Consider the following 144,179-nt stretch of genomic DNA (forward strand, 5'->3'; position numbering starts at 1 on the left):
CAGGCCGGTCCTAGGCTATCAGCTAGCCCTGCAGATGTAGTTTATGGCCCCAGCTGTAAAGAATCACCCCTCTTCAAAGGAGTTATAGTAGATCAAGGCCCACACTCGATGAGATCCGTCACAGCACACGCGTTCCTACTATCTGAAAACCATCCTGTATTGTGATTGGGGAGGGGACCAAGCCTGAAGCGGAAGATTCCAGGGATGACTCTTTGTACATCAAAGTTTTTACAATTATGTGTCACATTAAAAATATATAGCACTCCAACAAAGTAGTAAGATTATAAAACTTTAATAACTTATAAATATATACAACAAAACAAAAACAGTAAAAACATTTAAACATTTTTAGGGAAAAACAACGAAGTAGCGGTCGGCTGTGCGAAAAGTCCCAACGCAGCACAACGTCCAGATTTCTGGACGGCACCCAGGTGATGTTGCCTGGGTGCCGCACTGATTTCGGCATCCGGCGTGGGGCGTCGCGGGGGGTGGGTCATCAGTAGCAAACTGTTGTGCGAATAGTTCCAAGGCAGCAGAACGATGGCACCAAGGTGATGTCCAGTAAGTTGCCGCACTGGTTTTGGTATCCTACAATGCTGCTCCGAATAACGGCGTGGGGCGCCCCGGGGGGGGGGGCGGCGTGAACGGGCCTCTCCAGGTGGAGTCTCGTCTGTTGTAGTGGGGCGCCCCTTTACAGTTTCAGTTGCCATTCCGTCCGCTTTTGGTCCACTGTGTCAAAAGCCGCAATTCAGCTGAGTTGCGCCCACTCTTGCGGTGCAGCGATAGGCGGCTGTCACAGGACTCTCAAAATGGCAGCAGGCTCTTTCCTTTTTGGGCCTGGTCCACTGAAATGGCCCTGGGACACCTTGGAAATCGGACGCTTGTCTGCTAGGTCTTGGACCCCATTCTCGAAAGCGTCCCCTCCGCCTTGAGGATTCAACAAAAGTTTTGGGGGCCCCCGACTCCTGCAGGCTTCTGGTGGGGAGCGGCTGCCATGATTGCTCGCGGAATGACCACGACGGAGCCACGAGATGGTGGTGCTTTCATGGTGACGCCAGCTTCAGTCTGAAACATCCAGAAACAAGGTGGGGCTTTCATCGTTTGGGAAAAAAAAAAGTTTTCATCCAATGAAAAGTGTTATTTTTAGGTCATATGATCAAGCCTTCCATCATTAGGAAACCAAAAGTAAAATGAACCAATGAAAAGTTTTATAAACAAGTCACATGACCTGTTATGCGGCATAGGGTATAAAATGCGGAGAAAATACGTTGGCACGTGAGGCGGCTCAGTAGCGGACCGATGTGCGAATAGGCCGAAGGCAACACAACGCGCCAAGATCCGGATGGCACCGAGGTGGTGTCCAGCAAGTTGCAGCACTGGTGTGGCCATCCTACAATGCTGAAAGTCGGCGTGGGGCGCCCCGTTGGCCTGTGAGTTCGCGTCAGTAGCGGACCGATGTGCGAATAGGCCGAAGGCAGCACAACGCGCCAAGATCCGGATGGCACCGAGGTGGTGTCTACTAAGTTGCCGCACTGGTGTGGCCATCCTACAATGTTGAAAGTCGGCGTGGGGCGCCCCGTTGGCCTGTGAGATGGCGTCAGTAGCGGACCGATGTGCGAATGGGGCCAAAGGCAGCGCAACAATATTTTCTGAATAAAAGACACCACAAGGCGCTGAGATGCCAAGATCCGGATGGCACCGAGGTGGTGTCTAGCAAGTTGTGGCACTGGTGTGGCCATCCTACAATGGTAAAAGTCGGCGTGGGGCGCCCTGTTGGCCTGTGAGATGGTGTCAGTAGCGGACCGATGTGCGAATGGGGCCAAAGGCAGCGCAACAATATTTTCTGACTAGAAGACACCACAAGGCGCTGAGATGCCAAGATCCGGATGGCACCGAGGTGATGTCTAGCAAGTTGCTGTAATGGTGTGGCCATCCTACAATGGTAAAAGTCGGCGTGGGGCGCCCTGTTGGCCTGTGAGATGGCGTCAGTAGCGGACCGATGTGCGAATGGGGCCAAAGGCAGCGCAACAATATTTTCTGAATAGAAGACACCACAAGGCGCTGAGATTCGGTTACCACCGAGGTGATGTCTAGCAAGTTGCCGCACTGGTGTGGCCATCCTACAATGCTGAAAGTCGGCGTGGGGCGCCCCATTGGCCTGTGAGATGGCGTCAGTAGCGTACCGATGTGCGAATGGGGCCAAAGGCAGCGCAACAATATTTTCTGAATAGAAGACACCACAAGGCGCTGAGATGCCAAGATCCGGATGGCACCGAGGTGGTGTCTAGTAAGTTGCACTAGTGTGGCCATCCTACAATGCTGAAAGTCGGCGTGGGGCGCCCCGTTGGCCAGTGAGATGGCGTCAGTAGCAGACCGATGTGCGAATGGGGCCAAAGGCAGCGCAACAATATTTTTGGAATAGAAGACACCACAAGGCGCTGAGATTCGGTTAGCACCGAGGTGGTGTCTAGCAAGCTATGCAGCTGAGTTTCGTGCGCACTTGCGGCGAATAAGTCGAAGGCAGCACAACAATGTTTTCTGAATAGAAGACACCACAAGGCGCTGAGATTCGGTTACCACCGAGGTGGTGTCTAGCAAGTTGCTGCACTGGTGTGGCCATCCTACAATACTGCTCCGAATAACGGCGTGGGGTGCCCAAAGGGGGGGGGGAGGCGGCGTGAACGGGCCTTCCTAGGTGGAGGCTCGTCTGCTGTAGTGGGGCGCCCCTTTACCGTTTCAGTTGCCATTCAGCTGAGTTTCGGCCGCTCTTGATGCTACAGCGAAAGGCGGCTGCAACAGGACTCTCAAAATGGCGGCCTGTTCTTTGGATTTGGGCCTGGTCCACTAAAATGGCCCTGGGACACATTAGAACTCGGACGCTCGATTTTTTTTTCCTTTCCTCTACATGCAAAAAAAGGTAAATGCCCGGTACGTTATACGCTTCATCTGCCACAATGTACTCTCCAGAGGAACCGAAAAAAAATATAGTTATGGTAACTATACCATGCATCGTCATATGGAGAGGTGGCACCAATTAATTATAGTGCTGCATAAAAGAGAGATTTGGAGGAGAACCCCCGACCTGCCAGTACATTCATCAAAGAAGTGGCACTGACAGCATCAGAGGCAAGGGAAACGGTCCCAAATATTTAGAAGAACTTTGGAAAGATTAAAATGACATGTTTAGATTGTGGTAAATTAATTACATGTGGACAGATGAGTGTTACTCTATAAATACAGCATATGAACATCATCATAGTCGATGGTTGGTAGAGACATTTTGACTATATCCTGGACCTGCCCGTCCTCGCCCAAAATGGCGCCGGAATAAATGGGACTCGTAACTCCTTGTTGTGTACTGGTTGCAGAACCTTGAAATCACGAGATACGTATGCAGTTTTGAAGCACATGGCGGGCGGGGACGAGAATTGATTGAGTATTTCGACATCCCTATTGATATTAAGTTCTGATGTGTTATTGATTACTGTACTATTGAAAGTTCGAATTAACGTCACCCATGGTACTTGCCCGCAAATGTATATCTAGATAATTTTATTGTAACTGGCCCTGTCGTATTTTAATTATAAAATGTACGTCCACCGATTCCGAAACTGTTAGACACCTTAGTTCTTGCAACCTAATGGCCCGCCCGTTACGTTCCTCTACAGTGTAAATGTCTACTCATCATATACGATTACAGTTTGCTCTGTGGCCGGCCCACGTGGTTATAGGCTCGTATTTGTATAATGAAATTTTCACAATAAAGGTTTTTAAAAGCAAACATGGTAGTAGTATATACATTGGTAAAGTTTTTAATAATAGTCACTCTTTTAGAATCATTAAAAGGCAAGTGAAATAAAGCAGACCAATTACATGAAGGGTAAAAGGTATAATACGCAGGAACGCAGTAAAGATAAATGGTCAAGGGCTGTTGTGTTTTCTACTCCTGCAACATAAAGTGATCGATAAGAATCTCATATTCAGGCGTATCGGCGACTAAGACAGCAGGTCGACCCTCTTTTGCTCAACGGCTCCGTCATGGGACGAAGAAACGCCCTTTTTCTCGAAAAAAGAATATATTTTACTTGCAGGACAGTTGTAGATTTTCCGGGAAAGTACATTAGCCTGGAACATTATAACATATATTTAAGAAAAAATATTGTTCGGAAGTAATAAAAAGCGTAATTTTTAGGTCATATGACCAAGCCTTTCATCATTAGAATAAGAAAAGTAAAATGAACCAATGAAAAGTTTTATTAACAAGTCACATGACCTGTTATGCTTACGTTACGCGCTGCGCGTCGTGCCCCGGATGACTTCCGGATGCGCTAACGCGGCGCGTCATATGACGCATTACGCGACAACGCAGGTCCAGAATATAGTCAAAGTGTCTCCACCAACCAGCGGTCGGAACACAACCCCTTTCAGCAGGCTAAATAGTTCTGTTAAATGACAACAGAAGGGACAGGCAACAAGAACCATCAGTCAAAGAGGGGAGGGCTAGTTCTTCTCTACCGGGTTACATTGGGGCGCTACCGGAACTGATCGAATTGGTAGTCTACAGTGTTTCTGGATGTTTCAGACTGAAGCTGGGGTTAGCATGAGAGCACCACCATTTCGTAGCTCCGTCGTGGCCATTCCGCGAGCAATCATGGCAGCCGCTCTTTATCGTTATTTTGGGCGGGGTGGGTGGCGGAGCCGAGCTGTATTGCAGCCATCATGGTGTGGAGTTCAGTTCATCTCACTAGTTTCGTATTTGTCATGAGGGGTTGTTCCTAATGTTTCTATTTTAGCGAGGTCAAAAAGAGATCCCATTAGTGGCCTACTGATTTTGCTCGATTCCTTTTGTTTTTTTACACGATTTTTCGTTATCTGCAAAGACTAAACAGAGTATTGCGACTCTGTGTTTGTTTGTAAATAGAGAATGAACCAAAGAGAACCAATTCTAAAACAGTAAATGCTTGGATAACAATCAATCAAATGGAGAGAGAAGCAGCCACGACGTATTACAACGGGGGCAAAGGCCTGCGTTAACTACCTTTCACTATCTGCAAAGAGAGAGTACTCCTAATAGAAATGAGGGGGGGGGCAGCATTCAAAGCAGATCAGTGTGCATAAACACGAAAATGTTTTTACTTACCACATACTTGATATTCGACAGCTTATGATATTTGCTATTAAAAAACCATTGAAATTCACTGAAAAAACCATAGGTTATAGACCATATATAGTTAGGAATTAGCATTTACAAAACCTTGAAAATTCACTGAAAAAACCATAGGTTATAGACCATATATAGTTAGGAATTAGCATTTACAAAACCTTGAAAATTCACTGAAAAAACCATAGGTTATAGACCATATATCGTTAGGAATTAGCATTTAAAAAACCTTATTTTACCCACACAAAACCATTGAAATTCCATATATAGTTAGTTGCACTAACTATATATCGCGCACCCGCAATCCACTGATGATGATGTCACATATTACATCATTCATGACATGGTCAGTGACATCACTGATGACATCACTGATGACATCTCAAATGACATCACTGATGACATCACTGATGACATCTCATTTGACATCAATGACCACATCACTGATGATATCATTCATGTGACAATACAATGCATCTCCTCACATTTTAATATAACCTCTGTTTCACCCAGTGTTAAATACAGAGTATAATTTTTGAAACCATTGACACACCAATACTAGTTACTACATACGCACTCACTGATTCCTACGTCTACACACACCTTCACTCATTCACCCATACAATCATTCATACATACAATCACTCATCTTTACAACACTATCATATGCACTCATACACCTATACAGACACTCAGTTTTTTCAGTTTTTAACGTCTTTATTGCGAATTGTTATTCATAAAAGACACACATACAATACAAACAGTACGAATAAATTAACAGAATCATAAAGTATCAGAGCAATACTAACAGTCAAATAAAAAGTGACAGTAATTAGTTAGATAAAAATTCCCAATTAAACATACGTTTATAGACGTCAAAAAGGAAAATACCTAAAGATTGAAGATAAAAAAAAAAAAACTTCCAGATATACATTTGTATATGAAAGAAAACTGGACATCAGTTCTGATCAGACCATAGTATAATGCAAATGCATGTTATTCAAAGTTATTCAAGACGATAAGTTTCGAACTGACTTGATCCTGATTAGCCAAGCCCATCCAAGAAATTTAGCCATTCCAATGGATAGCCATTCAGCAGTATTTGTTCTCAGAATATACAAAGCTTCGCTACTCACTCGGGTATTAAGTCTGGAGCATACAGGTTTCAACCATTTACATCGTGGTTCACTATAAGCAGTACATACAAATAAAAAGTGACCTAATGTTTCTCTGCAGTCAGTACAACAGGGGCAAAGGGATGATTCTGTCTTCTGCCAACCATTAGTAAAAACCCTCAGTGGAAGTGTTCCTACACGAAACTGATGGTATAATTTTCTATCTAATGTTTTAGGAATAACATCCCAATAGATCTCTATATGAGGGACTATTTTGTGAAGCAGAAACTGACCTGTCAAGTTCTGTTTCTCCGTAAGAACAACATGTTCTACTTTTACCGTTGACCAGAAAAGTAGTTTGAAGTCTTTTTTTGTAGGGAAAGTATTAGAACCCGGCTCAGACCAGAGCAAAGGAAGACCCATTTTGATCAAAGTGATCTTAATTTGCTTGAACCACGGTATGTCACCTGCCCCCTGCTGCATTCTCACATCCTGTAATTCTCGGGCAAACATGGCAAGTTCTGGAGTAGACCATATGCGCCTCCACAGTGCCACCATCCTGTAGAGGGCTTGATGTTTAATAGAATGCAAGCCCATATCCATTAATAATGGTAGGACTGGTGTAGAAGGGGGCAGGCTGACAAGGTTTCGAAGGAATTTGCTCTGTATCCTATCTAGGACAGACAGATCCACACAGCCCCAAATATCGGCCCCATATAAAATGGCTGTACTAATTTTAGCACTATAGATTTTAAGAGCCGGTAAAACTCTTTTAGTAAAAGAACATCGCTGCTCCTTTACTAAACAACCGGACAAGCGAGCAAATTTCAAACTGAGCGCAGCCACTTGTTCTTTCCATCTTAATCTATAGTCTATTGAAACACCAAGGTATGTCATTGCTTCAACCTGCTCCAAGCTAGACCCATTCATGGTAACATGACCCCTCTTCGGTTTATTTTTTGTCAGGACCCTGAACTTAGTTTTATTGATGTTAATTTCCAGATCATTCTCATTACAGAAGTCCACAAATTTATTTATAGCCACTTGCAGGCCCTTCTGTGTTTTAGCCAGTATAAGTGTATCGTCTGCAAATATTAAAAGAGGAAATTTAGTCCCACCCAATGAAGGAGCATCAGTCGGAATGTCTGTGAGGAATTTCACCACTTGGTTAATAAAGAGTATAAACAGGGTAGGAGCCAGGACACAGCCCTGCCTCACTCCACGAGTCACGGGGAAGGTGTCTGTGACCTGACCCTGCCGCCCCCATCTAACTCTGGCAAAATTTCCCTCATGCATCCTGATGGTGAGATCAAGGAGTGCAGCAGGCACACCCATCCTTCTCAGGGCTGTCCACATCTTGGCTCTAGGGACCAAATCAAATGCTGATTTGAGGTCCACAAATGCAGCATATATCGTGCCACCTCTCAGGAATACAGTTTTCCAGAAGATCATGACAAATCTTAGTATCTGATCAACTGTGCTTGTATATTCCCTAAAACCCGCCTGCATAGGAGACAGAATGTCAACTTCGGACATCCATGAGTGAATTTTTCCTAACAACATTCGAGCTACAACCTTTTGAAGGGCATCAATAAGACTGATGGGTCTATAATTCCCTGCATCAGTTATATCCCCTTTTTTAACACGGGCAGAATCTCTGCCCCTTTCCACGAAATGGGAATTTCAGTCCCTCTGGCTATTGCATTTGCCAAGAGTGTTATATACGGGACCCAATGCAATTGATCATACTTAAAAAGGTCCGCAGGAATGCAGTCCATACCTGGGGCTTTACCATTCTGCACTTGATTTAGGGCGGTGATCGCTTCTAATTTAGTAAAGACAATGTGATCATGAGATAGCGCAGCAAACTGTACGCTGGCATCTTCCCTATTGTTATGGGAGATCCGTTCCGCGACACTAAACTGTGCCTCAAAATGCTTGACCCATTGCTCAACTGGAACATAATTAACTGGAACATGCATATCACCCGTCCCACCCCATTTTACAACCTCCCAGAATTTTTGATGGTTGGATGAGGTGCTTGCCTGATATAAATCCAACCAACGCTGGTCATCCCATTTGGTTTTTGCTTCTTTAAGTACTTTCTTGTAGTTTGCCCTAGCCAACCTTATATCCCTGGCTATTTTAGATTTAATAGCAGATAACAAAGAGCTATGGGCAGCACGACAAGATTTGTCGTACCACTTTGACTTAGTTTGCACTTTTATCCTTCCTTTAACTGGTTCGATAAAAAAAGATTTAATTTTATTAAAAAGAGACTCGTGAATCATCCCAATTTGATCAGGTGAGATTCCTTCATCAAATAAGGGTACTATCAGGTTTGTAGCAGTTGTAACCTCATCGGCAACTTTGTTTAAAATAGAGGGGTTGTCTAACCCCTTCGGGGCTGATGACGAGCTGGGCTCGTCATGGCGTAGCCTCCTCGCACGCTCATGACGAGCCCAGCTCGTCATGAGCCCCACCCTCGGGGGAAGCGCCAGCGCTCCCTCCGAGTCTGCCTGATTTTTTTTGTTTTTGCGGGGATGGCAGGGGAAGACCTTCCCCTGCCTCCCCCCGCCCTCCCCGCCCACGTCATCAATGACGTCAGCGCGCGAGGCGCGCTGACGTCACCGGAGGCTTCCTTTGTTTACAGACGCGCAGGGAAGCCATTTGCTTCCTGCGCGTCGTTGCACAAACAGGTTAGTTTTGCGGCTGGGGCGGGGGGGATTGTGATGCAACTTGCATCGAGGGAAAGGAAAGGCTTTTCCTTTCCCTCGGTGGCATTTTAGAGGTTTCCTGCTGCACGATCGTGCGATCGTGCAGCAGGAATGTTAGGGATTTTTTTTTTTTTGGGGTTTTGTGATCAGTTTCTTAGTTCGGGGAGCGGCCCCTTGGGGAAGGGTCGCTCCCCTTGTTGGGGGAACATTATCTATGAAGTCTTTTCTTGGCTGCAATGTTTTGGAAAGGCCGTTTTTTGTACAAAAATGCTGATGGGGGTCATTTATAAAGTAAAATGATAGTGCTCATTGTAATGAAGGATGCAAGTGCCTCTGTCCTTCATTACTTATACTGATGTGTGTTTCTGAAGTGGCTAAAAAACACACCTGTGCTGCCTAGGCAAAGCTCACTAGTGTTTTTGGCCTGATGAATGTTTTTTTTTGTGTGCTGCTTTTCAAACACATGCTTTGTCTCCAGTGACCATGTGTGTGTTACTATGCCATGTGCGAAGGGGTCCCTTGAGTGAGCTGTCCATCATAGTGGGAAGCTCACAAATGTTTTTGGGCTGTTGATTGTTACCTGAATTTGTGCTGCAACTCTAGCGCCATCTTTGTCTCCATTGACCATGTGTGCGTTACTATGCAACTGCACAAATGTGCGCAGGGGTCCCTTGAGTGAGCTGTCCATCATAGTGGGAAGCTCACAAATGTTTTTGTGTTGATGATTGTTTTCCTGAGTTTGTGCCGCAACTCGAGCGCCATCTCCAGTGTCCATGTGTGCGTTACTATGCAATTGCACAGATGTGCGCAGGGGTCCCTTGTGTGAGCTGTCCATCATAGTGCTTGGTGTATGCACGAAACATGTCGACGATAGGAGTTGATAGGTACATCTGGACACATTACGTTTAGGGCAGCCTATCTTTCCACCCCGTTTATTACCACCTAGAGGCAAGAATAAAGTTTATTGTAAACCTACTGGGCAGGTATTTCACACATCACATAGTCCACTCCTCAAATACACATGCACCACACATAGTCTAATAAAGTGCTCCTACGTAACTTTCGCAAGTCGCAGCACGCCCCAGCCCGTAGAGGACTGGGATGGCCCCAATGATGAAGCATGTCACCGTGGGGCAACCCTGGTGAGTGAGGGGACACCTAAAAGAGGAGCATTTCTCCCCTTTTTTGTACACAATACCATATTTTCACAATCGACCCCAATCGACCCCAGTGTGTGTTGGTTGTTATCTGAATAAACTAGCAAGGCTCTTAGGTATCTGGAAACAGAGACCATTTGTTCATCATAGTGGGAAGTTCACAAATGTTTTTGGGCTGATGATTGCTTTCCTGAGTTTGTGCTGCAACTCGAGCCCCATCTTTGTCTCCAGTGTCCATGTGTGCGTTACTATGCAATTGCACAGATGTGCGCAGGGGTCCCTTGTGTGAGCTGTGAATCATAGTGGGAAGGTCACAAATGTTTTTGGGCTGATGAATGTTTTCCTGAATTTGTGCTGCAACTCGAGCGCTTGCTTTGTCTCCAGTGTCCGTGTGTGTTACTATGCCATCGCACCAATGTGTGCACAGGTCCCTTGAGTGAGCTGTCCATCATAGTGGGTAAATTTAGGAAAGATGGTGCACTCCGCTAGTTGGTGGGCGTTGCCAATAGGGGATCTTCTGTGTGAGTTCACATGCCTCTTATGTGTATAAATGGTCAGAGACTGTTGAGAGCAGCAGATGGGGAGAAAGAAGCTCCTGGTCATAGGAACTGTTTTAGGATTGCGCTTGTGAAAATCAAGGATGCAAGTGCCTCTGTCCAGCATCGCAGTTAACCACAGTAATTCTGTTGTCCCCCTCCCCATGAGAATCCCTGATGATGTCAGCGCGCACAGCACGCGCCAACATCTTCAGGGATTCCCAGGCGGTCGGGAAGCCATTTGCTTCCTGCGCCTGGAGGTGTTAGGTTGGTTTTAAGATATTTGGGGGGGTTTGCAAAGAGGCTTCAGGGGAGAGGTAAGTGATTTTCCTCTCTTCTGATGTCTCTTTGCAGGGCATTTCTGGCTCACGGTCGCGCACAGCATTGCGATTGTGCGGTGGAAATGCCCTCACTAGCACCAGGGATTTTATTTTAGATTGTAGGAAGTGACCCATTGTGCAAGGGTCGCTTTCAGGTGGGTCGGATTTTAAATTTAGATTTTCTGCCCCCCCCCCCCCCCCCGGTGGGCAAATCAACCCGTACTTTTGTCCGTTTTGCCCTTTTTGATGGCCCATCTGTGTGGATGTGATTTTGGGGGTACATTTGTGTATTGTTTATTCATTTGTTATGTTGTTTGTGAAATGTAGTATTAAATTATTTTTTTTCTTCTTTGTTTTTGATCCAGGCTTTTGCTGTTTGTATTGGTGTAGGTTGTGGTTCGGTTAATGCTGGTTTTGCAGCTTGTGTAGTTGCATGTGCTTGGTAAGTAAATGTTTTTTGTACTATTTTTCCTAGATAAAGTTATTGCTGTTTGCGTGGCTTTGTGTTTCTTGATTGTTAACTTTTTTTTTTGTATTGCTGCTTGATGTGTACTTTGTCTAATCTATACTTGTTTTTTTTTCTTTCCAGTGGGATTTCCTTTCTTTTTGCTGTGTTTCAGCAGAGTAGGTGCTGGTGAGTCTTCTTATATTTGGTTAGATTTGAATTGTTTTTGAGTGTATTGATTTTTGTGTGAAGACTCTACCTTGTTTACTTCTTCCTTTGCACAGTGTAGGTTGTTGTTCACTTGTGTGTGTAGTCTTCTTGATTTGTAAGGATAATGGCTGCTCGCAGGATTACTGCTAAGCAGGTTGTTAGTTTGCTTTTTGAGTCTTCCTCTGACCATGGTCCAGACACTGACTCCGATTCGGAGCTTGAGTTAGGTGCAGAAGATTCAGGCAGTGAGTTTTCTCTTCGCATGGTATCATCGGATGATGATTCTTCTTCTAGTGCTGATGAAGTGCCTGTGGTAGAGAGGGACATTGATGTGCCGGTAGAGAGGGAAGAGCCATGTGAGCGGCAGCCTAGGTCCTCAAGGTTTCCCTTTTTTTCTCGTCAGGAACAGGCAAGTGTGGGAAAGGCTGCGCCCAAAAGGTTTCACATTGCTGTGGTGCGCCAAAGGTTATCTGGTGCTGCTAGTCTTCCTGTTGTTGAGCAGCATGAGGCATCTGGTGCTGCTAGTCTTTCTGTTGTTGTTGAGCAGCAAGTGGCATCTGGGGATGCGAGTTCTTCTGTTGATGTTGAGATGCAAGAGGCAGCTGGGGATGTGAGTTCTTCTGTTGGTGAAGAGATGCAAAATGTATCTGGGGATGCTAGTATTCCTGTTGGTGTAGTGAGGCAAGAGGCATCTGGGGATGCTAGTGTTCCCGTTGATGTAGTGCAGCAAGAGGCATCTGGCCTGCAGGCTAGGGTGGCTTCTTCTCCTCATGTTAGTGATGACGTCTGGGTTGCCCCTGGCATAGTGCAGCCGGAATTGCCAGACTTCACTGGTGTTCCAGGGTGTAGAGTGGATACTGACAATTTTTTGCCAATTCAATATTTTCAATTGTTTTTTGATGATGAGTTTTTGCAGGAGATTGTGGAGCAAACTAATTTGTATGCAGAGCAGTATTTGAGGGACCACAGTGCCAGCCTTAAGCCCCATTCCAGAGCTACCCATTGGTCTCCCACATATGTTGAAGAGATGAAGAAGTTTTTGGGATTAACTTTTTTGATGGGCTTGCTAAGGAAGCCATCAATGTCTTCTTATTGGTCCACTAGTCCCTTGATGGCAACATCTATATTTCCAGCACTTATGACTCGTGATCGATATATGCTTCTTCTTCGCATGATGCATTTTGTTGATAATGATTTAGCGTTGCCACGCGATCACCCTGATTGTGACCGTCTTTTTAAGATTCGGCCTGTCCTTGATCACTTTGTTGATCGTTTTCCTGAGATGTTTGCACCTGGAAGAGAAATAGCTGTGGACGAGTCTTTGGTGTTGTTCAAGGGCCGCTTGGTTTTTAGGCAATACATTCCTAGTAAGAGGGCACGCTATGGCATCAAACTGTATATGCTGTGTGACAGTGAGACTGGATATGTTTATAATTTCAGGGTGTACACCGGTAAGGATTCCAGCATTAACACTTCTGCTTGTCCGTCCACTTTTGGAGTGACTGAGAAAATTGTGTGGGAACTAGGTAGACGATTATTTAACAAAGGCCACCATTTATATGTAGATAACTTCTACACTAGTGTGCGTTTGTTCAAGGAGTTGGCCAAAGTGGGCACTGTTGCATGTGGCACGATGCGCAGTAACCGGAAAGGTTTTCCAATAGAACTTGTTTGCAAAAGGCTTGTGCGGGGACAGTCTACTGCATTGCGATGTGGGAAGCTTCTAGCTGTGAAGTTTTCAGACAGGAGAGATGTTTACATGCTGACTACTATCCATGACGAAAGCACTGAAGCTCTGCCAGTTCGGGGTGAGACTGCTGAAGTGCGTAAACCTGTGTGCATTTTAGACTATAATAGGCACATGGGTGGTGTTGACAGAGTAGATCAGAGGTTGGAACCTTATGCTGCTCTTCGAAAGGCTTACGTTTGGTACAAGAAGTTGGCTATCCATCTTTTCCACTTGGCATCCTTTAATGCTTTTGTTGTTTTCCAGAAATCTTGTCCTGAGTCAAAGATGCCTTTTGTTAAGTTTCAGGAGACTATAATAGGCAGCCTTGTACTAGTGGAACAGGCAAGTGTGCCAAGATTTGGAGTGGTGGAGGAAGTGGCTAGACTGAAAGATCGCCACTTTCCAGAATACATTCCTCCCACAACTGCAAAAGACAAACCCACTAAAAGATGTAGAGTCTGTTGGCGAAGAGAAGTGCGGAGGGAGTCTCGTATGCACTGTCCTGACTGTCCTTCAAATCCTGGATTGTGTGTGCCAGCTTGTTTTAAATCGTACCACACACAAAAGAAGTTTTGGGAGTTTCATTGAGCTTGTAAGTGTACTGTCTGGTTTGTTTTCTGTAATATTTTTTTGTTTGCTTTTAGGTTTGCATTAGTGCAAAGCATTTAGGTTTTGAATTTGTGTTAGCAGATTTGTAGGTTTCTACATTTGATTTGTGGTATTTCTTTAAAAAATTCTAATTTCGATGGTGGTGTGTGCAGGATTGTGCTTGGATTGTTGGTGTGCGTGGACAGGCGCTTGGCTGGTGGTGTGCGTGGTCTGGTGCTTTGCTGGAATAGTGCATGGATTGGAGTTGTGCTGGGGGGGTTAGTGGATTTTTGCTTGGCTGGCGGAGTGTATGGTTAGGTGCTTGGCTGGCGGTGTGAGTGGAGTGGTGCTTGGCTGGCGGTGTGTGTGGAGTGGTGCTTGGCTGGCGGCGTGTGTGGAGTGGTGCTTGGATGGTGTTGTGTTTGTGGAGTGGCGCTTGGCTGGTGGTGTGCGTGGAGTGATGCTTGGCTGGTGGTGTGTGTGGAGTGGTAGTTGGCTGTCGGTGTGCGCTGAGTGGTGTTTGGCTGGCAGTGTGCATGGTCTGGTGCTTGGATGGTGGTGTGGGTGGACTGGCGCTCGGCAGGCGGTGTGTGAGTAGTTACTTTCTGTTGGTCACTACACACACTGCTAGTTGAGTGACACTCCACACAGTCCATCATTTTGTGTAGTTGCAGTGTCAGAAATGTGGGCGTTTGAAAGTGATGGGCCCTTGAATGGCGCTGTTTGCTGGTGTGAGTGTTGAAATGTGATGGGTCCGCGGCTGGCGGTGTGAATGTTTTGTATGTGTCACGCGTACGAAAGGTGTATGAATGGCCTGTAAAGAGGTTGGTGCCTTGACGTGGCTTTACAGCTCACGAGCTGCGAGTCAGTGGTTCAGTTTATCATACTTTCAATTATACGCAGTGTATTTCATTTATGATGAAATTACTTGCGTATCCAATTGTATGTACTGAATCATCACTCACCCTCGTGCCAAATCCAACCAGTATGTGTGTGTGCTTGCGGATTAGATGGGTGTGCAGTAATAATTGTTTTTTTTCTAATTTCTGCAGTAGGGTGTACCTTGCCCCTTATTGTGATTGTTGTTATGTGTTGCTTTTCCATTCGGATGGTGTCAATGGTCTGGTTTGTATCAGGTATGAAAGGTGCGTGAATGGCCTGTAAAACGGTTGGTGCCTTGTCGTGGCTTTACAGCTCACGAGTTGCGAGTCACTGGTTCAGTTTTTATGCATTTATTTATTGACAGAGCATTTCATTTTTTTGAAATATCTTGTTAATAAAATTTTATGTACTGAACCATCACTCGCCCTCGTGCCAAATCCAACCTGTATGTGTGTGTCTTTGAGGAATAGATAGCCGTGCTTGAATGTTTGACTTTTGAGTAACTCTGTTAAGGTGTGGTATCCTTTTACTTGGGAGAACAAGGGGAGCGCAGGGTGGTAGGACTTTTTTGCCGGCACGGCGATCCCACGCCAAAATGTTTGGAAAAGTGCTATTTTTACCTATTTTTAAGGTTTGCAAGGAGTTCTGGGTAGGAAAACATTGGTGGACCCACACATGCCATACCTCCCTGGACTCTCCCGGGTGTCTAGTTTTCAGAACTGTTTGGGTTTGCTACTTTCCAAAGAATACCACCCACCCCGGGCCAAAAACTCAGGTGCCTCCCCCCCAAAAAATCAAAGTTATATTGCTTCAGGGTATTTTATATTCACCACTGTTAGATTTGGACCTTTTCCTGTTGCAGCCACTATGGCTACCCACGCAAGTGAGGTACCATTTTTATCGGGAGACCTTGGGGAACGCTGGGTGGGAGGTAATTTGTGTGTGCCCAGTGATGCCACGCTTTCCCACACTAAAACGTGTGAAAAAACTGATTTTTTACCATGCAAAAATTGAGGTTTGCAAGGGATTCTGGGTAAAGGAACGTTGGCGGATCCACGCAAGCCATACCTCCTTGGAAGCGCCCGGGTGTCTAATTTTCAGAAATGTGTGGGTTTGGTAGGTTTCCATAGATGGCTGTCTCGCACGGGGCCAGAAACCCAGGTAACCCCTAAGTCCACCAGCTTTTGCAAGAGGGGTTACCTGGGTTTTTGGCCCCGTGCGAGACAGCCATCTAGGGAAACCTACCAATCCCACACATTTCTGAAAAGTAGACAACCGGGGGCTTCCAAGGAGGTATGGCTTGCGTGGATCCGCCAACGTTCCTTTACCCAGAATCCCTTGCAAACCTCATTTTTTGCATGGTAAAAAATCAGTTTTTTCACACGTTTTAGTGTGGGAAAGCGTGGCATCACTGGGCACACACAAATTACCTCCCACCCAGCGTTCCCCAAGGTCTCCCGATAAAAATGGTACCTCACTTGCGTGGGTAGGCATAGCGGCTGCTTTAGGAAAAGGCCCAATTCATACTGTGGAGACAAAAACTTTACCTTTAGCCAAATAATCTTATTTTTTGAGGGGGTCACCTGAGCTTTTGGCCCGGGGCTTGGCAGGCATCTTTGGAAACTACCAAACCCAAACAGTTCTGAGAACTAGACACCCGGGGGAGTCCAGGGTGGTATGGCATGCGTGGGTCCCCCAATGTTTTCCTACCCAGAAACCCCTGCAAACCTGAAATTTTGGTCAAAAAACCCACTTTTCCATACTTTTTTGGGTGGGATCTCGCTGCCGGAACAAATGTCCTACCACCCAGTGTTTCCCTTATTCTCCCGAGTAAAATGATACCTCACTTGTGTGGGTGGGCCAAAGGCATGTGACTTAGGCTGGGGTGCTTAATTTGTAAAACGTAAATATGAGTAAAAACTACTTTTTTCAAAATTCATTTTTGGCGTATTCTGCTTTGGGGCACCCACACAAGTGAGGTATCCTTTTACTCGGGAGAACAAGGGGAACGCAGGGTGGTATGACTTTTTTGCCGACCCGGCGATCCCACGCCAAAAAGTTTGGAAAAGTGCAATTTTTACCTAATTTTAAGGTTTGCAGAGAGTTCTGGGTAGGAAAACATTGGGGGACCCATGCATGCCATACCTCCCTGGAGTCCCCCGGGTGTCTAGTTTTCAGAACTGTTTGGGTTTGCTACTTTGCAAAGAATACCACCGAGCCCAGGGCCACAAACTCAGATGCCCCCCCCCAAAATCAAGGTAGTTTTGCAATAAGGTAATGTAAATTCACCACCGTACAATTTGAACCGTTTCCTGTTGCAGCCACTATGTTTACCCACGCAAGTGAGGTACCGTTTTTTTCGGGAGACCTGGGGGCACGCTGGGTGGGTGGAAATTTGTTGATCCACGCACATTCCAGAACTTTCCACCACAGAAATGTGAGGAAAATGTGTTTTTTTGGTCAAATTTTTATGTTTGCAAGGGATTCTGGGTAACAAAACATGGGGGTAGGCAGGCGAGTCACCCCATCCTGAATTCCCCTGGGTGTCTAGTTTTCAAAAATGTATAGGTTTGCTAGGTTTCCCTAGGTGCTGGCAGAGCTACGGCGCAAAAACAAAAGGTAGTCTTTTTGTCCGAATCGTGCTAAATTTCACTGGGAAATTGAGGTGCGACCATGCTGCGTTTTGCGCTGTTTCATGTCGCAGCCACTATGCCTACCCACGCAAGTGAGGTACCGTTTTTTTCGGGAGACCTGGGGGCACGCTGGGTGCGTGGAAATTTGTTGATCCACGCAGATTCCAGAACTTTCCACCACAGAAATGTGAGGAAAATGTGTTTTTTTGGTCAAATTTTTATGTTTGCAAGGGATTCTGGGTAACAAAACCTGGGGGTAGGCAGGCGAGTCACCCCATCCTGAATTCCCCTGGGTGTCTAGTTTTCAAAAATGTATAGGTTTGCTAGGTTTCCCTAGGTGCTGGCAGAGCTACGGCGCAAAAACAAAAGGTAGTCTTTTTGTCTGAATCGTGCTAAATTTCACTGGGAAATTGAGGTGCGACCATGCTGCGTTTTGCGCTGTTTCATGTCGCAGCCACTATGCCTACCCACGCAAGTGAGGTACCGTTTTTTTCGGGAGACCTGGGGGCACGCTGGGTGGGTGGAAATTTGTTGATCCACGCAGATTCCAGAACTTTCCACCACAGAAATGTGAGGAAAATGTGTTTCTTTGGTCAAATTTTTATGTTTGCAAGGGATTCTGGGTAACAAAACCTGGGGGTAGGCAGGCGAGTCACCCCATCCTGAATTCCCCTGGGTGTCTAGTTTTCAAAAATGTATAGGTTTGCTAGGTTTCCCTAGGTGCTGGCAGAGCTACGGCGCAAAAACAAAAGGTAGTCTTTTTGTCCGAATCGTGCTAAATTTCACTGGGAAATTGAGGTGCGACCATGCTGCGTTTTGCGCTGTTTCATGTCGCAGCCACTATGCCTACCCACGCAAGTGAGGTACCGTTTTTTTCGGGAGACCTGGGGGCACGCTGGGTGGGTGGAAATTTGTTGATCCACGCAGATTCCAGAACTTTCCACCACAGAAATGTGAGGAAAATGTGTTTCTTTGGTCAAATTTTTATGTTTGCAAGGGATTCTGGGTAACAAAACCTGGGGGTAGGCAGGCGAGTCACCCCATCCTGAATTCCCCTGGGTGTCTAGTTTTCAAAAATGTATAGGTTTGCTAGGTTTCCCTAGGTGCTGGCAGAGCTACGGCGCACAAACAAAAGGTAGTCTTTTTGTCCGAATCGTGCTAAATTTCACTGGGAAATTGAGGTGCGACCATGCTGCGTTTTGCGCTGTTTCATGTCGCAGCCACTATGCCTACCCACGCAAGTGAGGTACTGTTTTTTTCGGGAGACCTGGGGGCACGCTGGGTGGGTGGAAATTTGTTGATCCACGCAGATTCCAGAACTTTCCACCACAGAAATGTGAGGAAAATGTGTTTTTTTGGTCAAATTTTTATGTTTGCAAGGGATTCTGGGTAACAAAACCTGGGGGTAGGCAGGCGAGTCACCCCATCCTGAATTCCCCTGGGTGTCTAGTTTTCAAAAATGTATAGGTTTGCTAGGTTTCCCTAGGTGCTGGCAGAGCTACGGCGCAAAAACAAAAGGTAGTCTTTTTGTCCGAATCGTGCTAAATTTCACTGGGAAATTGAGGTGCGACCATGCTGCGTTTTGCGCTGTTTCATGTCGCAGCCACTATGCCTACCCACGCAAGTGAGGTACCGTTTTTTTCGGGAGACCTGGGGGCACGCTGGGTGGGTGGAAATTTGTTGATCCACGCAGATTCCAGAACTTTCCACCACAGAAATGTGAGGAAAATGTGTTTTTTTGGTCAAATTTTTATGTTAGCAAGGGATTCTGGGTAACAAAACCTGGGGGTAGGCAGGCGAGTCACCCCATCCTGAATTCCCCTGGGTGTCTAGTTTTCAAAAATGTATAGGTTTGCTAGGTTTCCCTTGGTGCTGGCAGAGCTACGGCGCAAAAACAAAAGGTAGTCTTTTTGTCCGAATCGTGCTAAATTTCACTGGGAAATTGAGGTGCGACCATGCTGCGTTTTGCGCTGTTTCATGTCGCAGCCACTATGCCTACCCACGCAAGTGAGGTACCGTTTTTTTCGGGAGACCTGGGGGCATGCTGGGTGGGTGGAAATTTGTTGATCCACGCAGATTCCAGAACTTTCCACCACAGAAATGTGAGGAAAATGTGTTTTTTTGGTCACATTTTTATGTTTGCAAGGGATTCTGGGTAACAAAACCTGGGGGTAAGCAGGCGAGTCACCCCATCCTGAATTTCCCTGGGTGTCTAGTTTTCAAAAATGTATAGGTTTGCTAGGTTTCCCTAGGTGCTGGCAGAGCTACGGCGCAAAAACAAAAGGTAGTCTTTTTGTCCGAATCGTGCTAAATTTCACTGGGAAATTGAGGTGCGACCATGCTGCGTTTTGCGCTGTTTCATGTCGCAGCCACTATGCCTACCCACGCAAGTGAGGTACCGTTTTTTTCGGGAGACCTGGGGGCACGCTGGGTGGGTGGAAATTTGTTGATCCACGCAGATTCCAGAACTTTCCACCACAGAAATGTGAGGAAAATGTGTTTTTTTGGTCAAATTTTTATGTTTGCAAGGGATTCTGGGTAACAAAACCTGGGGGTAGGCAGGCGAGTCACCCCATCCTGAATTCCCCTGGGTGTCTAGTTTTCAAAAATGTATAGGTTTGCTAGGTTTCCCTAGGTGCTGGCAGAGCTACGGCGCACAAACAAAAGGTAGTCTTTTTGTCCGAATCGTGCTAAATTTCACTGGGAAATTGAGGTGCGACCATGCTGCGTTTTGCGCTGTTTCATGTCGCAGCCACTATGCCTACCCACGCAAGTGAGGTACCGTTTTTTTCAGGAGACCTGGGGGCACGCTGGGTGTGTGGAAATTTGTTGATCCACGCAGATTCCAGAACTTTCCACCACAGAAATGTGAGGAAAATGTGTTTTTTTGGTCAAATTTTTATGTTTGCAAGGGATTCTGGGTAACAAAACCTGGGGGTAGGCAGGCGAGTCACCCCATCCTGAATTCCCCTGGGTGTCTAGTTTTCAAAAATGTATAGGTTTGCTAGGTTTCCCTAGGTGCTGGCAGAGCTACGGCGCACAAACAAAAGGTAGTCTTTTTGTCCGAATCGTGCTAAATTTCACTGGGAAATTGAGGTGCGACCATGCTGCGTTTTGCGCTGTTTCATGTCGCAGCCACTATGCCTACCCACGCAAGTGAGGTACCGTTTTTTTCGGGAGACCTGGGGGCACGCTGGGTGGGTGGAAATTTGTTGATCCACGCAGATTCCAGAACTTTCCACCACAGAAATGTGAGGAAAATGTGTTTTTTTGGTCAAATTTTTATGTTTGCAAGGGATTCTGGGTAACAAAACCTGGGGGTGGGCAGGCGAGTCACCCCATCCTGAATTTCCCTGGGTGTCTAGTTTTCAAAAATGTATAGGTTTGCTAGGTTTCCCTAGGTGCTGGCAGAGTTACGGCGCAAAAACAAAAGGTAGTCTTTTTGTCCGAATCGTGCTAAATTTCACTGGGAAATTGAGGTGCGACCATGCTGCGTTTTGCGCTGTTTCATGTCGCAGCCACTATGCCTACCCACGCAAGTGAGGTACCGTTTTTTTCGGGAGACCTGGGGGCACGCTGGGTGGGTGGAAATTTGTTGATCCACACAGATTCCAGAACTTTCCACCACAGAAATGTGAGGAAAATGTGTTTTTTTGGTCAAATTTTTATGTTTGTAAGGGATTCTGGGTAACAAAACCTGGGGGTAGGCAGGCGAGTCACCCCATCCTGAATTCCCCTGGGTGTCTACTTTTCAAAAATGTATAGGTTTGCTAGGTTTCCCTAGGTGCTGGCAGAGCTACGGCGCACAAACAAAAGGTAGTCTTTTTGTCCGAATCGTGCTAAATTTCACTGGGAAATTGAGGTGCGACCATGCTGCGTTTTGCGCTGTTTCATGTCGCAGCCACTATGCCTACCCACGCAAGTGATCTACCGTTTTTTTCGGGAGACCTGGGGGCACGCTGGGTGGGTGGAAATTTGTTGATCCACGCAGATTCCAGAACTTTCCACCACAGAAATGTGAGGAAAATGTGTTTTTTTGGTCAAATTTTTATGTTTGCAAGGGATTCTGGGTAACAAAACCTGGGGGTAGGCAGGCGAGTCACCCCATCCTGAATTACCCTGGGTGTCTAGTTTTCAAAAATGTATAGGTTTGCTAGGTTTCCCTAGGTGCTGGCAGAGCTACGGCGCAAAAACAAAAGGTAGTCTTTTTGTCCGAATCGTGCTAAATTTCACTGGGAAATTGAGGTGCGACCATGCTGCGTTTTGCGCTGTTTCATGTCGCAGCCACTATGCCTACCCACGCAAGTGAGGTACCATTTTTTTCGGGAGACCTGGGGGCATGCTGGGTGGGTGGAAATTTGTTGATCCACGCAGATTCCAGAACTTTCCACCACAGAAATGTGAGGAAAATGTGTTTATTTTGTGAAAAACTTAGCTTTGCAAGGGATTCTGGGTAACAAAACCTGGTGGTAGGCAGTCGAGTCACCCCATCCTGAATTCCCCTGGGTGTCTACTTTTCAAAAATGTATAGGTTTTCAAGGTTTCCCTAGGTGCCGGCAGAGCTAGGGTGCAAAAACTACAGGTAGGCACTTTGCCAAAAAAGGGTCAATTTATAACTGCTAAATTTAGGTGTGACCACGTTGCATTTTCCGCCGTTTCCTGTCGCAGGCACAAGGCCGACCCACACAAGTGAGGTACCGTTTTTATCGGGACACTTGGGGTAATTCAGATTTGTAAATCAACTGTTATTACCAATTGAGCTTTCATGCATTTCTCCCTTTGAATGAAAGACATTGAGTAAAAAAAAAATCTTTATGAAAAATGACCAATAATTCTCATGCTAGTATGAGTATTCCCAACTTTGAAAATGTGCAATTATATACTGTTTCTGAAGTCTATAATTTGTACCCAATTCAGAAATACATAGGTGTCTTTCATACAGATTATTCCATGTATACATTTTCCAAGACAAAGTGCACTATACCCAGTAAATGAAAAAATACCATTGCAAGTTGCTGCTCAGTTTTTGGATCTGGGTTCGTCGGGATCTTGGTGAAACTACAAGTCCTATATATCCCCACAACCAGGAAGGTCTAACGGATGTAACGGTATATTGCTTTCCAAGAGCTGTCAAAATTAGAAAAAGTTATAGGTGAAAACGTTGAGACAAAAGGCTGTTTTTTTCAACAAAATTTCAAATATTCCAATATCTAACTGTTAGTTTCTATAACGAAACCTTCATGGATTTAGACAAATGACCCCTTTCTGGATTCAGAATTTTGTCTACTTTTCGAAAATGTAAAGCTTTCCAGGATCCATTATTGCTTTTAAACTCATTTCTACCATTAACTGGAAGGAGGTTGAAAGCTCTAAAAATAGCAAAAATAGGCTATGTCCCAGAAAAATGCCAAAACCGAGTGAAAAATTTCGGTTCTCTGACAAAAGTCTGTCATTCCCTGAAAGCTGAGAAAATGGAGATTTCAGCCCCACAAACCTTTTTGTGATACCATTTTCAGGGAAACACCCAGAGGCTTTCATTTGCAGCCCGTTTTTCCCATTTTTCTGAAAAAAACAAAAAAATCACTATATTTTGCTAAATTTCTGGGCCCCCTCCAAGGGAATCCACAAACCCAGGGCGCCTTTAGAATCCACATGATGTTGGAAGAAAAGGACGCAAATTTGGCGTGGATACCTTATGTGGTCAAAAAGTTACAAGGGCCTAAGCGCGCACTACTCCAAAACGCCAAAAAAAGCCTCAGCACAGGAGGGGAAAAGACCTAGCAGCGAAGGGGCTAGTAACCTGGCCCATCTTACCCTTCTGCAGTCATTCGTAAGACCAGCATCTGCTGTGAGGATGCTGGTTGCAGGATCCAAAAACAAACCCTCCTGCAATAATAATTTTATGGCCAGGGGGTTGTGATCACTTTCAGATCTAGTGACCACCACCATATCCTCCAATAATTTCCAGTATTCTAATCTTAGCAAGAAATAGTCAATGCGACTCGAATGCAGGGAATTGTCAAATGTAACCATTCCCATTGTGTCTGATTTGGTCCTACCATTTGCTGCACGCAAATTCCAATCAAGGCAAAGACCTAACCACTGCATGGCAGCCTCAGTGACTTTTTTAACTGGAGGAATAGATAAATGAGGAATATTCCATAACTGGTCGATCTCCCCATAACCCCCATCAACAAGGCTAGGAAAAGGTTCGAAAGAACAATTAAAATCTCCTGCCACCATAACACATTCATCTCTACTAATACTATTCAATGTAGATTCTAATTCAGCTACCACTCTCGCGGGCTTCCCTCCTGGTAGCCCTCTTGCATAAATATTAATCAGGAAAAAAACCTGTTTGTTTTTGCCACATAATTTCAGGGCCAGAATATCAATGCTTGAGGTGGGGAGGTCTGTTATCGCGAAAGCTAGAGATTGTTTTATCCAGATAACCAGGCCACCCGAGGGACGTCCCTTCAATCCTTTGCAGGCTAGTTTATAATAGTTAAGATAGCCAACTCGATAAATGGGCTCTGTTGACCAACTTTCCTGCAAAACAATTATATCGTATAGGTCTATAAAGGAACCCCAATCAGCCTCTGACATTTTCCCCCTCAATCCCGCTATATTCCATGATAAAACTGTCAAAATATGCGGTGGTTTCTCTCCCATAAATACCGTTGAACTCATAGTTTCTACTGTATTCAAAGGTCTGGGTGTACAAATAGGGTGTATATCCCTTTCTGTCTCCCTCTGTACTACATCAATAGACCCTGAAGCAATCTCCTTTCCAGGGGTTTTCAAATTATTTAGGGGCTGGGTTACTACATCTTCAGGTACCCCAATATCTAAAGATTCGACATCTTGTCAATCTACACCTTCCAACCCTGACAATGGTGCAAACCGATTTGCAAGGCGAGGATAAAACATTGGGTAGATCGGAGTTTCGGGTTGAGATCTGCCTCTAAACCTATCCCTTCTTGTGTGGTGGAATGGAGATTGGGGTCTAGTTGCGTATAAAGCAGGATAAAAATAATACAGTGATAATGTTTGCACATCTCCAACTCTTCCAAATCTTGCTTCCCTACTAATAAATTCAGTTACCCATGGCTCTCTAAAGCTAATAACCACACAATCACCCTCAAGGTCTTTTTTCTCAAAGCCTACCCAGTCCACCCTCCTTACATTAAGGATTTCGGGTTTTAGATCAGGGGGAAGCGGACGGTTTTTGTTAAGCCAAAATATGACCTTATTGTAAAGATCCTTGTGTGTTTCTCTCGTGCCACTACTAAGGGGAGCCACACCAGTTAGAATAATAGTATAAGGCACTGATTCTGGGGGGAGATTCACACAATGCTTCCTTGGGATAGATTTGGGATGGTAACTTAAAGCCTTATTCTGTGTAGAAGTTGGGTTTTTCTGAATCTGCGGATTTTTAGCAGGCTTTAGCCCAGTTGAATTCTCCATGATGGTTACTTTTTTGGGAACAGGTACTGTTATATTTTGTGCAGGTTTGGGAATGGATAACCCCGCTTTAGCGGTATTTTTGCTATTATTACCATGATTATTATTGACCCCTATATTATTAACCGTAGTAGTAGGCATTTTAGTGGGAAGGGCAGGGGGGTTCAATCCTTTTGGCACTAAGCTAGCAAGGATTTTATTCGATGACGCTATATTATCTTTAACCAACTTATCTAAGGCATCCATTTTATCGTTTAACAATCTAGTCCTTTCGAAAAGTGGTAAAAGAAGTGATTTGAGTAGTAGCTCAGTCCTGGCCAGGAAAATTTCTTCTGAAATACTAATTGTGGGATTACTTTCCTCAGGATGGACAATCATATTAGTATTAGGTGGCTGCGAGGGGGATAAAGTAAAATTTCCCGCACCCTCGGTTTGTACCTCTGTATCAGGTGAATCTACCCTTTTACGCTTCACACGGTTATGGAAAGATGTATGTAGTGAACTAGAAGGGGAATCCATGTGTTCAGTACTGACGTTAAAATTAGGCGAATCTGAAAGGCCAGATTTCTCACTAACCAGGTCTAAATCAATAGTCCCACCATTCGATAGGTTGCCCTGTGCAGTATTAAATACACTTTCTTGGTTTGTCCCCGTTACCTCCACAGAATGATTCTCGGGAGCAGTTAACAATAATGACTCCACATTAGTATCGTTACTGTTTGTAGTCAACAATGTAAGTGGGACAGGAGAGACAACCGCGCTAATTTTAACAAGAGAGGAACGCTTGCCAGTAATAATATCAAGCGAAAGGCGTTTTTCAACTAAGGCTATCTCCTTTTCCAAAATGGCAGTTGAACGTGTAAAAAATTGATCAATAGTCCAAGTAAAAGTGCCATTTGAGGTGGAAACCTGAACATGTCTTTCTTTACCCGACCTTAGGGGCATGTTTTAAAGAGATTACAAGAATCTAAAATGTCACGGGTCTCAATAAACAATTAATAAATATACATGATATATACTTCAAAATATAAAATACCAAATATTAAGAGCAAGTAAAAACCACAATTAGGAAGGAATAAATGTTAGAAAGGTGGCCCTGCCCGGCCTCCTGCGGCCCCGGACGGCCACAGACGGTCCCGCCCTTGTCCCGGGCTTCTCCCGCGCGCTCTCCCGCGCTGCGGGAGTGTAGTTAGTTAATATAGGATTTGCACACAAGAGGTGGAAGGGGTGGGAGGGGTCGGGGAGAGCGGCCCAGGTGATGCTGCTCCGGGCAGGCGCTCACTCCTGGGAGATGAAGTCCCTCAGGGAGCAGGCGCGCTCGCTCGCAGCCCCGTTACAAACTTCCCTCAGCTGTCCCTTTGAAACTCCAGGCGGCAACACGAACACTCCAACGATGCGGGACCCGCGGAGACACTCACAGTCTGCCACTCATCCATGGAGTTACTCACACACCTAGTCAGTCCTGTAAAGAATCAATGACACTTCCATTTTCTTGTCTATACAGTTAAACATAGAGCACCTTACATTTTCAAACATATACTAACACATACTTACCTTCTTATACAATCATTGATACAAGTACACATTGATCTGCACAGAGTCACACACCTCCCAGCCAGCCACACACACACTCAGTCTCCCATACAAATACTTGGGCAATCAATCAATAACCCATATAGTTACTCATATAGCTACTGATCAACACATGCAGCAGTTTACAGAACAACAGACATAATGATGCACAAATTAAGACAGTTTAGTCACTAACCCATGCACTCAGTGAGACACATTTAATCACTCAGTCATACAGTCAGTCATGCACCTACTAAATCCTTCGTCCAGACACTTACACATCCACTCATTCTTCAATATGTAAGACATATTTAAACTTTACAGAAACAAAAAATCACTGGATGTTATCAGTCATGTCATCAGTGATGTCATTTGAGATGTCATCAGTGATGTCATCAGTGATGTCACTGACCATGTCATGAATGATGTAATATGTGACATCATCAGCAGTGGATTGCGGGTGCGCGATATATAGTTAGTGCAACTAACTATATATGGAATTTCAATGGTTTTGTGTGGGTAAAATAAGGTTTTTTAAATGCTAATTCCTAACGATATATGGTCTATAACCTATGGTTTTTTCAGTGAATTTTCAAGGTTTTGTAAATGCTAATTCCTAACTATATATGGTCTATAACCTATGGTTTTTTCAGTGAATTTTCAAGGTTTTGTAAATGCTAATTCCTAACTATATATGGTCTATAACCTATGGTTTTTTCAGTGAATATATATATATATATATATATATATATATATATATATATATATATTACCTACTGGCGGTCGCCAGTAGGTATATATAGTTAGGATTTTTTCTCTATGGGTTTTTTGAAAATTCTATGTCTAATAACTTTGGCGTTTGTGGACGGAATTGGCTGAAATTTTCAGGAAAATGGCACATTTTGTTTCTGAGCAGCCCCTGAAAATTGGGGGGGGGGGTTCGTCCAGGGGGGGTCGAGAAAAAAGGGGGGTCCCAAAACGTGTTTTTAACATTGAGTTTTCCATAGGGCGGTTGGCCTCACTTTTAGCCTGAACGGCTGAATGTATTTGCACGAAACTTGGCAAAATTGTAGAGACTGGTAGCCCGATGTGCCTTTTGTAGGTCTCAATATATGTGCTCCAGTGGATTTTGAGAAATTAACGTTTAAAAAAAGATATATATCTGTAACAGCGGACCGGGCAGCGCTCCAGTTCGCGTACTTTTCGCGCAACGGAGCTTTGTGAAGCGAAGCTGATTGGTTCTCCGGCGTCTGTAAACATTCCAAACAGTCTGTAGCGGCCGCCATCTTGTCTCTCGGTAGGATCGAGAGACAAGCGGAGGCCAAACCGAAGGGGCAAATGACCATAAGGGGGCATAGTAGATCCTCCCTGACCGTTTAGGTTTGATGTGGAGGTTTTAAAAGGGCCCCGCGGGGCAAAAAAAAATAAATAATAATAATCGAACAGCTGAATGGATTTGCACGAAACTTGGCAAAATTGTAGGGACTGGTAGCCCGATGTGCCTTTGCTAGATCTCAATATATGTGCTCCAGTGGATTTTGAGAAATTAACGTTCAAAAAAAGATATATATCTGTAACAGCGCACCGCTTCGCGTACTTTTCGCGTTACGGAGCTTTGCGAAGCGAAGCTGATTGGCTCTCCGGTGTCTGTAAACATTCCAAACAGTCCGTAGCGGCCGCCATCTTGTCTCTCGGTAGGATCGAGAGACCAGAGGAGGCCAAAGCGAAGGGGCAAATGACCATAAGGGGGCATAGTAGATCCTCGCTGACCCCCTAGGTTTGATGTGGAGGTTTTAAAAGGGCCCGCGGGGCAAAAAAAATAAATAATAATAATAATCGAACGGCTGAATGGATTTGCACGAAGCTTGGTAAAATATTAGGGACTGGTAGCCCGATGTGCCTTTGCTAGGTCTCAATATATGTGCTTCAGTGCATTTTGAGAAATTAACGTTCAAAAACAAGATATATATCTGTAACAGCGCTCCGCTTCGCGGAGATAAAATTATATCTGTATTACCTAGCTGTTGCTAACACCAGTTAGCGACGGCTAGTAGGAGATAGCGACCATCTTGAGCCCCACTTTGCATGTGAGTGATATTTATCACTAATGACATGCAAAGTGGGCATGCCAAGATGTTAGCGACTGGAAACAGTCGCTAACATCGCTATCTCCTATTATCAACTTTTGGAAATATTCGAGATAAGCGCGAATATCTCCAAAAGCTAGCACCTGCCCTGAGCAGTTCTTAGCCATGTTATCCAATGGGAGGTGGATAACATGGCTAAGAGCATTAGCTCGGTAATGCATGAATATCGCTGAGTTTTCAGCGATATTAATGCATTGTGGTCGTTTTTTATCGTATTTGCGATAAACCTTGATAATAGCAAGGTTTATCTGCGAAAATTTCTGACGGTAAAAAAATCGTTGCTAAGCATCGTTAGGGATAAATATCGCTTAACTTTGGTAATATGCCCCAACGTCTGTTAACGTTCGATTCGAAGGAAATCAGGAAGTGTTGAAAAACATTGTCTGCGCCATCTTGTCTTTTTTCAAATGCCACACTTTTGTCGTGCACGGCAGCCATTTTAGATGCCTTGACCAGACCCACTCTGTGCACGCTGTCGATCCTTAGCATGGCTCCCCACCCTCGCAAGCATCTCCCCCAGGCAGTGGTCACCCCCGCTCTCTGTCTTATGCATGGGTAATAAATCTCCCCCCATCTGCGCTGCTCTTCCCTGAGAATCACACCCTGTGCCTGCCCGACACCTCCCTTTCGCCCTATTCACTACCGCACCCTCTGACACTCCTTTTCCTCTGTGTCCGATTGTCCAGGCTGGTCCTAGGGTATCAGCTAGCCCTGCAGATGTAGTTTATGGCCACAGCTGTAAAGAATCACCCCTCTTCAAAGGAGTTATAGTAGATCAAGGCCCACACTCGATGAGATCCGTCACAGCAGAAGCGTTGCTATTATCTGAAAACCATCCTGTATTGTGATTGGGGAGGGGACCGAGTCTGAAGCGGAAGATTCCAGGGATGACTCTTTGTACATCAAAGTTTTTACAATTATGTGTCACATTAAAAATATATAGCACTCCGACAAAGTAGTAAGATTATAAAACTTTAATAATTTATAAATATATACAAGAAAACAAAAATAGTAATAACATATAAACATTTTTAGGGAAAAACAACGAAGTAGCGGTCGGCTGTGCGAATAGTCCCAACGCAGCACAACGTCCAGATTTCCGGCGTGGGGCGTCGCGGGGGGTGGGTCATCAGTAGCAAACTGTTGTGCGAATAGTTCCAAGGCAGCAGAACGATGGCACCAAGGTGATGTCCAGTAAGTTGCCGCACTGGTTTTGGTATCCTACAATGCTGCTCCGAATAACGGCGTGGGGCGCCCCGGGGGAGGCGGCGTGAACGGGCCTCTCCAGGTGGAGTGTCATCTGTTGTAGTGGGGCGCCCCTTTACCGTTTCAGTTGCCATTCCGTCCGTTTTTGGTCCACTGTGTCAAAAGCCGCAATTCAGCTGAGTTGCGCCCACTCTTGCGGTGCAGCGATAGGCGGCTGTCACAGGACTCTCAAAATGGCGGCAGGCTGTTTCCTTTTTGGGCCTGGTCCACTGAAATGGCCCTGGGACACCTTGGAAATCGGACGCTTGTCTGCTAGGTCTTGGACCCCATTCTCGAAAGCGTCCCCTCCGCCTTGAGAATTCATCAAAAGTTTTGGGGGCCCCGACTCCTGCAGGCTTCTGGTGGGGAGCGGCTGCCATGATTGCTCGCGGAATGACCACGACGGAGCTACGAGATGGTGGTGCTCTCATGCTGACGCCAGCTTCAGTCTGAAACATCCAGAAACAAGGTGGGGCTTTCATCGTTTGGGAAAAAAAAAAGTTTTCATCCAATGAAAAGTGTTGTTTTTAGGTCATATGATCAAGCCTTCCATCATTAGGAAACCAAAAGTAAAATGAACCAATGAAAAGTTTTATAAACAAGTCACATGACCTGTTATGCGGCATAGGGTATAAAATGCGGAGAAAATACGTTGGCACGTGAGGCGGCGTCAGTAGCGGACCGATGTGCGAATAGGCCGAAGGCAATACAACGCGCCAAGATCCGGATGGCACCGAGGTGGTGTCCAGCAAGTTGCAGCACTGGTGTGGCCATCCTACAATGCTGAAAGTCGGCGTGGGGCGCCCCGTTGGCCTGTGAGTTTGCGTCAGTAGCGGACCGATGTGCGAATAGGCCGAAGGCAGCCCAACGCGCCAAGATCCGGATGGCACTGAGGTGGTGTCTAGTAAGTTGCCGCACTGGTGTGGCCATCCTACAATGCTGAAAGTCGGCGTGGGGCGCCCCGTTGGCCTGTGAGATGGCGTCAGTAGCGGACCGATGTGTGAATGGGGCCGAAGGCAGCGCAACAATATTTTCGGAATAGAAGACACCACTAGGCGCTGAGATGCCAAGATCCGGATGGCACCGAGGTGGTGTGTAGCAAGTTGCCGCACTGGTGTGGCCATCCTACAATGCTGAAAGTCGGTGTGGGGCGCCCCGTTGGCCTGTGAGTTTGCGTCAGTAGCGGACCGATGTGCGAATAGGCCGAAGGCAGCACAACGCGCCAAGATCCGGATGGCACCGAGGTGGTGTCTAGTAAGTTGTCGCACTTCTGTGGCCATCCTACAATGTTGAAAGTCGGCGTGGGGCGCCCCGTTGGCCTGTGAGATGGCGTCAGTAGCGGACCGATGTGCGAATGGGGCCAAAGGCAGCGCACCAATATTTTCTGATTTGAAGACACCACAAGGCGCTGAGATGCCAAGATCCGGATGGCACCGAGGTGGTGTCTAGCAAGTTGTGGCACTGGTGTGGCCATCGTACAATGGTAAAAGTCGGCGTGGGGCGCCCTGTTGGCCTGTGAGATGGTGTCAGTAGCGGACTGATGTGCGAATGGGGCCAAAGGCAGCGCAACAATATTTTCTACAATATTTTCGGAGTAGAAGACACCACAAGGCGCTGAGATGCCAAGATCCGGATGGCACCGAGGTGATGTCTAAGTTGCGGACCGATGTGCGAATGGGGCCAAAGGCAGCGTAACAATATTTTCTGTATGGAAGATACCACTAGGCGTTGAGATGCCAAGATTCGGATGGCACCGAGGTGATGTCTAGCAAGTTGCTGTACTGGTGTGGTCATCCTACAATGCTGAAACTCGGCGTGGGGCGCCCCATTAGCCTGTGAGATGGCGTCAGTAGCGGACCGATGTGCGAATAGGCCGAAGGCAGCACAACGCGCCAAGATCCGGATGTCACCGTGGTGGTTTCATAGTTGAGAGGCACTTCATCTGCAGTGGGGCGCCGAGATCCGGATGGCACCGAGGTGATGTCTAGCAAGTTGCTGTACTGGTGTGGTCATCCTACAATGCTGAAAGTCGACGTGGGGCGCCCCATTAGCCTGTGAGATGGCGTCAGTAGCGGACTGATGTGCGAATGGGGCCAAAGGCAGCGCAACAATATTTTCTGAAGAGAAGACACCAAAAGGCGCCGAGATTCCAAGATCCGGATGGCACCGAGGTGGTGTCTAGCAAGCTATGCAGTTGAGTTGTGTGCGCACTTGCGGCGAATAGGTCGAAGGCAGCATAACAATGTTTTCTGAATAGAAGACACCACAAGGCGTTGAGATTCGGTTACCACCGAGGTGATGTCTAGCAAGTTGCCGCACTGGTGTGGCCATCCTACAATACTGCTCCGAATAACGGCGTGGGGTGCCCGAAGGGGGGGGGGAGGCGGCGTGAATGGGCCTTCCTAGGTGGAGGCTCGTCTGCTGTAGTGGGGCGCCCCTTTACCGTTTCAGTTGCCATTCAGCTGAGTTTCGGCTGCTCTTGATGCTACAGCGACAGGCGGCTGCAAGAGGACTCTCAAAATGGCGGCCTGTTCTTTGGATTTGGGCCTGGTCCACTAAAATGGCCCTGGGACACCTTAGAACTCGGACGCTCGATTTTTTTTTCCTTTCCTGTACATGCAAAAAAAGGTAAATGCCCGGTACGTTACACGCTTCATCTGCCACGATGAACTCTCCAGAGGAACCGAAAAAAAATATAGTTGTGGTAACTATACCATGCATCGTCATATGGAGAGGTGGCACCAATTAATTATAGTGCTGCATAAAAGAGAGATTTGGAGGAGAACCCCTGACCTGCTAGTACATTCATCAAAGAAGTGGCACTGAGAGCTTCAGAGGCAAGGGAAACGGTCCCAAATATTTAGAAGAACTTTGGAAAGATTAAAATGACATGTTTAGATTGTGGCAAATTAATTTCATGTGGACAGATGAGTGTTACTCTAATAAATACAGCATATGAACATCATCATAGTCGATGGTTGGTAGAGACATTTTGACTATATCCTGGACCTGCCCGTCCTCGCCCAAAATGGCGCCGGAATAAATGGGACTCGTAACTCCTTGTTGTGTACTGGTTGCAGAACCTTGAAATCACGAGATACGTATGCAGTTTTGAAGCACATGGCGGGCGGGGACGAGAATTGTTTGAATATTTCGACATCCCTATTGATATTAAGTTCTGATGTGTTATTGATTACTGCACTGTTGAAAGTTCGAATTAACGTCACCCATGGTACTTGCCCGCAAATGTATATCTAGATAATTTTATTGTAACTGGCCCTGTCGTATTTTAATTATAAAATGTACGTCCACCGATTCCGTAACTGTTAGACACCTTAGTTCTTGCAACCTAATGGCCCGCATGTTACGTTCCTCTACAGTGTAAATGTCTATTCATCATATACGATTACAGTTTGCTCCGTGGCAGGCCCACGTGGTTATAGGCTCGTATTTGTATAATGAAATTTTCACAATAAAGGTTTTTAAAAGAAAACATGGTAGTAGTATATACATTGGTAAAGTTTTTAATAATAGTCACTGTTTTAGAATCATTAAAAGGCAAGTGAAATAAAGCAGACCAATTACATGAAGGGTAAAAGGTATAATACGAAGGAACGCAGTAAAGATAAATGGTCAAGGGCTGTTGTGTTTTCTATTCCTGCAACATAAAGTGATCGATAAGAATCTCATATTCAGGCGTATCGGCGACTAAGACAGCAGGTCGACCCTCTTTTGCTCAACGGCTCCGTCATGGGACGAAGAAACGCTCTTTTTCTCGAAAAAAGAATATATTTTACTTACAGGACAGTTGTAAAATTTCCGGGAAAGTACATTAGCCTGGAACATTATAACATATGTTTAAGAAAAAATAATGTTCGGAAGTAATGAAAAGCGTAATTTTTAGGTCATATGACCAAGCCTTTCATCATTACAATAAGAAAAGTAAAATGAACCAATGAAAAGTTTTATTAACAAGTCACATGACTTGTTATGCTTACGTTACGCGCTGCGCGCCCCGGATGACTTCCGGATGCGCTAACGCGGCGCGTCATATGACGCATTACGCGACAACGCAGGTCCAGAATATAGTCAAAATGTCTCCACCAACTAGCGGTCGGAACACAACCCCTTTCAGCAGGCTAAATAGTTCTGTTAAATGACAACAGAAGGGACAGGCAACAAGAACCATCAGTCAAAGAGGGGAGGGCTAGTTCTTCTCTACCGGGTTACATTGGGGCGCTACCGGAACTGATCGAATTGGTAGTCTACAGTGTTTCTGGATGTTTCAGACTGAAGCTGGGGTTAGCATGAGAGCAGCACCATTTCGTAGCTCCGTCGTGGCCATTCCGCAACCAATCATGGCAGCCGCTCTTTATCGTTATTTTGGGCGGGGTGGGTGGCGGAGCCGAGCTGTTTTGCAGCCATCATTGTGTGGAGTTCAGTTCATCTCACTAGTTTTGTATTTGTCATGAGGGGTTGTTCCTAATGTTTCTATTTTAGCGAGGTCAAAAAGAGATCCCATTAGTGGCCTACTGATTTTGCTCGATTCCTTTTCTTTTTTTTTACACGATTTTTCGTTATCTGCAAAGACTAAACAGAGTATTGCGACTCTGTGTTTGTTTGTAAATAGAGAATGAACCAAAGAGAACTAATTCTAAAACAGTAAATACTTGGATAACAATCAATCAAATGGAGAGAGAAGCAGGCACGACGGATTACAACGGGGGCAAAGGCCTGCGTTAACTACCTTTCACTATCTGCAAAGAGAGAGTACTCCTAATAGAAATGAGGGGGGGGCACCATTCAAAGCAGATCAGTGTGCATAAACACGAAAATGTTTTCACTTACCACGTACTTGACATTCGACAGCTTATGATATTTGCTATTAAAAAACCATTGAAATTCACTGAAAAAACCATAGGTTATAGACCATATATAGTTAGGAATTAGCATTTACAAAACCTTGAAAATTCACTGAAAAAACCATAGGTTATAGACCATATATAGTTAGGAATTAGCATTTAAAAAACCTTATTTTACTCACACAAAACCATTGAAATTCCATATATAGTTAGTTGCACTAACTATATATCGCGCACCCGCAATCCACTGCTGATCATGTCACATATTACATCATTCATGACACGGTCAGTGACATCACTGATGACATCACTGATGACATCTCAAATGACATCACTGATGACATCACTGATGACATCTCAAATGACATCACTGATGACATCTCAAATGACATCACTGATGACATCTCATTTGACATTACTGATCACATCACTGATGACATCATTCATGTGATAATACGATGAACCTCTTCAGACTCTAATATAACCTTAGATACACTCAGTGTAAACAGACACTCATAGACTGTCACTCATCCATGGAGTTACTCAGACACTTAGTCAGTCATGCAAAGAATCAATCACACCTCCATTTCCTCAACTATACAGTTATACACACCTTACTTATTCAAACATATACTAAAACATATTTACTCACTTATACAATCCTGGATACAAGTTCACAATGATCCATACTGCCACTCACACATTCACTGGCTCTTATGCACAGTTATTTATATATGTCAACTCTCACATGTACTGTGTTTTACATATGTACTTACTTTGACATGTAGCACTGAGATATCCATTCACTCACCAATACACTCATGCACACAGTCAACCGCCCATACAGCTGTTTCCACATGCACTTTTTAACCCATACATCTAGTCAATCAACTGCTCACACATCTATGCAGAGAGTCATACACCTCCCAGCCACCCACACACACACTCCCATACAAATGCTTGGGCAACCAATCAATAACCCATACAGTTAATCATATAGCTAATGATCAACACATGCAGCAGTTTACAGAACAACAGACATAATGATGCACAAATTAAGACAGTTTAGTCACTAACCCATGCACTCAGTGAGACACATTTAATCAGTCACTCATACAGTCAGCCATGCCCCTACTAAATCCTTCATCAAGACACTTATACATCCACTCATTCTTCAATATGTAAGACATATTTTAACTTTACAGAATTATACAGTCACTGGATGTAGTCATCAGTGATGTCATTTGAGATGTCATCAGTGATGTCATCAGTGATGTCATTTGAGATGTCATCAGTGATGTCATCAGTGATGTCACTGACCATGTCATGAATGATGTAATATGTGACATGATCAGCAGTGGATTGCGGGTGCGCGATATATAGTTAGTGCAACTAACTATATATGGAATTTCAATGGTTTTGTGTGAGTAAAATAAGGTTTTTTAAATGCTAATTCCTAACTATATATGGCCTATAACCTATGGTTTTTTCAGTGAATATATATATATATATATATATATATATATATATATATATATATATATATATATATATATATATATATATATATATTACCTACTGGCGGTCGCCAGTAGGTAGTTATAGTTAGGACCTAGTTTCCATAGGAAATCCGCAACATTCTATTGGGAATAACTTTGGCCCTGGTGGACGAATGTTTGCGAATTTCTCAAAGAAGATGGGTAGGTCCGCTGCGCTCATTCTGTGAAAGTTTTGGGGGGATTGGGGAAGTGGGGGCTGAGATAAAAGGGGGGTCCCAAAACGTGTTTTTCCCATGTTATTTTCCATAGGACGTTTAGACACGGCTACAGCTCGAACGGCTGAATGGATTTATAAGAAATTTGGTAGAAAGGTAGAGTGTGGGTCGCAGATCACGCTTTTGTTTAAATGGTGTAAATCCGTTCAGTAGTTGCTGAGAAAATTAAAGTTGAAATCAATTATATATCTATAAGCGAGCACGGGTGCGCGCACCTATGCGAGTGTGCGCGAGCCGCATTGTGATTTGCTGTTTAACGTCTGTCAACATTCGATTCGGAGGAAATCAGGAAGTGTTGTCCGCCATTTTGTTAGTGCGAGTGAATATATAATATAGAACAAAGGGTTAGTACATGGAAAGGGGAGAAGGTAGAGATTGTCTGGCTGGGTAGGTTTTCTAAGGGGGTACAGTATGGACCCTGAACGCGAAAAGACAATTTATTTTTGGGAGAAAACATTTGCGGGGTGCATGCATTCGGTCGCGCACCCCTATTTACAAGACTGTGAAAAACTATAGTGGTGAGAATGGAAAGGGAGCAGGGTGGAGAGTGTTTGATTTCGTAGGTTTCTTGAGGGGTTTATTAAGGATGACGAAAGTCTAAAAGTAGCTTTTTTTCGCAAATAATTTACGAGGTGCGCGCACTCGGTCGCGCACGAAGATCAAAAAACAAACAAAGATGGAGATAAATTACAAGTTTGAGTGTTTAGATCTAAGGTGGCTCTTAAAAGAGCCCTTGTGTTAATTGAGTTTTTGCTGAACTTATAAGTAAGTTCCGATGCAGAGTCTCATGTTACAGAGGAAAATTCTATTCCCCTCATCCATGAAATGAACACCATCTCTCCGATAGATGCCTTCCATGTTGAAACGTAGGTTGTTGTTGTATATAGAACCCATGTTATATTCTCTGAGGAAAGCAGAAACAGATTTATTTACATGTTTCCTTGCTTTCTCAATCTGTGGACAACGTTCATTGGACCAATTCCATTTTTGTCTTTGGCATATATTTGAATACACCAAGACAGTTCGAGGAAAAAGTGACATCAATTGACGAAAGGTGTCTTTTAGAAGCATTTCTAGACCTACACCTGTTAATGTGCCTAGATCATTCCCACCACAGTGCACAATTAACAGGTTAGGTTCAGGGAGATGCGTAAAAGTTTTCACCAATGGTATCAATTGGTGACATCTTAATCCTCTTTGGCCAATCCACGTAATCTGCACATTTGGTAAGTCAAGGTTAGAAATTCGTCTGTTTGCAGCATATTTTTCACTCCAGTGAATATAACTGTGTCCTACAAGCCAAACCTTCATTTTCAAGGTAGATGCAGTAGTACTCCGATGGGTTCTGGAAGTGGAATGGCAAGTAGATGGTGAAAGTCACGATAAAAAAGTGTGTGAGGTTTGGTGTTAATGAAAAACTGAACATGATTGGTTAATTGATATACTTCAAGATTGAAGAGTACGTTGTATGTTATAGTTTTATTATAAACACATCTTCTATTGGTCGTGAAAAAAAAAGAAATGTAAAACAAGAGTGGATAGGCAGGTGTGTTTGGAGGGAAATTATCCTTTTTGCTTGGATTTAGAACGTTGAGACATGAACTTTTGACCTGTGCCTTCAGCCAGGTGCAGATTGAGCTGTTACCATGGTAACAGCCAGAGAAGGCAGAGGGTGAAGGGTGACCGTTATGTGACTTTGAAAATATTGAAATGATAACCAACTGAAATGTTAATTTGAATATGAAATCGTGCGGGAACAAATATGATTGGTTGAAGAGACATATATGAGTGTGTATTGACAGAAAATCTACGCCATTATTCTTTGGTTGCAGTGATAGAAGTATTATTGAGAGCTGCGTCAAACGGCTATCGTTTTACAACTATCATTGTTCTACATCTGATAAAGCATTGGTAAAGGTGAGTGTATAACTGTTTGTTTTATGATGTACCGTTAAATGTGGTTTGATCACTATATTTGATTATTTGAGTTACTGTGTCTAAGGAAGCAAATTTTTGGCTTTTATACAGTTTGATATGTTTTCAACTAATGGTCAATTTTATTACATCAATTTTTTGGAACATTGTTTGTTTGTAATTATTAGTTTAAAATTACGATTAATTAATTTGATTAAGGATAGTGGAGTTCAGTCATGTTTTTAAGTTATGAGCTACTGTTAGGTCTATGAATTACATGTTACTTAGAGACGGATCTGCAACGAAATTTGGGGGGGGGGAAGGACGAAAAAAATGATTTTTTGTAGGGGGACATGAACGTGTAATCAGTAGGTAGAGTAAAGCTGGAGGGGCTCTTACAATGGGTAAAACAAGTGCAAGGCCTAATTAATATTGAAATGGTTCTTTATAGAGATGTGAAACGTTCAGGTGCGGCTCTTTGTGTATCTGGGATGTGTGATATCTTGGGCTTCCACAGCAGACGTGAGAGGGGAGGGGCTGAAGTTCTGTTAAGTTAATGGGGGTTGTGCGCCGTTTCTTCACTTTCTTTCAAGTCTGAATTATAGTTTTGAATGTATTTGTGGTAAACTGAATAAATAGAATATAAAATGTAATGAAATAGAGAGAAATTAATAAATATTTGGGAGCGTTTGCACATAATTTGTAAAATTGGTTACAGATAAAAAAAAAGGAATTGGTAGAGTTGTCAGGTCTGCCGTGGTTGCTCCTCAGGATCGGGTCGATGCTATAAAGGGGCCCACCTCTATATCGTCCCAAGTCCGCCTGACAATTGTCACAGACTGTTAAGGAGATCAAGCGGGGGAAAATAGAAGTGTCCGGAGGGGAACAGCTGGGCAACTGGGACCTCGACCTGTAATTACAGAAGCAAGGGGTAAATGTAATGACAACCCTAACAGTGAAGATTTGTTAAGGAATATAACACATGGTACCTCACCTGTATACCCTACAGGCATGCGTGAATGAATGGAGAATCTACAGGGCTGCTTCTAAATCCCCTGGCATGTGCTACTAGAAGACATAAGGCAGAGAACATTAGACAACCCCCATGTTCCCTCCCATCATGTGACCGGAATCTTGAAAAAGCAGCTTTGATATCAGGACACCTACCCAGCTTTGGGATAAAGAATACCCAAAAACAAATGCCCAAACTATAAACGAAAGGTGATCACATCCATTCACGGTCCGTACGTAACAAAAGGCTCCTCCTCCTAGGAATTGTATGATACTACTGTTCACTGGGCAGTTCAGGACGAGTCAACCCCAGTTATGATGCATACAATCCCTATTCGTTAGGTGTTGAAAGAAATAAAAGGAACACATATGTGCCCAGCTTAAAGTATAAACAAAGCGTCTCTACAGATCCTTCTCTGTAAGCGCTGAGGAATGAAATAGTGCGATGACTGGTCTCGCGGCACCCAAGCCCAGGTGTCCTGCAAAACCCAGATCAAAAGCTCACTGGCGGTCATACATAGGAGAAGTACACCAAACCTTGGTTCCACCAGCGAGATTCTAGCCCCACACTTGTTTTGTTGGAAAACCTGATTCTCAGTAGTCCGGTGTCCAAACGGGCGCTTCCTAAGCCCCACCAGAGTAATCCCAGGAATCAAATGCACAGACGTCAGAGGACCTCTCCGTAGTAGGCGCTTCCTAAGCCCCACCAGGGTATTCCAAGCAAACAAGTAAAGCACGCTGTTACACAGCGCTAGTAGCGAGCGCTACTAGCCCCCACCTCGGGAATTCGAATACCGGACAGAGCGAACAAACGCTTTCCGCCGCTGCAATCCAAAGAACCTTCCCAAGGAGACAGGAAACAACAACCAGAGACTCTCCTCGCCAAACAGGAATAATCGGCAGCGCGCCTCCATTGAGACGCAGTATTAACCACTCCAGTCGCACAGCGTCATAGGAACGCGCCGCCGCAAAGGATCATGGGATATGTAGTTTCCCCAACCTGTTCAGTTCCAAAGAGCAGGCAGTGATTTACCAGCGGTCGGGGGAATCGTGACAGTACACCCCCCCACACGACATTCACTGACTGCCACCAGGCTTCCCAGGATGAGACATGTGGAATCTCCGTACCAGCCGAGGAGCATGAACAGCACCAACCGGCTCCCAAGAGTCCTCCTCCGGCCCGTAACCCTTCCAAGACACCAGGTACTGGAGTTTCCCCCTCACCCTACGAGCGTCCAGAATTCGCCGCACCTCGTACTCCACCTCCCGCTCAACCCTCACAGGCGCAGGTGCCACAGGGCCTGGACCCCGAGCAGGTTTGAGCAGCGAGACATGGAATACCGCGTGTATTCGGAAGTGTGAGGGGAGTTTCAATTTTACCGCCACCGGGTTGACATGGCGCAACACCTGGTACGGACCGATGAACCTTGGGTTGAACACGCTGTACTTCCTGAAACGAATGTTCCGAGTGGACAGCCACACCCAATCCCCCTGTTTGTACTCAGGACAATGCCTTCGGTGTCTATCAGCCTGGGATTTGTATCTCAGTTTTGCTTTTTCAAGATTCCGCCTAGCATGCAATACCGTCTTCCTCAACTGCACTAATCTGGACTGCAACTGTGGAATAGGAGCATCAGTGACTGGTACACTCAAGGGGGCAAATCTGGGGTGGAACCCATATGTACAGAAAAACGGGGTATGCAAAGTAGAGGAATGAACTGCGTCATTATATGCCACCTCAGCAGACCACAACCATTCCACCCACGCCTCATTAGTGGTGTCAACAAAACACCGCAGGTATTGCTTGAGGGTCTGATTCAACCTTTCGGTCTGCCCATCCGTTTGTGGATGGAAGCTGGTGGACAAAGAAGAGGCAATACCTAATCGGTCACACCAGACCCTCCAGAATTTTGCGGTGAATTGTGCTCCCCTATCGGAAACGATAACCTTGGGAAGGCCATGCAACCGAATCACATGTACTAGCAGGGTATGGGCTAATTGGCTAGCTGAGGGAACCCCTTTATAGGCGATGAAGTGGCCCATTTTTGTCAAGTAGTCCACAACGACTATGATAGCCGTCATCCCTTGGTCTTTAGGGAGACCCACCACGAAATCTACAGAGAAGCTCTCCCAAGGGCTCACAGGAGTGGGCATGGTTTGTAACAGCCCTTGTGCTGGTCAATGATCGCTTTTAGATTGCGAACAGACGTCACATCGTTGAACCCAAGCATACACATCCGGTCTGATTGTTGGCCACCAATAGGATCGTAGCAGTTTTTCCAAGGTTTTCTTTCCTCCAGTGTGCCGGCACATGGCAGAGTGTGGCACCATTGAAAGACTTGTTGCCTTAAGGCGAGCGTGGGGAGAAGTAGCTGGGACCCCTTTCTCGGCAATCCTTGCCGTATTCTCCATTCCGGGTGTAGACGGATCCATGCTTTCCAAGCAAAGGTCTGGATACCTCTCTTGACCTTGCGGAGAAACTCATCCGTGTGGATCACCCCTACCACTTGTCGAGGTTCTATGATGCTGGTCTCTGGGGACGCCGTCAGTTCTGGATGACTTTCTTGCCGCGTAAGAGCATCGGCTTTCCGGTTGTCACAACCCGGACGGAAGGTAACCATGAAACGAAATTCTGAAAAGAAAAGCATCCATCTTAGTTGTCTGGGGGTAAGGTGTCTGGCTGCTCGCATAAACTGTAAATTACGGTGGTCGGTGTATACAGTGATTTGGTGTGAAGCGCCCATTAGCCAATGCCTCCATTCCATGAAGGCGTCTTTAATTGCGAGCAGTTCCTTCTCCGCGATGGTATAATTGCGTTCTGCTGGATTTAACTTACGCGACATGAAGGCGATGGGGTGGAGATGGCCGGTACTCTCATTCCTTTGCGAGAGAACTGCTCCCACCGCTAGTTCGGACGCGTCAGCCTCAACCACGAAGGGGAGGTCCGGTTCGGCATGGACCAGTATCGGTGCCGACGTGAACGCGGTTTTCAACCGATCAAAAGCGTTCTGTTCTTCCTTCCCCCATACAAAGGGGGTGTTCTTCCGAGTCAGTTTCGTGAGCGGTGTTACCAAATCGGAAAAGTGCGAAATGAACCTCCGATAGAAGTTCGCGAATCCAAGGAGTTTTTGGATGTCTTTCACAGAGGTAGGTCTTGGCCACTCCACAATGGCCCGTACTTTCCTTTCGGCCATTATCTGCCCCGATGGAGTGAGCATGACTCCCAGGAATTCCACCGTGGTGACGTGAAACTCACATTTTGTTAGTTTGCAGTACAGTTGATTTTGTTGTAAGGCCTCCAGCACCTGACTCACATGTTTGATATGTTCGGGTTCATCATTCGAGTATATTAAAATATCATCTATGTAGACTACTACAAAGATGTCCAAGTAGTCTCTCAGTACCTCGTTAAGGAAAAACTGGAAGGAGGCAGGGGCGTTGCATAGCCCAAAGGGCATAACCAGGTACTCAAAAAGCCCGTACCTTGTTTTAAACGCGGTTTTCCATTCATCGCCTGCACATATGCGTACCAAATGATAGGCTCCCCTCAGGTCCAATTTCGTATAGATCCTGGCCGATCTTACTTGCTCTAACAATACCGGTATCAATGGGAGAGGGTATTGATTCTTTGTGGTTATGGCGTTTAACGCCCTGTAGTCAATACAACAGCGTAATTCCCCATTGGCCTTTGGAATAAAGAAAAGCGGGGAGGCTGCTGGAGATCTTGATGGTCGGATGAATCCCAAGGCAAGGAGATTATCCAAATATTCCCGAAGATGTTTGGTTTCAGGTTGTGACAACGCATAGATTCGACCACAAGGAACCACTGACCCTGGTGTTAGGTCAATGCGGCAGTCATATTCTCTATGCGGAGGAAGGACTTCCGCTTTCACCTTACTGAATACCTCCTCATACTCCTGGTAACATCGAGGAAGTTCTACCTCTTTTTCAGCGGCTGTAGAGATCATATGAGTAACTGCAAGTATCCTGGAAGGTCGAGGAGACTCCTGGAGGCAGTGGTCTAGGCAATAAGAGGAGGAGAATACCATAGTCTGTTCATTCCATTGTATGGTGGGTTCATGCTTCTTCAGCCAAGGGAGTCCCAATATTATTCCATAGGTAGGGGCTTGGATGAGGTTGAACGAAAGCTGCTCCACATGATAACCCCCATACCACATCTCGTACTCCGGGGTGTGTTGGGTGATAGGACCAGATTCCAACACATGACCGTCTACTGCAAATACGTCTTCAGAGACAGATTTATCCACCGGAGTTACTCCCAACTTCCTTGCTTCAGGCAAGTCCATAAAGCAACCTGTGGCTCCCGAATCTACCATGGCACGGACCTGCTTAGGGTGTTGATCGATCCATAATTCTATGTCCACGAAGAACAGATGGTTTCCCTCGAAATCCTCCTCTGTTATTGAAGGGATAAAATGTACACTCGAGTCCCTCCCTTCCTTTGGACTCAAGCGTTTGAGTTTTCCGACCCTTTGTCCACTGTGGATACTACTCCTTGTCCTGCACGATAGCGTCCTCCCTTTGGTTTCACAGGACATTCGCGCAGAAAGTGTCCTTTTTTACCACAGTACAGACACAGCCCGAATTTGCGACGATGTTCTCTTTCACTCGCGGTGAGGGATGCTCTCACCACTCCAATGTCCATGGGTTCAGGTTTCGCCTCGGCTTTCTCCCCACCGGTTGGTTTCTCCCCGAACAACAAAGGCCTGTCCTTTCTTCCCGTCTCTCCTTTTCTCTCTCTCAGCCGGTGGTCCAGACGTAAGGCCAAATCTATTAGGGCCGCACATGTGGTAGGCTGGGGCTCAACTTGTGCAATGACGTCTTTTAGGTTATCTGTGAGCCCTTGGTAGAACAGAACCAACTGTTTGGATTCAGGCCAATCGGTTTCAGCAATTAACCTCCTGAAATGGTTTAGATATGTCACTATATCGGAATTACCTTGCTTAAGGACAAGCAACTCCTTATCTGCGGAAAAGGTTTCCGCTCTCCTGTCGAAGGTTTTTTCAAATTCTGCACGAAACAAGTCCCAATCGTACAGGATCCCATCGTTATTCCGAACGATAGGGACCGCCCACTGAGCTGCCTCACCACCCAAATAGGAAATCAAAAAGGAAACCTGTGATTGGTTAGTAAGAAAACATTTGGGCTTAAAGGTGAAATGCAACATCACCTGGGTCATGAACACCTGCACCTTCTTTCTATCTCCCATAAACCTTTCCGGGGGAGCTAAGGGTACAGGGGAGGGCATTTCAACCACCACTGGTGCAGGCTGAGGGACAGGGTTTCCTGCATCAAACGGATTCCGCTGCATGGCATCCATCCGTGCCTGTAACGCTGCAGTATCCTGGCGGGAGGCGGCTAGTTCCGCCTGTACTAAGCCTAATGCGGTCAGTACCTCATCCAAGGAGGCCATCCTTTATGTCAACCCAACCGGGAGGAGCAAATACTCTTGGGCCGATTATTCTGTCAGGTCTGCCGTGGTTGCTCCTCAGGATCGGGTCGATGCTATAAAGGGGCCCACCTCTAGATCGTCCCAAGTCCGCCTGACAATTGTCACAGACTGTTAAGGAGATCAAGCGGGGGAAAATAGAAGTGTCCGGAGGGGAACAGCTGGGCAACTGGGACCTCGACCTGTAATTACAGAAGCAAGGGGTAAATGTAATGACAACCCTAACAGTGAAGATTTGTTAAGGAATATAACACATGGTACCTCACCTGTATACCCTACAGGCATGCGTGAATGAATGGAGAATCTACAGGGCTGCTTCTAAATCCCCTGGCATGTGCTACTAGAAGACATAAGGCAGAGAACATTAGACAACCCCCATGTTCCCTCCCATCATGTGACCGGAATCTTGAAAAAGCAGCTTTGATATCAGGACACCTACCCAGCTTTGGGATAAAGAATACCCAAAAACAAATGCCCAAACTATAAACGAAAGGTGATCACATCCATTCACGGTCCGTACGTAACAAAAGGCTCCTCCTCCTAGGAATTGTATGATACTACTGTTCACTGGGCAGTTCAGGACGAGTCAACCCCAGTTATGATGCATACAATCCCTATTCGTTAGGTGTTGAAAGAAATAAAAGGAACACATATGTGCCCAGCTTAAAGTATAAACAAAGCGTCTCTACAGATCCTTCTCTGTAAGCGCTGAGGAATGAAATAGTGCGATGACTGGTCTCGCGGCACCCAAGCCCAGGTGTCCTGCAAAACCCAGATCAAAAGCTCACTGGCGGTCATACATAGGAGAAGTACACCAAACCTTGGTTCCACCAGCGAGATTCTAGCCCCACACTTGTTTTGTTGGAAAACCTGATTCTCAGTAGTCCGGTGTCCAAACGGGCGCTTCCTAAGCCCCACCAGAGTAATCCCAGGAATCAAATGCACAGACGTCAGAGGACCTCTCCGTAGTAGGCGCTTCCTAAGCCCCACCAGGGTATTCCAAGCAAACAAGTAAAGCACGCTGTTACACAGCGCTAGTAGCGAGCGCTACTAGCCCCCACCTCGGGAATTCGAATACCGGACAGAGCGAACAAACGCTTTCCGCCGCTGCAATCCAAAGAACCTTCCCAAGGAGACAGGAAACAACAACCAGAGACTCTCCTCGCCAAACAGGAATAATCGGCAGCGCGCCTCCATTGAGACGCAGTATTAACCACTCCAGTCGCACAGCGTCATAGGAACGCGCCGCCGCAAAGGATCATGGGATATGTAGTTTCCCCAACCTGTTCAGTTCCAAAGAGCAGGCAGTGATTTACCAGCGGTCGGGGGAATCGTGACAGAGTACAGATAATGCAGGTAGAGAGAAAAATAGTTTATTAAATGTGATATTGTCGAAAAAAAGTGGTAATGCTTTAGGTATTTTAAAGTTTAAGTTTGAGGAAAAAATTACAATGTGGTTTGCAGCCGAGGGATACAGTGGTGGGGGTGGGGTGAGAAGGAGAGGTGTCCCAGTACAATCAAATGAAAAATTGTGACCATGAGGTTGTAGACCGGTTCGTGGAGTATATGCCTTTTATAAATTGATGTAAATGTAAATGTACAGGACTTTATATAGCGCAAATCACCGAGCGGTTTCTAAGAGCTTGCTTAGGGAACCCGTCCTGGTATTCCCCTGTGAGATAACCCCGGCAGGGTATCCGCAAGGTGAAAGCCAGGCATCCCGCCGCGAGGGGCCGTTGTGGAGATTAAGCAAGCTATTGCCCAGAGTTGCAGAGTGTGAACCCGTGAATCGAGTAGGCACCGGAGCGAGAATTGTCGAGTCCATGGACATTTTAGGACTCAAGACCCGGCCGAGCCGGGAATTGAACCCTGGTCCCGGGCTGACCTCTGCTTCCAGGTCTGCCTCCTCTAACCAGCGAGCCACACTTCTCCACTGTAGAAGAGCAAATATATATAGAGGTTTTTGTGTATCACAGTGTGACTCCATTTTTATCTCACTCCTGCTTTCCATATTAGTTGCTTTGTGTTATCTTAGTGTGTGTATGTGTGTGTGTGTGCGTTCAGTCTGAGCTGAGGAAGTTTGTTCTGTAGGCAGACACAGTTGTTATAGTGGAGATGAAAGGGTGATAAGTACTGAAATAGCATATAGCGTGTGCTCCGTGGAAGCGGGGAAGCAGTGATTAACACTCTGAGTGAACCACAACTGCGGCTGAGTTTTGTTACAGTAATAAATAATTTTTTAACCAGAGGTACGGTTGATGCTATGGTTCACAACTCGTAAAGAAATGGTTAACCGACCGTCGCAGGCCAGGGGGTTGAAGTATGAAAAATTCAGGTTGACATAAGAAAACATTAATTGAGTGCAGTTGAGATTACGTGAAACACATGAATATAGTTTTAGTATACATTATTTCAGTTGTGAATATGGGTTAAAAGAGGGAACGTATATATTTCAAATTTTTATTCAATGAAGCAGTGTTTTGAGACGAAGTTTTTTATTTAATACAAGTAAACATAATATAAAGAAAATAGTGGGTATAGTTACTAGTTCATAGAACACAAATGAAGGAAAAGTAGTATGAAGCAAAATGAATAACGTTTAAAAAACATATTGTACAGTCTCACAATGAAATACATTTAATTAAATTGGATGCAAGAAGGTGTGTTTTGATTTTAAGTTCAGTAATCATATATGAAAATAGTAATGGTTAAACATCACTTTATTAACAGTTAGTTTTCAGCATACGAAGCAGTAACAAGCTTGTTGTATGGTATTGTGAAAGGAAATGAAAAACGCGCCAAAAGGGTGAATTTGGCTTGAGGTGCATGTATGTTATCTGCAGGGACGTTCGAAAATTAGTACTCAGAACAACTATTGTATTGATATAATTTTTTGAAAGGTTTCATCAGGGTAATCATAAACTTTTTAGTTATGAATCAAAAATCTTTCAATAGGCATAAATTAAAAGCAGCACATGTGTGTGAGGCGGAAATAAGGAGTAGAAAGGGAGAATGGTGATAAACCATATAAAATCATATAAAAAGTCATTGTAACTATACACATTTATCAGGGCACATTTAACCATATTTTACGCAGCCTTGGTTCGAGAATATTTTAAATCAGATAAGATAACATAAGGTAGTGATTTGTTGAAATTAGAGCATCATGAAATGTTTTGAACAAAATGGAGGAGGTGTGGAAAAAGAATTTACTCCACATAATTTAAAAAATTCACACCAGCAGGAAATTACAATGTCCAATGTCAGTAAAGCCAATAGGTCAGTTTATATAAAATATAATAATAAAAAAATAATAAGAAAAATTAGGAAGGGAAAAAACAGTCAAGATGTCAATGGTTTGCAGAACAGCTATGCTTCCATTGAATAGGTAAAGTAAGTGGCAACTGCTTCTAAAAGAAAGTCATTGTTATCATCCGAAAGCAAGTCAGCCATCCAATTGAAAAGAGGAAATGAACATACATGGTCATTAATTAGCGGATCCTCTAGTAGCATCAGAGGAGAACTCGGTGAATTTTCAATGTAGCTGTGTGCCAAGAAATCTTGCGCCGCTGCGAATATATTCCAATGACCCAGAATTCCATGTATCGCTGCAAAGGCCATAATCCCTCCGTCGGAACAAAGTTGTTCATGATCAAGTAACGGATTCATGAGATGATTGTAATTCACTTCAGGAGGTACTGAGTTGCAGAGACATAAGTCCAGGGCCCACATGAAATCACAGCTCAGGCAATGAAATACAGGCTGCACACAGGTGAAATAGGTAAATCGAAACGATAATCCATATGATGCACTCATAATCGCGAGTGGCAGAATGCCATACTGGTCAAGCATCCTGTGGCGAAATAGTTCTAAGTGTTCCATCTCGTTCCCGAAGGCGGGACGGACCTCCATTTTGTAATAACGAAAATAGGAATAGAAAGGTTGCAGCTGCTGGTAATAGAGGAGGATGTCCAGAAACATAGATCAGAGAGTATGGCGTGAGAGTAGCAGAATGCTTTTAAATGATTTGGTGCAAAAAAAGAACCAAACCATTGGTTAGTAGTTGTAAAAAAAATAGTGCAGCTGGGAAGTGGAGGAGCGGCCAGATGCAAACATCAAGGTTCCCATGCGTGGGTGTGTGAAGTTCATTTTTACAGAGAGGCATATGCAGAGTGACTATTACAGACTAAAGCTTGTCGTTTAAAAAGGCATATTAATTAACATTGCTTGAAAATAAATAATTACTACTGAGTGTTATGGTAAAATTCGGCATTATAGGAGATACCGGTGTACCTTTGAAAACACATGCAACATTACAGTGCTTCCTGTTAAATAAGTCATGCAATTGGTAGTGCCTGGATGTGACCGATTATGTGCGGCATTGATATTTTTGACACTGTGGGCCTCATTTATGAAAATTTTGCACCATAGATGTGTTACTTTTTCCCATGTTAAAAGTGACACACCGGCGGCGCAAGGGCTTCATAAATAAGGTTCTGTGTACTTATGACTAGTGGAGAAGTGACGCAATGAAATGATGTTAGGTGAGTGTAGTGTAGTTACGGAACGGAAAACCTTTAAAGAGAGCTACATTTAGTATGGAATAGTTTTTATTTTTTTCACAAACTAAGGTATGAGAATATTGTTACAGTGTTAGCGGAAATGTAAGTTGAAGTTTGATAAAGATTAGTGAAATAAGTAAATTATGGTGTGTTTAATATGTGCAGCTAATAATCTGTGAGAAAAGGTAATAGTCCACAGTCTTGTAAATAGGGGTGCGCGATCCAATGCACGCACCACGTAACTTTTTACGGAGAAACAAAAAAATGTCATTCACGTTCAGGGTCTATACTGGACTTCCAGAGAAAACGTACTCGGTTACATAATCTGTACCTTTTGTCCTTTTCATGTTTTAACCCTTTGATCAGTATAATATATTCACTCGCAGTTACAAAATGGCGGCCAACACTTTTTGATTTCCACTGATTCTAATGTTAACAGATGTTTAACAGCAAATGAGAATTCTATAAACTGTATATTTTTGTAATTTTAAACAATAGGCAAAAAAGTGAACTTAAAGATCTGAAACGATTTTCAAGTGTCGTCTGCATTTGCACCATTAAATTTTACTTATAAAGCATGTCAATCACAGTCTTGTAAATAGGGATGCGCGATCGAGTGCGCGCACCCCGTAACTTTTTTCTGGAAAAAAAAATGTTGTTCTGGCGTTCAGGGTCTATAGTGCACTCCCTAAGAAAACGTACTCGCTTAGATAATGTGTACCTTTTTCTCTTTCCATGTTCTCACCGTTTGTTCGGTAGAATATATGCAGTCGTAATACCAAAATGGCGGCAACACTTCCTTATTTCCTCCGAATGGAATGTTGACAGAGGTTGAGCAGCTAATTATAATAAATGCTATAGATAACGGCTGCAATGTATGTATATTGTTAAAAAGTCAGCGATATTCATGGAATCCCGAGGTAATGCTCTTAGCCATGTTATGTAGGTCCCATTGGATAACATGACTAAAAACTGCTCAGGGCAGATGTTAGCTTTTGGAGATATTCACGGTTAGCGCGAATATTTTCAAAATTGGTAATAGGCGATAGTGATGTTAGTGACTGTTTCCAGTTGCTATGATCTTGCCACGCCCACTTTAGGATATCATCAGTGATAATTATTACTGACATGCAAAGTGGCGCAGTAGATGGTTGCTATCTGCTACTAGCTGTCGCTAACTGGTGTTAGCGACAGCTACGTAATAGGGAGATAATTTTATCTTCGCTTTGTTGGCTCTTGAAGGCAAAGAAGTGAAGATAAACTCCCTTGATAATATGCCCAATTTGGGGGAATTCAGAAAAGGTTGAGCGCCATTATGTTAAAAAACTCCCTGCACATAATGTATATGTATTTACGTAATAAATATAGAAAGTAAGGTTGTGTAGTAGTGCATATCAAAAATATTGCATGTAGTATCCTGGTAATGTATGGTAGTTTATTTTGTATATAATGATTGATTAAAAAAAAAATTAAGGGGGAAAAATTTGATAAATAAATGTGGTTCACAAAGACATCTTGGGCGTCATTTATGGAGGCCTTGTGCCGCCGGTGCGTCACTTTTAACATGGGAAAAAGTGACGCACTGGTGGCGCAAGGATTTCCATAAATAAGGCCCCTTAAACTTAGGCTTTACGATATATATTGCATAGAAAATTAGGGAATGTATATGGTAGGCATGATATTTGGTAAAATGGGTGTATGTTGTGTAATACATATGTGTGTATTATGTTAACTAAAATTCAGTTGTGTTTTTTTTTTAAAGAGTGTTTGGTGCTGAAAAGCAACAACCTGAGGTTGAACGTGAGAGTATAGAAACAGAAAATCCTTTTTTACAGGTGAGTTGATAAATTTAAAATGATAACTTATTTTTGAGAAGATTATCATAATATGCATTTTTTTTTAAATTAACACTGCTTCTCTTATACATCAGGGTTTTAATTTGTACTTTAAACATGTCTGAACATGCTTGTAGTACATATGTATCATTAAATATGGTTTTATTGTTAATTGTTACAATCTTTTTATGGGCCGGGTTCATTTGTTATTTTGTATACAGTTTGGAATCATCTATTCTTTGACTGTAAGAGTTTGCTGTTTACCTTGGTTAATTTTTGCTAAGTCATCATTATCTCTCAACTTTATGCTGTATCATTTGTGTACAGTAATTTTTGAGAAATTATAGAGGTATATTATGACATGGCTGTTGGCGTGATGGACATTTCGGATGCATTTTTGTGACAGTACTATCTATTTGCATTCTATTATATGCATTTGCACAGGTGTATTATGAGGAGGTCAGTTGGACGCCATCAAGGGAGTAATGGTAGGGCATGGAGGGAGGGAGGGGGAGGTGTAGGGTAGAGAGATCTAAAATATGGTATATAGATAAATGTAGGAAAGTATATATTTTAATTAATAAAATAATTTTTTCAGTGTACACAGCATTGCATTTTGGAATGTAGTGCACACTGTAAAATTCATTTAAATATTTAAATTATGTATTTACTACAAATTATCGGTATCCTGGTTTTTAGGTCCCTCCAGCAAAGATCTTTCCCTCCTTGTCTCCCTGTCGCACTATAATTGTCTCCACGAGTTGCGGCTCATTGTGGTTTCATATGACTATGATGAAATGTTTTACATTAGGTGAAATTGACATGATGAGTATGCTGTTAAAGGTAAAAGCAACTGCCTCTGTGGGAAGTAGCAATCGGTTTAGTGAATGTTTAATTGGTATATTGTGAGTTATTCTTTCAGTTTGCATACAGTTTGAATCACAGTTTATAGTGGTGAAGTTAGAAAATAGATCTCTACAATAAAATTAGAAAGTGTATAAATAGTTCTACAGCATGAAATGCAGAAAGCAAATTTCACAGTGAAATGTGTTTTTAAAGCACAATTTTAATTAAAAAAATTATGTTAATGTCAAGAGGAAGGTCTTATAATAATCAATGTAGTTAATGTCTTTAAAAGTATGAAAGTGTATGTAGTTAAAAGATTACTCAAGGTAATCATTGGTTAACTAATAATAAAAAAAATATTTAGTTTTTATATTTTTTTAAAAGGAGACAGAAGATAGAAAATTAATAAAAACATGGAAGATTACAGTGAAAATGAGAATATCAATTTTGAAATGGCAAAAGAAGTCCTAGAAGAATTAATTGAAGGAGTATTTGAGGATGAAATTTCAACAGAAAATGAGGACTTTTTGGACTGCACTTTTGATAGTGCATACTTAGAGATGGTGAAAGAAGAGAATTTGGAAGAGGAAAATAGTAATGAAATATCAGATGAAATTATGCTAAATGTGATTCTGGAATATGAATTATTAAATGAATAAAATTATTTTTGATTAAATAAAAAAAAATTAAAAATATTATTGTTGTATCGTTAATCAGTATTCTCTTTTTTAAGAATGAAAGTAAAAGTTGTGATAAGATGGATAAAAGATTAAAGTTATAAAAATAAAAAGCATTAGAAACATCGACAATGCTTGAAAGTTAGAATAGTACTTATATGTCTAAAAAATTACAGTCATACAATACATGTGTAAGGATAACATAGATATGGAGTGTCACAAATTTAGAAACAATATTCATTATAGGATTTCCTACTCTGACCAGAGACTGTTTCTTTGTCTTTATGCAAGTTATAAAATCAAGCATTGGTTATAATTTGTATGGTATATGGTAGTAAGGGTCTATAATATTTCTTAACTTTTTTCTAAACAGGTTACCATTAATCAGAAACATCAATCAGTATGCCGACGAGAAATGAAAAAAGAAAGCTGTATAAAAAGACATACCATTTGAAGAGAAAAGAGGGACAAGATTTACGTAATCAACAAAGGACGGAGAAAAACAAGAGTGCTCCTGGTAAGAGCAGTAAGGAATTTAAAAAAAAATTATGTCAGAGGAAAAGTCAATTGGATAATATTGCAAAGGAAAAACTGTTTTCAGGATCTACAAGGAGAAATGGACGAAAAAAGAAATCTGTGTTGGAAAAGAGTGGTGAGGAAAATATGTACAGTAAAAGACGTACAAATCTGTTTGCGGAAATAAGGAAACGTATGTTTCATAAGAGAGTTGTTATGAATTTATTACAAAAGGAAAAAGTTTCTAAAAGGAAATCTGCTTTTTATAAGAAAAAAAAATATATAGAGGAAGTTGTGGATGATGCGTTCGAGACGAAAAACAAAATTGTTTGTTTTAGTGCTTAAAAGAATAAATACACTAAATAAGGCAATCAGAGTTTTAAAAGCTAAGAGTAAATGGAAGAGACACATAAATAGAACTAATTTTTGTAAAATCTTTTCTGGTAAATGGATGCATACTTCAAATTCTGAGCCATTTTTTAATGAAGAGAGTTACTTTCAAAGTAACGATTTGTTGCATGCAGTTGACACCAGTGGTCGAGCGTATGAAGTGAAGGATGGCTGTCCTATTGAGAAAGAGAAAATTGAGGTCAGAAATACAGAAGGGGAAATAGGTGGAGAAGTTTTACAGGGACGTGTTCATGCTCCTGTTTATAGTTGGAATTGTAATAGTATTTGCAGTGTGCGACAGGATTCAATTGATTTCTTTCGCAATTTCTTACGTAAGTACACTAAAGAAAGTTTAAAAAAAAAATTGTACTGTTGCAAGAATTAGATCGTTGCAGAGTGAGAGAAAAAATAGGTTTGTCAGGACATTCTTTGGCTTGTCTTTCAAAAAAAATATGCCAGAGTGTTTTTCATCACTTTAGGATGTTAGCAGTGCATCATACCAAAATGAGAAAATTAGTCAGAAATATGTATTATGCAAAAAGTCCAGCACTTAAACTTAACGAGTTAAATACTGCTCTTTTGCATGTATGTGTATTAGATGTGAAGAGTATTTGTGCAGAAATTGAGGTAAGTTATTTTGGTCAAGATGAAGAGAATGTAGAAACTGATATAGTTATAGAAGGAAATGTGTTCGAAAATGTTGGACATTTTAATACTGATGAATTTGAACAGGAAATAACAACATTTAAGGTTATTGCAGGTGAAAAACCAAATTTAACTTGTGTGTGTTGTCGACGCATTCATTACAAAAGTCAAACTAGGTTAGTTGATTTATATTTAAAAAGTGAAGATGAAGATAATACTCAGTGGAGAGAGTTTGCAACTTATTTGCTGGTAGTAAACTATTTTGATTTGGGTTTTGAACAACGTATTTGTAAATATTGTTATAATAAATTGAATGAAAATAAAATGCCTGCTAGATCTGTTCATAATAATCTTGAGTTGATAAATATTCCATCAGAACTGAAGGATTTAAATACTTATGAGACTATTTTGATTCAATGTGTACATCCTTTTCAGGCTATTGTTCGTATGGAGCCTAAGACTGGGAAATTAAATCCTACAGATTTACAAAGAGGATTAAAGGGTAGAGTTGTATATTCGCCACTTGATTTAAAAAAAATATAGAGACAATTGGTATTGAAAATGTAGAAGAGGAACCTCTTGTTATTCTAGTTAATGGTGTACCTACAAAGAGTAAGAAAATCTGGCAAGAATTAGTGGATGTTAGGAAAGTGAAGAAGGCAACGTTGTATTTAGTTAAAAATAATAAATACTATAAAAATGTGTATGTAGAACAAGAAGATGTAAGTGATGAAGAGAATAATAATTTGTCTATTGGACAAATTGAAAGAGTCGACATGTCCAGAAGTGAAGAAATTTATGAACATTACAGTGTTCATCCACTGCATTCCAAAGAAGCAATGGGGAATGCAATTGAGTTATTTCAGATGAAAAAAGCATAAGGAAGTCCTATTAGTGTGTGGGAAAAAAGTTTGGAAGGTCGTTGTTTCCCACACTTATTCCCAACAGGTGAAGGTGTGCGATATGATGATCGACCTATGCAGATTCCTGCATCTGAGTACCGGACAACAAGGTTATATGCAGAAGATCCCAGATTTCGTCAATGTATTCCATATTTGTTTCATCTTCTCTTTGAGAGTGACTTATCTGGTCTTTCTTATGCAGTAAACCATGTCTTAAAAAGTGGAGTGCATCTGCATAATGTTTCAGCAAAGGATTTCATGGAAAAAGTGCAACAGAAAGATAGTGTTTTGGATTCTCATCTAATTAATTTAATGGCATGTCAGCGTGGTACCAATGAATATTGGTACCGTCGTCATGGAGATTTAAAATGCATGCTACGAAACTTGGGAGCACCAACATGGTTTGTAACTCTAAGCTGTGCAGAGTACGCCTGGGAAGATTTACTTGAATATCTTCGAGAGGTGAATGTAAATATGAAAATATAAACTACAAGACACCAGGAGAATTGTGTTCGTTGGATCCGGTTAATGTTTGCCGATATTTTAATCATCGATTTGAAGCAATGATGTCATTTCTTACAAACAAGAAGAAGAATCCACCGCTTGGTGAGGTTTTGGATTTCTTCTGGAGAAAAGAGTATCAAGCTAGAGGTGCTCCACATATTCATATGTTACTATGGATCAAGGATGCTCCCAAATTTGGAAAAGACTCCGATGAAACTGTACTGTCTTTTATTGAGGAATATGCCACTTGTGACATACCTAACAGTACAAGTGATAAAGACTTAAGAGCAAAAGTGTTACGGTTTCAACGACATCGTTGTGGAAAATATTGTCTGCGAAAATTCAAAACAAAGGATAAGTTCTATACAAAATGTCGTTTTGGATTTGCACGACCAGTGCTTTCAAAAGGAAGAGTGAATAATTTGATGTCATCTTTGCGACATAACATCACTAGAAGACCACCCAAAAATACTTATAATTTAAGAAGAGGAGAAGAGTCCAAATATATAAATGACTACAACCCTGTCATTTTGTCCATGTGGAATGCTAACATGGATATACAATATGTTGCGGACAATTCTATTGCTGTGGCTCGATATGTAACGTCTTACATCACAAAATCTGAAAAGACGGACCTGAAGGAGATGTGGGAAGATATTTCTCATGAAAAGAGCCTAAGCAAGAAATTGTATACATACAGTTTGAAGATGTTATCACATCGAGAAATTGGAGCATATGAATGCTGTGATCGATTATCATCAGCAAGTCTTTATGCGAAATCTCGAAGTATCCTGTGGGTGAGTTTAGGTCTAGCAGGAACACGAAACCATGTTTTGAAAACTGTGCAAGAAATTGAATATTTAGCACAGAAAGAACCAAACAGTACAGACATTTTGAAAACAAATATGTTGGATACATACTATCCAAACAGAAGTAGTCTGCTAGAAAATATTTGTCTGTATGAAATTCTTGAAAAATACACTTTTAAAAGGAATGTTAGAGAGAATGTAGAAAAAGGTATGTACGCTGTAATTGGACAGGAAGGATGTCTGGTGAAACAAACAAAAGGACATTTGATTAATCACCAAAAACTGAGTTGCGAAAATCCAGACAAAAGAGAATTTTACTATTTAGCTCTTTTGCAACTCTTTAAACCATGGCGTACCGAAGAGGAACTACTTGGAGAGTTTATAAGTTATGATGATTCTTTTAACGCATCTAAAAGTAGTATAGAATGTCCTGCTTTTAGTAATTATCTGAAAATGTTGAACAACAAAATAGAGCAAGAAGCAACAATTGCAGCGGAGATTGCTAGAGAAAGTTCACAAGATACACAAAGTTCAGCATCGTTGAGTGAGGATCCACTGGGAGAACCAATTATCCGATATGAAGCAGCCACTGCCATGGATGAGGTGGAAAGAGTAATGGAGCAAGCTCAAGAGGAAATAATAAACTTAGAAGAATTGGAGAAGGAATTTTTTCTTGAGCAAAGACAAATATATGTGGAATTGACAGAGCACATTGAGCATGGTTTTCTTCATGAGAACAAAGAATGCTCATGTATGTCATTTCAACCTATTCGACTATATGTAAGTGGAGAAGCTGGTACAGGGAACAGTTTTCTTATAAAAGGAATTACTGCATATCTACAGCAACAAACTCAGTCACCATTGTCTTGTGTTGTGACAGCTCCAACTGGATTGGTAGCACATAATATTAAAGGTATTACTTTACATCGTTTATTGATACTGCCAGTTGAACATGAAAACAAATTACAATATCACAAGCTATCTGGAGATGCTTGTTATGAAGTTTCAAGAGTTCTAAAAGAAATGAAACTTCTTATTATTGATGAGGTAAGCATGGTATCCAATTGAATGCTTGCTTTTGTACATTTAAGAATGCAGCAGATACTTAAAACTGACTATGATGTTTTATTTGGAGGGAAACGTGTCATAGTTTTTGGAGATCTACTGCAACTAACTCCTGTAAAAGGACAATCTGTATTTGAAACTGTGACACATGAAGACACCAGAAAGTGCCTTGGCAGTATTGGGAATGTAAATATATGGTCACATTTCAAATATACTGAACTGATTCAAAATATGCGTCAGGCAAAGGATACTAAATATGGAGAGATTCTTCAAGATATAAGGATTGGAAGACTAACTGAAGATGCTAAAGAAGCTCTACAAACTCGATTAATATGTAAGTTGTTTCCCAATGAAGATAATGTACCTGAGAAAATATATAGTAAAGAGGTAAAAGATAAGTCAGTTATATGCTTGATGCCAACTCTAAAAGAATGCTCAGTTTTCAATGAGAAAATGTTGAAGTTGGAAAATCAAGAAATTAAGAAACTGGAAGCAAAAGATAAAATAGAGTATGAAGGAAGTACTATTGTTTTGTCTGATAAATTAAAGTTAAAATTGGATAGTCTACAGACATCTATATCTAAAACTGCTGGTTTAGAGAAGAATCTGTATGTATGTTTAAATTGTCGGATTATTTTACGGAGAAATTTACTTGTAGAAAGAGGTCTGGTGAATGGAGCAATGGGTAATGTTGTTAGTTTTGTAAATTACCCAAATAGAGATGAGATTGAATTTTTACGAATAAAATGTGATGAAATTGAGGAAGTTCAACTAATCAGTCGCTGCTCAAGTCGTTTTTTACTTGTAAAAGACTTGTATGTCCGTCGGAAACAATTTCCAATTTGTTTGGCATATGCAGTAACTATTCACAAATCGCAAGGTTTAAGTGTAGATTGTGCTTTGGTAAATATTGGAAATAGTGTATTCAAAGAGGGTATGGGATATGTTGCTTTATCACGAGTTAGAACTTTATCTGGGCTTTATCTAATTGATTTTGATGAGACAAAGATCAGTGCAGATTTAAAATGTGTACAGGAGTATAACAGGTTAAGAAGAGAATACACTCCACATTTACCTCAATATCCTTTAATTAAAAAGAGTATAGTTGGTCAGAAAAGGAGAAATGAGAAACAATGTAGTGAAGTATTAGAGAAACGAAGAAAAAAAGATGAGACTGTGATTGATAAGAGTCAGAAAAACATTAGTTCTACAGAGATTGTTGGATTTAAATTTGAAAATAGGTCTGGTGTCAACTGCTATGCAAATGTAGTGGTTAATGTGGGTTTTTTTTCTAAAAAAGTTACAGGAACAGATTAGAGAAAATCAGGAGCAAACATTTTGTTGTTCTTTAAATTCTGTGTTTGAGAAATGTACTAGTGGTAATAGTCAAGTAGCAAGTGTTTCAGAAGTAAGGAATGTTTTAGACATGTGCAGAAGTAAATCAATTTTCTCAGAATATTCAGCAAGATTGTCAGGAATTTATTATGTATATGCTTACAGTTTTGGAAGAAGATGGTGTAGGTATTGATAGTCTATTTGGCCTTTCTTATAAATGGGAACATATTTGTGATAATTGCTCATTTACAAGTAGTACTGACATACACACAGAAAGATTTATATATTTAACATTACCAGATTCTAAAACAGTGTCCTTTAATAAACTAGTTAAAAATGCATATCAGAACATGGTCTGTTCTCAATTTAATTCAGAAATGTTATCTACCTTATTTATCCATAGATATGGACAGTATGTTATTTTAATGCTTCAACGATGCAGAGCTGATGGAAGTAAATTGTCAACTTTAATTAAAAATTATGTGGCTTCTCAAATATCTAGTTAGTTTATGATTGTGGAATATGTGGTGTGCTTACTGAAGAAATTGCGAATTAGAGAAAAACATTTAAGACATGTTTTTTTCTAGGTATTTATAGTATGTATTGAGATCTTTTATGGGTTTTTTAAATACAATCATTTTGATTGTGTTTTTTTTCCCCGCTGTTACATGATGATTACTATTGAAATCACTGTTTATAGTGAAAATCAATTTATCTGAAGACAGCAAAAATAAACCAGTAAATATGTTGTTTAAGATAATTTGTTATATTGGATTTAGAAGTATGTATTATAACAGATTTCTTTATTGTCTTCCACAGATATTATATTTTTAAGGTAAGAACAACTAATCATATCTGAAAGTTTCGTGTACCTATCTCTTACTCTAATTTTCTTCATCCTCTTCCTTTGATAATGGTGTTTAGATATGGTTATTTTCTTTAACTCATGCTTTTACTTTTACATCTTTTTTGTTAGTATTCTATTCAGTCTTTCTTAGTCTTCAGTTGTTACGTTGCTTTACAGAGTCACTTTCATTGATCTTTTATTGGCTTTGTTTCCTGAATCTTAATTTCTTTGTCTTACTGTACCTTACAATTTGTTCCCTTACTCTGCTTTCTTTATTTATGAACAATTTCCAATCTAAAATCTATAGTTTAGTTTTCTCACCCTACTATATTCTTGTTTATATGTGTCTCTTATACTCAATGTCTGTTTGTATTTTATTCATCTTCTGTTACTCTACCTTTTTGACTCTTTTTCTCTTAGTGTTGGTTCTTTATTTTATCTATCTCTTTAAAATATTTAAATACTCTTAGTCTGTTTATTTCAGAGACTATTTCTTTTGTGTATTATCACTGATCATACTCTCATTTTGGCTGTCACTTTCCTTTCCTTTAGACTGTCATTGTTTAGTGCTTTTATTTCTTTCAAAATATTCTGTCTTGGTCTCTTTCTGTCCCTCAGTCTTCTTTTCTTTCACTTTCTGTTTCAATCACTTCTACTTTGTTTTGTTTAATGAAATAACACTATAACCATATTTTTACTTTTCTTTCACGGGTACCATGTTTTTAAAATTGTTCAATATTTTCTTTATTACTATTTCTTAGGTAAGTATAAATAATAAAAATACTTTTTACACCCTGTGTTATTTCTTTGAGTATCCTGGTCATATTAATGTTGTGTTTTATATAAACATTTACATGGAGGATTGGCTGCACGGTCAGAAGGAGCGTCAAAAAAATTCATTTAAGAAATCAACAACATTTCAGTCAGTCAGTTCACTAATGCGGATGTGTGAAAATATTGCAGGTAAATGATATGTGTTGCAGAACTTTTCAGCAAATTATCAAGGGAGTTTTATTCTGCATTTTTGATTTTAAAAGGCAAGATAGTGGAGATAAAATTGGCTTATAAGTATGTAGCTGATGTTAACAGCAGTTAGTGAGAACTAATGGTAGATAATGAGTATATTGGGATTTGCTTTGTTTGTCTGTGAAATTTAATATAATTGACATACAAAGTTAATATTGCAAGATGTAAGTGACTGCAAACAGTTGCTAACATTACTATCTGTTTTTACCCACTTTGGAACATATTTGTGCTATATTTGAAAATGATCAAAATGAAATAGTTGCCCCTGAGCAAAAAAAGTGGTCCACATTCAAGAGGCATGGTCCATATTTAATGGGTGTGGTCCACATTCAAGGGGCGTGCCCTTTCATGAAACATGATTTGCACATACAAAGCATGAAAGTGGGAGGACACTGTTCTTCTATAGGACACAGGGCCAAGGTGCTAATGGGAACATGCTGAGCAACTAAAAAAAATAGCAAGGCCCTTTTCTGTGTCAAAATTATTTCAGCCGTTCAGCACAGGAACAGTGGAAAAGCAGAATAGCCGCTGCTATTACTAACCTACTTAATCCTTCCCAGGCCTTAAGCTTAGGAGCACTTGAAGAGAGGTAAGGCCCTGCTATTAGGTAATTAATCAAGCCTACAGGCTTTGGGAAAATGTCCAAGCAGGGGGGCCCAAAACACAGCCAGGTAGGCAAGGGAAGTTTGAGGTGAAGCTGGTGCATGGGAAATGACATCCCAGTGTGTTCTGGCAGATGAAGTGTTTACTATTTACTGTAGTATTATCCTTGTACCTGTGTATGGTACTCTTTTGTTACTTGCACACTTCACTTTTTGTTGGTATCACACTGTATGCTACCTTTTACTTTTGTTTAGTTTAGATACTTGCTGCATGGGCTGCATGGGCCCCAGGGGGGCTGAGGTGAAAATGGCTCAAAGGCCTGAGAAACACTTAGTCCCCAGGGAGGTCGATTCTTGGAAACAATCACCCCTCCCCAGCCCACCCTTAGCTTCATTGCTTGGTAGGGCAGGGGTGTTCAGCCGCACAGAGAGGCTTTTTATTTTCGCTGTCTGTCTCCGTGTAGTCTGTGGGTCGGCTTTTTTTTCTCCCCTTTCCAAGTGCACTCTGTGTGGACTGGGGCAGGGGACAAAAAAACGGCCCACCGAGGGCAATGAGGCACTGGCCTTTCGGGCCATGCCCGAATGTCCGCCTTGGTAATCCGTCCCTGACTTTCAGCACTGTTTTAAAAAAGAAAGGAGTCTTTTTAAAGGAGGTGTTGGATGTTATTCTGTAGGCACATTAAAGCACCTAAACTACAAATATGCGTGTAGTATAGTGTGGTGCTGGACTGGAGGTATGTTGTATGTCTTACTGCATGCAGATATGTAGTTTAGCAAATACCTTCACACAAATAACAAGCAAAGACTATTGCCTTTGAGATTAGGTGCTACTTTCTTTATGTACATAAGCAGTAACCATGGTATTGTTGAATATGTTAATACAAAGACTGCTGTTTAAAATTTATGAGATAATGAAAGAACGTTAATGAGATTTAATAATTAACTTTTACAAACTTTTTTAAAGAAACTGTTTCATAATAAGCCTTGATGGTAGTTTTACTTTTTTTTAAAAAACAATGTCTTCTGTTTATTGAGGCAGAAAGCTCCTTTGAGAATTCCAATGCGTGGGACGGGTGCTCCTGCTGCAGTATAATTCAAGGCCGTTTCAGCATGGACTGTCAGCGTTATCACAGGGGAGGAGCGCGCAGCTTTCTGAGATGGATACAGTTACACATAATCGGGAAGTGACGTATGTGGAATTTACAGACGGTTTGGCATCCTAGTGTGCGCCGTGCTTTTGGCACCTCATTAAGGCGGACTGGGGAGCCGCGGTGTACAGTTTGGGAATCACTAGTTTTAGAATTAAACTTTGATAATTCTATCACTCCTAAGCGTTAAAAATCGCTGCTGGTCTACGAAAAAATATTGGAAGTAAGCCAACATAGTGATAATTTTTGCTACTTGTATACGGTAAGTAGATTGCTAAAGGCAAAAAACGGGACATAAAATGAAAAAAGAAGAAGGACTATGATTTCACTTCTAGTGATGAGAGTGCATGTTAGCAGAGAATTACAAAAGAGGTAGTCTTAACGTAATTTGAATACATATGTGATAGTACCCCTGTAACAGTCTGCGGCACTTAATATTGCCGCGTGAAAACAAGCGTTGTTTTTATGCACTAATGTGTGCTTTGTAAATACGAGAGGGGGTTGATTTAGTTTTATTTTCCACACCGCCACGTTAACGCTGCCAAACGCTTCATCACAGCTGCCCGTGGCAGTCGTACGATAAACAAGTTTATTTAAACTGTTTTCCTAACAGGAGCCGTGTACGAGATAGTATTTTCGCCTTTAAACAGGTTTTGCTTGTAGTTTAATATACCCCTACTATGCATGTCATTAACTGTCTGTGCGGCACAAATGCAAAGTGCTTTTTCCGCAGGCGGTGTTTTCATGCTCTCATAAAGATGTTCAAGAATATTTACAAAGATTGAAAAGAGTTTAACGCTGCCTTGAACGGCAGGAAGTTGCCGATATAGGGGCGAAAACGGCGTCCATAATATGCTTCATAAATTGCAGACGAACGTCATGTTAGATATAAAGGCATATAACATACGTTTTAATTTGAATTTTGAAAAACATAGGGGCATATTATAATGGACAGTCGATACATTTTTGCCGCTTTTATCGACAGGAAATTGGCGATAAAGCTGCGATAATGGGTTTCATAATTTGCCCTATGGAAATCCTATCAAAGCCCATGTTAGATGCGAAAACATGTAATATGGGCTACGCTAGGAATTTCATACAGCATATTATCAAGCCCATTATCGCCGGTTTATCGTCAGTTTCCTGTCGATAGAAACTGCGATATTGTATCGTCCATCCTTGATAATATGGCTCATATTATGAAGGCGATTATCGGCGCTTTTTTAACAGCGTTATGCCGATTAAAGCGAAGTGAAATTATCACGTCTTCTTCATAATATGTCCCAAGTATTGCCGCATTCTTTAATTATTGTTCCTAAAATGCGGCAATAATTTAGCTTATGAATAGAGCTCTTGTTGGTACAATGAGTTAGTTCTGAAAAGAACTGTTTTTTTAAAAAAGTTTTTCATTCTTTAAAATTTGTGAAACAGGAACCACATTTTTGAACTGTAAAACCGGAACATTTGAAGTTGTTAAAAAATTAGATGCATTTGAACATTTTATGCTGATTAAATCTTCTTTCAATAAGAATGAGGCTTTGCTCCCCGTACACAATTAATCCTTTGCACTTGTTGCATTTTATATGCACTTTCTTTAAAAATGGTTTCAACTCCATCTGTTCAGTCGATGGAGATGTAGGTCGTCTGGTCGATGAAGTACTGGCCTGAGATGGTGGCAGTTCTGTGGCCTGAGCTGCCTGTGCTTATTGAACAGGGTGGACTTGGCTCATATGCCTCTTCATAGTATGAATTGAAAAAGAATATTTTTTGGTTGGATTTCCTCTGGACAGTACGGAGCCACAAATTGTGCACGTTACTTTCGGAGCATTTACTTTTTTTACCTTCTGGAAAGATAAAAAATTGCCAAATAAAAGATTCCTTTTTTTTTTTAAAGGAAGATAACCATTTCCTTCAGATTCCGAAGAAGAATTGCCTGCGGCCGCCATTTCAGCAAAGTGTCCGGAAATATGAAAAAGGTTGTTCCCCCTTCACCGCCAAATAGATAGTGAGGGAAGTTGGTGGTTTCTGGAAAATTGCGGAATAGAAAGTACTATGAACCAATAGGAAGTGTTCTTTTCAAGTCACATGATTTTACATGCGCGTATTAGGACGTATACGCGGTGACGGAATCCGGACACGTACGTGAATTAGAAGTATCGGTATAATTTAATGAAGTTTTAAAATGTGAAAAGGAGGAAAGGTATACATTCTCAAATATTAAATACCTTCATATGGGGTCACAAGAACAATGCCGATAAAGAATCAAACTTTTTTTATTGTTTCAAAACACCGGGGTGCGCGCACTCTGTCGCGCACCTCGGAACGTTTTTTAACATCTGACAAGTCTGTAAACGGTGAAATGAACGTAAGGTAAAGACTTTGTAAAGCTTTTGAGACTTGCAAGGAGTTCATAAGCAATTCTGACAGTGAAGAAAACTTTGTAATACTATGAAAGCATTTCTCGAAAATCTATAATAAAACTATAGAATACATTAAAAAAATATTTTATATTTTGCAATTAATAAAAGCTAAGAAATATAATGAAAAAATATAACTTATAAACAGTTTATAGTTAAGGAGTAGCCTTTAAAAAAACCTATGAAATTCACTGAAAAAACCATAGGTTTTACACACGTTATAGTTAGGAAGTAGCATTTAAAAAACCTATGAAATTCACTGAAAAAACAATAGGTTTTACACACGTTATGGAAAGGGGCGACCGCTCGGTCCCCCCGAATGTATGGATGGGTGCCCGAACCTCCCGGGAAACCATTTTGGGCGGGGTGGGCGTAGCCCGGCTGGTATGCCCAAAGCAGCGTAGCCGGGGCGCGCCTTCCCCCGCCCGAGAGGGGTTGTCCTAGACACCTCGATGGAAGACCACGCCCAGTAGGCGTATCGGGGACGGGTACACACCCTCCCGCAGAAGGATAAAGGAGCGGGAATCCAGAAGATCGTCTTCTTATTCCTCGGATCGGAAGGCTGCACCCACTCGTTGCTCGTGAGCCCTCGACGGAACAAGCAGCAATTTTGAATGTGGTAATCTTGTTTTTTCTCTTTCAGTTTCGAGGGCCCACAGATTTCAGGACCTCGTGGATCGACCAAGGGCGGAAGACTCGAAACCGTGCCTAGCAAGAAAGCAGGAAAGGGTTCCGAGACAGAGAGGATGTTACGCCTGTTGTCGAATCGGATGGCTTGTATGGACCGAAAGCTCGGACAAGTCCAATCGCTCGGGAGAGGTTTAGCGGAGGTGAAGAAACAATTGGCCGCATTGAACGACCCAGGTCAGCCTAAAAAGGTTATAGGCCCGGCTTTGCCGGGGATAGTCCCCGGGGGAAGAGGGAAGCGGGTCAAGGAAAGGGCGGTTTCGGAGGGGGTCCCAGTTCCAGAGGTACCTCTCATCGCCCCCCTCGTACCGGTCGATAACCCAGTTCAGAACCTAGATGTAGGCCAGCCTATCCCGGTGGTGATCACCTCTGTCGAGGACGATGAAATACCCCCAGAATTGGCCGCACAGTTGACGGCATGGCTCAAAACAAAGGTGGGGGGCACAGCGACCCCGGGAGATCCGGCCGAAGAAGCCAGAGTGTTAATGAAGCAGTTGCGGCAATCGAGAGATGTCACGAAGGCGAGTGTTCCTCTTGTTCCCCCACAGGTGGCGCCGGGAGTACCAGCAGCTGGTCAAGAAAAGACGGCGGCAACAACAGCCGATCCGGGTAAGCTCGCATTGCCGATGGTGGGGGAGGGCTCGATACCCTCAAGGCGGGAAAAGGTTGCACAGCACATTCCCTTGGCCACGAAAGAGTTAATATGGGGAGACAAGTATGTCAACATGTTTTAATTGTTAACGGACCATCGTGAGATGGAGTATGCTAAAACGCAGAAAGATTTGTGGCACCCTAGTGTCTGGCGCGCCAAGATGGCCGAGTTCAGGGTGGAAGAGACTGTGACAAATTGGGTTAAGGCCTTCTCTATATTTACCGCAGTTATGGGTGAACGTAAACCTGAGGTTATGACTGAGTTGGTTTGCTATCAGAATCGCATTATGGATTTTTATTCAATGTATGAGGGGGAAGAATGGAAAGGCTATGACATGAAGTTCCGTAAAGCAAAAGAATATGATGCTTCTTTGTCTTGGGATTGTTTGGACTCGGTGTCATGGCACAAGCAACTCCTGCCAGGGGCGACAGGTACGTCCTCGCCAGGCGGGAGCGGGTCCGGAGTGGTACGCCAAAAGCCTGGGGTGCCCTTTCGAGCAGGCACAGGTGGGGGCTATCAGCCTAGAGTTGGCGGGAATGGCGGAAAAGGAGGGGTCTGTTGGGGCTTCAATCGAGGCAATTGTAACAGACCGCAGGGGACATGCAGGTTTAAGCATGTGTGTGCCGGCTGTGGGAATTCCTCACACCCGGAAAGTGCATGTAGATCGAAAAATGGCGGGACGGGAGGAAAAGGTGGACCTAAGCAGGAGTGAGGTGGACCTTTGTAACCGATTGCCTACACCCGTTGATCTCATGGTTATGATTCCGTGGTTAAACAAATACCCTGATCATGTATCCGCTGGGGTGTTGAGGAAGGGATTCTTACATGGCTTCCACATCCCGGCGGGGGAAGTTCGGGGGAAATCCTTTTGTAGAAACCAGTTATCGGTACGGCACAACCCAGGCATGGCAGAAAAGAGAATAGCAAAAGAGGTCAGTTTAGGACGAGTGGCTGGCCCCTTTTCCTGCCCGCCAGTTGCCAAGTTCATCTGTTCCCTGTTAGGGCTTGTCCCAAAGAAAGACCCGGGGGAGTTTAGACTGATACATAACCTTTCTGCTCCTAGGGGTTCCTCGGTGAATGATGCCATTGACCCAGAAGTTTGTTCGGTAAGATACGCATCGTTCGACGATGCCGTGGCCATATTGAACCACCTAGGCCCTGGGGCGCTGATGGCGAAATGTGATATCGAATCAGCATTCCGGTTGCTTCCGGTGCACCCGCAGGATCAGCGCCTGCTAGGTTTTGCATTCCAGGGAAGTTATTACATGGATAAATGCATGCCCATGGGTTGCTCCATTTCATGTGCATATTTTGAGATGTTTAGCTGTTTTTTGGAATGGGCATTTACCGAGGCTACAGGGCATAGACATGTTATGCATTATCTGGATGACTTTCTGTTTTTGGGGGCAGCGGGTGATACGAACTGCGCACAGGCACTGTATGATTTCTGCATCCTCATGAATGAATTTGGTGTCCCATTGGCACCAGGTAAGACGGTCGGACCATCTACTTCACTGGAGTTTCTGGGAATTGAGCTCGATTCTGTGGAGGGGTGTTTCCGACTACCAGTAGACAAAGTGATCAAGTTCCAGGCTTCCTTGATGCAATGCCTGGGTGGGGAGAAAGTGACCCTGCACCAGTTACAACAAACAGTGGGTCAGCTTAATTTTGCCTTGAGGGTGATTCCTATGGCCCGCCCGTTTTCGCGCTCTATCGCGCAAGCTATGGGTGGTCTCAAAGAGGCTCACCACCGTACGAGACTGTCTGGAGAGGTTCGCCAGGATATGCGGATTTGGTTGGCATTTCTGGTGGACTTCAACGGTCGAGTCGTCTGGAACTCCCCGCCAGAGTCTTCGGAGGAATTAGGTCTATGGACCGACTCGGCAGGGAGCGTGGGTTTTGGCGCCATCTTAGGTGATCGGTGGTCGGCAAAAACATGGCCAACATGGTGGCACTCCAACGGTCTCACAGGTAACATTGGGTTCCTTGAGTTATTCCCCATCTGGGTTGCTCTGATGACATGGGCTGACGACTTCAGGGGCCGCTCAGTGGTGTTTTGGTCCGACAATATGACTGTTGTCGATTGCATTAACCAACAGGCAGCACGCTGCAAAATGATCTTGAGATTGTTGAAAGAGATTGTACTGCTTTGCATGAGATTGAATGTACTGTTCAGGGCGAAACATGTGCCAGGTGTACTGAATCATGCGGCTGATGCACTCTCACGTTCACTTATACAGGCATTCAGGGGTTATCTGCCCACAGCAGACCTAGAGGCAGCACCATTCCCAGAAGCAATGTGGCTAATCGGTGCCTCGGATTACAAGACCTCGTGGCAGCGAGTCTAGCCCCCAGGACAAGGAAAGCATACGAAGGAGCGTTTCGTTCCTATTGCACATATTTAGGTCCCACGGGGAGTCAGAATTGGGGTCAGGAGGAATCCTTCCTGGGGTACCTGGTTGCACTACACAGGGAGGGCCGATCAGTGGCAACGGCCGGTAGGCATAGGGCGGCCATTTCCTTCATGGCCCAGGTACACGGCATAAGAGACCCTACAGGTTCTTTTTTGGTGAAGAAAGCCCTTCGCGGCTGGCAGAGCCTTGAGGGTTGCAAGAAAGATACGAGGCACCCGATTGGCTTAGACAGACTGTCTCTGCTTTTAGCAAAGCTGGATGAGACGTGTTCCTCCCATTACGAAGCAGTTCTGTTCCGGGCAGCGTTCACATTGGCATTCCATGGGGCCATGAGGGTGAGCGAGCTTGTCTCAAGGAACAAGAGAGATATGGAGGGAGGTTTGTGCAGGGATCACATCCAGATAAGGGGTGATTCGATGGTAATCATGATAGCCATGTCCAAGACTGACCAGGGGGCTATGGGAGATAGTGTGGTCGTACAGCGCAAGCGTGGGTCCCCCGTCTGTCCTTTGAAGTGTGTGGAAGACTATTTGGCGCTAAGAGCGGCCGCTTGGGGGGGGAGCTTGCTCCGACACAAGGATGGCACCCCACTGACGAGATTTCAGTTTCAGAGGGTGCTGGCACTGGCAATCGCTGATGCGGGCATGGACCCGTGCGATTTTGGGACCCACTCTTTCAGGATAGGGGCTGCTACTGAGGCCACAGCCAGGGGTCAGAGTGCCGAGGAAGTGAAACAATTGGGCCATTGGTCCTCAAATTGCTTCAAGAGGTATGTGCGCTTGCACATGTTGTAAGTGTTCAATTGACATGCACTCACGTTTTCTGTCTTTTGTTTACTTTGCAGTTTCGCGGGCCTGCCATGCAGGGCGGAATGGGAGGTCGACCCTGCATCAAGGGACCAGCGGTCAGAGATCACCGACTGGAGAGAGGATGGCATGGGTCGTGGGCCACTCATACGTGAGGCGCGCCGGTGACGTATTCAAGGAAGGTGACGCGATTCACGCACCTGGGGAATACGGGTTCAGAGTGGCTTTCTATGGGAAAGGAGGGCTCGTTTTTGACAAATTTGAGTCATTTTTCGAGGGACTTTTAGGGCGGCATAGGTCACCGCCATCTGTAGTCATAGTACACCTGGGAGGCAACGATTTGGTGACACTGGGTAGACGAGTGTTACTTGAACAAATCTTGTCAGCTGTTAGCTGGTTGGCTAAAAGAGTCCCGGGGTGCACAATTGCCTGGTCCCACATGATTCCTAGAAGGAGGTGGCAGGGGGGCCTTTCGGTGTCAGCTCTGAACCATTCAGTTAAACGGGTCAATAATAAGATTGGTAGACTGTTCCGTTCTGCACAGTTGCATGTCATTCCACATGGGTGTATCCGGGGTGACCAGATGTATCTGAACGATGGGGTTCACCTGTCCAGGGAGGGGAATGATTTACTCATAGGAGACTGGGTGGCATGGCTGAGAGGTTTGAGGAAGCATGACCTATAGGAGGAGTTGGGGGGGACCGGATGGTCGGTCAACCATCCGGTCTGTGGCGGTAAGGTCATGATCGGTGAGCAGTAATTTAAAGGTCCCTAGAGTGGGGCGCCACCCACAATGGATGGGAGCGCCCGGGGGAAGACGGCCATTGGCCCCTTCCACGGGGAGGCGGCACCCACTAACGATGGGGCGCCTAGGGGGAGATGGCCATGGGCCCCTCCCAGGGGGGGAGGCGGTTATATGCCCCTCCTTACTAATTTCCCGGGGGCCGGAGATCCGCGACAGCGGATAGAGATTGTGGGGTTGGGGGGGAGAGTCCACGCTGTCCTTCCTACAGAGACCTCATACGGGAACTCGGACGACCCTTAAGATGGCGTCGAGTAAAAAGGGGGCCCCCACCACGACAAGGGAAGTTACAGTTGGCAATGAGGGTAGAGCCCTCTGCGCATGCGCCGCTCACACAGTGAGGGCGGGAGTTTGGTAGTAGGGATCTGACACCGGTTAAGACCTTGCCGTTGGTCCTTAATGCTAGGATGTACAATTTGAATTAGAGTGTATGCATTTTCAGGATGTTAGCCAAAAGTACATGACTGCATCGAAATGTAATAAATGACAAATTGTACATAATGCATAATGATGAAACTTTTATTTAATGTTTTAAATTTTGTTTCATATTTTAATAAATACGGCCGGGAGGGTGACTCCCTCCCGTCTTCCAAAAGTTCAACTATTGTCCGACTTCCCATCCTTAGTGATATGTGTTGGGAGGGGGTGGCGGCATCCCGGCCATATAGTTAGGAAGTAGTATTTAAAAAACCTATGAAATTCACCGAAAAAACCATACTAACATACCAACTAACTATAACATGGGAATTTCAATGGTTTTATGCGAGTAAAACTTCCAGCTAACTATAACTGGTGTAAAACCTATGTTTTTTTCGGTGAATATATATATATTACCTACTGGCGGTCGCCAGTAGGTATATATAGTTAGGATTTTTTCTCTATGGGATTTTTGAAAATTCTATGTCTAATAACTTTGCCGTTTGTGGACGGAATTGGCTTAAATTTTCAGGAAAATTGAACATTTTGTGTCTGAGCAGCCCCTGAAAATTTGGGGGGGGTTCGTCAAGGGGGGGCCGAGAAAAAAGGGGGGTCCCAAAACGTGTTTTTAACATTGAGTTTTCCATAGGGCGGTTGGCCTCACTTTTAGCCCGAACGGCTGAATGGATTTGCACGAAACTTGGCAAAATTGTAGGGACTGGTAGCCCGATGTGCCTTTGCTAGGTCTCAATATATGTGCTTCAGTGGATTTTGAGAAATTACCGTTCAAAAAAAGATATATATCTGTAACAGCGGACCAGGCAGCGCTCCGGTTCGCGGACTTTACGCGTTACGGAGCTTTGTGAAGCGAAGCTGATTGGTTCTCCGGCGTCTGTAAACATTCCAAACAGTCCGTAGCGGCCGCCATCTTGTCTCTCGGTAGGATCGAGAGACAAGAGGAGGCCAAAGCAAAGGGGCAAATGACCATAAGGGGGCATAGTAGATCCTCCCTGACCCTCTAGGTTTGATGTGGATGTTTTAAAAGGGCCCCGCGGGGCAAAAAAAATAAAAATAATAATAATCGAACGGCTGAATGGATTTGCACGAAACTTGGCAAAATTGTAGGGACTGGTAGCCCGATGTGCCTTTGCTAGGGCTCAATATATGTGCTCCAGTGGATTTTGAGAAATTAACGTTCAAAAAAAGATATATATCTGTAACAGCGCTCCGCTTCGCGTACTTTTCGCGTTACGGAGCTTTGCGAAGCTGATTGGTTCTCCGGCATCTGTAAACATTCCAAACAGTCCGTAGCGGCCGCCATCTTGTCTCTCGGTAGGATCGAGAGACAAGAGGAGGCCAAAGCGAAGGGGCAAATGACCATAAGGGGGCATAGTAGATCCTCCCTGACCTCTTAGGTTTGATGTACCATTTTGCCAAGTTTGGTGTAATTCCGTTCAGCCATTCAGGCTGTAGACGTATCTTAATGTCCTATGGAAAATTGCATGGGGAAAACACATTTGAAAGTGTTGAAATTTAGAACCAATTAAAATGTTACTTTGGTTTTGTATTTGTGTGTGATGAAAGTTAATTGGTTATGTATATATCTAAAATGAGAGGAAACCACAGCCATTTTGTGATACTACTGTCTGAGGTACATTTGTGAGGAATTTTTGGTGGTCAATTGCTGGTGTTTGATTTACACAGTACTAACACTTCTCCTACTTTTAAAAAGGTGAGTTGTTAATTTGTAAGGGGAACTATGTTGTACACTTGAAGATAATTTGAAAAATGTTTTCTGTTATTTATTTACAGTCCTTCTGTTATACTAAATACTTGATAAAGTTAGTTTTATATTATGTATTACTAAAAACGATAAATGAAAGTGATTATTTTTTTCTGCAATTTACAGCAAGCAATTTCAAAATAAAATGGCTCACAATGAAGAGACCGTGGCAATTTCTTTCGAATTATCCACTACATGTATTGAAATTGAGAGCACCAATAATGAAATATTGTCACAAGGAGGAGATGACTTGAATGATTTTTTTGATCAATCTGTTGATGGCGAATTTATCGAATGTTTGGAGACCATAGAGTTAGAAGAATCATCATTGCAGACTTTTCATGAGGAGATTCCAGATGAGATGATTGAAGAGGAAATTCCTGATGAGGACATGTTACTAGTTCTTTCAAATTTTGAAAATTCAGAAGAATAAATTTATATTTAGAAATCAAAAATTGTTTGAGACATTATTCATTTTTATTTTTAATTCATGAGGTTGTAGCGAAGTGATTGTAGTATAAAATGAGACTTATAGTATAGAGTGCAACATTTTTATGTTACATGGTAAGTTTACTCATATTTACTTCCCTTCTCCCACTATATTATCTCCAATGTGTATTTGACATCTCTTCTTCATCTCCGGCCTCCTTTCTCTCACTGTCTGTCTCTGATGCATCTTATCGCTGCCATTTTGTGTAATTACAGAAGAGAGTAAAAAAAAATAGTTCGGAACGTGAAAAGGGGGCAAAGTAGAGTACCCCTCACCTCCTAGGCCTTCTCAGGCGGTCCCAAAAGGATCAGTTTCTGCTTTCCTGAGAGATTATGGTATGAGTTCCATATACCACAATAACTTGCATTACAACATGCAAGATATCTATCTCCTATTACCAACTTTTGGAGATATTCGCGCTAAGCGCGAATATCTCCAAAAACTAACACCTGCCCTGAGCAGTTCTTAGCCATGTTATCCAATGGGAGGTGGATAACATGGCTAAGAGCATTAGCTCGGTAATGCATGAATATCGCTGACTTTTTAGCGATATTCATTCATTGCGACCGTTTTTTATCGCATTTGCGATAAACCTTGATAATAGCAAGGTTTATCTTCGATAATTTCTGACGATGCTTAGCAGTAAAAAATTTGTTGCTAAGCATCGTTAGCGATAAATATCGCTTAACTTTGGTAATATGCACCAACGTCTGTTAACGTTCGATTCGAAGGAAATGAGGAAGTGTTGAAAAACATTGTCTGCGCCATCTTGCCATTTTAGATGCCTTGACCAGACCCACTCTCTGCACGCTGTCGATCCTTAGCATGGCTCCCCACCTTCGCAAGCATCTTCCCCAGGCACTGGTCACCCCCGCTCTCTGTCTTATGCATGGGCAATAAACCTCCCCCCATCTGCGCTGCTCTTCCCTGAGAATCACACTCTGTGCCCGCCCGACACCTCCCTTTCGCCCTATTCACTACCGCACGCTCTGACACTCCTCTTCCTCTGTGTCCGATTGTCCAGGCTATCAGCTAGCCCTGCAGATGTAGTTTATGGCCCCAGCTGTAAAGAATCACCCCTCTTCAAAGGAGTTATAGTAGATCAAGGCCCACACCCGAGGAGATCCGTCACACCACACGTGTTCCTACTATCTGAAAACCATCCTGTATTGTGATTGGGGAGGGGACCGAGCCTGAAGCGGAAGATTCCAGGGATGACTCTTTGTACATCAAAGTTTTTACAATTATGTGTCATATTAAAAATATATAGCACTCCAACAAAGTAGTAGGATTATAAAACTTTAATAACTTATAAATATATACAACAAAACAAAAACAGTAAAAACATTTAAACAACAAAGAGACCGTGGCAATTTCTTTTGAATTATCCAATACATTTATTGAAATTGACAGCACCAATAATGAAATATTCTCACAAGGAGGAGATGACTTGAATGATTTTTTTGATCAATCTCTTGATGGCGAATTTATCGAATGTTTGGAGACCATAGAGTTACAAGAATCATCATTGCAGACTTTTCATGAGGAAATTCCTGATGAGGACATGTTACTAGTTCTTTCAAATTATGAAAATTCAGAAGATGTTGCCTGGGTGCCGCACTGATTTGGGTATCCGGCGTGGGGCGTCCTGGGGGGTGGATTGTCAGTAGCGGTCTGTTGTGCGAATAGTTCCAAGGCAGCAGAAAGCGCTGAAATCTGGATGTCACGAAGGTGATGTCTAGTAAGTTGCCGCCCAGCAAATAACGGCGTGGGGCGCCGCGGGGGTGAGTGAGTCCAGTAGGCACCACAGCTATACTTACCGGCATTGCAGAATTACTGCTGGGGACAATGCCTGTGCTGTAGCAGGGTCACAGCAGAAACAAAAAGGATTCTGTTGAAGATGTTGTTGGTTTTCAATTTGAAAACAGTTCTGGTGTCAACTACTATGCTAATGTAGTGGTTAATGTTTTGTTTTCTCTAGAAAATGTAAAAGAGGGGGAGGCAGTCCATAGTTCCGGTAAAAGGGCAAAGGAAAGGATCGGTGGTTTGAACTATCAGTCAAAAAGGGGAGGGGGTGCAACAATTTTTCCTACCGGGTCACACTGTGCTTTCACCGGAACTGAGGTCTGCAGGATTCTAGTCATTCAAACTGAGGCTGGTGGCAGCATGGGAGCGCCGACGTCCCGCGGATACAGTTTCGTCACTCCACGGCGATCATGGCAGTCATTCCCCATCGGGGGTGTCTGCGGGGGTCGGAGACTCCCGCGGCTCCTCTAGAATCTTCAAGGTCGTGGAGGACTACGGTGGTGGAGTCAACCAGTGACCGGGCCATTTCTTTATGCTGGGCCCGCTCTTGCCAGGTCGACCGCCATTTTGAGAGTTCGGTAGCTACTGGCGATCGCGGGGTCAAATGACGGACGGGCTCCACCCTGCCGGGCGAGATGTTGCAGCATCGCCACAGTGGAAGAACCCTTTTCCGGGTGCCTGGAGCGCTGAGGGTGCAGCTGGGAAGCCTCCACCTGGGGAGGCGGGAGAGGCCTGTTCGCACCGTCTCTCCCTCCCAGTGCACCCCACGGCGTCTCGCTTGACATTTGTTATGGCCGGACCAGGCGATGAGGATGAGGGGGGGGGTCGGAGGCATGTGCAAGACATCCCCCCCCAGTGTTGTCGCAGCCATTATTCAAGAAAGAAGAAATGTCCCGTCCGTCTTTGGGCCGCACCTCCGGTGGATGGCGGCCGGACGCCCTTTGCTCTGGCCCCATGAACGGGTTCCTTGGCTCATCGGCTGCAGCCGGATCCCGTCGGCCCCAGCCCCCGGCCGTTGGTGGCCGGACCGGGAGAGAGTGTGGAGGGACAACCTGCAACTCTCAAGGGCCACCGCGGCCGGACTGGGAGAGAGAGGGGAGGGTCGAGGACAGGGACATTCCCCCCCCTGAAACTCTCCAGTGTTGTCAATCCCCCTGGCCGGGTCCCGCTGGCCTCGGCCTCTCCTCCGGCTACACCCTACGTGATGATCTCCTGGCCGAGGCGAGGCAGCAGGACCCGCCTTATATGTGTTGCTTCCGGCTGGGCGTAGCCGAAAACCTGTTGCCCTTTGGAAGTTTCTAGAATGGGGCGGATGTCTGCTATCTTTCCCAGTTTGCCGTTATTTGGCCGTGGCAGGCGGTGGGACAGACACGTTTTGGGGCAGTGAGGGGCGATGTTTTCAGGTTTCTTATTACGGGCTTACTTCTAACGTTTCTTGTTTCTAGGACAATAATAGGTTTTATCATTACGTATTGTTATCGTTTCTTTGCTTGTTATTTAATAAAAAGTTCATAAGTGGCCTACTGATTTTCGTTTTCCTATTCTTTTCTTTCCAGGTTGTTTCATGCTAAAGTTTCTGTTAACAGGATACAGTGATCACTTTGTTATTATTGCATATGTCCTTTTCACTAGGGGTGCTCTCTGGTCGGGCCAGATGACCTATCTCTAGTAAATGGTCCGGGTGAAACAGGTGCATCAATCAGTGGGAGTAGATAGGCATGACAGATTACAACGGGGGAGAAAGGTCCGCATTACGTACCCTTTCACTACTTGCAAAGATTTTCCTACGTTTATTTGCAAACAGGGAATACCTCCAAAAAGAACTAATTCCCAAACAGTCAATGTTCGGACAATCAATCAATCAATGAGGAATGAAATAGGTACGACGTGTTAAAGGCTTGCGTTACCTACCCTTCACTATCTGCAAAGGGAGAGAGAATATTCCTATTCTTCCTCGTTTGCAGGCAGAGAAGATCCTTAAGAGAACCAACTTCGAACAATTCAATGCTCGATTCAAACAATCAACAAGGGGTACTGTGAACACAAATGAACGCCGCTTATGTACATACACATTGCTATTTTCAACAGGTTGTTCCTAATGTTTCTATTTTAGCGAGGTCAAAAAGAGATCCCATTAGTGGCCTACTGATTTTGCTCGATTCCTTTTGTTTTTTTACACGATTTTTCGCTATCTGCAAAGACTAAACAGAGTATTGCGACTCTGTGCTTGTTTGTAAATAGAGAATGAACCAAAGAGAACAATCAATCAAATGGAGAGAGAAGCAGGCACGACGGATTACAACGGGGGCAAAGGCCTGCGTTAACTACCCTTCACTATCTGCAAAGAGACAGTACTCCTAATAGAAATGAGGGGTGGGGGGCAGCATTCAAAGCAGATCAGTGTGCATAAACACGAAAATGTTTTTACTTACCACGTACTTGACATTCGACAGTGTATGATATTTGCTATTAAAAAAACATTGAAATTCACTGAAAAAACCATAGGTTATAGACCATATATAGTTAGGAATTAGCATTTACAAAACCTTGAAAATTCACTGATAAAACCATAGGTTATAGACCATATATAGTTAGGAATTAGCATTTAAAAAACCTTATTTTACTCACACAAAACCATTGAAATTCCATATATAGTTAGTTGCACTAACTATATATCGCGCACCCGCAATCCACTGCTGATCATGTCACATATTACATCATTCATGACATGGTCAGTGACATCACTGATGACATCACTGATGACATCTCAAATGACATCACTGATGACATCAATGATGACATCTCATTTGACATCATTCTTGTGCTAATACGATAAACCTCTTCAGACTCTAATATAACCTTAGATACACTCAGTGTATACAGACACTCACACACTGTCACTCATCCATGGAGTTACTCATACACCTAGTCAGTCATGCAAAGAAACAATCTCACCTCCATTTCTTCAACTATACAGTTATACACACCTTACTTATTCAAACATATACTAACACATATTTACTCTCTTATACAATCCCTGATACAAGTTCACAATGATCCATACAACCACTCACACATTCAGTGGCTCTCATGCACAGTTATTTATATATGCCAACTCTCACATGTACTGTGTTTTACATATGTACTTACTATGACATGTAGCATTGAGATATCCATTCACTCATCAATACACTCATGCACACAGTCAACTGCCCATGTAGCTGTTTCCACATGCACTCTTGAACTCATACACCTAGTGAATCAACTGCTCACACATCTATGCACAGAGTCACACACCTCCCAGGCACCCCTACACAAACTCAATCTCCCATACAAATATTTGGGCAACCAATCAATAACACATATAGCCTCTCGTATAGCTAATGATCAACACATGCAGCAGTTTACATCACAACAGACATAATGATGCACAAATTAAGACAGTTTAGTCACTAACCCATGCATTCAGTGAGACACATTTAATCACTCACTCATACAGTCAGTCACGCACCTACTAAATCCTTCATCCAGACACTTATACATCCACTCATTCTTCAATATGTAAGACATATTTTAACTTTACAGAAACATACAGTCACTGGATGTTGTCATCAGTGATGTCATCAGTGATGTCATTTGAGATGTCATCAGTGATGTCATCAGTGATGTCACTGACCATGTCATGAATGATGTAATATGTGACATGATCAGCAGTGGATTGCGGGTGCGCGATATATAGTTAGTGCAACTAACTATATATGGAATTTCAATGGTTTTGTGTGAGTAAAATAAGGTTTTTTAAATGCTAATTCCTAACTATATATGGTCTATAACCTATGGTTTTTTCAGTGAATATATATATATATAAATATATATATATATATTTGTCCAAGAATCTTTCCCAAAAAGAAAGTCTGAGGCCACTTAGGGGGAACACATCGGAGAAACTTTATTGCAGCAAATTGTAAAGGCGCGGGCGGGCGTATGCATTTCGGCAGTGTGGCCTCCTCAGCGCCCAGCATGTAACACAGGAGATGGATGCCCCACTCAGTTCAAATATATGTTATGGGTAGCTCCTCCCCAGAGCCGTAATCAGTGTCACCTGCTCGGGTTCTCCATTGTGATGAGGAAATACTGGTCCCAGCATGCAGTAATTTGCCAGGATCGCCATGTTTTTGCGGGAAATAGCAGGACTGTTCAGGCAGCGTACTCCTCATGTCACGCACTGCCTGCCACAGCTAAAGTACTCCTTGCGTCCCCTATAACTGCAAACCACCACATTAAGGTATGTTTATCCGCAGGGCCAAGTGCGACAGTGCGCCAAGCCCAATGCAGAGTTCAGTGACTCCAACACCGCTTCTATTCCTCCCGTCTGTAGTGGTGGGCTTGATCTATTCCGATACCTCGGATTTGAAGAAAAGTTGCGCCGAAGTACAACACTGCCAGTGAAGATCAAGCCGACTTGTGTGCAGGGGCCCCAGTAGCACTGTGCTGGCTCGTAGTGCGAAATATGTCCAAGAATCTTTCCCAAAAAGGAAGTCTGAGGCCACTTAGGGGGAACACATCGGAGAAACTTTATTGCAGCAAATTGTAAAGGCGCGGGCGGGCGTATGCCTTTCGGACGTGTGGCCTCCTCAGCGCCCAGCATGTAACACAGGAGATGGATGCGCCGCTCAAACAGTACTGCCCCACTCAGTTCAAATATATGTTATGGTTAGCTCCTCCCCCAAGCCGTAATCAGTGTCACCTGTTCGGGTTCTCCATTGTGATGAGGAACTACTGGTCCCAGCATGCAGTAATTTGCCAGGATCGCCATGTTTTTGCGGGAAATAGCAGGACTGTTCAGGCAGCATACTCCTCATGTCCCGCACTGCCTGCCACAGCAAAAGTACTCCTTGCGTCCCCCATAACTGCAAACCACCACATTCAGGTATGTTCATCCGCGGGGGCAAGTGCGACAGTGCGCCGAGCCCAATGCAGAGTTCAGTGCCTCCAACACCGCTTCTTTTCCTCCCGTCTGTAGTGGTGGGCTTGATCTATTCCGATACCTCCAATTTGAAGAAAAGTTGCGCAAGTGAAGATCAAGCCGACTTGTGTGCAGGGGCCCCAGTAGCACTGTGCTGGCTCGTAGTGCGAAATATGTCCAAGAATCTTTCCCAAAAAGAAAGTCTGAGGCCACATTGGGGAACACATTGGAGGAACTTTATTGCAGCAAATTGTAAAGGAGCGGGCGGGCGTATGCATTTCGGCCGTGAGGCCTCCTCAGTGCCTAGCATTTAAAAAACCTTGCAAAGTCATTAAACTGCATTGCCGGCGCGCGAGTTATAGTTAGCTGAACTAACTATAACGGGGGAATTTCAAAGGTGTTGTATGAGTGAAATGTCCAGCTAACTATAACATGTGTGAAACTTATGGTTTTTTCAATGAATTTGCAAGGTTTTTCAAATGCTAATTCCTAACTATAACGTGTGTGAAACCTATGGTTTTTTCATTGAATTTCAAAGGTTTTGTAAATGATAATTATGAAATGTATTAATTATTATATTTCTTTCTTTTTATACTAATTTCTTAAATTTTTAATATAAATATTTATATTTATTTCATTTGTTAAATTATATTTCATATTCTTAATGTAAAATATTAACAAAACTAAATTGAATTTTTTTTTTATTAACTATTTCTTTTCCAATATATTACAATTGAATTCTATATAATTCCTTTATCATTGTTTTTTTTGATAATCGTACCGTACGCATACGCTAATGTAATTACACCAAATTTGGCAGAGAGGTAGAGTTTGGTTCGCAGATTGTCCAACATCCTCATTTAATCGGCGGCGGGCCCAGTGGCAGGGGGCACGCTCCAGGTCTTCGCTGTGAGGGGAACGGCTCCAACCGAACTACAAGTCCCAGCAGCATTCGCCGGCTCCCAGAGACAGCGTCACTGTCCGGCGCCACCAGCCTTCATTAGCATGAAGCGCAGCGCGGGACGCGTGCGGGCAGTGCCCGGGCGAAGCCCAGGCCAAGGGCGGGCCCGTCTGTGGCCATCAGGGGCCGAAGGAGGCTGGGCTTGGCCACCCCATTTGGCTGCCTAACCCTGACCCTGATGAGACATTGAGCACAGTGGTAATTAACTTTATTTTATTGTATCAATTCAGTCAGTAATCATTTATATCTGGGACAACCCTAATACAACGACCCTCAGTAGGTTTTTATGTACTTCTACCTGTCACATAAGTTGTAATTTAGCCATTTTATACATATCCATTAGTATTTGCATTATTGGAGAGTGTCTATATGACGAGAACAATGGGCAAGAGTAATTCCCTGACCACTCGCCCTAACACGCTAAAAGGCTGCTCTTACTACCCAACTTCCTAGTTTAACAGCAATTGATAAAATGCTTCAAAAGACAATAGGGGTAGTTGCTACAGCTATAGAAAACACCGAAAGACGTCTTTCGTTGACACCTGCCATGCCCCAATCTACATTACCTGCCATACCTCATCCTACGACACCTGCGGATGTTTCTGTGGTGTTTTCATCAAGTAAGAAGACCAAAAGCTGTATTTGTAGGTTCTAAGCTTTATTGTAAGCAATAAAGAGCCACCACTCCTCTCACCAAGTCTAAGAGGTACCAACTGACACTTAGAGAATCCTAACATGAGCAGTACTATGACAGTCTTAACATTCTACATATAAATAACAAGCATATCTAAATACAACATTATCTCTTTTTTCTAAAAAGAAACAAAAAAACAAAAGTAAACAAATAAAACAACTTTAAACAGAATGCAATGTAGCAAGAAAATAATACAAACAGGAAAAGGCAAAAACAATCTAGATAAGGAAATAACTCTACAACAGATAAAATGAAACAGGGATGTAGTGATTACAAGAGTAGTCGAGTTGCGCTAAGTTTAACGTAACTTCAAAGGAAGTCGGGCCACCCGCTCAGATTTACTTATTGGAATATTATTCAAATTATTCACAGAAAGATCTTTTCTTACCACACTCTCATGAGAACCCACGTCTGAGAGAAGAGTGATACCTCTAGCTTGAGAATCACACAAAGTTGTGCTTGTGGAAAAGGTAGTGTGGTTACCATCAGGATTGACCTTGACAACTTTACACAAATTCCACCAATGACCACCTTTCACCATGACCGCATTACCACAAACCTTTTCAACACGCACATGTTCGCCAAAAGTGTCACAACCCTTCCTGACTGTTCTGTAATTTTTGATGCGTACCATATCCCCAGGCAAAACAGTAGTAACTTTAGCAGATTTTTTTCATTGTATCTCGCAGCCATTTTGTCCTGAGCATACCTAACTCGTGTTTCCAATTTCAAATTGTCAATGCTACAACTCGTTTTTTGAGAAAAAGTTCTCAATAACCAGGCAGGGTAGGGAGTAGAGTTGGGTATTCTACCTCTGAGAGAAACAAAAGGAGCAACCTTAGTTGTGGAATGCGGAGTTGTGCGATAAAACCACAACATTGAATTAACAGCACTTTCAACATCAAAATTGTTATTCTTGGCCATTTGATACATTCCACAATAACCAGGTTCATTCTCTCACCAAGACCGTTGGTTTGCGGATGTCCAATATAACTTCTCAAATGTTTGACACCTGATTCTGACAAAAATACAGACATATCATGATTGACAAATTGAACCCCATTATCCGAAACTAATGATACTGGAAACCTTTCTCTCATGAATATTTCTCTGAGAAACATTACAGCACTTTTAGCAGTGGGATTAGCACAGGACCTAACTTCAGCCCATTTACTATGAAAATCAATTAAAACAAAAGCAAAACGTAGATGAGGTGGTAAAAAATTGAATGGTGCCACTAAATCAATACCAACTTTCAACCATGGTTTAGGAGGAAAAACAATGGGTTGAAGAGGAGGAGTAGAAGTCTTTAAACTTTTCTCTACCCCAGCACAAACACAACATTCTTTAACCCTTTCATCCACATCACTATCCATGAATGGCCACCAATAATGTAATCTTAGTCTCCTTTTTGTCATGGTGATACTAAGATGTCCATCGTGCGCACAATCATTCAACTTAACTCTTAAACTAATAGGCGGAATACACCTGCTGTCTCTCCTAACAACACCATCTTCGATGCACAAATCTTCAGAGACTTTCCATAAAGCTTGAATGTTGAAAGGTACACACTTCTCTCTTGGCCAACCATTACTAATAAAATGCTTTACCTTTTCCAGAATAACATCACTGACCATAGCTTCATTCCACTCATTCTCATTGCAAACAGCATGCTCAACAGCATCAATTGTCTTCATCCAAATCTGCTGATTCATCATCCTTTATAGGAAGCCTAGAAAGAAGATCAGCAGGGACATTCACTTTGCCTGGAATATGTTTAGTTTCAAAATTATATTGCAATAGTTTGGTCGTGAGCCGTACTATGCGAGGTGTAGCGTATCTTATTCTGTCACCATTTAAAATGTAGACTAAAGGCTTATGATCTGTCTGAATGAGAAACTTTCTTCCCCAAATATAAGTTCTAAATTTCTCGCAAGCCCAATAGCAGGCCAACAGTTCTTTTTCTATGTCAGAATAATTTACTTCAGGATCCCTCAACACCCTGGAGGCATAACTGATGATAACATCTTTGTCCTCAACTCTCTGTGTAAGAACCGCACCAAGCCCGTAGTTGCTCGCAACAACTGTGATGATACAACTAACATTTGGATCATAAGCCTTTAAGGTCTTGGCATCGGTCATTTCAGATTTAACCAAATCAAAATTTTGCTGACAAACTTCATCCCATACAAAAGCAATACTAGACCTCAGCATGTTGGAAATAGCCTTCATCTTTGTAGCATAATCTGGAATAAATCGTGAATAGAATTCACATAATCCCAAGAATGAGCGCAGCTCATCTTTGTTCTTAGGAGTAGGACATTCTACAACAGCTTTCACTAATCCAGGTCTGGGAGAAACCCCATTGGCAGAAACTAAATATCCCAAAAACTCCTTCTCCCTTTTCCACAATTCGTACTTGTTTTTCTTTACCACAATGCCTCTTTCCTCAAAAGTTTTAAGTACCAATCTGAGAGTAATGTCATGTTTTTCTAGTAACTTGTCAAAAATCAACACATCATCTTGGAAAATGACCACTCCTTTTATATCCTTTAATACCACCTGCATAACCCTCTGAAACACAGAGGCTGCCGAAGCAAGCCCAAATGGCATTCTGCGAAATTGGAACGAATTAAAGGCAGTGTAATGTTTCGAATCATCGTCTAATAAGATTTGATGATAGGCCGAAGCCAAATCTATTTTTGAAAACCACTGAGCATCCCCTAGTTCTTCTAACAAGTCTCCAATTTTCAGAAGAGGATAGGCATCAACCCATATTTCTTTATTGAGACTCCTGAGATCAATACAGGATGTATGACGTTATAACGCATACTTTTACTCCGCAGACCATTACAACGCGACTTTTACACCGCATACCGTTACAACGCATAGCGCCTTGGGGCGCTGGATAGTGGTAAGTATAATTTACTATTCTAACTCCAGTCCCCGTGGACCCTAGGGAAGGTGTTGGATAGTAAATTATACTTATTCCCTATCCTAGAGCGCCCCCCAGCGCAATGCGTTGTAATGGTATGCGGAGTAAAAGTCGCGTTGTAATGGTAGTGCGGAGTAAAAAATGCGTTGTAACAGGTGTATACCATCAATACATAGACGGATCTCACCATTCCTCTTCCGCGCGACGACCAATGGACTAAGCCACAAACTAGACTCAACAGGTTCAGTAACACGATTCTTCTCTAATCTCTCTAATTCAGTCTTAAGGTCTGCTCCCAAGCTGAAAGGAACAGACCTGACTTTGTGTTTTACCGGTATGGCATTACTTTTGACTTTAATCTTATGCTTGAAACCAGAAAATGTTCCAAGAGTATCAGCAAAAACACTTGGAAATTCCTTCTCTAGACACAACGAATCAGGAAAATCTTGTACCACCAACACTTGTTCTTTAGCACCTGGTCTCAAAATCATTCCAAACAATCCCTGATGGTACCAACCAAGAATATTGAGACCACGTACAGCTACATAAATCTTACCATATATTTTCCTTCCCTTGAAAACTAAAATGTCTTCTATAAAACCATCCAGATCAATTTTGCGACCCTCATAGGAGAGTGGCGCTCTGTCAGGAGGAAACAGTTTCCTATCATCCCAAGATTGTTTGAATAACTCTGAGGTAATCATCGTAATCCTAGCACCTGAATCTGCTAACAACTTTAAACAGACATCACCAACAAAAATGTCAACATAGGGATCGATACACTCAGAAGGATCACCAGTGACAACATCACCATCCCTAACAACGGCTATCATGTCCTTGAAGTTTTGAACCAAATCACAGTCTGTAACATGCTCATCTTCAACAATGCAATTAACATTTTCGGCTTTATTTAAATTTCTCTGACACACTTTCGCCAAATGACCCATTCGTCCACACTTATAACACTTAGCCTTCTTTCCTGGACAAAACCTATTTTATTTGCTGTGAGGAGCATAACCACATCTGTAACATATGTTAGTTTTCTTGAAAGCGCCTTTTTCATTAACATTTTCTTTTTTAGAAAGACTAGTTTTAGGAATAGAAGAAACAACAACGTTCACCCTGTCCTTGCCAACACTCACTGAACTTAGCACCTTAATTGAATTTTGAGCCAGTTCAAGACTTTTTGCTACTTTAATTATCTCTTCAAGGGTGGGATTACCCATAGTGAGTAATTTCTGTTTAATGTGTTTATCACCGCAGTGTGCAATAAACTGATCCCTAACTAATTGATCACGAAACTCCCCAAACTGACATTCAGCACACAATTTGCGCAGAGCACTCAAGTAGGAATCCACATATTCACTTTGTAACTGTGCTCTTTTGAAAAATGTGTGCCTCAACACAACTAAACTAGGTTGAACATCAAACTTGATGACAAGTTTTTTAACAGTCTCTTGATATTCATAAATCACTTGCCCTTCATCCAACACCAAGTCTGGTAAATGTTTATAAACTTCTCTACCTTCAAACCCTAAACAATTTAACAATAAATATTTTTTCCTTTCAGCCCTATATCTTGACACACCAATTGCCCCTATGTACGTCTCGAAAGCATCAAACCATTGCCTCCATTGTAATTGAGGAGTACCAGGGCTTTCCAAGAAGGGCGGAGGCTGGTTCACTGTACTTTGGATACCTTGAAATGCACACACAACACACCTTATAAACTAAAGGAAGGCTGAAACTAATTACCAGATATGGCAATCCTCAAGAAACTAAAAAAAAAAAAAACAGTAAGTAAAAATACAGTTACTAGGACACTTCAAAACTTTCATGAATGAAAGTTGTGCATTTTTTTCTTTTTTTTTAAATGCTGTTCCAAAGTACAGTGGTGAAAGTAACAAAACAAATACTCTGCAGTTCTTCCCCAATGTACATACGATGACCGTAAACACACACGGCGCAGAGGCAGTAGGAATCTGTGTTAGCGTCGGAACATATGTCGTGACAACACTTGATTGTTCACATAGAGACGCACGCAGCGTAGGTGTGAAGACTGCAGATGAAGTCAACGGATGGCGAGTAGACGTTGTGACGTTGTCACGCAGAGTCACGAAGCTGGATGCCAAGTAGACGCTGTGACGCTGACACGCAGAATCACCAACTCCTACACCAAGGGCCTCTCCGTATGTGGTGGTTTTAGCTGGAGTACCACAGCTGTCAGGGAGCGAGGAGAAACGTTTCCTGAGTTAAAGAAAAAGATCATATTTTGGTTGAACAAATGCAGACCACTAACGAACTCGGATTAGGGGAAATTCTATTTGCCAGAAGAGTTAACTGGATTGGGAGTACAACTAAGGATAGGGGAGGGGACTGTGTGATCATTAACTATAGAGACCCTGGTGTGGTTAACAACATCCTGGATTGAGTTGGCCCCCGGCAACAGGGCAATATCATCCCCCTTCCCCTAGGAGGTTGCCTTAGCAAGCTTAGGACCCTACGGAATTTCTTCAACTGCTCCCGGAGGGCTGCCGAAAAACGGTTATTCATGCCATGGTTACCTCTAGGCTTGATTACGCCAATGGCCTTTATTTAGGCCTCCCGAAATTTCTGCTGCAACGGCTGCAAACCGTTCAGAATTTGGCCGTACGATTGCTAAGGCATGTCCCTTTTAAACAACACATTTCCCCTCACCTACGCATGCTACATTGGTTACCTGTGGCCAACCGGATAAAATTCAAGGCTCTCACCCTGGCCTATAGAGCCTTACATGGAACCTGTCCGAACTATTTAAAAAAACGACTGCCTAGATACTCTCAGGCCAGACTCCTCCGTTCTAACCATAAGGTTCATCTCCACGTCCCTCGAGTGAAAAAGGCCCGGTTGGTTGGCAGAACCTTTTCCGCAAGTACGGCACTTCTTTGGAATGCCTTGCCACCTGAAATACAACAGGCACCCTCTGAACCCAGTTTTAGGAGATTACTGAAAACATGGCTTTTCAAGCAATAATTCTTACTCCTTCGCTCTATGTCTCTTTCTGCTCACCTAGCGCCGGGACACTTCCTCCGGAGGTAGCCGTTCGCGCTTTATTAAAATTCAGTATTATTATTATTACTTCTATCCACAGACAAGGTCCCCCGGGGTATACGGCTTTTCTCCCGCTTATAATAGTGGTGAGATATCAGAATACAATATCCTTGTGGAGAACAGATTCAGTCCACTGAATAATGTAGACTGACTAACTTTCCTACCTTGGCACTTGGATAAAGACTCTAGTCTAGTTGGGAGTCAGGTGGCATTAGAGGGTGTGAGGCAAGCAGGGGAGCACCTCGAGATCGTTGGTGGGGCCCCTCAGGTGGACTCACGGATGCTCCCACCTACTGAAAATCCTAAGCAGTGCCCTCAAGGGGAGGGGGCCGGGATGGATAATAGAGAAGATTTCCCCTGCATTAGTAGTTCACCACCGACCTTAGTTGATCCTGTAAGGCAATGCCCTCGTATTTCACTAATAGGGTCTTGGAATGAAGCAGGGCTGAGTGCCAAGTTATTAGACCCAGATTGGGGGGAACTGGTGGATCGCTATGATGTATGTCTGTTCCAAGAGACCTGGATGACAATTGCTCCCTCTAGAGTGGGCTTTGCAACCTATTATATACCAGCTCTACACGGCCTGAGGGGCAGGCCATCGGGAGGACTGTGTATTTGGGTGGCCACTCAGTTGGGGTGTTCTGTAAAGGCGATTGATTCACCTTCCCCGGACAGCCTGGGCATTGCCCTTAAATTACTAGACGGCACGTCATTGGCGATATTTAACATCTATCAGCACCTTTGCTCTCTATCAAAGGGGTCGCCGTTGATTGACGCCCTTGCCGCACTTCTCTCAGTCCACTCCTCTCCCAAATATAAAATATTGGGAGGTGATTTAAATTGCCATTTTGAACCCTTGGCAGGTATACCGTCTGTGACCGCAGAGGAGGATGCTATTTGGCATATCCAGGAGTGTTCTGTGAACCCAGTTAAACGTCTTACTCCACTGGCATTACAGATTAATAAGCTTTTAGTCTCTCACTCTTTTAGAGCCTTTAATTGCAGGATTGCTCCCGATGTTCCTGGAAAGTTCACTTTTAATCGACCAGGGAAAACCACAATGTTGAACTTTTGTTCCAAATCAAGTCATTTAGTGTAACTGATAGGGTGGACAGTGACTACAACCTCTGGACCTTGGAACTAAATTTTGCATTGGGTAGTCAATCAGGAGCGAGGGAGTGTGATCTACACAGTAACTCTAACTTAATCGCAGCGGCAGGAGGCCGACGTATTAAGTGGGCCAAGTTTGTGTTAGCGCCGGATATATTAGCGGAGCTCTACCAACAAGTTGCCTCCTCCTTATTTTAGGCTTTTAAACTCCCGGCCATTAATGAGCCCACTAATTTTTGGGCGCTTGAGCTTATCCATAACAACCTATTTACCTCCATAGCAGACTATTTTTACACACCAGTTAATGGGAGGGCACGGTTTAAAATGCAGGCGCAGTGGTTCAATAAATCCTGTAGGGAGGCGAAATGTGCACTTGTCGAGAGGCTAAATTTGGCTCAGTCGAGAGCTTAAGAGGGGCTAGACTCAATTATAAAAGGTTTATTGTAGAGTCTAAGTCGGACTGGGAAGCCCGTAGATGGGAAGACATCAAGGATGCTCAGGATACACGTAATTACTGGGCATTCTGGAATTTGGTCAGATTTGGCTCGTCAGAGGGGGCGTGTGCTATAACGCCAAACCTGAGGGAAGAGGTATGGATAGCGCATTTTAAGCCTCTTTTCGCTCACACTAATATTGTGCCCGCAGTAGATTTAGTAGATTCCGTAGACCCAGTTTATCATTTAATTAATCTAAGGGAAACTCAAGAGGCCCTTAAAAGCTTGGCGAGTGGAAAGTCCCCGGGCTTGGATCGTATACCGGGCGATCTCTTTCTGATCGAACACAAGGTTTGGGCCCCCTATCTCTGTCTTTACTTCGACCCCATCCTTTGTGGTATGGAAATTCCCCCTACTTGGTTGGGGGCTGAGATTATCCCCATTCACAAAAAGGCCTCCCCACTGGACCCAGTCAACTACTGCCCCATCAGTCTCATAGACGTCTTGCAGAAATTAATGGCCTACATCTTACTATCTAGGTTGCAATGTTGGATGGACGAACATCACATACTGACACCCATAAAAGCGGGCTTTCGCGCCAAAGTTTTCACCATCGACCAACTGTTTAGACTACAGATGGTCTACTGGAAGACGGTGACTTTGGAGGCTGGTTCTTTATATTTGATCTTTGTAGATCTTCGATCTGCGTTTGACCTGGTCCAGAGGGAGAAGCTATGGGCAGTCTTGCTGGAGATGGGAGCCCCACCGTATCTATGCTACTTATTCAAACGGTTATATCAGGGAACATTTGCAAGAGTTAGGTACGGGAGGATCGGGGAACTCACGGCCGCCTTTCCTGTGGAAAAGGGTGTGAGGCAGGGGTGTGTGTTAGCCCCCATGCTTTTCTCTCTATTTCTAAATGGTCTGATTAAACATCTTTGGGGCGCGAGGGATTTAGACTCCCCTAGTTTGGCAGCTCGCAAAATTCCAGCCCTGATGTTTGCTGATGACACCCTGTTATTATCTAAACCCCCAGGGGGCATACAGCGAACCTTGGAGGCTTTTGCGCGTTCTGCAGACTAAGAAATTTGGAGATAAATCTCTCCAAAACTAAATTGATGGTCCTTAGTTCTAAATTACCTAACTGCCCCCTCCCGCACATGAATGGCACGGTGCTCGAAAGAGTCTCCACATTTGAGTATCTCAGGGTAACCTTGAATGACAAGATGGAATGGGGGACCCATATAGCCAAAGCAAACGAAGTTGTCTAAAGCTGCTGGAGGCATTTTAAAGGTACACAACGAGTGCTCATCTAAAATTGTGGGATCGCCACTAGAAATTTATAAAGCTCAGGCGAGAGGGGGAGCGCTTTATGGAGTAGAATTGTGGGGCCACGCTAATACCTCTACATTCTCTACTACTCGAGAATAGCTTAATTCAGAGACTATTGAGACTCCCACAGAGCACACCACTGATCCCGCTACACCTTGACCTGGGCCTGGTACCTTTAGCGGAGGTCATCCCTAATTGGCCTCTTTTATATTGGAGGAGACTATGGTCTACACCCGAGCTTATTAGTTATCGGGAGGAACTTAACCACTTACTGTTGTTGAGGGGTGTGGGGAAAACCCCCTGGTTAAGGCATGTGAAACAGCTTTGCCAGGCCTTGGGGAGGGGTGACTTGTGGACTTCCATGGAACCTGCTTGTTCCCTGTCCCCTAGGAGAACACTGGTTAAAGTGCTCAACCAATTCCGAATGGACCAGATGATATCTAAACCATTCTTGGGTAGGTTGACCAGTAGTTTTCTTGAGGTTAAGGACGAGTACCACTTTGAGAGATTCCTGCACGACATTCAACCACCATTGGCAAAGAAATTATACGTCCAATTTAGATATGGGTCTCTCCCAGTGATGGCTGTAACAAGCAAGTGGTCAGTGGCCCAACAAGCACTTATTATATGCCCGGGGTGCGAACATGCTGAAGAGACAGATCTGCACGTTCTGCTCTTTTGCTCTTTGTACTCCAAAGCTAGGGCCAAATGGATCTTATCGTTATGTAACTCCAGGGGCTTTAGGGATTCTAGGGATGTATACAGATTGTTGAAATATGATTGCTCTCCATTGACCGTGTTTGTGACTTCAAGATTTTTATTTTCTACGTGGTGTACTAGAGGAGCAAAAATTAAAATGTAAATTGCCCCTAATGTTCCAATATTTCTCTACATCTACTAGGGCTTGTATTAACTGTATCCGTGTTTGGCTGTTTTTACTTCTACCTGCTAGTTTTAATTGCTTCAAATGCTATTTATTTATTGTTTTTGTAAATTATGTATATCTTGTATATCTGCCTACTGCTGGTCAAAATGTTGTTCTACGTAATTTTGTATTTTTGCTTTTATGGTTATCAACCGATAATAAAGATTTCTGACTGACTGATAACTACTACCCGTGAATGTCAGTGGATAATTTGGACACTTGCAGCCTTTCTTATTTTTCACATTATTCATCTACCACTCAATCAACACATCATCTACACGTACACACACCTACTTACTGCCTTTCTTGGCTATGGTTATCAACTATTCTTCTATTTCATATCTGTATTCAAACTGCAAGCCCTGTATCAACCTTTTTGTTGTAGGTACTAACCTGTCCGAAGGCAGTAGGAAATTTACACACTTGCTGCCTTTCTTCGCAAGGATTGTCAACTATCATTCAATTTCATCTTCCTTTTCAAAGTGCAGATCCTTTATCAAACCTTGTTGTTTTATCAACTAGCCCGACGGAAGGCAGTGGGAAATTTGTGCATTTGCAGCCTTTCTTCGCAGAGGTTATGAACTATTGTTCGATTTCAAATTCCTATTAAAAGTGCAAGCCCTTTATCGAGCATTTTTGTTGTAGCTACTACCCCGGCTGAAGACAGTGGGCAAATTGCACACTTGCTGCCTTTCTTGGCTGGTGTTATCAATTATTAGTGAATTTCATATTCTGATACAAACTTGTGGCCCTTTTTGAGCCTTTTTCTTGTACCTACGGCCCCGGCCGAAGGTAGTGTGAAATTTGCACACTAACTGCCTTTCTTGGCTGGGGTTACCAATTATTATTCAATTTCATTTTCTGATTTAAAGTCAAGGCCCTTTATCGAGCCTTTTTGTTCTAGCTAATACCCTGGCCGAAGGCAGTAGGATATTTTCACACTTGCTTCTTTTCTTCACTGTTGTTCTCAATTATTTTAAAAGTAGATACCAGCTTAGGAACAATATTTTCTTTTGGAAACAAATTTCAAAGTAATCGTCTCTGTAAAACTTCTTTGCCATGTTAAGTAATTTCTCCAATTTTTATTTCTTGTAGAATAGTTCCATATTCAACATCATTTCCTTGTTGCACATTTGTAATAAGTTCCTTATATTCAAAATATGACCAAATGTTAACATTTTTAATGCTACATTACATCGTTTACTTATACTACCTGTGGAACATGACAACAAATTGGAATACCACAAGCTATCTGGAGAAGCTTGTTGTGAAGACACACAAAGAAAATGAAACTTCTCATTATTCATGACCTAAGCATTGTATCAAACTTAATGCTTGCCTTTATGCATTTAAGAATGCAACAAATTCTTATGCAACAAATTCTTAAAACAGAGTATGACCTATTACTCTCAATTTATTTAAAGCAGAAACAATTGTACTATGTCCTCAGATTCTTTTAACGGTACAAAATAGCATTAATCGGTGTTTGTGTCGAGTAGTACCTTCAATCTACATTGCAGACAGCAGGGTACACAACTTCAAATCAGCTTTGGATGTACATTTCTCTTCAGTATCTGTGCTGACAATGGCTTTCAATCATTTCAGCACTGAGTACAGTTAATAACTAGATACAAAGACCGCCAGCACTACAGAAAACATTCAATGCAATCTTGATTTATTTCAAACAGAGACAATTGCACAATGTCCTCACATTTTCTTAAAGTTTGAACAGTAGGAAATTCAGCCTTCATTTAATGCAGAGGGAATTCTACTATATGTCTTCACATTTTCCTTAAATAACTGACAAAAAGCATTCGTCTATCTCTGTTTTAACAACTGCCTTCAATCTACATTGCTCAAGGAACGTACAAGCTCAGCACCAAATATACTACTTACTCACTTCACCATAAATAATCAACAAGAAGAGTGAATACTTTTATGTTATAGTGAAACATACTATTCCTTTTAAATGAAATTGATGCAGAATTCAATCGACAAAAGACATTACTTCAATTACTGTTCTTCCCCCAATCATGTATCATCAGAAGGTACGTTCAACCTCAGAGCCAAAGGTATTACTAACTTAGTGCACCAGAAATCATCAACACAGGACCGTATTGAATTACATGACTTATTTACAACAACAAAAAATATCCTACTTTTTGGAGGTATAGTTCAACTTACTTCTGTGGATGAACAATCAACATTGATTAAAAAAACTTGATTTTAAAGAATTTGCTACCAATGCGTCCTGCTTGGACCACGCATAATCGCAGACTCAACAGAACTTTGTTTCTTCAGGTGCCACTAACTCATTCCACCACTTATCATCACTGCATTCACACACACTAAATTACCAATATTGTGCAGCTATAATCAATGCCACATAGTCATGAAGTCTTGGTAACCGCAACCTCCTACCATCACCACATGTCCGTATTCAGCCACAATTTAACTGATTCTTCATTCATTATGTATAAAGTACAGTAACAAATAAAGTAATCTCCCTCAAACCTACACAAAATCGCCAATTGCCCTTACTAAGCCAGAATGCACAAGACCAAAAAAATTACTATCATTACGTCCTGCCCATACCACACATCTTCGCAAGCTCCACAAACCTTGTTGTTTCACGTACCACTAACTCAATGTAAATTTAACTAAGTATAACACCTATTTCATATCCTGATTCAAACTCATTACCATTTATCGAGCCTTTTTTGTTGTAGCTACTACCCCGGCCGAAGACAATGGGAAATGTGCACACTTCCTGCCTCTCTTCACTGTGGTTATCAATTACTCTTGAATTTCATATTCTAATTCAAACTAATGTCCCTTTATGAAGCCTTTTTCATGTAGATACTGCAATGGCAGAAGACAGTCGGAAATGTGCGCACTTGCTGCGTTTCTTCGCAGGGGTTATGAAAAATTGTTCAATTTCATATTCCTATTCAAAATGCAGGCCCTTTATCGAGCCCTTTTTGTTCTATCAACTACCCCGGACAAAGGCAGTGGGAAATTTGCACACTTGCACCCTTGTTTAGCTGGGATTATCAATTATTCGTCAAGTAATTCAACTTCAAAGTCCAAGCCCTTTTTTTTTAAACTTCTTGGCAACTACTACCCATTGAATGGCAGTGGATAATGTCCACACTTGCATCCTTTCTTGCGTCCTTTCTACCACACATTGTGTTTACTATGTGCATTTGCTCCACTCCATAGATGAGATACCCGTTTCTCAGGCTCCCACAGCGGAATCCGACGCCCTGTCTGTATAATGAACAGGAAAACCAAACACCCACTTCCCTTATAAGGCAATGGGTACTTTGCACGTCTGCAGCCTTTCTTATTTTTCACCTTTTTTATCTTCCACTCAATCAACACATCATCTACACATATACACACACCTACTTGCTGCTTTTTCTGCCTGGTTTATCAATTATTCTTCAATTTCATAATCTGATTCAAAGTTAAGGCCCTTTAATGAGCCTTTTTGTTGTAGCTAATACCCCGGCCGAAGGCAGTGAAAAATTTGCACACTTGCTGCATTTCTTGGCTGAGGTTACCAATTCTGCGCTCAGTAGAGTTGACAACTAGATACCAACAGCGCCAACACTACAGAAAACATTCAATACAATCTTAATTTATTTAAAACAGAGACAATTTCACAATGTCCTCAGATTTTCATACAGTTTGAACAGTAGGAAATTCAGCCTTCATTTCTTTTGTTTAGAGATGTTTTTACTGTGTGTCTTCAGATTTTGTTTAATTAAGTGACAAAAACCATTTGTCTATGTCTGTTAACAACTGCCTTCAATATACACTGCACAGGGAACATACAAGCTCAGCGTCAAAGATACTACTTACTGCAACATAAATCATCACAAAGAAGAGTGAACAGTTTTATGTCACAGTGAGACATACTGTCCCTTTTAAATGGAATTGATGCAAAATTCAATCGACAAAAGACATTACTTCAATTACTGTACCTCCTCCCCCCGACCACACATCATCACTGGGTACGTTCAAGCTCAGCGCCAAAGATTACTAACTCAGTGCACCAGAAATCATCACAACGTGCCCGTATTGAATGAGATAACTTATTTAGAAAAAAATATATCATACTTTTTGGAGATATACTTCAACTTACTTTTGTGAATGGACAACCAATATTTATTAGAAAACTTAATTATAAATACTTTTCTACCAATGCGTCCTGCTTGGACCACTCCTCGTCGCTAACTCCACAGAACTTTGTTGCTTTAGATTCACCCTTCCTGCCTTTCTTGCCTGCAATTATCAATTATTCTTCAATTTCATATTCTGATTGAACGTCAAGGCCCTTTATCGAACCTTTTTGTCATAGCTGCTACCCCAGCCGAAGGGTAATACTCCAAAAGTAATCTGTAAAATTTGCCAAACAACTCTTTCAAAGCTGATCCACACAAAAAAAACTGCTTTACCACAGCAAATATAGTGCGACACATGAAGAATTTGCACCTCAACGACTTTGCTTGAGCTGCAACACAAAGATTGAAGGGCAACCCACTTGCTGCTGCACCAGGTACATCAACTGCTGCAACAGCATCTTCGGCAAGCAGTCCATACTCACATATTAATCTTAATTTTGGTAAACCTAAATTTCTATGCGTTTATTCCGATGAACTTTTGTGTTACGTGAAACAGTCTATCAACCTCATCAAAAACAAAAAACGGGAGCATCAATTTTGTAAAAGAATGTCACAAATAGCATTCATCTATAACTGTGCTCACTAGAGCCTTCAATCTACACTGCAGACAGCTGCGTTCACAACTTAAATTCAGCTTTCCTTCTACATTAAGGACAGCATTGTATTCACCCTTGCTTTCCTTAAGGCAGAGACCATTGTGCTGTGTTCTCAGATTCTGTTAACTGTGACAAAATAGCATTCATCGATCTTTGTGTCAACAACTGCCTTCAATCTACACTGCGGTTCACAACTTGAATTCAGCTTTGGAACTAAAATTATCTTCAAAATCTGTCCTGACAACAGCCTTCAATATATTCTGCGGTCAGTAAAAATCAAAACCAAATAGCAAGAGCTCCACTACTACAGAAAACATTGAATTCAGCCCTGCTTTATTTAAGGTAGAGACTAATGGATTTTATGTTTTCCGATTTTGTAAAAGAATGTCACAAATAGCATTTATCTATACTGCGGACAGCTCGGTTCACAACTTCAATTCAGCTTTCCTTCTACATTAAGGATAGCATTGTATTCAGCCTTGCTTTCCTTAAGGCAGAGACAATAATACTGTGTCCTCAAATTCTGTTAACTGTGACATAATAGCATTCATCAATCTTTGTGTCAACAACTACCTTCAATCTACACTGCGCACAGCTTTGTTCACAACTTGAATTCAGCTTTCTTTTCCAAACTAAGGACAGCACTGTATTCGGCCTTGCTTTCCTTAACCCCTTCCATGCTCATGACGAGCTGAGCTCGTCATGAGTTGCGCCGCTCGCATGCTCAAGACGAGCTCAGCTCGTCATGTAACGCGGGTTCTTGTAAATTGCCGCACAGCGCGAAAATCGCGGCCGCGCGCATGCGGTTAAGGCAGAGACAAATAAACTGTATCCTCAGATTCTGATATCTGTGACTAAATAGCATTCATGAATCTTTGTGTCAACAACTGCCTTCAATTTACACTGCGGACAACTGCATTCACAACTTGAATTCAGCTATCCTTCTACATTAAGGACAATATTGTATTCAGCCTTCCTTTCCTTAAAGGCAGAGACAATTATACTGTGTCCTCAGATTCTGTTATCTGTGACTAAATAGCATTCTTCGATCTTTGTCTCAGCAACTGCCTTCAATTTACACTGCGGACAGCTGCGTTCACAACTTGAATTTAGCTTTCCTTCTACATTAAGGACAGCATTGTATTCAGCCTTGCTTTCCTTAAGGCAAAGACAATTATACTGTGTGCTCAGATTCTGTTATCTGTGACAAAATAGCATTCATCGATCTTTGAGTCAACAACTGCCTTCAATCTACACTGCGGACAGCTCCGTTCACAACTTGAATTCAGCTTTGCTTCTACATTAAGGACTATATAACAAAGGAAAATGCCTAAACTGATACAGCTAGTGACACATGAATTCAACTCACAAAGGAAGAAATCTCATTTCCGCCCGAGATTTTGCTAATTAATAGCGATTTATTCATTCAATTTTAAGAAAAAGTTTTTCAAAATTTTTACATGTTATATACAATGAGACACTACTCCATTAAACTCAACACCATTATGACAATATAGATACTCATTCATACTAATCAGACATATCACAGTCGTTCAAAAGTACATACATCCATTCATACAAGATCTAACAATTCCCTCAATAACGGGAATGTCAGCGGGAAAAATAAGTTTAGAAAAGAAAAGCAAAGGTTGCTCAATAAATCAATACATAAGGTATAATACACAAATGCTTATCAACCTAGAACACAGTACACTTGAAATTAAATACCAAATAGATTATTTGATGAAAAACTTGTATGGCAATGTGTACGAAACTCGAGTGCAGTATTTTTCAACACTTGGGTTTTAAAAGTAGAGCAACACTTGATACAAGGGCCTACGCGTTTCGAATCCCAATCGGAGTTAAAGAGGGATTCTCCTCAGGGCCAATGGAATATCCAACTGGTCTGCGAGGCGACTTGGAAGGCGTAGTGGGGCAGAAATCTCTGTCTAATAAAACAGGAAATCAGCGAAAGTGGACTAAATCTTTAGGCAGGCGCAGGAGGTGTCTTGGGGTGGCGCGAGAAGATGATCTCACGTGCTGAATAATCAGCCTAGAAGTCCGTTAAAAGTATAAGGATCCAGGGGGATCAAGGGCAGAGGGTTCCTCGTTAGTTTTGATTGGAGGGTTTAGGCATTTTCCTTTGTTATATAGATAGAAGTGCTCAGCCTAACTGATTAGAGCCAACTCTTCGTTGCTAATACACTCTACATTAAGGACAGCATTATATTTAGCCTTGCTTTCCTTAAGGCAGACACAATTATACTGTGTCTTTAGATAATGTTAACATTAACAAAATAGCATTAATCAATCTTTCTGTCAACAACTGCCTTCAATCTACATTGCGGACAGCTCGGTTCACAACTTGAATTCAGCTTTCCTTCTACATTAAGGACAGCATTACATTCAACATTGTTTTCCTTAACGCAGATACAATTCTACTCTGTTCTCAGAATCTGTTAACTGTACAAAATAGCATTCATCGATGTTTGTGTCAATTAGTATCTTCGATGCACATTACGGACTGCAGGGTTCACAACTTCAATTCAGTTTTGCATGTAAATATCTCTTCATTATGTGTGCTGAGAAAAGCCTTTAATCAATTCTGTGCTCAGTAGAGTTCACAACTAGATACCAAGACCGCCAGCACTACAGAAAACATTCAATACAATCTTGATTTTCTTAAACTTTGAACACTAGAAAATTCTACTATGTGTTCACATTTTGTTTTAAAACCGCATATTATAAGGAAAAGAAAACTATACAAAATCTACTTCAGAAGGCTTTTGAATTGATTTTTTAAAAATTGGTTTTAGTAATCAATACAATTCAATCACTAGATAAACCAATCACTTTAATGAAGGCCAAAAGTAAGTACAAAAAAAGAGAAGCTAACAGAAGTAATATTTCAGAGGTTTTTTGGGTGAATGGAACCATAGTTCAAGTTCTGAGCCTTTTTTTAATGATAAGAGTTACCTTCAGAGTAATGATTTGTTGCATGCAGATAACACTAGTAGTCGTGCCTATGAGGTTATAAATGGTTGTGCTATTGTGAAAGAGAACATTGTTCCTAGAAATGCAAAAGAAGTATTAGCTGAGGAACTTTTAGGGAAACGTCCTAAAACTCCAGTGAACACTTGCAATTGTAGTAGTATTTATACTGTAATTCAAGAATCTATAAAAAAATGTATGCAATTTCTTACATAACTATATTAAGAAAAGTGTTAAACAAAAGACTAAGATGTGGCAAGGACTACACTCTTGCAGAGTGAGAGAAAATACTGGTTTCAAAGGTCATTCTCTGACTTGTCTTTCTAAAAAAGTATGGCATAGTGTTTTTCACCAATTCAGAATGTTACCAGTTCATCATACTCAAATCAGGAAATTAGTCAGAACATTGTATTATGCAAAAATTCCAGCACTAATGTTGAAAAAAGTTGAACAGTATTCTTTTCCGTGCATCTGTATCAGATGTAACAAATGTCTCTGATGAAATTCAGCTTAGTTACTTTGGTCCTCAGGAAGACAGTGCAGAAACTGAGATTTAATAGAAGAAAATGTGGAACAGAATGTACAATGTTCTACTGTAGAAAATTTTGAACAACATATTACAAAGTTTAAGGTGATTTCTCTTGAAACACCAAATTATTCTTCTATTTGTTTTCAACGTACTCATTATAAAAATCAAACCAGAACTGTTCATCTGTATTTAACAAGTAAAAAGGAGAATAATAATGAGTGGAAGCATTTTGCAACTTATTTGTTGGTAGAGAATTATTTTGATTTGTATTCTGATCAGCATATTTCTAAATATTTTTACAACAAATTAGATAAAAACAAAATGCCTGCTTGAGCTGTGCATAATAATCTTGAGTTCGTAATTATTCCTTCTGAACTGATGCATTTAAATACCTCTGAGTCTATTCTTATTAAATGTGTGCATCCATTTCAGGCTATTGTTCGTATGAATGAATGAATGAATGAATTGTGTCTTATAACGCGCGACTTAGCCCAAGGGCATCAAGGTGCCTACAGATCGTACAGCTTGGGTGTAAGGGAGAGCTAGATTACAGATAAGCCTCTACAAAGAGGTACATTTTCAAAGCTTTACGAAAGAGAGTGATGGATGATTTTCCTGCTAGTTCGGGGGGGAGGAATTCCAAAGCCTAGGAGCAAGGGAGGCAAAGGCTCTCCCTCCCCACCTTACTTTGAAGGACCGAAGAACTGACAGGAGGTTTTTGTTGGAGGAGCGGAGGGCTCTGCAGGGAGAGTAGTGGTGGAGAAGGGCCTTAATACCCTCCGAGCCGGAGCCATAGAGGGCCCCATGGGCAAGACAAAGGATCTTAAAAGAGATCCTGGACTGAATTGGCAGCCAGTGAAGGTTCTTCCTGGCTATAGAAGCTGAGGAGAGTCTAGGGAGGTTAAGGTCCAGCCTGGCCGCCACATTTTGCACTATCTGTAAGCGCTGAATGAGGTTCTTGTTAATACCTGAATAAAGCACATTACAGTAGTCTAGCCTCGAGGAGACCAGGGCCACAGTAACCTGCTTGCGCGCTTCGGGAGAGAGGAAGTGAGCAATCTTCCTCAGGACCCTTATGATTCCACAGCAGGTTGAGACAGTCCTGCTGACCTGACGGTCGAAGGAGAGGGTGGAATCGATCATTAGCCCCAGGTTCCTGGCCGATTGAGACAGGAGAGGACACGCCCCAAGGGACGGGGGCCACCAATCACTCAACCAGATGTCCTGATTAGCTCCAGAAATCAGGACCTCTGTCTTCTCCCCGTTTAACTTCAGGAAGTTCTGAATCATCCATGAGGAGACTGCTTCCATACACTTCCTGAAGTTAGAGGCGGAGAGGCTGACCGATTGAGTGAGGGAGACCATGATCTGGGTGTTGTCAGCAGTATGGAGCCTAAGACAGGAAAATTGCCTCCTTCTGATTTACTAACACCATTAAAGAGAAGAGTTCTATATTTGCCTGCCTATTTTTTTTTAAACAACTGAAACGATTGGTGTAGAAAATGTAGAAGATGAGCCTCCAAAGAAGAAGAAACAAACTCTAATTTGCAACTTATTTACTATCCCTGAAAGGCAAAAAAAAGATTAATGCCCTGTTAGTAACCTGTAAAATTTGCCAAACAACTCTTTAAAGGAGTCATCCATCCAAAAAATACTCCTTTGGCACACCAACTATAATGCGACATATCAAGAACTCTTGCACCCCAATAACTTTGCTCGACCTCCAACACGGACGTTACAGGAAAACCCACGTTCTGCTGCACCAAGCACATCGATTGCTGCAGCAGCATATTCAGCAAGCAATCCACACCCACAAATTGATCCTCATTTCGGTGAAATTAATATTCTATGCATTTATTGTGATGAACTTTTGTCTTACGGGGAACAGTCTATCGACCTAATAAAATGCAGAGAGCAGGAGCATTGCTATGCTCAACATTACTTTTTTTTACATCATCTTGTAATTGGTACCAAATACCCCATCCGAAAGTAGCGCTTAATTTGCACACTTTCTGCCTTTCTTGACTGGAATTATCAATTATTCTTCAATTTCATAATCTGATTGAACGTCAAAGCCCTTTATTGAACCTTTTTGTCATAGCTAATACTCCAGGAGAAGGTTAATGCTCCAAAAGTAATCTGGAAAATTTACCAAACAACTCTTTCAAAGGGTAATCCATCCAAAAAAGACTTCTTTCACACAGCAAATATAGTGCGACACGTGAAGAACTTACACCACAGCAACTTTGCTTGAGCTGCAACACAAAAATTGCAGGGCAACTCACCTGCTGCTACAGCAAGCACATAACCTGCTGCAACACCATCTTTGGCAAGCAGTCCATACTCACATATTAATGTTGATTTTAGTAAACTTACATTTCTATACATTTATTGTGATTAACTTTTCTGTTACGTGAAACAGAAAAGAACAGAAACATGTCTGTCCTCAACATTACTCATTTGACATTTATCAACCTTTTTTGTTGTAACTACTCCCACCAAAAGCAGTTGGAAATATGCACACTTGCTGACTTTCTTGACTGGGGTTATAAATTATTCTTCATCTAATACAAATTCAAAGTACACACCCTTTATTCAACCTTCTTTTTAACTACTTCCCGTAATTTGCAGTGCGTAATTTCCACACTTGCATCCTTTCTTCCGACGCACAGTCTGTAATGAGCTCGGTATCCAAATATCTACTTCCATGATAAGACAATGCTTACTTTGCACATCTTCAACATTTCTAACTTTTTACCTCATTCATCTTCCAATCACTGAAAACAACATCCACATGTACACACACTTACTTGCTGCCTTTCTTGGCTGGAGTTATCAATTATTCTTGAATTTCATATTCTGATTCAAACTCATGACCCTTTATCAAGCCTTTTTGGTATAGCTCCTACCCCAACCGAAGGCAGTGGGAAATTTGCACACTTGCCGTCTTTCTTGGGTGCGGTTACCAATTATTTATCTTGTAATACAAATTCAAAGTACAGGCCCTTTATTGAGCCTCCTTTGTAACAATTACTCGTGAATGGCAGTGGTTAATTTGCACACTTGCGTCCTTTCTTGCATCCTTTCTACCCCACAGTGTGTGTACTTTGTGCACTTCCATTGCTTGCTTAGATATGGTACCCATTTGTCAGGCTCCCACTGCGGAATCCAACGCACAGTCTGTGTAATGGACTTGAAATCCAAACATCCACTTCCCTGACAAGACAGTGGGTACCTTGCACATCTGCAACCTTTCTTATTTTTCACCTTTTTTATAACCCAAGAAAGGGGCCAATATTGTTATTTTTCAACACTACCACTCAGTGTCGGGAGTGTGTACTTTATGCACTTCCTTGCTTACTTACATGTGGAAGCAGGTTCTCAAGACTCTCACTGCGGAATGCAACTCGCACTCTAGCTAATAGACTGGAAATCCAAACATCCACTTCCCTGACACGGCAGTAGATATTGAGCGAGTCTGCTGCCTTTGTTATTTTTCACCTTATTCATCTTCCACTCAATCAACACATCATCCACACATACACACACCTACTTACTGCCTTTTTGACAGGAGTATCAATTATTGTTCAATTTCATATGCCTATTCAAAGTGAAGATCCTTTATCGTTCCTTTTTGTTGTAGCTACTACCCCGGCCGAAGGCACTGAGAAAATTGCACACATGCTGCCTTTCTTGGCTGGGGTTATCAATTATTCCTCTTGTAATACAAATTCAAAGTACAAGCCCTTTATTGAGCCTTCTTGGTAACTATTACTCGTGAATGGCAGTGGGTAATTCGCACACTTCCTGCCGTTCATGTATAATAAAAAGCTTAATAAAAAGTCCTACATATTTAAAAAAAGCCAGTATCGTTTATGGTTATCAAATCTTCTGTTTGTTATTCTAATTCAAAGTACAGGTCTTTTATTGAGCCTTCTTGGTAACTATTACCCGTGAATGGCTGCCGTGTAATTTGCGCACTTGCAGCTTTTGTTTATTTTTTACATTATTCATCTTCCACTCAATCAACACACCATCTACATGTACACACACACCTACTTCCTGCCTTTCTTGGCTATGGTTAGCAACTATTCTATTTCATATTCGTATTCAAACTGCAGGCCCTTTATCAAGCCTTTTTGTTGTAACAGCTACCCCAGCCGAAGGCAGTAAGAAATGTGCACACATACTGCCTTTCTAGAAGTGTATGTGTGTTTCCTGGAAGTGTAAGGAAACAGACTGGGCAAATAAAGGTATAAAAGACACATTTTCCGGTGCATGAAAAACTGCATACATAGTCTATAGGGGTTTCAAGCAGTCCATGCCCTAAGGCCCACTTTGCAACATGAGTACTTCAGTACTAGCTGAATGATTACATTTCTGCAATAAGAATGTCTCAAACCACTTTAATAAATGTATTCTTATAACATCTCATAACTTAATAGAGCTTCTGAAATATTTTCATCATGTATTTCATATTCCTGATTATCAATTTCAAAACTCATATCATCATACTCAATGTCATCTAATGCTTCCAGAAAATCAACATCTAAGGTTTAGTCTAGGAAATCACAGCTAATATCTGCAGTATTTATATCTTCCTCTTCATTCTTGCTACTTGTAAAAAGTATGTACAGCTCTTCTATGACACTGTTACTAATTTCAAAACTGTCTTCCAAATTGTTTTGTTGATTTTCCATACTGAATTTCTTATGTTGTAGGTCCTTGTACAAAAACATAAACGCTTCATTTTATCTTTACTGTAATATCAGCATATGTGGTGATTGATATGAATTATATTAAATATTTATCTTGTAAATAAAGCAACAATATTTTGTACATGAGTGTAACTGTCTTCCAAATTGTTTTGTTGATTTTCCATACTGAATTTCTCATGCTGTAGCTCATTGTACAAAAACATAAACACTTCATTTTATCTCTACTGTAATATCAGCATATGTGGTGATTGATATGAATTATATTAAATATTTATCTTATAAATAAAGCAACAATATTTTGTACATGAGTGTAACTGTCTTCCAAATTGTTTTGTTGATTTTCCATACTGAATTTCTCATGCTGTAGCTCATTGTACAAAAACATAAACACTTCATTTTATCTCTACTGGAATATCAGCATATGTGGTGATTCATATGAATTATATTAGATATTTATCTTGCAAATAAAGCAACAATATTTTGTACATGAGTGTATTTTATTTTGAAAACATTTGAAAATTAAATACAATAAATAGTGTCACTCTGCATTGTGTCAAGTGCTTTATTTATTTATTCTACCTACTGTGTTGCAAACTTAAAACAGTGACAACACCAGTGCCATGCTTTGACTCACCCCATTACATTGTCAATTAGGGTGGAGGGAAGCAAAGAAAAGGAGTAAAGTACATGTCTACAGTGTACTGCTATATTCAAAACACTGGATGAAGCATTGCATTAAAAAACTCAGATTCAAAAAAACATACTCAAAAGAAGGCTGCACAAAAGATACACAAAGGAAAGCTACACAAATAGGACACCGAATCTTGAACACCAACGGGTAAGTAAGCAAAAGAACGAAAAAGCTAAAAACACTGCAATGGACGCTACGCTGTGGAACTCATTCTTAAGAGAGGTAGAAACATATTGTAAATAAAATGGAATTCAAATAAAGAAAAAGTAAAAAACATACATGGATCACAAAGTCACTAGAGGTATACTCTGTTCCCCAACATAAAAAAAAGGATTTTACAGAAATTAAATGTACGAATTTTTAAGGAGCTGCAAAGGAACCCATTCCCCGGGACTCCAAAAATATCATTAGGGACTGTGTGGGGAACACCAATACCCCCACGGTCCCAGCTGGCTCCCCGCGTCCTTCGAGAGCCGGCATTGCTTTGTCAGAGAGAGCAGTTTATATGCTGCTCTCTCTAACGAGAAGCAATCTGGTTTCCTACTTGAAAGACACAGCAGCTTAACTTGCTCTCTCTTTCAAATAGGATACCGGTTTCCTGTGCTAAAGTGGGAGCCGCAACGCTCCCGCCCTACCATACCAAACAACAGTGTCACTGCAGGAGCCGGCCCTGAGAGATGGTGGTCCAGAGAACAATTAAGAGCTCCAGGACGGAGACCACGCAACCCCATCCCAACATTAAAAAGCCCCAAAAAGTGGTAATTCCCGGGGCTGGGAGGTCCGTGCTGTCACGGACCCCCCTTTTTTAAATATTACTGCCCCAGGTAGGTGGTGGTCCCCGGGGCATGTACAAGGGCCATGACACCAAAAAATTAGAACAAGGGTACTCCCAGTATTGATTTGTAGGTCTAGAGGAGGGAGTGAAAGCGGAAAACTGGAAAGAAGAACCTCTAAACTGACCTGTCTCTTATTCACAAGTGTGAATAAATCTAATACCTTTCTCTAAAGATGCAACATGAATGAAAATATTTAAAAAAACATAGAGTACTTTAGTTTGTATTTTATTTTCATTTAATACTTAAGATCAAAAAGTCATATCATCATTTTTTTCATATTTTATAATATTTTAGTGCAAAGAACTTTTTTTTGGCAAGTGAAAGAAAGTTAATTCGGACCCCACTACAAAAGAATACTGTCCAAAAAACCTCATACATTCGTCATCATTCATTCCTAGTCTCCCACACTCTCAAATGTAACATAATTCACAAAGAAATACATATAAAAGACAACAGTACAACTGAGATCCCAATGGGTTTTTTACAAATTAAGTGTCCAATTTTATCTTCTTCAACAAGTTCTTGCGTCATTTATTTTTAGATTTCTCTCTCCTTGTACTCTTGTTATGCACGGGACTCAGATGTATATGGCCTAAGTACGTTTCGGTGTACTTGGTAATATCACCTTCATCAGGGCCAACATTGAACACAAACTAATACAAACATGATTAAAATCGGGGGGTCCTTTATATCTGAGATTTAAAAAAAATATGCAATACATTTACATATTAATATTTGTCTGTTGCATCCTAGTAACAAAAACATCATACATTTCCATTTATTTTTAATTCGGTGATGCTAAGTTAAATATCAGGTTCGCTTAACAGTGGCTACAGTGAGACTCTATGGAGACAGAGTAGTTTACGTAACTAATTAGATGCGCCAGGGAGAATCAAGGTAGCACCCAGATAGAAGGAAATAATCTTGGATTCAGCTTATAAAGAAAAATAGGGATAGAGAAGGGGGGAGCACAGAGTTTCTCCTCATGCATGTGTTAAGCCAGAAGATGTGAAAGGGAAGAGTGAAACACCACACCCACCACCTAATGTCGTTTTTATCAGAAGTTACCTACTTAGTGTAAAAAGGCGAGTCGCATTAATGAGTCCAGCTGGAAGGTATGCGTTATCCAGAGAAGGAGTGATTTGTACTGCTACATAGTAGTCTGAGAAAAGGGGATAGACATGGTTAAGGCTACGTACTATCGGATGGAGACCTATTAGTAAGCGGTACAAGGTAGTAATTTACCTATTATTTATTTATAGGAGCTCTCCAGAGGTCAGCTTACACAATCATCATCAGGGTGCGGTTGATACTTGTCTTAAGGTGTGCCTGTGAGTTATGCAATATCTATAACAGAAGGAAACTTATGTTAGATATCGATCTAGTGGGGATAGTTAAAGATGTTTTCTTTTCCTATTTATGACAAGAGTAATAAAAAGGCCCCTTACCCAAGGATTGCTGCTCTCGCAATCGATTAGGGTTTTTATATCTGTTTCTTTGTGGGGTTGCTCACAGGTCGAATGTGTTTCCAAAGTAATGCCTGCACGATTAAAGACATCATTGAAGACATCGGTGGAAAGTTATATGATTAATGATGAAACGTTCCTACTAAGTCATGATGAAAGACACATAAAATGGTCCAAGTTTTAAATCCCACATAGCGATGGTGAATCATTTATTTATGTTTGCGGACTGATAGCCACATTTCAGGATGAATATCCTTTACCAATGCTGGTGCACAGCAGAGTTCGAAGAGGGTTATTGAATAATGACCCGATAGTACAATGAGTATCTTTCATTGTTGGCACCGCGTTATATAGAGGGCATTTGTTGGTGCTAATTAACATACGGGCGGGAAGGTAGTACTTCCTACACCCGAGGTTCGATAAATGTCTCAAGTTGTATGACGCTTATGACAGGGTTCTAAATCGGGCATTGCCGTGTGCTAATGGAGTCCTTCCTAAACCCAGGGAGCAAGCTATAAAAGTCTCAGTAACATACTCTACGTGCTCTGTGTTTGCAACGCGCATACATTTGAAGGTAGCACGAAAACGCTCAGGCAGAGAGGGCGTAAAGTTGGATTAATGCGCCAATAGTCTAATGCTTAGTTAGGCGAGCGGAAAATAGTGGCAGCTTTCCGCTTCTCTTACCTCTACATGGGCTAACGAGCCTCGTAACCATCCCAGCACTCCCCCGTGACGTCGCGGCTAAAAGCGATTCCGGATAGGTGCGGCTTAAATAGTCGGTGAAGTCGGCTAACAATCATGACAGCTGGGAAACACCTAATGTGGTAGCTACGTATCGGGAAACATAGTTGGTGGACTAACCTAACTGCCAAGTGTGACTCATGTTATCGACATCAAGAAGGGACTTGCTAGCTAGATTGCATACTCATGTAGTATGACGCCTGTGGGTGAGTTGGAGTGTATGAAGCAGTACATTTTTTTCTTTGAAATAAAACGAGCCGCATGTGCATTTAAGACTGTTCTGTTTCCCCCTAAAATTACAGGTTCTAACAAAATCAATTAGCTTGGATGTTATTGCAGTAGGTAGTAATATCAAAAGAGGGAAGGTTACATGAGCCAGAACACTATCATGGTATTGGGGAGCCTGGAGTAGTATAAATTCACTCAGTTACTATCCAGATTATCTCTTCATTGTGTCCATGGCGGACCGTGTCCAGATTGTATATCCAAAAAGTTTCTTGCTTTTTCCTGAGTTTGGTTGTATCCATCCCAGGTATCGAATGGATATGTTCCAGGATTAGCCATCGCATGTCTAGTTCTGTGTGCTGATATTGTTTGTAGTGTGCTACCATAGGGGCATTCACTCTTCCTGTTCTTATGGTCGACTTGTGTTCAGATAGTCTCACCTATAGTTCTCTCGCGGTTTCACCCACATATCCTATGTTGCAAGGGCACAAGATAAGGTAAATAATGTTCGCAGTTCTGCAATTAGTCATTTCTCGTAGTTCCCCCATTTTATTACCATAAGTCCAAGACTGGCTAGTAATGGCTTGGTCACACGCTTGGCATGTGCCACATTATTGGTTACCTTTAGGTAGTGGTTTGCCATCTATGGTTGTTTGTCGTAGTTTGTCTTTATTTCTCATCCTACTGTGAACTAGTTTGTCTTTCAAATTAGGATTTCTCCTAAAGGCTACTAGTGGTTGACTAAGTTTAGGGGTGTCATCATTGGTGTTTAAAATTTTCCAGTTTCTTTTAATCACCTGTCTGATCTTATTGTTTAAACTGGAGTGATTCACAACACAGACAAGTTTTTGATTACCTTGTTTAGGTGTAGGGTTTATTAGAGCTTCTTGATTATAATATTTGGCTCTTTTTAGTGCTTGTCGCACTAATCTTTTTGGGTATCCACGTGCAAGTACACAATCTTGCAATTTAACCGCATGTAGCATGAAGTCCTTCATGCTAGTGCAGTTCCTCCTAATTCTGAGGAATTCCCCAAAGGGGATCGAGTCTTTTTGGCATGCAGGATGGTAACTGCTATGCTCTAAAATGGTGTTCTTTGCCGTCGGTTTTCTGTATAAACTCATAGTGAGCTCTCCTTCTGTACTTTGTATCCAGATATCTAAAAATTCTACCTGGCTGTGTGAGTAGTTACTAGTAAATTTAAGGTTATGATCTGCTAGATTTAGCCATTCCATGAATTCCTTAAGACGTTCTTCTGTTCCTGACCAGATAAAAAAGATGTCATCTTTAAATCTTTGCCATCTGGAAATGTTTTCAAAAAATGGGGCTAATTCGTTAAAGACATGTTTTATCTCGAATTCTCCCATATAGATATTAGCTATGCTGGGGGCACAAGAGGCCCCCATGCTAACTCCTTTGGTTTGCTGGTATAAATCTTGCTGGAATTCAAAATAGTTGTTATATAGGACTATCTCTAAACATTCTAGTAAGAACACATCTGGTCTATCCCCCGTTGTCCTTGCCAGGAGCGCTGCCACCGCATCCATAGCTCGGTCCTGGGGGATATTCGTGTACAGGGATTCAATGTCACAAGTCACTAGGAGCTGTGTATTCTCATTAAGGCTGTGTGTTCTAAGGTGGAAATCATGTGGCCCGTGTCTCTGATATATGATTTGTACATAGTTGTTAAAGGGCACAGAAAAGTGTAAAGGTACTTAGGCAGAGGTTCTGTACTGGAATTTATTGAAGCCACTATGGGTCTTAGTGGGGGGTCAGCTATGTCTTTATGCGTTTTTGGAACACCATAAAACGCTGGATTGACAGGGTTTTGTTTTATCAAAAAATCCAATTCTTGCTGGCAGATGTAGCCATGACACCCCCGCATACTTCATTAAAAGATGGCAGCCAACACTTCCTAGTTTGGAGCGTTGACAGCCAATCAGCATGCAGCTCGTGCTCATAATTGTACGGATTTCCATACGTGTACGCCGCGATTTCTATTTAAATTGTTTTTTTTTTCATAAATGGCCAAAAAATCCATGAACGACCCCGTGAGCAACACTAGAGGTTCAGGATGTTTCTACCCTGCCCCTTTTCCTTATTTCTTAATTTTGTTTTCCTATTTCCTTATGAATCGGTTCTTGCGACCAACAACATGGCTGCCAACACTTCCTGGTTTGCAGTGTTGACAGACAGTTGACAGCCAATCAGCATGCAGCTCATGCTCATAATTGTACGGATTTCCGTACGCGTACCCCGCGATTTTTCTATTTAAAAAAAAATATATATATGTCGCCTAAAAATTCATGAACGACCCCCTGAGCAAGCCTAGAGGGTCAGTATGTTTCAACCCTGCCCCCTTTACTTATTTCTTAACTTTGTTTTACTGTTTTCTTTGTGACTCGGTTCTAGCGACGAACAAGATGGCTGCATGCAGCTCGTGCTCGTAATTGTACGGATTTCCGTACACGTGCCGTACTCCGTCTCTAGATATCGCTACGATTTTACTTGTAATTTTCTCTGAAACTACTGAACGGATTTACACCATTTAACAAAAAGCACAATCTGCGAACCGAACTCTACCTCTCTGCCAAATTCGGTGTAATTCCGTTCAGCCGTTCGGGCTGCAGCCCTGGCTAAATGTCCCTATGGAAAATTGCATGGGGAAAACACGTTTTGGGACCCCCTTTTTTCTCAGCCCCCACTTGACGAATCACCCCCAAACTTGTAGGGAATTAGCGGAACCAAACAGGCCATTTTCTTGGAGAAATCCGCGAAGATTCGCCCACCAGCACCAAAGTTATTCCAAATAGAATGTTGTGGATTTCCTATGGAAAGTAGGTCCTAACTATAACTACCTATTGGCTACCGCCAGTAGGTTATATATTATGGACAACCCCACGGAGCTGCGGAGCTGTAATATATATATATATATATATATATTACCTACTGGCGGTCGCCAGTCGGTATATATAGTTAGGATCGATTTCCATAGGGAAATCACAACATTCTATTTGGAATAACTTTGGTGCCGATTGAGCAATCAGGCTGAATTTGTCAGCAACTTTGCCTCGCGGCTCTCCGCTCCTTCCCTGAAAGTTTGGGGGGGATTAGTCAAGCGGGGGCTGAGATAAAAGGCGGGTCCCAAAACGTGTTTTCCCCATGTTAATTTCCATAGGGCGGTCTGTCGCAGTTTTAGCTCGAACGGCGGAATGGATTTGCACCAAACTTGGCAAAATTGTAGGGACTGGTAGCCCAATGTGCCTTTGCTATGTCTCAAGATATGTGCTCCAGTGGATTTTGAGTAATTTAGGTTTAAAAAAAATTATATATCTGTAAGCGCGCCCCGGAACGCGTACCGGGGAGCGCTCCGGGCGCGCCACGCGACTTGCGCACGGCAAGCTGATTGGTTCTCGGGTGTCTGTAAACATTCGAAACAGTCAGCAGTGGCCGCCATCTTGTGTCTTGGTAGGATTGAGATACAAGAGGTGGCAAAAATCAAAGGGGGAAATGAGCAAAAGGGGGCAGGGTACCTGACCTCCTAGGTTTGATGTGGGGGCCATAAAAGGGTCCCGTGGGACAAAAAAATTTTTTTTATCGATTTTCGCGGGGGGAGCGCCCGTTACGCGCACCGGGGAGCGTACCAGGGAGCGTACTTAGGTGAAAAATAGTGAAAATAATAATTTTGAGTGATTACAGGTAGGGTAGCTCTGAAAAGAGCTTTTGGGTTCTGTGGCTGTTTTAGGTACCTACAAGTGTGTCCCACACACACCCACATGCACACAACCCCACACCCACACACCCACACACTCCCCACACACACTTCACACACGCACACCTCCACCCACACTCAAACACCCCACACCCCCCATCGACACCTTACACATCCACACCCACACCCACATCCCACACACCCACACTCAAACACACACCTCACCCCCCTTCCACCACACACACACACACACATGCACATACACACAAATATCTCACAGACACACCCCACACATCCCACACACACATCTCCCCCCCACACACACACAGAGACAACTCACAGACACATCCACACATCTCACACAGACATACACATCCTACACACATACCTCCCACACCCACACACACCCCACACACACCTCACACACCCACACTCCCACCTACACTCAAACACCCCACACACATACCTTACATACCCATATCCCCACCCACATCCATATACCCCACACACCTATACACCTCATCCCCCCCAGACACACACACACACACATACACACCTCACAGACACCCCCCGCACATCCCCCACACACACCTCCCCCACGTCTACACATGGGGAAAACTAAGTGAAACACTAAAATAATAATTTAAAGTGCTTGGAGGTAGGGTAACTCTGAATAGAGTTGTTGTGTTGTTTGGGTGGTTTTTTTTATAAATATTTTTTGTCCTCATATGCCGTAAGGATATTCTCAGAATCAGTGATCCTAACCACCCTCTGCAAAAATGCAGAGGGGCCCCTTCTTAGACTCTGATGATCCTTATGGGTGCGCTTTCTGCAGATACCCAAGTGGGTCCATAGCCGAACTGCACTATATCGCTTCAATTCAGTTCTACCGAGTATCGAGGCCCATGAACTGATCTTAGGGTAACTCCGTCTGCAAAAAGGCATAATCATTGGACGAGGTTATTCACATCCTATCCAACCAATTAATACATGGGTTCCAGAAATGCTTCCTTCTTTTCCAAACAACAGTATCTAAATTAAGTGTGTGTCTGATTGCCCTAATCCAATCAATATACAACGGTGATTTATCACTCACCCAAAGTTTACATATTTCTCTGCGAGCAAGAATTATTAAATAAAAAGACAGTTTGTTGGTATCTTGAGAGAGTTCCTCATAATTACCAAATAATCCAAAGAAAACTAATAATATACTAACCTGTATATCAACATTGAAAAGTGTTTTCATACCTTCTTCAATCTTGGCCCAAAAAATCTTTAAATTAGGACAGGTTAAAAACATATGGAGATCGTCCGCCTTCTCCAGCTTACACTTTGGACAGCATGGAATAGGGCCATTAGAAAACTTGGCCAATCTGGCCGGTGACCATTAGACTCTATGGAGGGAAAAGAGATGATTTCGCTTTAAATTGGCAGGTGAGACTGTCAGCTGAAGTAAGTCAAAAGATACTTGCCATATAGTCTGCAAGTCGGCATCTGGGACATGATTTTTCCAAAGATGCTCCGGTAGGCAAAACTCTCCATCCTCTGCTTCTAAGATTGTCCAATAGAGCACTGATGTTTTAATTTTCCTTGCTTTATTCCATAAGAGTTCTTCCAAAGCCGACTTTACACCAATCTGACCTAACTTATCCTGAGCCCAACTTTTGATTTGTAAATATTTAAACTTGGATAAGTTATTGTCTGTAAGCGTGAGGATCTCCTCCCAACTCAAAAGAACTCCTTCCGGAATTATCTGGCCCCATGCATTCAAATTTGCTGCCCGTAGAGGCAATGCTAGAGAATCTTTGGTCCATTCTGGCGAGCCTGGTTAATCCCAGATTGGAGCCATCGCAGAGTAATATGAAATATTCAACGCCCTTCTCATTCTTGTCCACACATGGGCCATATCTCTAAGGACTTTTAATCGAACTTTTTTGAAAAAACGGACATCTCCGAACTTAAACAAAAATCCATGAGCTCCTTCCTCTTAAAGTCAATGTACACCGTCTCCTCTGTAGATAATTTGCATGTTGTTACAGAAGTTATTGTGGTATATGGAATCTAAACCATAGTCTGTCAGGGAAGCAGAAACAACATGGAGGCAGGAGATGAAAAAGAGATGTCAAATACACATTGGAGATAATATAGTGGGAGAAAGGAAGTAACTATGAGCAAAATTATTATGTAACACAAATACGTTGCACAGTATACTGTAAGTCTGACTTTATATTATAATCAATTTGGTACTAGTTTATGAATTACATATAATAATGAATAATGTCTCGAACAATTTTTGATTATTAAATATACATTTATTTTTCTGATTCTTTTTCAAAATGTAATAGAACGTCTAACATTTGACTGTCCAAAATGTCCTCTTTTTGACTGAACATAACTTCCAACATTTGACTGTCAGAAACATCCTCATATTGAATTAACAAATCCACAGATTCTACACATTGTAGAAGTTCATGGTCCCGTGATTCATCCATGAATTCCAAGTCAATGGGTTCAATGATTTCCTCATTGTTCATCTCTAGGACAATTTCAAAGGAAACGTTCTGTTCTCCTTCCATTTTTGTGCTGAAATTTGCATTAAAAAAAAAATCAGTAGAAATATGGCACTGTTGGGTTTAAGTTCAGACAGGTAGTTTTGATTTTTTAATAGTGAAGTTAACTTTGGGCAATGTATGGTAACAGGCAGGAAGTAGAAATATTAAAAAGTGCCTGTGAAGAAGCGTAAGTAAATTCATAATTATATCAGAGAAGCCTAAGTCAATCTATAAATATAACAGAGGAGCCTCTCTCTATCTATAACTATAGCAGAGGGACAGTAAATAACTATCAGAAAATGTTTTTAAAAAATAACTTAAAGTGCCCCTTACAAATTATCAACTTACTTTACAGAGAGGTGAAGAAGACAAAATGCAAAAATCCTTCCAAGATGTACCTCAGTTAGTTGTAGTGAAAATGGCCGTGTTTCCCTCTCATTTTTCATTTATATTCATGTACATAACCAATCAAATGTCAAAAAAAAATAGAAAATGAAAGTAACATTTTAATTGGTTGTCAATTCTAACACTTCAGATGTGTTTTTGTTATGTAATTTCCCTCAGGATATTTAGACAGGGCTACAGGCCAAATGGCTCAATGGAATTCCACCAAATTTGGGAAAATGGTAGGGACTGGTATGTAGTATTGCCTATTCTCTATTTGGTGAACTTCTCTACCGAGGTTTTTATGTAAATTAAATGTAAATTTTTTTTGGGAGCGCTTCCCGGTGCGCGCCCCGGTACGCCTACCGGCAGCGCAACGGGAGTCCTCCATTTTGTGTTTCGGTAGAATAGAGACACAAGATGGAGGATAAACAACGTTGGGAATGGGTATAAGGGGGCACGGTAGACACCCCCTGACCCCCTAGGTTTTCTGAGGGGGGCTTAGGAGGCCCATATAGGTAAAAATATATATATAATTTTTTTTTTTTCCGCGGGTGGAGCGCCCGGTACGCGCACCGGGGAGCGTACCGGGGAGCGTACTATGGTGAAAAATAGTGAAAAAAGTTAAAAAAAGATAATCATTTGGAGTGATCAGAGATAGGGTATCCCTGAAAAGGGCTTTTGGGTTCTGTGGCTGATTTAGGTACCTACAAGTAGGTACCAATGCACAGTCTTAAATTCAGGAGGAATATTATATTCCCCTCATCAGAAAAGTGCACACCATCTCCCCTGTAGATATCTTCCATGTTTTAACGTAAATTATTATTGTATATTGAACCCATTCCATAGTCTCTCATGTAAGCAGAAACAGATTTATTCACATGTATCCGTGCTTTCTCAAATTGTGGACAAAATTGATTGGACCACTTCCATTTCTGTCTTTGGCATATATTGGAATATACCAAGGCAGTTTGTGGAAAAAGTGCCATCAAATGATCAAAGGTGTCCTTTAAAAGCATTTCCAGACCTACCCCAGTCAAAGTGCCCAAGTCATTTCCTCCACAGTGCACAATTAACAGGTCAGGGTGTGGCAAATGCAAAAAGGTTTTCACCAATGGAATCAATTGGTGACATTTTAATCCTCTGTGGCCAATCCATTTTATGTTCACGTTTGATAAATCAAGGTTGTGTAAATTTCTGGTAGCTGCATACCTTTGAGCCCAGTGGATATAGCTATGTCCAATAATCCAGACAGAATACATGGTCAGAGGAGATTCTGGTGCAGTTAGATGAAGTGTGGAAAAGAAATGGCAGTTGGAATAATAGAAGTTTGCAAAAAAAACCTGTGGAGTTTCAGTGCTTTTGAATTACAAGCAATGATTGGTAGAATGAGATAGGTGAAAACTGAAAGTTAGGGTGCATGGTTGTGTTCTGTGTAAGAAGTAATTCGAATGGTTAAAAAAAAGTAATTTAAAGAAACGTTACACCAGATAAGCTGGTGTATTTGCAGGTCAAACATCCTTGCAGAGGTGATTTGCAACATTGTAGAATAAACTTTTAACCCTGGCAGGTCAGTAGGGAGGGAGTTGCTATGGTAACAGGTAGAAAGGGCTGAGGGGGGGAAGGGTGTTGGTTTGAAAATACAGAGGGAAGAGTTTTGATTGGTTACCATGAGCAATATGTGTGTAGAATTAGAGGTTTTCTGTGCCTTTATGGTTTGCAGTGACCGGAGAAAATACCTTTTGCTCTGCTAAAGAAATATTGGTGTATGTATCTGACACTGTTCTGAATCTCCTAAAGCATTTGTAAAGGTGAGTTATGATTCATTTAATATACATAGAGACTTGTATACTCTATGGAGAAGATTTGGAAGCAAATTGTGGTTTTTTAATTTTGCTTTGTGTCATGCTTTTTGATAATGCTTGGTAAAAAGTTTTTACTGCATAGAGTAATTGTATTCTGTAAAATTGTGAAGTTTTAGTAGTGACATGGAATGCTTCTACATAGGACCTGTGGTATGTTTTTTAAATGTGATGTCAAAAACGATTTTGGGAAAAAATAAATGGATTTTACATTTTTTAAAAGGAAGAAAGAATGTGTGCATGTTTAAAGAAATATATTTGACTCTTTACAATGATGTTACCTGTATTTTAACTCAGTGTAGGAAGCATATTGAGTTTGTTTGCATAGAGTAATTGTTTTTTGTAAAATTGTGAAGCTCCATGTGAAAGTTTTGCCTCAGTCTTATCCCTGGTTTTTACATTTTTGAGTATAATGTGGCGCAGAGGTTTAAAAAGTGACGCATCTAATTACATGGGTCTCTTTTTAAATATGGTGCAAAAAGGTAAACGTTTGGGCTTTCCTGGGGAGTGTAGGTGGTTAGGCTTGTGTCTAAGAGTGCAGTGGACTAGGCTTCATGAAACCTATCCCTGACTGCACTGTTAGACACAGGTGTCAATTTGACTCTTTACACTGATGTTACCTGTGTTTTAAATCAGTGTAGGAAGCATATTGAGTTTGTTTGCATAGAGGAATTGTAATTTGTAAAATTGTGAAGCTTCATGTGAAAGCTTTTGCCTTAGTCTTATCCCTGCTGTGAGGCAGATGGTTGTACATAGGATCTGTGCTGTGTTTCCTAAATGTGATGTTAAAAACGATTTTGGGGAAATGAATGTTTTTTACATATTTGAGTATATTGTGGCGCAGAGGTTTAAAACGTGACGCATCTAAGTACATGTGTCTCTTTTTAAATATGGTGCAAAAAGGTACATGTTTGGGCTTTCCTGGGGAGCGTAGGTGGTGAGGCTTGTGTCTAAAAGTGCAGTGGACTAGGCTTCATGAAGCCTATCCCTGACTGCACTGTTAGACACAGGTGTCAATTTGACTCTTTACAATGATGTTACCTGTGTTACCTCAGTGTAGGAAACATATTGAGTTTGTTTGCATAGAGGAATTGTAATTTGTAAAATTGTGAAGCTTCATGTGAAAGCTTTTGCCTTAGTCTTATCCCTGCTGTGAGGCAGATGGTTGTACATAGGATCTGTGCTGTGTTTCCTAAATGTGATGTTAAAAACGATTTTGGGGAAATGAATGTTTTTTACATATTTGAGTATATTGTGGCACAGAGGTTTAAAAAGTGACGCATCTAATTACATGTGTCTCTTTTTAAATATGGTGCAAAAAGGTACATGTTTGGTCTTTCCTGGGGAGCGTAGGTGGTGAGGCTTGTGTCTAAAAGTGCAGTGGACTAGGCTTCATGAAGCCTATCCCTGACTGCACTGTTAGACACAGGTGTCAATTTGACTCTTTACAATGATGTTACCTGTGTTTTAAATCAGTGTAGGAAGCATATTGAGTTTGTTTGCATAGAGGAATTGTAATTTGTAAAATTGTGAAGCTTCATGTGAAAGCTTTTGCCTTAGTCTTATCCCTGCTGTGAGGCAGATGGTTGTACATAGGATCTGTGCTGTGTTTCCTAAATGTGATGTCAAAAACAATTTTGGGGAAATTAATGTTTTTTACATATTTGAGTATATTGTGGCGCAGAGGTTTAAAAAGTGACGCATCTAATTACATGTGTCACTTTTAAAATATGGTGCAAAAAGGTACATGTTTGGGCTTTCCTGGGGAGCGTAGGTGGAGAGGCTTGTGTCTATGAGTGCAGTGGAGTAGGCTTTATGAAGCCTATCCCTGACTGCACTGTTAGACACAGGTGTGAATTTGACTCTTTACAATGATGTTACCTGTGTTAACTCAGTGTAGGAAGCATATTGAGTTTGTTTGCATAGAGGAATTGTATTTTGTTAAATTGTGAAGCTTCATGTGAAAGCTTTTGCCTTAGTCTTATCCCTGCTGTGAGGCAGATGGTTGTACATAGGATCTGTGCTGTGTTTCCTAAATGTGATGTCAAAAACGATTTTGGGAAAATAATGTTTTTTACATCTTTGAGTATATTGTGGCGCAGAGGTTTAAAAAGTGACGCATCTAACCACATGCGTCACTTTTTAAATATGGTGCAATAAGGTACATGTTTGGGTTTTCCTGGGGAGCGTAGGTGGTGAGGCTTGTGTCTAAGGGTGCAGTGGATTAGGCTTCATGAAGCCTATTCCTGCCTGCACTCTTAGACACAGGTGTGAATTTGATTCTTTACAATGATGTTACCTGTGTTAACTCAGTGTAGGAAGTATATTGAATTTGTTTGCATAGAGGAATTGTATTTTGTAAAATTGTGAAGGTCCATGTGAAAGTGTTTGCCTCAGTCTTATCCCTGTTGTGAGGCAGGTGCAAGATTTTTATGTAACAGTGTCGTAAAAGTGACGCAATGAAATCGCATAGATTTAACTGTGTCTTTATTACGAGGCTTTTTGTGGAGAAATGATCCCTCTTTGTACATTACACTTGACAGAGGTATAATGTGGTGCAAAAGGTTTAAAAAATGACGCTTTTACGTATATGCATCACCTTTTACATATGGTGCAACAAGGCATATGTTTTATGACGCCAATGCGTCACAAAAAGTGATGCTTCAGTAGCGCAAAACTGACGCATGGATTTATAAATGAGGATCAATTATGTCATCTGCGTTACCTGAGATTAGGAAGTAGATTGTGCAGATGAGGTGAGACATGTCCAGAGCGATAGAGGAGGTGAGGTTTATGATCAAGACTGTAGTGGGAGAGAGGCCTTTCTCGGTAAGCATAGGTGGTGAAGCCTGTGTATAAGAGTGCAGTGGACTTAGACATAGGTCTCATCTTCTTTGTACTTGTGGACAGAGCTGTCTTCCACTATACTCTTCAATACAGGCCTCACCTTTTGTGCACCCCTGGAGAATCCTCACCTGATCTGTAATTTTGAATAGATTGTTTGCTTTTTGTCATTGCTTTGTTGTTTGGTAATAGTGGTCTATAATGTTCTATTTTTTTCTTTAACACAGATTGAAATCGTTATTTCAAGAATAAGGAAAGATGCCCACGAGGGAAAGGTCAATTAAACAACGTAACCGGGAAAAATCAAAAACAGCAACGGAATTACAGCACTCTTCCACAACAAATACTTCAAAAAACAGGAATCAAGCTCCTGGTAAGAGAACTAGGTCTTTCTTACGAAACATATGTACTTTTCAAAGAAATGATGGACAGGATGTAGAAAATGAAAATGAGAGAGTCAAATTGAAAAGGAAGGAGAGAACTTCAAAGAATCCTAAAACTGGAGCAGGAGAGAATAATATGTATAGGAATAGACGGCAGAATCAGTTTAGAGACATTCGTAAACGAATGTTTCGCAATAGGGTGGTTTTAAATTTGTTAAAAAACATTAGAAAAGGAAAACAGAGAGCTGCTTTTTATAAGAAAAAGAAAAGTGTAGAGAAGATTGTTGATCAGGCTTTTGAAGTTAAGAAAAAATTATTTATTTTAGTAATCAATAGAATTAGGACACTTAACAAGACAATTGATGTTTTCAAATCAAACAGTAGATGGAAAAGAGTAATTAATCGGACTAATTTTTGTAAAGTTTTTTCAGGAGAATGGATGCACAGTTCAAGTTGTGAGCCATTTTTTAATGAGGAGAGTTACTTCCAGGAGAATGATTTAGTGCATGCAGTTGACACCAGTGGTCGAGCGTATGAAGTGAAAGATGGTTGTCCGATTGAAAAAGAGAAACTTGTGCCTAGAGAATCAGAAGAGGTGTTATCAACGGCCCCACCAATTCCGGGGATGCCTGGCTCCACTTTGGGGACTCCCAGCAAGGGACCATCCCACAGGGAAAGCCAGGACGGGTTCCCCAGAGTTATACAGCGCCGGGACGCCCCGTTGCTGGGGCAGCTGTGCGCTTTACAAGTATACTACATTTACATTTACATTTACATCTGATGGAGTTTTAAGGAGACGTAATAAGGGTCCAGTGTACACTTGGAAGTGTAGTCGTATTTGTAGTGTGCGACAGGAATCAATTGATTTGTTTTGTAATTTCTTACGTACATATAGTAAGAAAAGTCTAAAGCAGAAAGTGAAGTTGTTGCAAGACTTAGATCCTTGCAGAGTGAGAGAAAAGACAGGTTTGGCAGGCCATTCACTGGCTTGTCTTTCTAGAAAAGTCTGTCAGAGTGCTTTTCATCATTTTAGGATGTTAGCAGTGCATCATACCAAAATGAGGAAATTAGTGAGAATGTTGTATTATGCAAAAAGTCCAGCACTTAAGCTTAAACAATTAAATAGTGCTCTTTTGCATGGAACTGAATTAGATGTGAAGAAGATTTGTGAAGAAATTGAGATTTGTTATTTTGGAGAAAAAGACGACAGTGTAGAAATTGAGATAGCAATTCAAGGTAATGTGGAAGACAATGTACAGATTTCAAATACAGAAAAGTTTGAGCAGGAAATTACCAGGTTTAAAGTGAAATCAAGTGAAAGGCCGAATTTTACTTGTGTGTGTTGTCGACGGACTCATTATAAGATTCAGACTAGGTTAGTTGATTTATATGCAAAAAGTGAAAAGATGGATAATTATGAGTGGAAAGATTTAGCAACTTATTTGTGGGTGGAGAATTGTTTTGATTTGAGTTCTGATCAGCGTATTTGTAAATATTGTTATGATAAATTAAATAAAAACAGAATGCCTGCTAGAGCTGTTCATAATAATCTGGAGTTGGTAGACATTCCCCGTGAATTGATGGATTTAAATACATATGAGTCTATTTTGATTCAATGTGTCCATCCTTTTCAGGCAATTGTTCGCATGGAGCCCAAGATAGGGAAATTGCCTCCTACAGATTTGCAGAGAGGATTAAAGGGAAGAGTTGTTTATTTGCCCGCAGATTTAAAAAAATATATTGATACAATTGGTATAGAAAAAGTAGAAGAGGAACCTTTGGTTATTCTAGTTAATGGGGTTCCAACAAAGAGTAAAAAAATCTGGCAAGATTTAGTGGATGTTAGGAAAGTCAAAAAGGCAACGTTGTATTTAGTCAAAAACAATGAGTACTGCAAAGATGTATGTGTTGCAGCAGAGGAAAAAGCTGCAGATGAAGACAGTGATTGTTCAGGCGGCCAAATTGAAAAAGTTGATGTGTCTAGAAGTGAAGAGATATATGAACCTTATACTGTTCATCCTTTGCATTCCAAGGAAGTAATGGGGAATGCAATTGAATTGTTTCAAATGAAAGCAGCAAAAGGAAGTCCCATTAGTGTATGGGAAAAAAGTTTGGAAGCTCGTTGTTTTCCACAGCTATTTCCAACAGGTCGAGGTGGACGATATGACGATTGACCACTTCAAATTCCAGCATCTGAATATCGAACTGTAAGATTATATGCTGAAGATCCAAGATTTCGTCAATGCATTCACTATTTGTTTCATCTACTGTATGAAAGTGACTTGTCTGCTCTTTCTTATGCAGTAAATCATATACTGAAAAGTGGAGCACATCTGCAAAATGTTTCGGCGAGGGACTTTATGGAGAAAGTGAATCTGCAAGATAATATTTTGGAATCTCATCCAATCAATCTCATGGCATGTCAGTGTGGTACAAATGAGTATTGGTACCGTCGCCATGGGGAATTGAAATGTATGCTAAGAAACTTAGGAACCCCTACATGGTTCCTCACTCTTAGCTGTGCCGAGTATGCATGGGAGGACTTACTTCAATTTCTACGAGAGGCCAATGCTAATATACAAAATATAGAATTCAAAACACCTGGAGAACTGTGTTCTTTGGATCCAGTGAATGTATGCAGATATTTCAATCATAGATTTGAAGCTATAATGTCTTTTATTACCAACAAAAAAAATCCTCCCCTTGGAGAGGTTTTGGATTTCTTTTGGAGAAAGGAGTATCAAGCGAGAGGTGCTCCTCATATACATATGTTGTTGTGGATTAAAGATGCACCCAAATTTGGAACGAATTCGGATGAGACAGTGATGAGCTTCATTGGAGAGTATTCAACATGTGCTGTTCCGAAAACTACGGAAGAAAACAGTTTAAGGCAACAAGTTTTACGCTTTCAATCCCATCGTTGTGGAAAGTACTGTCGTCGAAAATTCAGAAACAAGGACAAGTTCTACACAAAATGTCGTTTCGGCTTTCCACGACCAGTGATTTCTAAAGGAAGAGTAAATAATTTGATGTCTTCTCTGCGACATACTGTGACGAGGAAATCACCAAAATATACATGCAATTTAAAAAGAGACGAAGAGTCCAAGTACATCAACGACTACAACCCAGTGATTTTGTCCATGTGGAATGCTAACATGGATATTCAATTCGTTGCTGACAACTCTATTGCTGTGGCTCGATATGTGACGTCTTACATCACAAAAAAGAAAAGACAGAACTAAAGGAACTGTGGGAGGACATTTCACATGAAAAGAGTCTAAGCAAGAAATTATACAGTTACAGTCTGAAGATGTTGTCGCATCGAGAAATTGGAGCGTATGAATGTTCTGATCGATTGTCGTCAGCAAGTCTCTATGCCAAATCTAGAACCATCATTTGGATAAGTCTAGGTCTTGCTGCAACACGAAATCGAGTTTTGAAATCTGTACAAGAGATAGAGTATTTGGCGGAGAAAGAACCAGAAAGTACAGATATTTTGAAGACAAACATGTTGGATACATACTATCCAAATAGAAGTCATCACCTTGAGAACGCTTGTCTCTATGAAGTTCTGCAAAGATATATTTATAAGAGGAACATCAGAGAAGATATCAATAATGGAATATATGGAGTCATTGGATGTGAAGGATGTCTAGTGAAACAGAAAAAAGGTCATTTGATTAATCATCGCAAATTGAGTTGTGATAATCCAGATAAAAGAGAATGTTATTATTTGGCTCTTTTGCAACTGTTTAAACCTTGGCGTGAAGAAGAGGAACTTCTTGGAGATTTTCTCTGTTATGAAGACTCCTTTAATACAACGAAGGATACCATAGAATGTCCTGTTTTTCCAAATTATCTGCAAATGCTGAATGAAGAAATAGAGCAAGAAGCCACAATTGCTGCAGAGATTGCGAGAGACAGTTCTCAAGGCAGTCAGAGTTCTACTTCATTGAGTCAGGATCCACTAGGAGGACCAATTATCCAAAATGAAGCTGCTACTGCCATGGATGAGGTGGAAATAGCTATGGAACGAGCTCAAGATGATGAAGTTAACTTAGAAGATTTGGTGAAACAACTAAACCTTGAGCAGAAACAGATGTATGACGAAGTCACAGAACAGATTGAACATGGATTCAGTCATGAGAAAAAAGAGTGCTATTGTACATCATTTAAGCCTGTCCAACTGTACATGAGTGGAGAAGCGGGAACTGGAAAAAGTTTTCTGATCAAAGCCATTGCAAATTATCTGCAGAAAAGGACTGAATCACCGCTGTCTTGTGTTGTTACCGCTCCAACTGGGCTGGCAGCACATAACATTAAAGGGATTACTTTACATCGTTTACTGATGTTGCCAGTGGAGCATGATAACAAATTGGAGTATCACAAGCTATCTGGAGATGCGTGCTCCGAAGTTTCAAGAGTCCTGAAGAAAATGAAACTTCTTATCATTGATGGAGTAAGAATGGTGTCAAATATAATGCTTGCTTTTGTGCATTTGAGGATGCAAGAAATTCTTAGAATAGACTATGATGTCTTATTTGGAGGAAAACGTATTATTGTTTTTGGAGATCTTCTGCAGTTGACTCCAGTAAAAGGACAACCTGTGTTCAAAATACTCACTCATGAAGATAACAGGAAGTGCTTAGGGAGCATTGGAAACGTTAATATATGGTTAAACTTTAAATATGCAGAACTGCTTCAAAATATGCGGCAGGCAAAGGATGAAGATTATAAAAATATTCTACAAGATGTAAGGATCGTAAAAGTAAGTCAGCAAGGGAAACAAGCTTTACATTCACGATTAATTTCAAATTTGTACCCAAATGAAAACATTCTTCCAGAGAACATTTTTAAGAAAATTAACGAGAAGAAATCTGGCATATGCTTGTTGCCAACTCTGAAAGAATGTTCCATGTTCAACAACAAAATGTTACAGTTATAAAATGAAGAGATAGTGAAACTGGAAGCTATTGATAAATCAGAGCATATGGGAGCAACAATTATTTTGTCTGAAAATTTGAAATCAAAATTGGATTCATTAGAGAAGACTATATCTAAAACTGCTGGTTTTGAAAAGACTCTGAATGTGTGTTTGAATTGTCGTGTCATTTTAAGAAGGAATTTAAATGTTGAAAGAGGTCTGGTAAATGGAGCAATGGGTAATGTTGTTGGTTTTGTGAATTACAAAAATAGAGATGGAATTGAAATTTTAAAAATTAAATTTGATGACATTGATGAAATAGAACAAATTTGTTGTAGTTCAGCTAGATTTTTGCTCGTGAAAGACTTATATGTTCGCCGAAAACAGTTTCCTATTTGTTTGGCATATGCGGTGACAATTCATAAGTCTCAAGGTTTAAGTGCAGATAGCACTTTGGTGAACATTGGAAGTTCTGTGTTTAAAGAGGGTATGGCATATGTGGCATTGTAGTGTAGTTCCTATTATCCCAATAGGCTCTGCGCATTGGAAAAATATCTTCAATAGTATAGACGTAGGACTGAGGTTAACTAGGTCTTCTACTGACGATATTAGACTTAAAGTTATGTGTGCCAGCTAGCTCAGAGTTCACTAGAAACTTTCTCGAATAGGCAAGGAGGAGTTTAACCTCCCTGGATAGACAAGAAGGGATTTAGCTTCTGACAACCATAGAACATGACAACTTTGCTCCCCCTAATCAAGAGTATATCTCTAGAGTCGTGTGAAAACAAAAGACAGCTATTTTACTCAGTCAATAGGTGCATTCTTAGTTTCACCAGATTGTAGAGAAAAGAAGAGATGGGCGTGTTCAATAAAAAGGTGTTATTTATTGATCAGTCTCTTTTCTCATACAAGAGAAATTAATCGCTATGATTGCAATACTTAAGGTTAAGTAAAGTGCATACAGTAAAAGCAGGATTATAAAATAATACTGTAAAAGCATTGATATGGTTTCTTAGCCATATGATACTTAAAATGGATAAAAGATATACATACATATATACATTGACTAATCGTTCTCAACTGGTGCTTCTGACTATGCCTACCCCAGTGTACCTGACCTAAGCCTAATACGTGGGCGGGAGTAAGTAAGTAGCAGTTTAAGTTAAGTTTGTTTTGCCAAGGATCTGACTCAAGAATTCTCTGTAAGGGATTAGTCAGTTCAGTACCTGGGATTTAGAAGGCTGGAGGGCTGGTATCTCTGTCACAGAACTCTATATCCCAGTTACCCGCGAGGGCGGCTGGAAACGCCGTAGGCTGGATTTCTCAGCAGGAGAAAAGGCAGCGTCTCTCTCAGCGCGTCAAAAGGGAGGGGCAGCGTCGGTGGGCTTTCTGCATCAGCTGGGCTCTCTGGCAAGTAGCGCTGCTCCAAGCTCGTCACCACCGTGTGTTTGCTTAGGGCAATGTCGGTATTATTTATAACTGAAAGGTGCCGAGGTTGACGTAAGGATGGACATAAATACGTCAATAAGGATGTCATAGGAACTTGTCGTTCTTACATTCTTTACTGGAGTTCTTGGCTGAATCAAACCAATAGCTGCGGGGGATTTCCCAGGTCTGCTGGAGGTTTGATTTGTTTTGAGAACTCGGTATGCTTTCTAGGGGGGCTGGAGGAATAGTGCTTGCCTAATGTGATAGCATGCGCTATGACCTAATCAGAAAACGGGTTTCTGTGCCGTTGTATGGCTACTAGTGATTTATTAACCGGACAAGGGTCAGAAATAGGAGTATCGATACAGTTCCCATAGTAAACACATTACACCCACTCCACGGAATCTATGTCCATATTTACTAACCTAAGCATAGTAAACATAACTAACAGTGTATGTGTATATTAAACCACCCCAAAATACATTAATTTGCATTAAAAAATGGTTTTGCGTAATACACAAAAAATGAATATAGCTACTGTATGCATTAAAGCAGTGTAATCATTCAAAAGAGGATGCATATTCTATATGAGCATGAATGATTTTTGCGAAAATTACACATGAAATGGCTCTTAATACAGAAGAAAAAGTGCGAGACCACTTCATCACATAAAAATACAATTTTTACTTGTAAATAAGCTAGAGGTCGAGTTAATGTCTCTAGAGTACCCTAAAATAGAAGTTCTGTTCTCTAAGAATAGTTTTACTTTAAGCAGAAGATGAGTCCCCAAAAAAAAATGTCAATATTTTGGTCTTGGAGAAAAAGTTCTGGTTTTCTTAAGCAAAACTGGAAAAAAAATTCTTAGTGGCTTTGTTTTCAAAGTTGAAGGCCAAATTCAGAGTTCAGGGAACGCTGTGTGCAAGTTGCTTAAAGTCATTCTCTCTGTTCTGGTGAAAACATCATATCATTTAGATTTTCGAAAAAACAGTCTACAGCTTCTGGTGAAAGTTCGACTAGGTTGGAAAATGTCGCTACCATGCAGTCATGCGCATGATTGCTTTTAGTGATGGTTTGATCCGCATAGCTGACAGAAGGTCGTACCTGATCGATGCTGCTTTCATCTAGTACTTCACTACCCTTCAATCGTAGTGGTGAAGTCTCCACGAATGCCGTCATCAGGATAGGTAGCCGCTGGGGACAGCACAATGCATGAGCCTTTACTGGACTCAACAAAGTCTCTGCATCCAATGGCACTTCTGATTGTAGTGTGAGACAGGTGTCCAACACGAATTCTTCGCCGCATAGCATGCACCTTAGTACAGGCATAACACAATTCTGCCACAAGGGTCTGAATGAAAGAAACCAAGTCATATTCAGATCTCGTAGCCGGGCTAATCCGAGCACTTTAGTTATGCGGTCCCGGTAGCGGATAGCTAGGATCGTTTCTTCCATTGTCGCTGGAGTCTTGTCTGTGACATGGCTTGCCATAGCGAAGCAACAGTAGCAAAAATAGGATGCCTGCTACTAGTCCCAACAGGAGAGGAAGTCCGCCAAAGATGGAATGGACAAAGTTAGGAAAAATACCCAGGATCGCTTTGAATGGTGTTAAAGCTCCTGAAAAAACTGTCTTAAATACACTTGCGATACCACTTGTATCAGAAATATTTAGAATTTCGTTTAGCATTTCTGCGAAGTTTAGGGGGCAATTTGTTGATAACAGTGAATGAATCTCTGCCGTTGTCCTTGCAACTTGGAGATCATACGTTTCTTTTGATGACGTCAACTGGGTTGGCGTCTGTAGGAGCACAGTCTTCATTCTGCTTAAAGTATCAATTCGAAAAGAAGAAATTTTTAAACTGGGCCATAACCTTCCCTCCCTGTCTGGAGCATCATTCGGGAACAATACTCTTTCACAGCACATGACCCTGGAAGTCACACTTATGAGATAAGGTTTTCCTGGCAGCAAGCCACAACATCTGTGATCTACAATTAGAATGTAACTCCCGTTCGAGAGTCTTCTAAAGAATGGTTCTATTTGTGTTGCAGGTGTGCCTAGCTGGTGACATGAAAGGTTATTTGAAGTCCCTTCACAGGCCCCAAGCAAACTTATACCCTGACACAGAATTATACCACTTAGCGATTTTTCACAATTATTACCACTAAGAAATACACTCTGTCCTTTATTACTGACACATGTGTATGTATAGGGCAAGTTCCATGTTGACTTAATGTATCCTTTACCCAACCTTTCATACTGGCCTGCCTGTATATATTTTAGGCAGTATTGAAACTGGAAAGTCGTTATCGGAATATTTATTATCCCATGTATTATCCATTCAATGACAGGTCGTTCTGACATTGTCAATGGTAATCTCTCAAGTTTTTCAATGCTCAGAATTGTATAATCAGCACCCTTTTGTGCCAAACTGATTTGTTTATCAGTAAGGTTAAAGATATTGAATAGTGACGTTGTGTTGATTAAACGCCAAGGCACATAGCCTGAACGCAGATTTTGTAACGTCCAGCCAAGCTGTACAATAGAACGTAATTGAGACTGACCGTGTTGCAACATCAGTAAGTCTTGCTCTATTATATCGATTGCCGAAGATACAATACTGTCCAGTGAATATATTCTGGAAGACAGAGTCATTAACCCATTGTCCACAACAGAAAGTGATTTTTCCAAATTAACACGGTCAATTTCCCGTATTTTTTCTGCTGTCTCAATTTGAGTTTCTTTCCAAGCTTCATTATAAGCTGCATATATAGAGGCCGCTATGAAACGTTTTTGACGCTGTTTGCGTGGTCCCATAATGAAATCACGCAAGTCAGCACCTTCTTTAAGTAAAGTTAAGTGTTGCTTGATTTCTGCCAGTGTGGATGTATGTAGCCATTCAAGGCAGAGTTTTCCCACACTGTAAGTAGTTACAATCCCTGGATGTTGTCTCTGGGAGTATCTAGGGTCTGGCCTGGTCAATGTGAACCCCTGTATTTTGTTCAGGAATCGGTCTTGACAGTTATTTGTGTCTGTGGGCCAGATCAACCATTGTTTCCAATCAGGATGTGTTCTGTTTTGGTTTAAAATATGGGTTACGTCTATCTCAACATCCATAGTGCTATTACTGTCCGGTGTTGGCTTTGGAATAGACGGTTTATTTAAGTCTTTGATTTTGGATAGGCCAAGACAGGTAGTCTGTTGAATCGTGTCATTCAAAAATATAATTTGTTCTGGGATCATGCAGGCTCTAAATAATGATTCTATACCTTGCACTTGCCAATCTTTTGTGCCCCAGATCGTTTTCGTTTCAATGTTATTGTTCCAGAAATCAAAACTAAATGTATTCATTTTTGCAAAAAATGAGTCCGAATATATCAATTTTGTGTTTGTAAGCATGGTTTTCACTCCTGTCTTATTTAACAATTTGAAATAGAATGTTTCTGCATTACTTGTGTTAAACCCTGAAAAGTATGAATATTTATCATAAAATGTTTTTGAACTGCCTTTTGGTGGAGTTGCACAATGTTCCCATTGGTTATAATTTAAAACATTTCTAGGTTGAGAAGATTTATGCAGATAATGGTTACCATAGTGGTTGTAACAAAACATCTGATCATAATTAGATGAACCTTGCAAATAATAATGTTCTGTAAACTTAGCTGACATCACTAGATCTGACATCATATCATTAATACTTTCAAAGTCCCAATCATCAGCAAATGTGCTTGGTTTTACAAAGTCACTCAATGAAATCTTAAATTGGTGTGGATACTTCAGGAGCTCAACCGGACCATATATTTCGTAATCAGTATTGTCCCATGCTACCCAACCGGGTATAGGATTGGCTGTGAAGTTTACTGAAGAAAGTTCTCTTTTATCGATGTGTGATGACTTGTGTGGTTTCAGGACTAAGTTGATTTTCTGACTTGCTGTGTCCATTGTAACATATTTTCCCTCAATGAAGTGTCCCAAGCATAGTACCATGATGAGCCAAAGTATGAGGACAAATACACCTAGTGCCACCCAAATTTCAATCCATGGAGAAATCAGATAGGTTTCTTTTAGTTGATGATAGAGTTCCTTCGCTTTATCTTTAAAAGTTTTTGTTGTTGGCTGTACTTCTGGTTCACTTGGATCCTCAGAAAAATCATCGAAGTTGATGAAGTAGCCGGATGCTGTTCTGTAAATTGTTTCAATTGCTTTTGGATTCCTTTTTGCTTTAGGAATTTGCTTTGTTTCATTAGCATAGTCAGTTGTTACTTCATTGTAGACTTGTGTTTCTTGATGTAAAATTTTGATTTGGGTTTCAAGAGGTTTAAGTTCCATTGCTTTGTTGCATAGTCCTTGTTGATTCACTGTAGATTTATCAAATGTGATTAGTCTCTCAGTTTGAACCTCTGTATTTGTAGCAAACTTTGGTGTTCTGCTACTTCTTGGGAGTCCACTTGGCCTACTACTTGTTATCGGCCACATGATTGTGGTTTAACCAGGTCGATGGATACAACTCGGTTCTCCTTTTTACCAGCAAGGGGCGGTAGTACTACTGATCTTGTCCCGTTGACAGACAAGACAGGAACTGCTTTTCTGTAAGAAGGCCCAAATTCCTTCTTTACCGCGATCTTCTCTCTGACCAGATCCCTGATTTTTGGAATCCAGACAGGCCTTGCTGGGACAGGTGGTTTCTCTTCAGTGGTTATTGGCTGCTGTTTCAACTTTATGTTGCTCAGGTCCTTTCTTGTTTCATTTAAGTCCTGTAAAATAGCCAAACGATCTTTGATATCAAAGCATTTTTCTTTCACCACTGAAGTTTGACTATCCAAGTTCTGGATTAACATTCTAGTCCCAAACAATAATTCGTACGGACTGAGACCTCTCAGAGAATTTCTTGGCAGATTATTAAGACTACGTTGGACACTTATTAAATGTTTGACCCACCCAGCTCCCGAACCTAATACCTTTGCTGTTTTAGATTTCTCTATGCCTTGGTTTTTTCTTTACACCATCCCGTTTCCCTCAGGAAGGAAGTGAGAAGAGTCCTGCAATGCAATGCTCATTTTGGCCATGCACCTCCTATAAACTCGAGAGCTAAAGGAAAGATATTGGTCAGAACGTAGCATGCTTCTAGCGTATATGCCATTATAGGCTCGCAAATCTTTTATAACAGTTCAGACGTCAGCCGAGAGTTGGGGTCTACATTATAAGTGAAAAAATAGTTTTTACATGTTAATATGACGCATCATTTATAATGGGTATTTTTATGTCTATTGCATAATCCTAAATGAAATGCATGGTAATAAACCGGCCGGTACGCCACTGCGATCTCTATTGCAGTCTGGGCAGTTTTTTGCAAAACTGTGATGATGCAGACTCATTCCGGGCCACCAGTATATTGATTGTAATTCTTCTAGAGAATCCTTAAGCTTAAGGTGTCTAAGACCCTCACCTATATGTGCGTCGGCTATTAACAAGATTCTCCTGTCCATGTTTGGAATTACTCTATCCCCCACTCCAGGGATTCGAGCAAAAGGAATGGAGTTTGCATCGATTATGTATGTATAATTGAGTGGATAGGAGATGGGTAGCGCTGAGCAGTCGCCTTTTGATGACGTTTTTACTGCCAGCATTGTTTCCCTGTCAATGTATTTTACTGAACGCTTTTCTCTAGCTACGGAAGCCGGTTTAGTTGCTTCCGCTGTGGCTCTTTTAGCCAATGAATTCCCTGCAACGTGAACGCCATCACGCTGATGAATCAGTGTATGTATCACGTGAGTCTTTTGTAGTTCCTTTTGTAAAAGAACTACTTATTCCCAGAGCATTTTATGCTTTATTGTTGCACCTGTGTCATCTTTGTAACCGTTTTGAATCCATTTCTGTAAATCGTTATTGTATGATTTGACGCAGTAATACGAATCGCACACTATTAGTGTCGGGAATTCGCGATCGGCATTATCTAGCGCCATTTTTAACGCTATTATTTCAGTTTGTTTTTCTGAATTATTTTCCACTGAGTGTGTTTTCGTAAATAGAGGTCTCAGTTTACCTCCGCGCCACACGTCTTTTACAATCTCGCATGTGGCGTTGTATGCTTGCTCTCAGCAAACTGAGGGTTGAGCATGTCCGTCTGTATATATTACACAGGCGTACTGTCGTATAGGCAGAATGTTGATTGGCAGAGGATATTCCATTTCATATTCTAGATTTTTAATTTTTTTCATTTCTGGATCAAAATAGTATTTTACTTTGTCCGTAGCAAGAGAATTCTCCCATTGTATCCATTCTGGATTCAGTGCCGTAGTTGGTAAATTACATGGGCTTGTTAATGCCTCAAAAGCTGATTCTGCTGTTCTGACTGTAATACGTCTACCGTCAGCTTGGTCTTTTTCTCTTGCTTCAGCTGTTTGAACCGCATGAACAATATTTTCCTTAATGCTGAACGTTTTTTCAGCTTCTGTGTACAAGTGTGATTTGTATGCTATTGGTACCGTTTCTCCCTCATTAGAGGTTAGGTATGTGAATCCGCATCTTCCTGGGATGACTCGAATCACAAGGTTGCGTGTGTTGTCGCGTGTTTGTAGTTTTGTTTTAACTAACATGTCTGTTTGTAAAGATCTCAAAATTTCTGTGTGTTTTTGAGTCCAGTTGATTCTTTTAAAATCTGGTTTTATTAGATCATAGAGGGGGTTAACCCTCTCTGCATAATTTATAATGTAAGTTGTTCCGAAATTTAGGAAACCTAGAATTGATTGTAAGTTTTTTAGCGTTCTAGGTGCTTGGATTACAGCACATTTCTCTAGGAAATTGTCAGCCAGGCTTTTGCCTTCACTTGATAGTTCATATCCTAAAAACAGGACAGTTAGATGGGCAATTCTTGACTTTTTAAAGTTGAATTTGTAACCCTCTGCTGCGAACCCAAGTATTATGGTGTTCACTCTTTTCAAGTGAGTATCCAAGTCATCATCTGTTAGATAGATGTCATCGACATAAGATAATGCCTCATCATCATATATTTGTAGTAACTCTGTTAATCTTGTTGAGAATAATCCTGGGCTGTTCTTGAACCCCTGCGGTAAACGACAGAATTCTTTTTGCGAGCCGTTTATTGAGAACACGGTCAAATATCTGCTTTCTGGTGCTATATTTTGACAAAAGAATCCATTAGAGATGTCTAATGTTGTTTTGTATTTTTTGTGCACTATGCTATTCATTAGTGCTGCACTGTGTGAGTTTTGTACTGCAAAAGTTTTGCAACATGAGTTCAAGTGTCTGTAGTCCAAAACAAGACGATATGAATCATCTGGTTTGGAGACAGGAAACAAAGGATTGTTCATTTGTGAGGTGCAAGTTTCAATCACCCCCTGGTATTCAAGTTGATCTAGGATCTCTTTTACCTGTTTTTTAGATTCTTGCTTAATTGGGTACTGCCTCTCTGCAGTAGGTTGAGATTTTAACTGGATTTTGTGAGGAGGAGAGTCCTCATCCCATCCCACATGGTTTTTATATAATGCAGGAGCTTGGGCTACTGCCCACTTTCTTGCAAGTGTATATTTTTTATGAATTGGAATATGATTTGAGAAGGCAGGCATAATTATTTCTTCGCCATGAGGGCACTCCCTGACAAACTCTGGTGGCCAGTCTTTTTCAGCTAGAAGGATGTCATAGCCCTTGGAGAGATTATCCCAAAATAGACCCCTTATTTTCCTAGTCTTATCCCCCTCTATACGCAATGTTATTTCATATATTTTATGAGGTTTGCTAACTCTGGTATCTGCAGTTTCCACCTGAATGTATTCATTAGTGTCCACTGTCTCCAGATGATTCATCAGGATCTTGCGAGCTATGCTCACTTCTGCTGCGCTGTCTAGCATTGTCTGAGCCCATTCTCAGTTTTTCAGCTATGTCCTCAATATCTTCGGCATGGTTGATTACTTTAATACTGGCTACCTTCTTCTTTGGAAATTGTATTTTTTTATTTTGATGAGCAGGTTCCTTGTCTTTGGACTTGACGTGCTCTTCCCTGTGTTCTGACCGTCCTCTTCTTTCCGATTTCTGCGAGGAAGTCTGAAAATATCGAGAGGGACGTGTATCAATATCTTGATATCTATCAGGTTTCTTCACATTATCCCTATTTCTAAGGTTGTATCTTTTCCCAGAGGGCTCCCTTTGGGGAGACTTGTGTCCTTGGTCCGGAGATCTTTCTCTCCGCCGAGGAGACCTTCCTCTGGACTGGAATCTCTTTTCTTTGGGAGTGGATTGTTTATTTCCATCCCAGCTCTTTTTTTGAGTGTTAAGATTATTTTTAATAAATACCTTTTCAGGATTTTCAATTAGTTGGGGTTTCACCGGTATTCCACCCAAACAATCTCTTCCTAGTTCTTCATAGGATTTTTCTATGATTCTGGCAATTTCAAATGGTTGGTCTGCTATATCTGTCTCTTTCAACCTCTGGCGGATCGCCACATTTGCTGCTTCCCCCTTTATATTGGCTAGTAATATTGCCGAGACCTGCTTGGAATCTTTCAGTAATTTCATACCCAGAGTTAGGGCAGGTTCTGGACCGTATTCATTTTGAATCTGTTTTAGCACTTCTGGTATTACCGACATGGATGGAACACCATGTGTTTTTGTGTAAATGGAAGCAAAGTCTGTACCCCAAGTGTCACAGTCCTCCACATGTGGTGTGATTCCCATTGGAAGACAGATAGTCAGAATTCTGTGTTTCTCAACAGGGGTGGTATCTGGAAATACCGCCTCTATTTGAGTGATTTTTTGTGCTAACCAGAATGGAATTTGTTCCCGTTTAGCGGGTACTTTACCTAGACAGGACTGTATGTTCTGTGGTGTAATTTTATTTGTGTTCCCCTGATGAGGGGTCAGCTGTGGAATTTTAATAGCTGGTTGGACTGTTGAAGTCCGCATTACATATTGGACTAATTATCTGTGTATTTTAATTAGTTGTTTTAGCTGTGCTAAAAGATCTGGTGCAGACATTTCTTCAATGTCTGGATGTGGTGTGTATCCGGCTAGGACCGGCCACGTTGCTCCTGGTCTACCTAGTGGACCGAGCCTAGTGATGTGATTATTATGTTGTAGGGCGCCTTTATACCAGAGCAGGTGCTCTTGGTATTTTAGTGGTATTTCCACCTCCTCGAAAGGAGTGTACTCATCCGGAGGTTCCTCTATTTTGTAATAGTGGAATTCCTTTGTTACAGCATTTGCTGCTGGAAAGTTTATCCATGAATAGAATACCTCTGTCTGCCGATACTCATGTGCCTCAATTACGAATATGACTGTACCACCTCTTGGTGTTAGTCCATTTTCTATAAGTTTTAAGGTTATAGTTTTTCTTATGCTGACCGGGATGAGTATTGCACCCGGGTCAGTTTGCAGGACACTATTGTCATCTGCTAGGAGTTGAGCTGCTACTCTAGCTGTCTCCCTTTCTACTTCACTGTCTGACATTTTACTGACAAGAAGGTTTTTTTGTTTATTCGCAGATCAGGTTTCTATGGAAACAAAGATTAGATGCACATTATTTTGGAACAGTGTATCCTTCAACATTGAATAAACCAAGAACCATACATAGGAGTCTCCTCCTACTAAGTTTGGCGGATTTAACCTTTCACCCACTCCAGACGTCTTTGGAGTTTTATGGGAAAAAAGGGTCCGTGTGAAAAAGCACGACTGAGTTACTCTAATGCCTTGCTTTAGATTTATTGCCTTTCCAAACAGTTGGGCGCCATGTAGTGTAGTTCCTATTATCCCAATAGGCTCTGCGCATTGGAATAATATCTTCAATAGTATAGACGTAGGACTGAGGTTAACTAGGTCTTCTACTGACAATATTATACTTAAAGTTATGTGTGCCAGCTAGCTCAGAGTTCACTAGAAACTTTCTCGAATAGGCAAGGAGGAGTTTAACCTCCCTGGATAGACAAGAAGGGATTTAGTTTCTGACAACCATAGAACATGACAACTTTGCTCCCCCTAATCAAGAGTATATCTCTAGAGTTGTGTGAAAACAAAAGACAGCTATTTTACTCAGTCAATACGTGCATTCTTAGTTTCACCAGATTGTAGAGAAAAGAAGAGACGGGCGTATTCAATAAAAAGGTGTTATTTATTGATCAGTCTCTTTTCTCATACAAGAGAAATGAATCGCTATGATTGCAATACTTAAGGTTAAGTAAAGTGCATACAGTAAAAGCAGGATTACAAAATAATACTGTAAAAGCATTGATATGGTTTCTTAGCCATATGATACTTAAAATGGATAAAAGACACACATACATATATACATTGACTAATCGTTCTCAACTGGTGCTTCTGACTACGCCTACCCCAGTGTACCTGACCTAAGCCTAATACGTGGGCGGGAGTAAGTAAGTAGCAGTTTAAGTTAAGTTTGTTTTGCCAAGGATCTGACTCAAGAATTCTCTGTAAGGGGTTAGTCAGTTCAGTACCTGGGATTTAGAAGGCTGGAGGGCTGGTATCTCTGTCTCAGAACTCGATATCCCAGTTACCCGCGAGGGCAGCTGGAAACGCCGGAGGCTGGATTTCTCGGCAGGAGAAAAGGCAGCGTCACTCTCAGCGCGTCAAAAAGGAGGGGCAGCGTCCGTGGGCTTTCTGCATCAGCTGGGCTCTCCTTCAAGTAGCGCTGCTCCAAGCTCGTCACCACCGTATGTTTTCTTAGGGCAATGTCGGTATTATTTATACCTGAAAGGCGCCGAGGTTGATGTAAGGATGGACATAAATACGTCAATAAGGATGTCATAAGAACTTGTCGTTCTTACATTCTTTACTGGAGTTCTTGGCTGAATCAAAACAATAGCTGCGGGGGATTTCCCATGTCTGCTGGAGGTTTGATTTTTTTGAGAACTCGGTATGCTTTCTAGGGGGGCTGGAGGAATAGTGCTTGCCTAATGTGATAGCATGCGCTATGACCTAATCAGAAAACGGGTTTCTGTGCCGTTGTATGGCTACTAGTGATTTATTAACCGGACAAGGGTCAGAAATAGGAGTATCGATACAGTTCCCATAGTAAACACGTTACAGCATTATCACGAGTCAGAACTTTATCAGGATTGTACTTGATTGAGTGTGATGAAACAAAGATTTGTGCAGATCTAGATTGTGTAAAAGAATACAATAGGTTAAGAAGAGAGTATGCTCCACAATTGCCTCAATATCCTCTGATTGAAAAACATGTGGTAGGCCGAAAAAGAAGAAATGAGAGTAATTGCAGTGAGGTATCAGCAAAAAGGCATAAAGTAGATAACAGTGTAATTGTAAAGAGAAACAAAAAGGATTCTGTTGAAGAGGTTGTTGGATTTCAGTTTGAAAACAGTTTTGGTGTCAACTGCTATGCTAATGTAGTAGTTAATGTTATTTTTCTTCAAAATTTACAAAGACAGATTGTTGAAAATCGTGAACAAACATTGTGCTGTTTATTGAATTCTGTGTTAGACAAATGAAGTAGTGATAGAGCAAAAATAGAAAGTGTTTCAGAAATTAGAAATTTTCTAGATATATGTTCAGGTCAAATTCAATTTTCACAAAATATTCAGCAGGATTGTCAGGAATTTTTAATATATATGTTTGATGTATTACAAGATGAAGGAGTAGATATAAAAAATCTATTTGGCCTTTCTTATCAATGGCAACATGACTGTGATAACTGTGCTTCATCAAGTACTACTAGAATAGACTCTGAAAGATTTATATATTTAACTTTACCAGACTGCAAATCAGTGCCTTTTAATAATCTAGTTAAAGCAGCGGATCACAATATGGTGTGTACCCAATGTAAGTCTGCAATGCTGTCCACATTATTTCTACAAAATTATGGTCACTATGTTATTTTGATGTTCCAACGATATAGACCTGATGGAACTAAATTGACAACTTCTAATAAAAATTTCGTGGCTTCTCAGTTATCGATATCAGGAGAACCTTTGCAACTGTAGCTATTATTTTTCATGACGGTCCTTCTACAACATCAGGGCATTACACATGCTATTTAAAACTTCTAAAGGTTGGACCCAATGTAACGACACTCATTTGACTTTCAAACAACGTTTGCCTTTTGGCTTTATAAATTCATACCTAGTGTTTTTACAGCCAAAATTTAGGTAAAGGTAATTGGCCTATGAAGACAGAAGGAGTACTCATATATACTCATACATCTGACACTATTTGGCCAAATGGAAAGGTGCAAGAATGAGTAAAGAGTCATGACTGAAAAAAAGGAGTATATTAAAATTTTGAAAATATTTCAGATGTTCTTGGAGCTTTTCTTGTAGAAAGTCGATGAAATGGATTTCTTGGTGAACAGCAAAATACTATGCAACGAGAAAAGGACCTCCATGATATACTATTTGGCCTCAAGGAAAAGTAAGTCAATCAAAGATTAGCGTACATTTGTCATTTGTCAGTATATAAGGTTTTTTTTAAAACACAATCTTTTAGATTGTGTTTTTTTTTTCCCGCTGTCATATGATGAGTAATTTGAACTCACTGCTTTAAGTGAAATTCAATATATTCTGAGAACAGCAAAAATAAACTATGTAACATGTTGTAGAAGTTATTCTATACTTTGGATTGTGTAAATTAAATTGTATTTCCCATTCTCTGACATCCACTCTCCTTCGCTTATCTTTGTTTGCTCCTTACTTTTGACCTCTTCTCTCTATTTTTCGTTCACTACTTCTCTGTGCTCAGTGCCTCACTCTACTTGTGTTATTTTCACTTGTGTTTATCTTCCTTCTATCACTTCTTTTACAACAACTTCACTGCTCCTCTCTCGTCGTTCTTCATCCCATTTCTTTTACTCTGGTTCTGTTACTATCCATCATTTCCTTTCTTTCAACGTCCTTCTCTTTACTTTCATCACCAAATTATTTTCTCTCAGTACCACTGTTTTAGTCGTCTTCTCCTCTTTTTCCTGCTCACTTCCTTTTTTCTTTTCTCACTCATTGTACTCCACCTCACTCCGTTTTTCTCTTAGTGTGTCTACCTTATAACTTCCTCAGTCCATTTCCTTCACTTGTTGTATATTATTCTGTCTCCCTTCATCCTTTCACTCTATGACTGTTCTTCAGTTACTCTCAGTTATCTTCTATTCCTCATTATTCTAAATTCATCCTTAATTAGACTGTTTTCTGTCTCAGTCATTATCTTTTTACTTACTTCTGTTTCCTGATTTAGTTTTGCTAACTCACATTGTTTTAGTATCTTTCTTACCTTCAGTTCATTTCTCTGTTCTTCTCTCTTTTTTTTAGTGAATCTATATGCCTTACTATTTGTAATTTGCTCTCCTTCTATTTCTTTTTCCCTCTTTTTGTCCTTCTACCTTAGTTTATTTCCCTTTCTCTGTTCTTCACTCTAACTTTATTTCTAAATAGAGTGTTATGATGTTTAACCTCTTCATTTGTATCTTTTAATTTAAAATAAATTTTTTACTAATTATAACTTATTTTTTCTTCTCTCTTTTACAGATACCAACTGTAGTAAAAAAAATTAAAGTTACATTTATTATATGGTTAGTATGACTAAAAAAATGTAGTTTGTTATCACCCTTTGCTTTAAGGTCACTAACATTTTCTCAATCTACCTCACTCCTGTGTTTTTACTCTTCTTCTCTCACTTATTCTTATTCTCCATGTTTACTCCCTTTTTCCTATTTACGCTCTCATATTCAACTTCTTTTGATCCCTATTCTTTACTTCACTTACCCTCTGTTCCCTTCCTTTGCTTCTTCACTCATTCTCTTTTTCTTAATTATTTACCTTACTCCTACATATATACCTCATCCCCCTCCCAACACATACACACACCTGTAATATACACCCCACACACACCTCATATGCACAAAAAAAACTCCCACACACACTCCTCAAAAACACACACACATTCCATACACACACATACATCGAACACATATACACCCCACACTCATACACTTCTCACACATATTTCACACACCCTCATCTCTACCCACACCAAAACACTCCACACAACCACACCCACAGACACACCTTACACACCCACACTCCGACCTACACCCACTGACTCCCTGTAAGTCACACACACTGCATTACTTATCTTTTTTTGCGGTTTTACTCAAGCCCATTCAGGTATTGTTTCCTTTACTCTCTTTGTCCTCTCTCTTTGTCACTCCCCATGTGTTATCCTAATTCAATATTTCTCCCTCTTTCACCCCTCTTTACTTATACCATGGGTAGCGCACCGGGGAGCGTAACAAGGGGAAAACCAAGAGAAACAGTAAAATAATATTTTAGAGTGCTTTGAGGTAGGGTAGCTGTTGTGTTGTGTGGATGATTTACTTACTGCACTCCTTCCACTCCTTTTCTCAGTCCCTCTGTTCTCACAGTTCCTCACTCCCGTTCACTCAGTCCGTCTCTCTTACTGTAATTGTCTCTGTCTCTTCGGACTTTCAGTACTTGTTCATTATGCTTTCTCCCTAAAGTTCAAGCACACTACGTTATTTACATTTCTTTGCTGCTTCAATTATTCCCTTTCTGTTACTTCTTCTTTTCTTCTTTCAGTTTTTTCTCTCTGTCAATCCACATGTTTTAACTTTAGTCGATTTTATCCATCTTATTTCATCCCTCTTTAGTTATGCACACTACTTTTTTCTCTCTCTCCCTTACCAGTGTTATTTAAATCTGGTTCCGTTATTATCTTTTATTTGTACATCATTTTTTCTCTTTCCTTTTACTCTTTACAGCCACTCACATTCTTCATGTGCCTCCGCTTTAGTATTCTTCTTCTCTCTTTCTTTGTTTCACAGCCTTATATTTTTTTCATTTTCTCTCTTACACTTTCTTATATCTTTTACACTGTTTTACTATGTATTACACCGTACCTCTGTGTTGCTCTCTCTTGCTGTCTGTCTCTTAACATTACTCTCTCTTTCTCTTTCTCTTATGCTCTCCTTCTCTTGTTTTTTAAAAAATTTTTTTATTGCGCTAACGGGGCGCTCACCGGTGCGCGTACCGGGAAGCGCACCCATGAGAAAAATGAAGTCAAGAGTGCTAACAATTTTAGTAATTTTTTAAAAAATGGGAGGTAGTTCTGAAAAGAACTCTTTTTTATGTTTTTGTTGTTTTATATATTTTTTTTCTGAACATGTTTTTTTTTTGTAGTTTTTGAACAATTTTATGTTTTTTTTGTTTTTTTTGGGGGGGAACAACGAAAAACAGGCATTAGAAAGGGCTCAACAGGAGCAAAAAAAATATTTACTTCTTGGGGCGTTTTGAGCACTTTTTCAAATGCTATATTAATTTAAATGATACTCATATTCCCATATGAAATTAGTTCACCACAATAAATGCACACTAGCTTCATGTGCACAAAATTCTGTTGAATATTTGGGACCGTCTCCCTCGCCTCTTGTCCCGATAGAGTTTGCTGTGATGATGTACTGGCCACAGGAGTTTGTGGGTTATCCTGGAGGTGACGCAGCTCAGCAGCGCTGTAATTGATTGGATGCCACCTCTGCATGTGGCGGTGCATAGTATAGTTCCCAAAACTATACTTTTTGTTTGTACCTCTAGACAAAACATCTTTGCAAATGAGGCATGTGACGTATCGGGCATTGACCTTTTTTTGGTCTTGAGGGTAAGAAAAAAATTGCCATATAAAATTGGCTATATGGTGGGATTTCCGGGGCTCTTCCCGCAAGAACTGCCTCGGCTCTTCGTTCTCTTCCTCTTCTTCTTCCTCTTCCTCTGGGTTTGGAAGGAACTGTGGAGGTGGTCCTTCTTTCCTAGGTGGTTGTGGTGGTGGTGGGGGTCCACCAGCTGCAGCTACTACAGATGTCATTATTTTAACAAGCAGATACAGGTCTTCCTCTCACAAAGATGAAAGTCAGGGTGAGGAAAAAAGGAGGGGTTTTCATCATTTGGGAAAAAATAGTTCTAAACCAATGAAAAGTGTTATTTACAGGTCACATGACCTGTTACGCTTACATTACGCGTCCCGCTCCGCGCCCGGAGCGCTTCCGGTGTGCTGCGCTTCGCGCCTCGTTCGCGCACCGGAGCACTTCCGAGTGCGCTAACGCGGCACGTCATAAGACGCATTACGCGACAACGCGATACGTCGCGCTTACGCGATGCATCACGATGTTGTTCTCGAACGCGGCAGTTGTGCAAACGGAACGTTTCCAGGTACGCAGACCGGGTCGTGGCATAAAAATGAGCTAACGGGAAGCCACCTGGTGCGCGGACCGGTAGCGAAACTAAAAAAAACAAAAAATAATTATATACATAGAAAAATTATATTAAATACATATAAAATATATTTTCTTTTAAAAGAAGAATACATTTAACAGCTTTTAATATTTGCTATTAAAAAACATTGAAATTCACTGAAAAAACTATAGGTTATAGACCATATATAGTTAGGAATTAGCATTTACAAAACCTTGAAAATTCACTGAAAAAACCATAGGTTATAGACCATATATAGTTAGGAATTAGCATTTATAAAACCTTATTTTACTCACACAAAACCATTGAAATTCGCATATATAGTTAGTTGCACTAACTATATATTTCGCGCACCCGCAATCCACTGCTGATGATGTCACATATTACATCATTCATGACATGGTCAGTGACATCACTGATGACATCACTGATGACATCTCAAATGACATCACTGATGACATCACTGATGTCATCTCATTTCACATTACTGATCACATCACTGATGACATCATTCATGTGATAATACGATGAACCTCTTCAGACTCTAATATAACCTTATATACACTCAGTGCAAACAGACACTCACAGACTGTTACTCATCCATGGAGTTACTCACACACCTAGTCAGTCATGCAAAGAATCAATCACACCTCCATTTCCTCAACTATACAGTTATACACACCTTACTTATTCAAACACACCTTACTTATTCAAACAGATACTAACACATATTTACTCTCTTATACAATCCCTGATACAATTTCACAATGATCCATACAGCCACTCACACAGTCCTTGGCTCTTATGCACAGTTATTTATATATGTCAACTATCACATATACTGTGTTTTACCTATGTTCTTACTTTGACATGTAGCACTGAGATATCTATTCACTCACCAATACACTCATGCACACAGTCAACCGCCCATACAGCTGTTTCCACATGCACTTTTGAACCCATACATCTAGTGAATCAACTGCTCACACATCTATGCACAGAGTCATACACCTCCCAACCACCCACACACACACTCAGTCTCCCATACAAATACTTGGGCAACCAATCAATAACCCATATAACCACTCATATAGCTACTGATTAAGCATGGGCGGATTTTGCGAATTGGCAATCCGCGAAATTGCGTATTTACGGATTCGCAATCAGCAAAATCCACGAACTCTCGCGAATTTTTTTTTTTTGTGTTCGCAAGGATTTCTGCCAGTTCGCGAGGATGTTGTACAAGTTTGCAAACGCGAACTTACTTTTCGGGTAGCAACGGTCGCGAACATGTTGTTTCTACATCTGGTTCATCACAGCACCCTCTGTTTCACCACTGCCACCCTCTGTTTCACCACTGCCACTCTCTGGCTCACCCATGCCACCCTCTGGCTCACCCATGCCACCCTCTAGTTCATCACTGTAGATTATGGGTGGAAAAGCACACCTGCCCTGCCTCAACTGACATAAATGAATTAGGGGCTGATTAATGTGTTAC

The sequence above is a fragment of the Lissotriton helveticus genome, chromosome 4_2, assembly GCF_964261635.1.
Source record: "Lissotriton helveticus chromosome 4_2, aLisHel1.1, whole genome shotgun sequence".
NCBI lineage: Eukaryota > Metazoa > Chordata > Amphibia > Caudata > Salamandridae > Lissotriton > Lissotriton helveticus.